Source organism: Rattus norvegicus, chromosome 2 (assembly GCF_021556685.1).
Source record: "Rattus norvegicus strain SHRSP/BbbUtx chromosome 2, alternate assembly SHRSP_T2T, whole genome shotgun sequence".
NCBI classification, from domain to species: Eukaryota; Metazoa; Chordata; class Mammalia; order Rodentia; family Muridae; genus Rattus; species Rattus norvegicus.
The window spans coordinates 59,487,001-59,631,179 of NC_141535.1; the positions used below are offsets into that span (position 1 = coordinate 59,487,001).

General features: G+C 42.9%; 1 protein-coding gene and 1 long non-coding RNA gene across 5 annotated transcripts; both read right to left on the minus strand.

Annotated features, from left to right (window-relative positions):
* Positions 1 to 7,918: 7,918 nt before the first annotated feature.
* Slc1a3 (solute carrier family 1 member 3) lies at positions 7,919 to 83,057 on the minus strand. 4 transcript variants are annotated; one of them, NM_019225.2, is given in 10 exon segments: positions 7,919 to 10,148; positions 12,509 to 12,643; positions 14,778 to 14,972; positions 15,504 to 15,737; positions 18,039 to 18,331; positions 22,348 to 22,390; positions 23,618 to 23,822; positions 60,488 to 60,625; positions 81,057 to 81,334; positions 82,873 to 83,036. In NM_019225.2, coding segments are annotated over 9 exon segments (1,632 nt in total). In that variant the 5' UTR covers positions 81,238 to 81,334; positions 82,873 to 83,036; the 3' UTR covers positions 7,919 to 9,940.
* A 5,930-nt stretch (positions 83,058 to 88,987) lies between these two features.
* LOC108349962 (uncharacterized) lies at positions 88,988 to 92,374 on the minus strand. The gene is made up of 3 exons (XR_015674164.1): positions 92,146 to 92,374; positions 91,218 to 91,388; positions 88,988 to 90,299 (listed from the first exon to the last, which is right to left on the minus strand). It is a non-coding gene; the product is annotated as an uncharacterized LOC108349962 (long non-coding RNA).
* Between the last annotated feature and the right edge of the window lie 51,805 nt (positions 92,375 to 144,179).

Below are 144,179 nucleotides of genomic sequence, written 5' to 3' on the forward strand. Positions count from 1 at the left end.
TTCGGCCCTAATAAAGTTCTAATTCTTTTTTCAGCACTGTAGGTGCTGGGCATGAGCCAAGAGTGTCTTGATTAAGTCTCTGTAAAGTTCTTTGATTTTGAGGTTGCTCACCGGGGAGGAGGAGATGCTGGGTACAAGATGTGAAGCTACTAGTGCACATAATACAGTATGTAGAATGAAGAGACTAGGGCTGGGTGGGTAAAAACATTACTGTCAGGCCGGATGATTTGAGTTGAATACCTGGAACCTAGATAGTGGGAGGAGAGATCTGACTCTCATAAGCTGCCCCCTGACCTCCACACATGTCTTTTCTAGTAAACAAACAAACAAACAAACGAGTGAAATTTCAAAAGACAAAGGTTCTGATGGGTGTCTGGAGCTTCAGGCTACACAGCCAGTGCACAGCTGTGACTACCAGGAGTGACTCCTTGGAAAGATCTGGACAGGATGCAGGCATGGAGTGTGCCGGGGCTAGAAGTTGGGGCCAAGCTCCTTCAGCATCTGACTTCTAGGGTGGCCCATCTCTCTCTCCAGTGGAGGCTCTTACCCTTTCATCTTATGGGACCTCTGAAGTGCAGAAGTCCTGGGTGAGCTGCTGGCATGAACTGCGGTTTCAAGGGAGATCTACGTGGAATAAATGACAGTGGCAAAGCTCAGCCAGACATAAAAGGCCCGAATGGTTTGAGTTTCACAGAAGAATAAATCTCCAAGGGAGAAACAGGATGCAGGAGATGAGTTTTTTTAAAACTTGTATGAAAAAGAACTCCAGAGAATTCTCTTCTGCCAGGCCTCATTTTTTTTTTCCTCTATAACACTGACATAATATTTGAGGGCGAGCTGATGTAATTTTCTCTCTTACTTGTCAGAATACTCTCAGCCAAGCTAGCCAAGGCTACTACTCATTTGCCTGAAGAAATTGGAATAATTATAGTGGAGAGAAATTGACAGTACTCAGGTTTTTGGTTCTCAAAATAGGATCTTGTCTCAAGGCAATAGGCTTGAGAGCATGCATGACAAAGGAATCCCATTTGCTAAATTCCCTCATTTCCCTTCTTACTTATCATAAGCCAGACCGCAGGGTTTATACAAAAGGAGAAGTGGGCAATGCCAAACCCGGCCTTGCCAGCTGTGGGCACGGCTGGAGAAAGAAAGGTTGACACAAGGGAAGTTGCTGAAGAGAATCGTTTCCTGATTGCCTTTTGTGCCCTGACCAGCAGAGGGCGTGACTGGCCCGTCTGAATTCTCATCCTGTGAAGTGGGAAGGACAGGTCGAGAAACAGGAAGTCTCACGGGGCCCTGTCTTGATAGGCTAACCAGGGCTGATGGAAGAATGTAGAGAGGAGAAGAGGGGGTGGGGAGACCGGGGGATGGCATTGGTAGGGTACCAACCAGGCTGAGTTACCTGGGAGATCTGACTTGCACAGGCAAACACTGGGATGGCGGAGCCGCAGGACAAAAACAGGTAAGTTATATATTGTCTTAGTCCCATTTGCTATAATCAAATTCCTGGCACGGGGGGGTGGGGTAGTGCTGTGGTTATAAAGAACAAGGATTTGCTTTCCCACAATGCTAGAGGTTAGAGGACTGAAGATTTGGGGGTCAGGTGGGGAATTTGTTCTCTGGAAGGGAAGAATGGTGGGAGGCTGGGGTGTGGGGAACAGAAGGTTGAATGAAAAATCAAGCCCTTTATCCAAGCCACTGTTCCTGAAGGAGAAGCCCCATCGAATGCTCACATCTCAAAAGCCCACTGCTCACTATCAAGGTGATGTCAATGTGCGAATTTTGACAGGGGTACATTCTAAATGAAGCTTCTCTTAACCCTTACACTGCTGGAGCAACCCAGCACACCTAGACTAAAGGCCTCTTCTTCCATATGGTTTGTAAGACCCTCTAGATGGACCCTTGGTCCTTGTTCGGCTCCGTCCTCTATAGTCAGTCACACTGCCTTCGAGCGGTACTTTGCTTCACTGGTCAGCCCACCCCGCACACCTGAGGTGCTTTATCACTAGCTTTTTCTTCCCTCCAAATCCAGGGCTGGTGCTTTACTTCCTTAAGATTTTTTATGCGAGACTTCCCTGGGTAACCTCCTTGACTACCCTGTAGTTACAGCTCTCTAACTCCTCTCCAGACCTCACCCTGCATTGGTGTTCTTCCTAGCAGTGACTATACCTATCCCACATCTTAATCCGCTTGGACTGCCATGACAAAACACCAAAGACTGGGCAGCTTAGAGGACACACGGTTATTGGTCCCAGTCTGGGGGCCAAAAGCCCTCTTGGAGTGCTAACATGTTTGACTTCTCCCGGCTTTAAGTCACGTGGCCTTTGTTCTGAGCATGCTCTCTCTCCCCAAATACATGTCCACAGGAGTTGAGCTTCAATATACAAAAATTGGAGGTGAGATATAGTTCAGTCCTCAAAAATCTATTTTACACCTGAATCAAACAGAGCTCCACAAGGTATGTGTATATAGGGGACTTTATCTACACTGCCCATACTGAGCCTGACACATGGTAGACACTCCATAAATACCTGTCAAATAAATGAAGGACCTGACTTTTCTCGGTGGGTTGAGTGGTACCATGAACAAACTTATTACCTCAAATAATATTTGTTTTTTAATTTAAATTAAAATTAAATTAAATTTTCAGTAAAATATTAGGGGGGCTGGAGAGTTGGCTCAGCACTGGCTGCTCTTCCAGAGGTCCTGAGTTCAATTTCCAGCAACCATATAGTGGCTCACAACCGTCTGGAATGAGATCTGGTGCCCTCTTCTGGTGTGTCTGAAGATAGTGACAGTGTACTCATATACAGAAAAATTAAAAATTAAAAATTAAAAAATATTAGTAAGTCTTTGAAGCAGTAAACATGTACGCACACCAGTGCCTTTTCCTTGGTTTTGTATCCAGTCTGTCATAATCCTAGGAAGTAAAATACTCGCAGAGAGGCATGGGAAGGTTAAGTAACTCGCTGAAGGGCCAGAGCACATCGCCAAGTAAAGATAAGGACGCTGGTGGCAAGCTTCATGGTCCTTGTCTTTTCAGACTCTGGATCAGAGGCTCTAAAACCGTGGTGTGCAACAATTTTGTTAGAGCAGACTTCTGGGTTCTACCTTCCAGAGTCTGACCCAGGTCTAGGAAGTAACCTTATAGTAAGTTCCCAGTTAATATCCATCCCGTCCTGCACTTTGGGAATCACACCGCAGACACAGACTCACTCCTTCAAGTTCACTTCTCATTCGACTTCTGAGCTATTTCTCGTTCCAAGGCCCTCCTTGAGGCCGTCAGTGATGACTTTCTAGAGAACGCTGGGTGTTTTATATGATGTGGACTGCTCTGTGCCCAAAGGCCCTTGCCACAGGGTGGCAGCAGTATTCCAGGTTCAGAGTGGCCTCCTGTCTGGGCTGCTTTATTATCAAATCTCCGGGTTCCCACCAAGGGAAGGCTTGACTGGTCTTCCATTTCCACTTGGCTGGGGCGGGGGTGGTTTGGGGGTGGGGGACAGCAGTGGGAAGGGGGCCGGCAGAGGGGGAGGTCACCGGCACACAGAGGGACAGTTTTGTTCTCTGGGAGACTCTGGGAGAGGAAGCTGGGTGGTCTCCCCAGAGTGTCGAATTATGCGCTTCACAAAACCACCATGCAGTGCAGGGCTGCTGAGAGAGAGCCAGCACTGACAAAAGCTTCGCAGACACTGGCAGGGGAGTCTGGTCTGCCCCGGTGCAGACTCTGGTTTCCAGGGGTGACAGAACTCCTCCCCACAGCTTCCCTCCCAGAAGACAGGAGTTTTTGCAGCTTCTCATGAGCTTCCTTACCTCACATCTGTGGAGCTTAGCACAGCTCCTCATTCGGTGTCACCGCGAAGCCTCTTATGCCTTTATTGACCTATTTGGTTATACACATTTCAAGGATCCTCCAGAGTGCCAAGAACTGAGCTTAGAATTTGATGAACACACATGCATATAAATGATATATCTGTATTCCATTTACTGGATTGCCACCCCTGCGAAAGGAATAACTACATACTCCTGAGATGAGAAAGTTGACCATTGTAAAGTGCCATTTAACTAACTCTCACTTTTTGAGCATCCTTTCTAACATATGATAAACCAATGTGAAAGCTAGTTTGGATACGGTGTCTTTATACGACACTCCACAGGTACAGATGGGCCCACTGAGGTCCCATATATTATGGTATAGATTAACCAATTGTGTCCAGATGTGGGTTTAAAGAACATCTCTTGAAAGTAAGCTGGCTTCGGGATTCTGAAGTTTCAATGCAATGGATCTGGGTGGTAATTTTCAGATGAGTATTCCTGACAGAAGACAGGTCATTCAACCAGCTCAATTCTCTGAACTGAGCTGACTCCTAAATTGTCTTTATTTTCTCTTGCAATGGCTACGTCTCCACGCTCCTGTCTGGGCACTTTCAGGACTTTACAATTATCCCAAACTCACACAGTTGGAGAAAGCACTCCTCAGTTGCTACCTGATGCCATTCTCCAGTAGACTTACTGTAGTCTTCAAAGTGGCTGTGTACCCACCATCACTTGGGTGGGAGACAGTGATTCTATTTGTTCCTTCTGCTGTCGCAGTTGGACCCTGCTTTCCCCAGCCATCAGATCTGGCTTGATGTAGAGTTTTTTTATGGAATGACTGCCATTCAGAGTCTGGAAAAGATTTTGGAAAACATGCCCCATTTCCCTCTTTACAGCTCCTGGAAAATGGTCAGGTTTGAACAGGACAATAGGACAGAGACACAGGTACTTCTCTAAAAGACATGCTCAAGTAAGGGGGTGGGGATGGGCCATCTCTTGAAAGTAATGGCAGTGACATTTCTGTGTTTTAATGGGTTGCAGAGAGGGGCTGGGGATTTAGCTCAGTGGTAGAGCGCTTACCTAGGAAGCACAAGGCCCTGGGTTCGGTCCCCAGCTCCGAAAAAAAGAACCAAAAAAAAAAAATGGGTTGCAGAGAATGTTCTCTGTGGAGTAGGGGCGGAGAGAGAATGGTGAGGGTGGGGGAGGGGAGAATGAGAGGGAAGAGAAGCAGATGCTTTAAGTACTTCAAGCACAGATAAGCTAAACATTGTTTAATTCATGTAAGACGGTTGGACAGAGCCTCAAAGGTGATTCATCAGGCTTTTAAACGGTGGCCACAAGATTTACAAGGATATAATAAGTGATAATATTACCAGGACAGATAAACTGTAGGAAATTCTAGATGTGGGAGTTTTAAAGAACATTTTTTGCTTTCATTTAGCAATTAAAAATTGAAGTGGTTATAATGAAGACCCCCTCCTACAACACAGACTTTTCCCATATTATGTCCACTATACTAAGGCAAATAGGGGTTTGTTTCTATTTTTCATTTTACGTGTATGTAAGCTTCCCATAGTATCAAATAATAGACCATCCAGCGCCCTACTTTTCACCCTCGCTGTACTATTTATTTACTTACACTAAGACGATATTCGCTCCTTATCTAAAGTTCAAGTTTAATGGGATGCTGTATTTTATCTGACAGCCCTACTTACAGAGTTAGAATTTAGTGAAGGATGAATGTTCTAAAACCCAAGGCTGGAGTAGCAGTTTTGTAGACTGGACGGCTCTGTCTTATGGCTGGATGGTGTGCCCATGTTGTCTTCAGAGGGCTAGTGTGTGTCTGAGAAAGTATGACGAATGAGAGTCCTTTAAGACTCCATAGTTTAGAGCCGTGATTCTCATCCTAAACCCCTCGGGTTGTGGTGACTCCCAGTTATTAAGATATTTTGTTGCTACTTTATAACTGTGATGTTGCTACTGTTCCAAATTGCAATATGTGTTTTCTGATGGTCGTAGGTAACCCCTGTGAGAAGGTCCTTTGACCCCCAAAAGGGGTTGTGACCCACAGGTTGACAAGGATCTCCAGAGATGGTGGGGGGAGAAAAGCTGAAGGATCCCTAGGAAAATGAGGCCTTTCAGAGAGACTGCATAGATGAAGTGACAGAGGGAACCAAGACAGGAGAGTCTTCAGAAATTTTTAGCCACGGGATGGCTTTCATAAATTAAGCCCTCTTGCTACTGCACTTTAGAATTAAGTGTAGCTCAGGTGACTCTCAGGCAGCGTCACCTCCATGGTGGTCCTGGCTGGGCTCCCCCCATAGGCACAGAGGATGTTCTCATCACTTCTTAGGACACAACTCACCCGTTCCCTTCCCTCCCCATTCTTTTTTTGTGGGCTTATTCATTCAGAGTGTGCCCCAGTCGTGGTACTCAGTCACCCTGGCCCCAAGAGGAGGCCACACAGAGCTAGGCATTGTTGATCCAGATCTAGGACCACCCGGGTGAGAGCAGTGAAAACACAACCTAGTAACACAGAGGCCTCATGACTGACAGCAGCTTCGGGTCAAGTGCCCTGCAGGCTGCCCGGAAAGAGGCCCTGTGTTCTGGCCCCATCGAAGTCTTCTCTACAAAACTCCCCTCCAGGGGGAAACAAACCCTTCCTCCAAGCTCCCTTCAGACTCATGCAGACAACAACAGCGGTGCTGAGGTCCCCTCCACCCCCCTTAGCAAGGAGGCCTGCTTGCTATCACTGTGGGAGTGATAGGTTGAATACAGGAAAAGGAAAACAAGGGCCTAGAAACTTTAAAATAATGTTAGAGAGAGAGAATAAACACATGACAAAACAAAAACAAACAACAATAACAAAACCAACCAAACCGAACAACTAAATACATTTATTTAGTAACAGTAGAAAATGTTAGCCTGAGTTTTTTTCATAATTCTGTTTGTGAACAGATTTATGACCACCCATACAGGGATCTCTCCCTATTTCCTTCTCATTCTGGTCTGACTGGGACTGAAATTCTCTATTCCTCAGCCACAATGGCCCTGTCCAGTCTCACAGCGGCCAGCTTCTTAAGATGGCTCTGTGGCCTTCACATACTGACTCCACCTTAGGTTGCAGAGTAAAGAGGGATTGATTAAAGAGCAAGTAGTTTCTAGCGGTGGGTTGATTTTTCTCTATGCTTCCCAGAATGCTTTCCAACGTCTAGAAATTCCACAGGCTTGCAGATATTGCTCTCTTCTTGATAGCTGGGTTTTGTTCTCTCAGGTGTGAGCCATCTCCTTCCTATTCCCAGATCAGCAACGTGAATATCATCTATGCCTTAGAACTTTTTCTAATTCAAATACAGTGATTTATTTAAAAAAAAAAAACAAAACTTCCTAATAGCCTATGGAGAAACTGATGAAAATTAAGAAAAATGCAAATGTGCTAGACTTTATAATATCAAGCATGGGTCATTCTGCTGAAGTCTTCCTAAGGGTGGACCAGGTACCACCAGCTCTACTTAGGAAACTTTTCTGTAGGTGACTGCCCCCTACTGGTAGTCAGAGAGATTAAAGGATGTACAGCTAGAGCTTCAAGTCGGAGGTTTTGGTGATATTGCTTACCAATTCTTTATTAAGAAACTTGAAGGAGAATAGTCTGACATAGGTGGTTATTAGTAACCAGGGCTGCTTTTGAAGTGCCTTTGGGGAGCTAATCCCGTTCTTTTTCTAAATGGCGGTTATAATCACAGAGATAAATCTATTTAATTTGAAGGTCAGACAGGAAACGACTCCATCCGAAAGAGCCCCGTGGTAGAGTTCTGCTTTTCTAATCCCAACACAGAAATGATTCCTTTTATCTGAGAAATCGGAATCTGACCTGGGCAACCAAGTGCAAGTGTCACGGCACCACGAGTCCCTCATCTCACTTCCGCCTTTTGACCTCCTGTTTCAGGAGAGTGAGCCTCGTTACATAGTACCTCATGGCTAAGCCCCCCAGCTGACTCTGCCGAGATTTTACTGTCCAGAGGCATCTTTCCCTAGCGAGCACTCCTTGAGCTCGCTACCGTACTTCCATCAACGGGGAAAAGAACAGTAACGCCACACAGGAGCATTCATGTAAAACTATCTTTTCTTTATTGAAAATACATCTACAAAGTGATGTTTCCCAGTCCACAGTGGGTACACACATCTGCGCAGCCTGTGATGGGCTGGCTAAAGGATCACCCTAGAGGACCAGTTTTCGTAAGAAACGGTTAGTATAAAAAAATATGATCACACTGGGTAAACAGCGTTAATTTGACGCGGTTAAGTTTGTTCTACTAGCGTCGCAAAACGACTGCCACATAGGTTAACCTCTGTAGTGTACTTCCCAAATTGAGCCTGCCATTAAATGACTATTCCACTGTAGCCTAGTGTTAACCTTTATACGCATGTAACGCTCAGAATCTCTAGAAAGTATCTCTACAGTAGATCGGGAGACACAAGGAGTCTAGACCTTCAGTCTGTTAGCATAATGGTGTCCACTCAGCATTTTCTCTCAGAAAGAAACACAGCTGGTACTGTCAGAGGGCTCCCATTGAGTATCTTTGATTGGATATTCCTAAGGAAGTAAAAAAATCTCTTTTCAACCTGGGAGCTGCCTCGCCTGAAAACAATTCCTTTGCCCTCTTTTCTTCCACCCTCGTTGATGTTATTTTCATGCTGATTCATCTGCATTTAGGGAGGGGGAGACAGGGACACAAGCAAACTCCATTCTAGATGAGAGTCTTGAATGATTTGTCAAGAGACATCTCTGTACAAAGGAGTATGTGGTTTTGTCATCCTAAGAACTTCCAGTTAAAATAGGAAAAACTAACCAAATTTTAAACTTTTTTTTTTGGAAATGAGACCATCCACCCAGCTTATAGATATGAATCTGTTCCAGAGATATCATTTGCTGGACTGTGAAATAAGAAAGGAGTGATGTTATGTGTTGTTTCTTTGGGGATTGATTAGGAACAGAAGACAAAGCGTTTAGGCCAGCAGAAGAAGGCCAAGGTTCAGCTCTCTTTTAGTCTTTAAAGAAAACCAACTTTTTCTGATCTTAAAAAGAATCCTCCTTTGTAATGTGGGCTGTACTCTATTCCGCCTCTGCTCTTTTGTGTTCCGTAGTAAGACCATGGACACACTTGCTAGCTGCTAGTCTTCTCCTTGTTTCCTAAACATCTCACTGTCAGTCGAAGAGGTGGTGGGAGGCTTTCTTCCCTTGGGTTTGGGAAGAGTACCCAAGAAGGGAGTGCTTCTTTTAATGTTGGAAAACAAAACAAGATAAAACAGAACAACAGGCCAAGGGGATGGTCTCCCGGGATGGCCTTCCACCTGTCTACTTATATAACCCACATTCTGGACCCAGGATCTAGTGAGCCACACGCAGCCTGCCCCTAGAGAGAAATGTCCACTCCCATTAAGTGTCCTGTCTGAAATCCTCATGTTATACAGGGGCAGGGTCCTTCCTGATGTTGTAAAAGTCTGGGCTAGAGAGGCCTATGGTATCTAGGGGTCACTCATTTTCTGCATGAGAACACTGAGGCCCAGGGATGAGACAAGGCTCACTCAAGACCATTGGGGAGCCTCACTTTCTGCTCCACCTCACGGCTGTGCTGTGTGCATGTGGGCATTGCCCTGATGCTGATAAAGTCAGGATGAGAGTCAGAAGAAAGGGCAAACCTCTCAGCTACCCAACGGGTAACTGATAATTGCTCATCAAGTTGCTATGTTTTAAGACTAAAACTCAGTAGTGTTCTGAAGGATTTTTACATTTTGAAAGTTGGTTTTAAAACGTTTTTGTAGCCTATCATTTGCTTAATGCTTTTACTTACAAAACAATCACAAGGGATCATTTGTCATCTAAATTGGTAATGTTTGTAGTAACTTACTTGGTAAGAATAATACGAAATGATTTAAAATTTTCAAATGAGGGCTAAAACCAATACGTTTTGGCTGCTGCAGAGCCCTCCTTTGTTTTTGGACATTTTCCAATCCTATCAGAGTAGGGAGGAAAGAGGAGCTCACTGGGAGAGAGAGCTCTGGGAGATGGACACATTGTAGAACAGTTTCCAACACCTGGTGCTTAAGAAAGCACTTCTGTGTTAGTCTACATCTTGGTTTCGCTGTCTGCCACGGGTTTCTCTGGTTCATTGTCCTGGGCAATCAGCTGATACGGCTTTTTCATTTCATTCTCCTCAATCACGGAGTTCCCCATTTCAACATCTCGGTTCTTCAGTTCATGTCGGGACAAGTGTTCAACAATCCCGGCCCCGAGGGAGTCACCCAGCACGTTGGTGGTGGTTCGGAGGCGGTCCCTGTAGGTGAGGCAGGCAGGAAGGAAAAGAGAGGGTCCCATGAAAAACAACAGATCCCAGCATCTATCGCCAATTGGCTGGAGAGGGCTTTAGAAGCATCTTTTAAGTTCTGGGTAGTGTATCCCTCCAATGAACCAATTTCATACTTGAACACCTAACACCTACAACTAATTACAAGTAGGTGATTAGTTTCCAGTTATTTAGTCTGGCTATACACAGAAGGTGAACAGTGAGGACTGACCTGTCCGTCTGTCTGTCTGTCTCCCCCCGCCACAGGGGAGTGTGTGTGTGCACGCATTCACATGCGTGGAAGCCAGCAGTGTGGTCTTTAGTTTTTGAAATAAGATGTCTCACTAAACTTGGTTAGTGATTTAGCAAGATTGGCTTGCTAGCCATTCCCAAAGGTCCTCTTGTTGGGACTCCAGGCCTCATACGCACAGCAAGCACTCCTACCAACCAAGTCATTTCCCCAGTCCTCTTTCCTGGGCTTATTTAGCCTCTTCTCTTTCTCTCATTCACTTTCCATTGAATAATGGTTCTCCAAGTACGGTACAGAGTCTCCTTGGAGAGGTGTCCTGGGAGAGAAACCATGGTTATCCTAATACTATGGTCTTGCTTGTTTCCTTTACTCTTATTTTCTCAGGAAATCCTGGTATTGCATAGACTCCATGACATTACATCATAGCATACTGGATGCAGGGGGAGCTGGGGTAGTAGCTCTCTGATGTTAACCAAGACGTTTTGGAGGCTCACAAAATGTAATCCAAAGGCATTCTTTTACTAACCTTTTTGTTTAGAAGTGATTATTCTTCAAAAAATTGTTATTTATGTCATATATAATGAATCATTATCCTAACTTTTTAAAAAAAAAAGAAAAAGAAAATGTTAGGCATTGTGAAACACCCCTTTAGTCCCAGCACTTTGGAGGCAGAGGCAGGCAGATCTCTGTGAATTAGAGGCTAGCATGGTCTACAGAGTGAGTTCAAGGACAGCCAAGACTATGCCAGGACTACACACAGAGACACTAAGAAGCCAACAAGAAAAAAAGTTTTTATATGTTGCCCATTTCAATCAATTTTAGGTATAAAGATAAACTATCTTGAGAGTAGAAGCTTGTATTCTGCCAAAGTACTTTTTGGTTTTTTGTTTGTTTGTTTGTTTGTTTGTTTGTTTGTTTTTTTTGTTTGTTTTTTTTTGTTGAGTCAAGTTTTCATTTGGCTCAGGCTGCCTTTGAACTCATTATGTGGTGGAAGAGGATAGCCTTGAACTCTATTTCTCAGGAGCTGAGATTGCAGGATTGAACAGTCTTCCCTCCTCCCTCTCAGTTTATGTGGTGCTGGGGAAGGAACCAGAGCCTCATGAACTTAGGCAAACACTCTAGCAACTGAACTACATCCCCAGCCCCAAAGCGTTTGTGCCAGTTGATGCCTCGGAGGAGTCAGACCACAGGCTAAGTTCTTACCTGTCACTGAATTTAATCCCCTGAGTGTCAGCAGGGGCAGAGAACAAGGGCATTTCCACTTTTAGGGAGGTGGAAACTGGGGTGGTTAGGTAGGTGACTACTGTCACAGGCTCAGAGCTGATCCTAGTGACCTGGATAGGCTCTGTCCCCTAGCCTTGGTGCACACCATTGCACTCTTCCCAGCTCTAGTGACATCTTCATAGGTGGACTCCGGCATCCAATGCTTTCCCCGAGGTCCTCTCCTAGAGCATCCCTTAAACTATTTTTTTCCCCAGTAGAAGGGATTTATGAGAGACAAGGGACAGACAATGTCCCTGGAAGGGTGAGGAAAGGCGGCTTGAAGACAGGCCCTACGTGGTGGGGTCTGAGGAGGTAGAGGGTTCATTTCTTGGGATTTTCCTCGGGGCCCCAAATCAATTTCACTTGATAATAAGAGCTCGCTTCCCACTGTCTGCACAGCCATCCCTCACCTCATGAGTCTCAGACATAGACATCTGCCTTGCATTATCTCACTGTAATGGGAAGCAAGGGAGGAAGGGCCTGAGCTGGCACGTGGGGTCTGCGGCTCCAGCCGCTGAGGGGATGTGTTGCGCAACCCGGAGAGAGCCTGGCTGACTTATGTCAGCTTTGCAGACAGTGAGTGGCTTTATGGAGGAGGAGGGAGAGCAGCCAGATGTGCCCCACCCGCTGGCTGAGAGAGGAGGGAGTTAGGCTGGGACTGTAGGTGAGGACTGGGGTCCGGTGGTGAGGATGATTCCGTTATAAGCCAGTGTGTCTTCCCCTCGGTTCTTCTCCAAGCCCACGAGGCTGTTATCATTCTAGAACTGTGGGGGTGCCAGAGGGGGATGGGTCTGCGGGTGGGATCTGTGTGTCAGCACACAGTCCCCCAAATACTCACAGAAACCAGTCCACTGCAATGATGAGTGTGATGTCATCCGTGGGCAGGCCCACAGATGTCAGCACGATGACCATGGTGACTAGACCGGCCTGAGGAATGCCAGCTGCCCCAATGCTTGCGGCTGTGGCTGTGATACTGTTGACAGAAGGACAAAATGGAAAAGTTTACAGATGTCTCCTAGTGGAGAGTACCTTGTAAGACTCGTGTTCCCCTGCTTGAGTGGAGGACCTGCCTCAGAAGAATGGAAATATATGTATACGTATATGTACATGTATATGTATACACACACATACACATACAAACACATATATACATATATACATGTGTATATATATACATATATATATGTATATATATATATACACACACACACATACACACAGACAAACAATTCTGGCTGGAGAGATGGCTCAGAGGTTAAGAGCACTGGCTGCTTGTCCAGACATCCTGAGTTCAATTCTCAGCAACCACATGGTGGCTCACAACCATCTGTAATGAGATCTGATGTCCTCTTCTGGTGTGTCTGAAGACAGCTACAGTATAGTCATATACATAAAAGAAATAAATCTTTAAAAAAAAACCCAAAAAGCCAAACAATTCACTTAGTTACCTGTCAGACTAATCAAATTTGAGCATGCATATTTTATTATGTATCAGCTAATATACATGCTTTGCCTTGCTTGATTGTCACAATGGTGTTGTGGCCCACAGTGAAGTGGGCTTTATTTTGTGACCATTTTTTAAGTGAAGAAACTGGGGGCTACATTCTTTTCTAGGTCCTCAAAATCAGTTTGTAAGGTGTAATGAGCGCCAGAAGGGGGTGGGGGACTCTGTGGTAGAGCATTTGCCTAACACTCGTGAGGCCCTAGATTCACCGCAGCACCTCAATGGAGGTGACCTTGAGGTTTAAAGGGCCGTAGAGTTATAGTGACAACTTATTTCTAATAATCACCTTATTCAAGAGTCTGAATTTCTATGATTGATGTGGCCACAAAATTAAGTTTATCAATTCAAATGCAAATGATTTATGAGCAAAACCCTGTAGTGTTATAATTGTGTGTGTGTGTGTGTGTGTGTGTGTGTGTGTGTGGCCAGTATGGACCCAGTCTGAAGGTAGACGGGTACTCTGGAAGTACTTCCGGGATTCTATTACTGTGGGTGCATAGAGGAATATTCTTATTCTTAGGAGATGCTGAATGGTGTAAGTGAAATATGACAGGAATATGAAGGGAAGAAGAAATGGAAAGAGGGAGGGGAAGGGGGAAGGGAGAGACAGAGGAAGACTGAAGGAGGGAGTGAGAGAGGGAGAGCACAAAAATGGCCGAATATAGGGTTGGGGATTTAGCTCAGTGGTAGAGTGCTTGCCTAGCAAGTGCAAGGCCCTGGGTTCGGTCCCCAGCTCCGAAAAAAAAAAGAAAAAAATGGCCGAATACTAATTTCTAGATCTCAGTAGAGGATATTGTAATATTGTTTTAATATTTCTATGGATAAGGTAACTTCCCTGATAAAGAGCTACAAAAACCAAAAGCCTTACTTCTAATATTGTTACTATTAGCCAAACCAAGCCCATAGCAACTGAGGGCACAGATGGTCTGAACAGGAGTGAGTCCTAAAGTCTCCTGTTGGTTGCCTTGGTCTTTCTGGATGATTCCCCATAAACTGAGTTCTCAGCCTTGCTTGTATGATCTGTTATCTACCTTATATTGTCTGAAAATTAACCCAAGAGAGTAAGTTTATCTAGTTTTCAAGTGTACTTTCACTTTTCAATATTTCCTATAAACATAGTTGAATATTTTCAAAACTGCGGTTTAACTTAATGTTGTTAAAATGGAATTATCTGCACCATATATTTTGTGTATATATATATATATATATATATATATATATATATCTTTTAAATGGGCTAGATATATTTGTAAGTTCTGATTTGATAAACAAACTAATCAAAGAGCATGCGGTGTGTGTGGTATGGTTAATTACTAATTAGTGCATACATACTCTTTCATTGGCAAAGGTCTTTGGGAATCAAAGACTCAGAGTGATATGATAACAGATAATAAATCATACTTTCCAAGTCTTTCACTTCTGTATTATTTGAATGAATATTCACACCCCAAGTTAAAAAGCTGAGAAATACAACTGTTCCCTCCAACTCCAACCTCCTATTTATGTGGGATCCCTTCCTAATCAACGTCTTCACCACAATCTCGATCTCATCTGTTAAAAACCATTCTGAAGGAAATGATGAATAGAAATCTCCCCCTTGTACCTTATTGTTATAATCTGTCCAAAATTCAGGTCAAAGTTGTTAACTTGAGCGATGAAAATGGCGGCCAAAGCCTCGTAGAGGGCGGTCCCATCCATGTTAATGGTGGCCCCCACGGGAAGCACAAATCTGGTGATGCGTTTGTCCACACCATTGTTTTCTTCCAGGCACTTGAAAGTGATGGGCAGGGTGGCAGAACTGAGGGCAACAAAGCAGGGCATGTCAGCTGAGCTGTCCCCAGGAGTTCTGTGTTTTGTCTTGGCTCTTGGGCACAGACAGTTCCTTCCCCTCTCATGTCTTGACTAGGTCAGCATTGTCTAAAGTGCTAGGAGGTTAGGAGTAGTGTGGTGCCCTCCCAGGGGAACTTGGGCACTCGTCTGTGCGCCTGATTCCTCCCAGGCACTACTTGGGGTGATTCCCACACATAGATGCCTGCCCCACATAATTTTCTGCTTTTATCTCAGGCAGATGTCAATGGAAGACAGAAAGCCTGTGGATCGGAAAGGGCTTTTCCCTTTCCCTTTGCCCCTTAAAGGGATTTCCAATAGCCGTTTCCGGGTCCCAAGGAGGTATGATCAGTATCAGAGGTGCAAAAGCCAATACAATATTCCTGAAATTTAGAACCCAGAACAAAAGGCCTCTAATTACCCCCAACCCTAGGCTCAGATACAAGATGAAGGTTTGGACACACTCTCTTAGAGGAATAAAGCCTCGTGTATACACACATACCTTGAGGAGGTCCCCAGGGCTGTGATGAGTGCTTGCAGCAACCCTCCAATGAAAACCCAGGGGTTCTTCCGGGTTACCAGGAAGTAGAGGAGAGGCAGGACGATGACGGCATGAATGAGGAGGCCGACGATGACTGTCACTGTATACATGGCAAGCTGCCCCCCAATCACACCCATATCTTCCATCTCAACAATCTTCCCTGCGATCAAGAAGAGGATGCCCAGAGGTGCATACCTACGGCAAAGCAACACATGCTCAATTACAACTTTGGTTCCCCAGATAGCTCTAAATCAGGCCTTCTTTTCACTCTGAATTGCTTTAGGACACCCCCACCCTATCTCCGCTGGCCTTAGACCTTAGGAAGGAGAAGAATTTTGGTCCTCATCTCCATTTTCTTAGACACAGATCCCTGTTTGGGTCTTCAGATACCTGCAATTCCCATGACCTCTTGACTCCTGCTACTATACCAATATCACACTTTTCAGAACATTTTCCACATCACAGACTGCTTCCCAAGCCAAAGCAGGCAACATGCTATGGCACGACACACCACGTGATGCCAGTGTGTTAGATGTACAGTGGTTCCCAACCTGTGGGTCGAGATCCCTGTAGGTGTGGAATGGCCCGTTCACAGGGGCCACCTAAGTCTATCAGAAAGCACAGATATTACATTACGATGCATAACAGTAGCAACAAAAAATAATTTTACGGTTGGTGGTCACCTCAACCTGAGGAACTGAGTTAAAGGGTTGAGGTGTTAGGAAGGTTGAGGACCACTGCTGTAGGGTCACTTTTATCCCTTTTTTCCATAGCTATGTTCCTCCTAAAATATTACCCATTAATTTTCTTCAAGTAACCTTTTATACTTAAGCAAATTTCCTTTCACAGGAAATTTTATGTTACTATGTAAACTAAATACTAGTACCGATTGCCATAAATAGAAGACCATAAAAATAAACCCGGAGCTATTAAAATTAATAAAGTGTGTGGATGTACGACTACAGTCAGGTTAGAGGCATTTGAATTCAGTAATTATCCACAGTCTGTTTACTCACAGTCCCTGCAAGAATGGGCAACTGACCCCGAGATGACTCATACTGAACTAACCCTACTTGCCCAAAGGCAGACTTTCAACTCCCTTTGTGTGCTGTATGCACTAAGCTACAATAAAACACACTGCCAAGGACAGAAGCGAATCACCCTTGAGGGGAAGGTCTGTTGGGTGGGAAGTGTGTGTGTGTGGGGGACTTGCTGCAACTGGAGAAACACAAGACTTCTTTCAAAGGTCCTTTAAAAACGCAGGCCAGGAAATCACAGAAGTACCTGTTCTCAGAAATGTCATAATTCAGTGTTGGGTGGGTGGGCAAATGTATAGCTAGAAGGGCCCCGTGTGAGGCTCATTCAGTGGCCTTGAATGGCCTCTTTTCATAGAAGAGGTGAAAGGTGGAGGGGTTTTTAATAATACGAAGATAAATGTCCACTTTCAGCCCTGCCAGGATTTCAAAGGACCTTTCCAATCGAAGGCTCCTGTGGGGAGCACATTCTGACCTGCCTTTGTGCCAAGTTCATATTCGTCTTGTGCAAACTCCTGAAGAGGTGGATTTCTATGGGCTTTGTGGGCATTAGAGACAAAGGGTATTTTTAATCATGTTGGTGAGTGAATGCTTTTCTTAGCGATTGATGCCTTCCTGCCTTGGGTGCCAGGAAGGACCCAAGATATTAAAAATGAAGGATGAAGGGAAAGCAGCTCCCACACTAGGCCTACGCCAAGCAAGGCTCTCTCCCCCTGCTGTGGAGAGTTTATTTTCCAAAGTGAATGCACCCCCTTGCCCCCACCCACCCTTGGATTTAGTCTTTTCTTTTGTCCCCTGCTCTGAATCTCATTAAGGGAAGTTTTGTTTTAAGTTGTGGCTTAGCTGTACGCGATACTTCCTTTGAGTCCTCCTGGATGCTGCTTCAGCTCTGCCACATACACTCTTGCTTAAGTCAGAAAGGAGAACTCGCCCCCCCACCCCGACGCTCTGAGGCCTGTGTTTGCTTTTTCTCCCCCTGGAATGTTCTTTCTGTGCGACAGGATATGCCCAGTCATTCTGATCTGAGCAGAAAGAGTCACCTCGAGTCTGTCTGTGCCACACCTTCTCTCTTTCTTTTCACCGGGCTTCTCAGGAGTCTGATACTTTCTTTGTTTCCTTTAGAAGCGTGGGAGATGGAGAGACCCCTCGCCGCCCTCTGAGGCGGCGGCCAGTGTGCTTGGTACTCTATTCTAACCACAGAGCAGAAGCTCAGGAACCGTGTGGATAAATAACCAAGCACATGTAAGTGGGCGAGTGGGGTACGGGAGTCAAACCTTTTCAAAACAAGGAAGGGAATTTAGGTTCAGGGTCTCTGCAGTGCCAGAAACACAGCGACTTTCTTGCGGCTTCCACAGGAAGATCACTGTAAGTATTCCTCTTGGTGGCCTCGTTCTCAGGACGGAACAGACACGGGGCGCAATGAGCTTCTGTATGCGGCTAGAGAGCACACGGAGATACATACCACATTATCACCGCTACCAATCTCATGATGGCTTCATTGAGAGAGTCGAAGAACTCTCTTAGCGCTTGCCCCTGCTCCTTCATGTTTCCGATCACGAAGCCGAAGCACATGGAGAAGACAACGAGGCCCAGGGCATTGACCCCATTCACAGACCCAGGAACGGGTACCATCTCCTCCCGGATCCGGGTCAGAGTCTCCATGGCCTCTGACACGTTGTTGATCACGGCGCCCAACAGTGTTTCGTTGGCCTGGATGGGCACTTTAAAGCTTCTCTTCTCATAGCTGGTTTTAAACTTAAAAATAAGAAGCATAGTAGGAATTAAGTGATTGTTATACTTTCTCTCTGTCCATATTTTCTATCATGATAATATGTTATTTTGTATTCAAAGGGGAGTGTTAGAGGCAGTATGTATGTATCTGCCTACCTATGTATGGTCTATACAATTTGTAGCAAATCTGTTTCTCAACACTGATACACACATTGTAATACATATGAATCACAACACACACACACACACACACACACACACACACACACACACACACACTGGGTTACATAACAATTACAATAAAGAGGGAATATCTGGGTAAAGATGTTAGGCTCAACATACACCCACACTCCTGCTTTCTTTTGAAACCTTAGTAAGATGACTATAATGAGATTTTTTTTTAAAGAGCCCCAAACTCAAATACCCTTGAGTCCTCTAGCCTTCTATAGACATCATGCAATGGGATCATGCATTGTGATAACCTACCATCTTTCATTTTATATCCCACAGCCAGCTACATAACAGGATAGGCATTGACTTTAAAGGGTTGTGGCAAGGACCACATCACAAGGGACATCATTATGGAAAATGTAAAGTATGACATTAATGTGGACTGATGGTGTTCAATGACAACGGCCTTCAGGATTAGATCTGGTTGGAAACTTCAGGGGATGGGGTAGAGATCCTCAAATGACCAGTCTTCAAGTCAGTCCTGATGTTATAAATACCTTAATAGCTCCTTGGTGAGGATAACATGCTTGTTCCAAGCCACTTCTCTCCTGAGCTAACCCATGACCCCCCACCACTTCCTTACCCCATAGCTCCTGCGTAGATGTTCCAGTCAGCCAGTGTTGAGAGCTTGCAATGGATAAAATTAAGTCTACCCCCCCCCCCTTGATCTCCAGAAATTCCCACCCTGGCCTTGATAGCGTTGGTAGGAAAGCATCATTGAGTGATGGTGTATGAACGCTGACTGGGTTTAGAGTCTAGGAAGGCACAGCCAGCCACACATAGAGCGCCAGCCACACATGGAGTGCTTGGCTATTTTTGTATCAAGAATGAGCAGGAGACTTTCTGGTCTATGGGAAAACCACTGTCTCCAAACAAGCACATGGTCAGCTGTCAATACTGTGGATTGTTGGTAATTTTAAAAACACATAAAATTCTAGTACAGTCAATTCTCAGTCTCTTCGCTCTTGGGTGTTTGTGGATTCTGCGGATTCTCTGGGGAGCATTTTCAAGCCTGGTCATTTTGTCTTAATCCACCTCCTCTTTACCTCTGCACACGATTTAGAGCCCACTCGGAAACTGCAACCTTATTTGCAGTCTAGTCTGAACCAAATAGGTCTTAGGGCAACATATCTGCCTCCCCCGCACAGGGCTGCCAACGCTTACAAACGAAAGGCAAGTCTGCGAAGTTCAGTGTTTCCTCATCTAACGATCTAGAAATCAGCATTTTTTTTCTCATATCACCCATTGCCAGCTAACGAGCAGACAGACCCACGATGCTGGGCTGCTTTGTTGGGTTGAAAGAGATGTATTATTTATTGTTATTGTAGTTCTTGAATAAAGAAAGTTAGATTTCTGGCTGTCTAAGCATTTTTGATTTTTTTTGGTCCTGGGAACTAAACTTAGGGTCTTTCATGTGCTCTAATCACTCCACACCTGGACCGTAAGTACTAGACCGTATCCATGTCTCTCTTTTCATTACTTATATGTTATTCAAATATTATTTTATTTATTTAAATCATTGTTTTAATTATTTAAATTAATTAAATTAAACATATGTAACTAATTTTTTTTTAATTCCAGAGAAGTTTGTATTTGGGCCTTAAGCTTTTGAAAATAAAGTTTAGAGACATAGCATATGAATAGCACTGTAATACACATGAATATTCTATCAGACCCTAAAAAATTAACATAAACTTAAACTTTCTCAGTCAACAAAATTGGCTGGTTGCCAATTTTTATTAGATAAGTTGGTTACAGCATTTTTATTATTTATGTCTATCTAGGTGTAGCTGAAATTCAAAATGCACATCAAAGTAAAACTATATCACGACTCAAGCCATACGAAATATGTACTTGGCCTCTGAAGTAAAATTCTAGTTGGACTTCCATTTTGACTTCTTTCTTATGACTCAAGTGGCTTTAATGGGGATGCAGGACTTAGTACTGATCATGACACAACGTATCACTTTCTTTTCATAATCTCTACAAAAAGGGGGAGATGGTGGCATTAGCCCTGTGGGACAGATCTTGCTTCATTACTTTAATAACACTGGCCCAGTATCTGTCCAGCAGAACCCATTGTGAAATAGTACAAGGTGCACAGCTCTTCACTGATTACAGGCAAGTGTGTAACTAAAATTTTATTGCATTTATTTATCTAGTGGGGGTAGGGACACATGCCATGGTGCCCATGTGGAGGTGAGAGAACAATTTGGGAGTTTTTTTTTCTCCCCTTCTAACACGTGGGGCCCAGGGATTGATTTCAAGTCATCAAGCTTCATGACAAGAGCCTTTAGCAGCTAAGCCATTTTGCCTGCCCTTTGCTTTATACTCTGAGACAAGAGCCCATTAAATGACCTAAGGTAAGTCTGAAGTCACTCTGTAACCCAGGCTAGCCTTGGAATTGTTATCCTCTTTCCCTCTGTTGACTTCTCTCTCTCTCTCTCTCTCTCTCTCTCTCTCTCTCTCTCTCTCTCTCTCTCTCTCTCTCTTTCTGCTTGTGCATCAGCTTTTACAAATAGTCTAAGGGTGTGTGTGTGTGTGTGTGTGTGTGTGTGTGTGTGTGTGTGTAGGAGATGTTGTCTGACATATGTAAAACACAGTGCTCGATGAGGTCAGGGTTTGGTTTTATTTTGTATGTCCCAAGCCGAAAGATTAGGTGATTTGATACCACATGGAGGTGCATTTAGGAAGTAGAATTTAATCTGCTGTGTTTTCCCTTGCATAGCTTGGGCAACAAAGCTTTACTAATCCAGGGGGTTAGAATGAACTATGCCTCTCAATGCTAGAAGGTATTTGTGTCCAAGAACTGCTTAGATGTGAGGCACAAGGGGCTAGACCCTACCATAGCCTCCAGGTGGGAGTCTCTCTGGGTTGCTCTCTGGGGAACAGTGGAGTGGTAGGAAGAGGTTAGAACAGTCAGCTCTGAATTTGGAGGTCTGCCATTTACTGCTAGTGAGAACTTGTGCCCATTACATAATCCCCCATTCTTATAAGTGAGCAGTCGCATGGATGAAGTGGAGACAGTGATACTCATCATGTCCGTGCAAGGACTCAATGTAACACTGGTGCTTGGCACACAGCACACAGTCCACAAACGAGAATACCATCCCTTTCTGATCTGGAGCTTCTTTAGAATCCCTAAGGCTCTTCATAGACTTTAATAAGTAGGTCAATGATTCTTAAATCAAATCCAGAAATAGAATAGTCTAACTTTAAAGCAAGTTGTTAATGCATGTATTTATATTTAAATTTGCTTGCTTTAGTGCATTTTTACACAGGAGTGCACAAGGAGGGGAAGAAAGAGAGGGCCTCAATAAACATACAGACCCAATGTGCCGTCATGTGCAGGATGAACGTGCCTGGCAACTAGGCCACGTTTAATACAAGTCAAGGACCATTGTCACCCACGTTTCCCAGGTAATCCTGGTGCTTTCCGTATGGTTGGTCAGAGAAGTATTTCTTACTGTAGAGAAATGAGAAGGCAAGAGAAGAGGGCCCTATTGGCTTGCTGCATCCAAGAGGAATTTGCATTTTATTATTTTTAATTGTGTGTGTGTGTGTGTGTGTGTGTGTGTGTGTGTGGTGTGTGTGTGTGTGTGTGTGTGTGTGCCTGTGTGTCTAAAGAAGCCAGAAGTGTTAGATCTACTGGAGCGGAAGTTCCTGCAGGTTGTGAACCACTAGACACGGGTGCTGGGAACCTACCTGGGGTCCTCTGGAAGAGTGGACAGTGCTCTTTATGACTGAGCCACCTTTCTAATCCCCCAAGAAAAATGTAAAAGGTAACTTAGTAGCGGGAGAGTATTTACCTGTTTAAAGCAGGCTTCTACCAGATTGGGTGGGAACATGTTCCTACAAAGAAAACAGCAGTTATTTGCAAAACTTCCCCAACAGTAACATTGTTCCTTAAATACAGCTTCACTGTGTCTAAGGTGAGGACTGCAGCAAATCAAGTAGCAAATGGAAAAACAGGAATGGTGACTTGAAGCTGAACACATAGTGGTTCCTAGGTTATGGTCCATGCAATTCCTAGTTTTCCAGGAAGCGGGCAGCTTAGAGTAGTGAGAAACAAAAAGTCCATATATGTATTCCATCAGCACCCTGGTTCACTTTGACTGACGAGCACCTACTCTGAGGCCTGTCTCCCACAGCTGCAGCTTTCTGGGCTCCACTAACAGTTCCTTCCTGTGTCCCTTCACGGACGGGGTGACGACAAAACAGATCCCTACTTGTCTCATTATACCTTGGAGCCTCCCAGACTCTGTTTAAAGACAGGATCTTGCTAGGTAGCCTGGCTGAGGAAGGCCTCAAACCTGTGGTTCTCCTGCCATGGTCGCCCAGTGCCCAGTTATAGTTTGTACCACATGCTGACTTTCAAAGTTCCTGCGGAAGATGTAGTGCTTCTTGCTAGAAGCGGACTGGTGCAAGGGTGGGTATGGAGAGAAAGAAGGAAAATGCCAGGCTCAAACTGGGGCGTCCGTTGATGATCTTCAACTCCATTGCAAGTGTTAGATAAGACTCAATTGTAATAAGCATCTAGTTGTTTATAGAACACTACTGAAGGGCATCCTTCAGAGTTTCACTACTTGTCTGCCAAATATGTCTTTCACAAATAGTATAAAAGAGGGAGCATTAGTCAGGAGTGGTCGGATGGACACTGAAGTCCCTGATGAACCCGCACTGTTGTTTGCAATGGACGATGATACCGACTACTAATTTTAAGTTGGGAGTCTAAGGAACAGGTTACACTTTGCTAAAAACTTTACAGAGTAAGACTTGGGAAAAGAACATTAAGAATTATCCAAGTGCACAGTGGAGAGAACTTAGTGCCAAGAGTTTTGAATCCTACAGCAGGGCTCTCCGGGTCAGCCACTTTGTCATCTCATGTGCTTTACGTGGGATCAGAAGACATATCCGTATCAACTTCTGCTCGAAGAAAGGAGACATGAGACTTCTGTTTCAAGCATGACAAGGCTGGTTCTGTCAAAACCCTCTTTGGGAGTTCAGTTGGCTTTGCAAAATTTAAGAGGGATCGGGCAGTCAGAGTACACACTCCAGGGATGGTTTTGAAGGACATACCTGATTAAATCCAGGAAGGCATCTGCGGCAGTCACCTGCACGATTTTACCTTCTCTGTACATGTTTTCTTTCGTGCCCTTTCCGGGGTGGATGATGATGACAATGATTATGCCGATCACCACAGCAATGATGGTGGTAGTCATGTAATAGACCACAGCTCGCATCCCCATCTTCCCAGATGCCTTACTATCTAGGGCCGCCATTCCTGAGGAAGGCAAACAAAAGGTTTTCAGGAAATCAGTCCAAGGGGTTCTCAGGTGAAAGACTATGGGGATCAGCATTTCCTCCTACCCTCACTTTCCTCATCCCTCCCAGAAATACCTGTGAGACGTTGTCGGTGACTACATGATCACCAGTGTTTACCCCAGGGGTTAATTTCACATGGCTAAGTAACACCAGCTTCCCAAAAAGCCTAGGGTGCCATTGATTTCTTCCCTCTGTTATTATTAGTTGGGAAACCTACTACATGTGTAAGCAGTTTGTGTGTGAGTGTGAATATGTATATAGAATTTCTTAACTCATTTCCATCAGGATAGGCTGAGTTTACCTTGTGAAGAATTATTATTTCATATGTAATCATGAAAAGGTAGGCCTCTGGGAGTCTCTTCTATAACCTTTGTTTTCATTATGAGCACTTGCCAGACTGTCTTCAATGTGCACTTCAGGCAAACATTTGGGTCTTAAAAGCTAAAGGTCTTCTCTTGCTTCTTTGCTGTTTTGTCTCATCTCATGTGAAATCTCATTTAATAAATGATTTTTGTGGAGTTGTCGTTTTTGTACCCCGTTTTCTTCTTTCCTGTCACATAGTCTATCTCACGACAGGTTAAACATGGTTCTCCTTGTTTTCAAGACATACTCAGTGTGTACTTAAGGTAAACTCTAAGTGTCAATCAAGGGGAAGAAGGGCGTTTGGTTTTTAAGGGCTCCCAATGGTGTAGGCTAATGAGATATACCTCAGGGTTGGTTGGTCTGTAAAACAATGGGAAAGAAGAAACCATCAGCTATAATAACATGGCTTCTCCTGTTTGCTCAGCTGTTTCTCCACTGCCTTCTTTATCTTCTCCAATTCTATTACAATACTGAAATCTAATTACTATATAATCTAATCAAACTGTTATTTACTGTTTTTTAGGATTTACTTTTACTTATGTGCATGTGTGCATACGTGCATGCAGGCATGAGGTATGTGTGTGAATATAAACGCTCAGAGTCCAGAAGAGGGTATCAGATTCCCAGGACCTAGATTTACAGGCAGTTGTAAGCTGACCAGTGTGGGTAGTGGGAATTAAACTTGGGTCCTCTGGAAGATCAGAAAGCATAATAGTGTATTTCTTTTTTAAATGATTTATTTATTTTTTAATGTGCATATATGTACAGCTGTATGTATGTATGTATGTATGTATGTATGTATGTATGTATGTGTATGTATGGGTGTTGAATTCCCTGGAGCCAGAGTTCCAGACAGTTGTGAGCTGCTGGGAATTGAACTTGGGTCCTTTGGAAGAGCAGCCAATGCTCTAAACTACTGAGTTATTTCTCCCGTTAATGACAGATATCAGTGCCCACATTTACACAAGCGTATTTAGGATAAGTATTTGAAAAAGTATTTATGATTGTTGGGTAACTGATTCGATTTGCCTAAAAATGTTGATACAAAGGTATTGAAGGAAGAATTAAAGTTATGACTTTCAACTTATAATTCCAATAATATTCTAATTATATCATTTATAAATTTCATAAGCACTTACTTAAAGCACCTAAAGTCTAAGATTTTAGTGACTAGCAATTTGAATGGACTGGGGACTCAGACTTAGACTGTATGTAACTAGGTTTGGTAAACGTGTTGCTTGAGACGATCTCGCAGTTGAGGATGCTGACTGACTTTATTTGGTGCATGAGCTTGACCTCTTATCCTTGAAACCCAGGGTTAGATATCCATTTTCTGAGATGGCATCACTCAGAGCTTCAACCAGTTACAAATGGACTAAGCTGTTCTCGGCGGAAGTGTTTATTCCCATTTTCACTCTCAGGTCCGATTCATGAGCCAAACTATCTTTACTTGGCTGTAACTGCCTAGCTCAGGAGGAGGCGCGTGCTCTATCAGGATTGCCTGGCTGGACAGCACTGCGCTCTACCAGCCTTCCGGCTCTGGCCCTGTCTGTTTGGTGAGGGGTTTAAGTGCAATAGTTGCTATCTGGGCTGGGAGGTACCAGGCGACAGGATTTTCTTCCTCCGAGAGGAGGCTTTCTTTTCCTTTGCCTCCTATCCTGAAGTCCTTCTCAGAAGTCTTCTGTCATGCTTCTGCCCATGACTGTCAACCTATAACTATTTAGAGAGAACACTGGTGGTCAAGATAGCAACGGGGGGGGGGGGGAGGGGGGATTTAGCTCAGCGGTAGAGCGCTTGCCTAGCGAGCTCAAGGCCCTGGGTTCGGTCCCCAGCTCTGAAAAAAAGAAAAAAGGAAAAAAAAAAAAAAGAGAGCTCCACCTGGGGTTGGGGATTTAGCTCAGTGGTAGAGCGCTTGCCTAGGAAGCGCAAGGCCCTGGGTTCGGTCCCCAGCTCCGGAAAAAAAAAAAAAAAGAACCAAAAAAAAAAAAAAAAAAAGATAGCAACGGGGTCCAAAGTTGCAGACAGAAGATGATTCCATATCCTTCCCCCACCCTAGCCAAGAGATAGGAATATTATCATAATAGCCACAGTGAAGAGATAGAAACTTTAGAAAATGATTTGGGTTTTTTTTTAATGTTTTGAATGAAAACCAACATAAAAGTATCTTTTCATACATTCTGAAATGATCAAGACAACCATCTGAAAGGCATTTTCTTAGCAGTAAACACAAAATGAGTCCCACTAATCAAAGTAGAGGACTCGACCACTTCTGCATTTTGGCCCTTTAGTTCTGAGAGAAAGTGAACTGCTATTGTTTCAACCAAAGAAGATGCTTCCGCTAACCAATTCTCCAGGAAAGTCCTTCTAAAGAGAGTATGATGTGTCCACAGGGCCACTTGCTCACTTCTACTCCAGGCATACTCCAGCCTGTAAAGCTAAAGACTCCCTTAAGAACAAGCCCATAGGGGCTGGACAGATGGCTTAGTGGTTAAGAGCACTGACTGCTTTTCCAGAGGTCCTGAGTTCAAAACCCAGCAACCGCATGGTGGCTTACAACCATCTGTATGATACCCTCTTCTAGTGTCTCTGAAGACAGTTCCAGAGTACTTATATATAATAAATAAATCAAACAAGACCATGTGTTGTTGCCAGGAAAACAGGGAGAAGTATACAAGTTGTTCCTCGCATAATAGCCTTGAAGCTAGTGGGGCCCCAGTTGTGATAGGAGAATTCTAGAAGACAAAACCTTGAGTGAGCAGCAATTGTTCTTCCTGTCCCACACCTGAACTCTGTAACCATCCTCTCTCCCCAACTGCTGAAATATGAGAGACCAAGTTCTACGGCGGAGACTAAACACACGTAAAGAGAGTCTGCGACAAGGTTAAGGCACTAAATCACTTTGTGGAAAGGGGGACTTTGGCAGGAATGTCCCAAATGTTTACAGAGGGAAAGTTCACACAGATCCTTGTCATTTAGTCTAAAATATAGGGGAGAAAAGGGCATCGAGGCAGTGGGGAGATGGGAAGTTACTTGGGTATGGGGGTGTGTATTGAGCTTAACATGTCTGAAAAACACATTCCAGTTGTTAAGACAGTGAGCTCATTGGTTTCTTTGCTCGTTGACATCACAAACATCTTTATTAGGAAAAAGCCATCAGAGTCCTGGAATCCAAAGAAATTCTCTATTGTGTTCTTGTTAAAGTACCACACAATATGCCCGTACATTTTGTATACTTTGAATTAACCTTTAAGTTCATCCACAGGCACACTCATAAAGTCCTAATGGTATATATTCATTTAACTCCATGGCATGGCAAAATGCAGATATCATCGGTACTGTTCTTCTGTAGGTAAAGAAACAAGAACTCAGAGAAGCAAGTAACTTGCCCCATGTTAAAGCTCATTGGCAAGATGGAAACCATTGTTCTGAAAGACTGTCTTCCGGCTTTACGTTCTTTGGGGAGCTGCCCACATAATGCTTGCTTGTTACCCATGTTGACTCTCCCTAGCCTTCATGTGTTAGGTTGAGATACAGTCCTTGGCTTGAGGAGGGCCCTATTATAGGGATGCCATTACAGAAAGCCTCTGTTCCCTCCATGCCTTAGATCTACCCAAGGGCCAAGCTGAGTGCTCCTAGTCACTGGGTGAAATAGCTAGAAAGATGAGCTTGCAGTGAGAGCCTCCATTCACTCCTGGGAAAGTGGCCTAGAGCAGGCAGGCATGCTGTAATGGAGGGTGGAGGGTAATGGATTTTTCCAGCTGTGAGCAGATTTCACTTCTGAGAAATCTATTCATCAATAAGCAACCTTCATGCTAGTTACTATTTCTGAAAATCTTTGATATATTTAAGAGTTAAGTACTGAACAGAGATATAACAGGATGGGTAGAATATCAAAGATTTAAAAATTGCCACAAACACCTGTGTGTCTGATGTGGTAGTCACTTGAAGATATGACGAAAACTTCTCAAAGCAAATACAAAGTAACTGTTTTACTTACGAAGAATGTCTTTTGGTAATCAGTTTATCACAATGAAAATGCACCAAAATTCATGAGATACTTTAGAGGGGGAAGGGAGGGAGTATTTCCAGCCTACTACGTGGAACTCTGAATTGTAAATTAAATTCTTTTTTGATACAATGCTCCCCATGACTTGGATAAATGAAATATGTCTTCAGCCAAGTTTTAAAGGGGAACATAAATAACTCCAAGCTCCCAAGGTTCTGTCATTTCATGGATTCCACTTTCCCATCTGCTAAAAAATGTATGCCTTTCAAATGAGCACGTTTCAGTCTGCTTCCCCTCACAGTTCCTGTCTCTGGTTTTGGAACAAGAAATCCAAAGCGACCTTCTGGTTTGAATTGTCTTTCCACATATCCTCATGATATTGCATTGTTCTACCAAGGGCCCTGGACCAGGCCCAGTGGGGGATAGAAAAAGGGTGATGGCAGATGCTGATTCAAGACGATCGCTCTGCTTCGGTTCGGAGATTTTTAGATGTGCTCCTTCTCTGCAACGCACTCTCAAACACTCATCTAATGAAAGCCGCCTGTTTCCAGCCCTCCTAGAATTTCAAGATGGGCAAACTTACAGCAAAGAACTCAAAGATGAACACGTACCATATTCACGGGAATACAAGGTTATGCGATTTCTAAAGGTAGGAAAATTAAACTCTAAAAAATACAGTTTATTTTATATTTCTATTTTGGGTAGAGGAATGAGTTCTGGTATGTTGACCTGCTGCTCACTGCTGAGTATTGGACAAACATACACCTACAAAGGGATTGTGACCAGAAGGTCAAAAGCTCATAGAGAAAGGGCAGTGGGTTGAGGGAGTGAACACCCAGCAAGCCATTTTAAATCCCTGACTACAACCATGCAAACATCTTTTGTATTACACTATTTTTCCTTCTGGCTCTTTATAGAATAGATAGCAAAGAAAATGCCAAGTTCTATGATTCTATTTACCTTCAAGTAAGTCTTTAAAGGACAGATTTGGAATTAATGGTAAAGAATGCATATTTCAAGGGGTTGGGGATTTAGCTCAGTGGTAGAGCGCTTGCCTAGCAAGCACAAGGCCCTGGGTTTGGTCTCCAGCTCCGAAAAAAAGAAAAAAGAAAAAGAAAAAAAAAAAAGAAAAAGAATGCATGTTTCATACTGAGACTGGTAGTGTACAATCTAGCTGTTCCGGAGCTCAGGAATGCAAGTTCAAGGTCAGCCTGGGCATCTCAAAGTGGAAAGTCTAAGGCAGCCTCTGTACATTCCTGTCTTAGTCTCTCTGCTTGCCGATATATTCCATTCTTTCAGGTGGGCACATGATGTGTCTTAGTCAGGGTTTCTGCACAAACACCATGACCAAGAAGCAAGTTGGGGAGGAAAGGGTTTATTCAGCTGACACTTCCACATTGCTGTTCATCACCAAAGGAAGTCAGGACTGGAACTCAAGCAGGTCAGGAAGCAGGAGCTGATGCAGAGGCCATGGAGGGATGTTACTTACTGGCTTGCTTCCCCTGGCTTGCTCAGCTTGCTCTCTTATAGAACCCAAGACCACCAGCCCAGGGATGGCACCACCCACAACGGGCTGGGCCCTCCCACTCTTGATCATAAATTGAGAAAATGCCTAACAGCTGGGTCTCATGGAGGCATTTCCTCAAGGGAGGCTCCTTTCTCTGTGACAACCCCAGCTTGGGTCAAGTGGACACACAAATCCAGCCCGTAAACACAGGTAATTGCTACTGTTCTATCTTTCAAGACTTTAACAGAAGAGTGACTAAGTTAATAAACAAACAAGCAAACAGCAAAAGTAGACAGAGAAAGGTGAGTTCTAAAGAAAAGGTGCTTACTTCTCAGGTTGCGAAGTCGATTTAGTGAGTCATGACTTTTATTTTTTTTAAATCAACTAACAGAAGAAACTAGCACAGAAGATACTAGAATGTATGACGTGTGGTAAAGATGAGCAGTATTTGCTGGAGCCATCTTCAGCTTCCCAGCCACGAATATGGATGTGCCGGCCACACTGTAGGAAGAATTTATCATCCAGGCTCAGATTTACAAGCATTGGTTATATGCTCGCTCAGCTGACAGCAGGGGCTGCCTGCAACTCTGGCATGTTCCAGGGACCTAAGAACTAGCTTGTTTTCAGGAGAAGAGGCCAAGGGAATAGGGTGTTGGTCTTCAGAAAAGTTTCACTTTGTGGAGTTTTCTGGAAAGGTCATTTCTTCTGTGTGTGATGTATGTGTGTATGTGTGCATTTTTACATTTATTTTCTGTCTCTCCGCAAAAACACCCCCCCCAATGAAAAATAACTTTAAAAAAAGACAAAAATAAAAAAAGTAACCAAGTACTTTTTGATTATACTTAAGGCCCACTCCATGAGATGAAATCCACACCTGAGAACATTAAAGCAGTCGAAAACCTGAAATGGGATAGGTCATAGGAGAAAACTTACTACTGTTGGTCTATTAGATAAGTGTGGAAACAAAAAGAGTCCTAACAATACATTGTTACATCATAAATTAGTGCTTGATAACCCTCTTCAGAGAAGTTTCTTTTTGCAGTAGATGTGAATTAAATTAACACAGACTCTAGACAATGAGCAGGGAGTTAGAGTCTTTGAGACCCTCAGCCCTTCCCCTCAGGGTTCAGGGGTTGGTGTAAAAGAGAAGGCAGAAGGATCTTAGGACCCAGTGGTGATGGATGAGCCTAATGAAACAGTATCTTCCAGTCACAACAGGACTGCTAACGCACATAGATTCACAGAGACTGTGACAGCATGCACTAGACCTGCACGAGTTCAAACTGGACAAGATCCCAGCACCGAGAACAGGAAGTACACATAAAGCCCAATGCTTAACCATGAAATCATCTGTAATTGCTACCTGGGAAAATCAGCTTTGTCAAGTGGAGTGTCTCTAGATTACCAACCACACTACAGGACAGGCCTCATGCCCAGGAGTAAATGTCCAACACAGAATGGATCTCACTGACAGCTTTTAAAGTGCGTTCTGGGGATCCAAATTTGGATACTCATCCTTATAGTTGCTCCAATCTCTCTCTCTCTCTCTCTCTCTCTCTCTCTCTCTCTCTCTCTCTCTCTCTCTCTCTCTCTTTCTCCCCCTCCGCCTCCCCCTCCCTACCCCTCTCTCTGGGACAGGGTCTCACTATGTAGCTTTGGCTGACCCAGAACATACCATGGCTTGCAATTGCAATTGGCTTGTGGTCATGACAACCCTTGTCTCTCAGTCTCCTGAGACTTGTGGACTTTGAGTCATTCATGAAAGTTAAATCATTTCCACAAGGGCTAACAAAGACTTTGTAGCTTTCTCTGACAGCCCAGTTATAAGTATCTTCACATCAGCCAAAACTTCCTTCCTAATGATGGTCGATCATCATATGGAAGAACCTGCCACTTTGTTATTCTGGAATGCCTGTTAGCTCTGCAAGGTTATATACTTGAAGGTAACAGGAGGATAATACTTTGTTGCTTGTGATGGCATATAAATTGTCAGGAAAATCGATTTTTTTTTAATTTGCTCCTAAGAACTCGTTAACACATCTTCGAGCTCCAGCATTCCCTAGAAAAATGAAGTGCCGGAAAGTGAACGAGAAACACTCCTTTTGAAAGATTGGTCAATGGAAAACTCACTGGAGCGGACAATATTATTAGTGGCAGAAAAAGCGAAATCACTTTTCTCCTCAGATTTTGAGGACTAAACAGACAGTCCTTTTTCTCCCACTATAGCTGTGGTGGGATTGTTTGGTTTTGTTTCTTAACTTACATAGGAAGAAGCAGGGAAGGGAAACTGAGGTCCACCATTGCTACCTCTTATATTAGAGCCAAAGTGCCTGTTGGCTTAACCTTAGGTTGGAAGTACCCTCTCTTAGCTATTCAGGCAGTGAGATCCCTGAGAGCCCACACTTCCCTCTCTCTGCTCTGGTCCTAATCCAGCCCTGTAATTCTGGTGATGCTGTTTACTCTGGAGCCTACCCCAGGGACTTCCTGTCACTCTTAGCAAGGTCACCGGAAATGGTCTCAGGGGCCAACTCTGAAATTCTCCTCTCAGAGGCTCCCAGCTGCGGGTGCGAGACCCCCTGCGAGGTGATTTAGATACCCATTTACCCTTCACATTAGCCCATCCTTTGCTCACAGTATTGGAATGTACCACACAATATGCTTTTTTGAAGAGGAACCAGAGAGTAATTCATCTTCTTTATGTGTGCTAAGCAGAGCAAAGGAGGAGGCGAGCGGACCCGCGACAGGCAGGGGAATAGCGATTAGTAACAGCTGACGGCCCCAGACCAAGACCCTTTCTTTGGTTACCTCACTGTAACAGGCCAGCACAAAGGGATCACTGTCTTCCTGCCAAGATTTAGAAAACCCGGGGCCATGGAAAATAGCAGGGAAAAGACAAGTGTGTGTTGGGTAGAGGGGACAGTAAGGTGACTAGAGACTCTTGATCATACCTGTAGAGCTACCTTTGAAAATAATCCTCTGTCTTGTGGGAAGACATGCCTTCCCCGGCAGGGCAGGCATCCAGTGGCACCACCAGGAACCCTAATAGTGGGAAAGTAGGCGAGTTCACTAATAGGAGAGCCCGCTGCGGCGGCGGTCAATAGCTTCGGGTTAATGAGAGGAAGTTCTTTGAGGGCCAGAGCCCCAGCTGAGGGCCTCCTCTGTCTTTCCTCCCCCTCCCAAATCACAACTAGCAACCAACCACTGGATGATTCGTTTGCAATTTCCAAAATAGCCTTCTTTACAGTTGGGCTGTGTTTCCTGCTATGGAATAGATCTTCCTGTATGCCATTCTTATGAAGATGACCACGACACCCTGTCTCCAGAATGTTGAATGGCCATGATCTGATTCTACAACTGGGCTCCACTTATCCAAAGTTAACCAAAGGATGTTTGTAGTGGAGTGCAGAACATGTCAGATGTCAAGCAGGGTTACCCTTTCTTCCCATGCAAGGCTTGTCCCTTGCAGAAGAAAAGGAAGTTCAATAAGCCCAGGGTAAGTCCATGAGTAGTGGCTTAGTCCCTGGAAGCTCTGGTTGCTTGGCATTGTTTTCATATGGGGTCTCAAGCCCCTTCAAGCTCTTCCAGTTCTTTCTCTGATTCCTTCAACAGGGGTCCTGTTCTCAGTTCAGTGGTTTGCTGCTGGCATTTGCCTATGTATTTGCTGTATTCTGGCTGTGTCTCTCAGGAGAGATCTACATGTGTTTCCTGTCTGCCTGCACTTCTTAGCTTCATCCATCTTATCTAGTTTGGTGGCTGTATATGTATGGGCCACATGTGGGGCAGGCTCTGAATGGGTGTTCCTTCAGCCTCTGTTCTAAACTTTGCCTCTCTATCCCCTCCCAGGTACTAAACCACTACCCAAAGACTATATATGGACTGACCCTGGACTCTGACCTCATAGGTAGCAATGAATAGCCTAGTAAGAGCACCAGTGGAAGGGGAAGCCCTGGGTCCTGCCAAGACTGAACCCCCAGTGAACGGGATTCTTGGGGGAGGGCGGTAATGGGGGGAGGATGGGAAGGGGAACACCCATAGAGAAGGGGACAGGGACGGGTTGGGGGGATGTTGGCCTGGAAACCGGGAAAGGGAATAACATTTGAAACGTAAATGAGAAATACCCAATTTAATAAAGATGGAGAAAAAAGAGGAAGAAAAAGGCCCCATAAAAATTGAAAGCAGCGGGGCTTGGGGATTTGGCTCAGTGGTAGAGCCCTTACCTAGGAAGCACAAGGTCCTGGGTTCGGTCCCCAGCCCCGAAAAAAAAAATGAAAGCAGCATAGACACTGAAAACCAGTTTAACCTGGCCCAGCTTCCTAGAGGAACAGCGACGGCAGGATAAAGTGCAGGCCCAATCCAGTGTTCACCTCCTAGGGTCAAAAGGCCCAAGATTTGGAATGGGCCTGAGGTTCAAGTTCATAGCCCAAGCACAAAATTATGAATTTTAAAAAGATGCATTTTTTAAAAAAAGCAATCAGAATAAACCCTGCTCACCTATTTCTTGTTAAGTTTCAAATCCGGCACAAGCAGCTGAGGTTCCTATTTAATATATCAAAGTGGACCTGGTCTCCAGGTTCTCCCAGCAGCCCTCAGTCCCAACCTGTTACATGGTATGGCTAGCATACCCTACCTTGAACTCTCCAGCTTAGGGACTGGGCTGCCCTCCACCTAAAGGCTCACTCTTCCCTATATAATCCAGACAATTTGGTTACTGGCCCTTTTTTGTACCTTTGGCCTCCTGGTTGCTGTATTTGATTCTCCTCTCTCCTTTCCCTTCCCAATCTCCTCATATAGTGGAGGGTCATGTCCACTCTAGTCTCCTCCAGATGTGTCTGCCTCTGTCTGTGCTCTCCCTCATATATACAATAAACTTCCTATTCCACCGTACCCAGGAGCAGTCCTGTTCTTTCCTTTCCTCTTCCTTTTTTCATTCCTCTGATTCCAAAACCTGGGTGAGAGGACACTTAGTGAGTAGGTGAAGAGAGATGGTTTGATAAGGTGAGGGGAAGAAGCAGCTGAAGAGGAGAACTCTAGAATCTAATTTGGTGGCTAGAAAAGCCAGGTCTTCAGGCGTCACCCTGCCTGGGAGCATGGCCACTGTGAGCAGCCTATGCCTGCATGGGACCACTGTGGGCATACCCAGCATCAGTACCAGAGCCACGGCCTTGGTGACCTCAGGCAAAGCATCCTCAAACCTGCCTCAAAGGGTGCCTCCCCTGCCAAACAGTCACACCTCATGGGTCCTGGAGCACTGCTTCCTGCATCCCTGATCTACAGTTATGATGAACTCCAGATGTTGCAGTCATGGCCACCGATGGAATTCCCTTTGCAGCACCCACGACCCAGGCCTATAACAAGTATGGACTGAGGGATGCTGGGAGAATCTGGAGGCCAAGTCCACTTTGATGTGTCCGCATCCTCTTGTCCTGAGCTTGAACCTTAACATCTTCTAAATTAAATATGAATCTTATTTACTCTTTAAAAGAATATATTTAAAAGCTAAATTCAAGTCTACTTTCTGATCAGTTGCAGTGTGCCAAATTTAGTCTTTGGGGAGGGAATTAGAGGTGGGGAAGGGAGAAAAAGAGTGTGTGTTGAAAGAGAGTTGACCCACCGACAGGAAGTGAAAAACCAGATTGTTAAACTGAGAAACAGGGGAACAAGGAATGTAGAGGAAAGTTTAGTGGGCGCCTTTATCTTGGTGTTACTTCTTGGCTGGGGCCAACACAACTCCCTTTTGGTTCTGATTAGCTTTCTCAGCATTTAAAAGCTCATCGATTGTTCTTATCTAATCTATAAAGGAATCGACACACCCAGGGACTCAGAGATTGTATTCCCCCAGCTACCTCAGCCAAACAATAAAGCAGGATCAGTCACAGTGTAAAACAGTCCTCGGCGCTGGAACCAGTTAGCCTTTCCCGTCTCTGTCTTGTATGATCGTTTCCCCCCTTGTAACAGGAAAAGCTGTGGTTTTGCCCTAGGCACAAGGGCAACAATGGATTGACATTTCCTGATATGTTCTTCAAGCAGTGGCCAACACTTTCACAACTTCATATTTCTACAGAGGGGAGCTAGTTTTGTGGCGGCTGCTTGAGTCCTGTAGCATTCCGTTTGTCCACTCCTTTCCTATTTCAAAGGCTTTTCAAAGGGGGTGATTAGGATTTCTGAAAATCTTTCCAAAAGAAATTGGACAGTTTCTTACATTAAACTATATTTATTACCGATGCACCAGGGATCCAAGGATTGATCCAAGATCACCACGTAATGCTATCTGTCCTGAACTCACAGTGTAGCACAGGCTAGCTTTAAATGTGCCCCGATAAACTACATTTATTAATTACCAATAGACCGGGTATCAAGAAGTGTGTACAGAGAAAAGACATAGAAGTGTCATTGGTGATGATGTATGGGGCTGGTTGGTATCAAATATTAACTTAGCTTAGAATGTAGGAATAGGCGGATGTTGAGGTAGTCGCCGGAAATGCACTGGGGGTACTGTTAAGAAGGAATTCGGGGCTCACAAAGAAAGGTAAAGAGAATCAAGAAGCAGACATGGAGTTTAAATGAATGAGTCGGGGCTGTGGCTGGCCCATTACGATAATGAAATCAGTTGAAGTGGCAGAGTTGTGTCAATGACATCTTTCTCTTTCTGGGATGGTGTTCATCGTTGGAAGAAAGCTCTCACTTATTCACGAATCAATTCGCCGTGAAGCATCTCAGGCGAAGGGCTTGCCCGTCTGTGGTGACTACCAACTCACCAGCTCTGAAATAGTACTTCACCTGGGCAGTTTTGATTAAAAACAAAACAACGCCCAGCCAGTGCTTAGGAACATCTGAGACCCTTTGAGACATATTTTTGCTCCCGGAAGGACCTGTAGTAAATCATGCCCGCCAGACGAATGTGGCCGTCTTTCCTCTTGACTAAGGGTCATTGTGTGTCACTACTTCCCAAGGCCCCGTTGACTGCAATGCCTTCCCCACCCCCAGCTGGTGTCCTCACACTCTGTCCTAAGCTTTTCACAGGTCATTTCTCCCACTCAGGCGGACCCTGCTCCTCCAGCCAACCCAGACTGCTCAGTATTCCTCAGCGATGCCTTGGGTTTTCCTGTCTCTCCATCTTTGCTTCCAAGGCTTCCTCATTTCCTGTACAAATCCTACAGCCACCCCAGCCCCCAAATTCCCACAGCACATTCTTTGTGCTCCTTGATTTCCTAGTCTGCTTTGTTTCACAGTCATGTGCCTACCTGTCCTGCTCTCTCCCTTTACATTTCCAAGTCGTTGAGGTTAGAGACAGGCAACGTCTCTTCCCAGCGTTACTGCCTGCACTCGTTAGCACACTGCCGGCCCGAAACAGGAGCCCCATAAATGTATCTTGGACTGCATTCAACACCCTCTTAATAGCTACTCTGCTTTGTCAAGGTCCCCACTGAACGCGCTTGGAATCCAGCGTGTTACTCCCAACTCAGTGTGGCCACCGCAGAGTAAAGTGAACTATTAATATTTCTACTGAGGAAGCACACAGCTATATTCAATCCTTTTTAGCCATCACTTCCTACTGTTGGTTCGTATTAAGCTTTTAGTCCCCGGAGCCGCTGCCAAGCTCAGTGGCTCCCATCCTGTAATTGCACAACTACCTTTTGAATCTAAAAGTAGAAGTGTACATCTCTTGCCTGCTGCACTTCATCCTGTTGGTCTCCATCCAGGACCGCAGCCTATTGAAGCAGATTTCATTGTGAGTGCAGGCATTTACTGTGTAAGCCATCTTTTTTTTTGGGGGGGGGGAGGGAGCCTATGCCATCTGAGACACCAGTAAATGCTTTCCATAATGCTTTCCATGTCTTCAAGTTGTTGATGAAATAAAGAATAGGATGGTTCCCCCACACACACCCCCCTCAGGAAAAGTACACCCAGAGCATTTTTACATGGGATAGTTCCAGGTTAACATGAAACTTTAAACGCTCGAGATATATATGTCCAGTTGTGTTAAAATATAGATCGCTGCTTTTTGATACTGGTTTTCCTTATTCGTTAGGTTTCAGGGTCTTGCTATGTAGCCCGGACTGTCCTGAACTCATTATGTAGCCTAGGCTAGCGTTAAACATACCCGTCTTTCTGCATCTACCGCCTGAGTTGCTGGGAATACACGGCTGAACCACTGCATCTGGTCTCGTCACTGTCTGCATCCAACCCTGCCTTACTGATAAAGGCATTAGGGAAGATTCTACATGCTTCCGAATGGACAAAACATGCTTTATCAGGGATCTCACAACCAAAAGTCACTGTGGTAAAGGAGCATGCTTTAAAAGCCAGAAACAACTCTCACAGTACAAAAGCTGTTACATGATGTTTTGTGAGGGGAAAAAGAGAAGAAGTTAAGGCTGAGCATATAACTTTAGGAAATAATTTCCGTCATGCTAAGTATTCGAGTTTAGTAGCTGGTACACCATTTGTACTCAGTAACTGCTGGCAATTGGGCCAGATTGAACTGTAATGCCGCCCACCCATCGGGAAACAAACCAGATCAAGAGGGACATTTGAGTGATCTTGGAGATTTGAGTGGTCTGAGTGACAATTCACAAATGGTTCAACATTAGCATCTTCAGCTGCAAGCCACATATCCCATAATTATTGAGAGTAGTGATCAATGTCCAGGCTGGTTCTACTTTAAGTAAACAACACAGTGTGGCCTTTAACTTGCTTAAAAATATTTTATTTTATTTTACTTTCTTTTCTTTTATTTTCTTGTGCTGGGGGGTAGACCTCAGAGCTGAGAACAAGTTGGAGCAAGCAGTACCTAGAGTCACATGCCTAATCTCACGCTCATTTTAAAGCTAGGGGAACTGAGTTACAGAGAACATAAGCCCACAGGGAATCCACAAACACCCTTGGAAACCAAGTCTGTCATCAGAAAGCCAAAATTAGCCATCTAAAACTGGGGCTAAGCTAGAGCTGAGGCCCTCCTGGTTTGGTAAGAGGTACCAATGACCCCAAAAGGCTCACTGGTACACAAAATGACACTATTTGTTACTGCGACAGCCAGGACTGAATGAAAGCTTCATGGCCTTTGCTAACACAAGTCAGCTTAAGGCTGCTGTTAAGGGTACTAAAGTGAAATTAGTTACATTAACAACAACAACAAAGAAAATCCCCTCCCTAGCTTGCAAAGTCATGTGCTTTCTTGACAAACTCCTCCACCCACCCCCTTTCATTTTCTCTAATGTCCCGTAAGCAGCATCCACAAGCCAGAATGAGCAGGACTCAGGGGCATGTCCACTGAAAACATTGGAGAAACACACATGTTGGTATCTCTGAAACTGGGCAGCAATGGCCCGTGGGGAATGCCAGGAGGACCTGAGGCAACGGCTAAAGAAATGGTGTTCTCTCAAAGACCTTATGCTTGACACTTTCCACCAAGAAAGGCAAAAAGGGTTTTGGAGTTCATGTTCATGGTGCTAAAACAGAATCTAAGAGTACCGTTCTCGCTGACACTAGCCCAGACTCAGGTAAGGAGGCTCGTAGTCTAGGTCTCCACCAAGTCTCCCAAGGCAGAGAGTCTTTCCATTACTCTCCCTGCTACTCTGATTTCCACCACACAAAAGAGCTCCAAGTGTGAAAATGGCTTCCACAGTCAGTCATGGCTGAGTCTAGTCTAGAGCTAGTCTGGTAGCCCCTACGTTTATCTTCTTAAAAATCAATCAAGGATTACCAAAAATAAGCCATGGTGGCCCGCACGTTCTCTGTACCTCTCATTGGGCCCCAGTTCAACTTTGATGATGTAAACATCTTGTTTGCAGATGAGGGAGATGAAGGGGTTGGAGGCCAAGGTTAGCAGGAGATGAAGGGGTTGGAGGCCAAGGTTAGCAGCGCCCAGAAGAGCTGGGTAGCGAGTGAATGGATGGCCTCAGCCAGGCAGTGACTACTGCCCAACACTCGGAGCACAAACGCAGTACGGGATAGAAAGGAAGGAAGCATGAATGCGCACACATTGTTGCTGTCACAACTATTTACTACGCATGCTCGATGAGAGCCCAGAGCTATGTAAGGTTGGACAGGGAAGTCAAGGAAATGCTGTGGGTCACGACGCCAAGAGGCACATCAACCGCCATGGAAAGTTGCAGTACTTTGTAAAGTGTCTCTCGGATGCTGTGGGTTAAAGGAGTATAAAGGCCAAGTATTTTAAATTGGGAGGCGGAAGAAGGATCAATGGGGTGTTAATGAGTGAGCAATCAGATCACAGACAGTCAGATGAGCCGTAGGTGTTGTTTTGAGGCATAGGAACTTTCTCATTGGCACAGACAAGCCACACTGCATTTTCTGTGGACCTGAACAATGTGGGTTGTGCTTCTCAGAAGCTCCAGGAGGGACCTCAAAGTCCCTCTAGAGCAGATGCTGCATCTTCTGAGGTTAAGTGGATGAAGAAGAAGGCATTAACATTCTCCGTATTCTTAACTAAGCCCCCTTGGCTCATGTGAGATGCATGGATTGAGTGCTTACTGCGTGCTAGCTCTAGGGGCCATAAACAGAAACAACACAGTGTGTGCTCTCAAAGCTTGATCACTCAGGTGAATGCAGCAGCCTTGCCAGATCTGTCTCACAGGATGTGAGGTTGAGAAAGGCTTCTGCATATGGTTGGAGAAGAGAGGGGACCCAGAGGAGGGGACTTGAAGCTATTAAGGTATAAGTTAGTTTTGTGGCAGCACTCCTGTGGTCCACTGGGGAAGCTTATCTCAAGAGAAGGAGTGTTAAATCCCTTTAATGAGCCAAGTCAGATCAGTGCACGTGTGTTTACAGACAGACTTGACTAGGAGTCAAGGATTTAGTGATCGTCTTGTCAGAATCAATGAATAGGTTAGAACTGGTGTGAAGAGAAATAGCAGTTAATTTTTTTTTTTTTTTGAACACAGGAACATGGGAGCACAGGAAAATCGTAAAGGCCATTGAAATGTTAAACAAGACATGAAATAACCTGATTTTGGGGGGCTAGCATCTCTTACAACCTCTAGCATTTGTTCACCTCTAGTATGAGCCATCTCCTAGGGGAAGGGCATGGATCAATGCAAAGCAGCCACAGAGGAGTGTGCTGCTGGGGGAAGCTGCTCCCTTACTGCAAACATATTTACAAAAGGGCTTGTTGGGGGAGACCGTTCCTGAGCACGCATGGTCAGTCAGGATCAAGAGCTGTGCGGAAACTTGAGGAGGCCATCTTAGAAAATGAATTAAGAGGCCAATGAGATTTCAACCTGTGTTCTCACACAGCTTTTCAAAGCTGCCCCCCTGCTCTCCAGCAGGCGCTACTTAGGCAGTTTTCTGCGATTTAACCCAAAGCATTTCCCAGAGCTTAGAGCAACCATAATAATTTCTTCAGGCCAACGTTTGGAGGTATTAACTTTATTCTGGGGTCTGGAAAAGGAGTGTGCGTTAAGTCCCTGATAAAACCTCCTTGTGCTCTCCCACTCTACGGTGACTTGGGAAGAAGCCATGCATGGTACAGCGATGTTACCGACACGTAGCTAGATCCGGTTACTTCCTTTTTCACTGGACATTCAGGCCCAGTTCTTGCTCTTGGGGAACTATGGGAATTCTCCGGAGGCCTACAGAAGATTTGAATCTAGTGCTTTGTGTCTGTAACTGTATACCTGCTACTGGTGCACAGGATGAAAAGGGCTCACTAATCACACGTTGTTCTATTTTTAAGCAATTGTGCTCAGCTCTGGGAGAGGGAAAGATGACCTTTCTCCCCTTGAAACTTCCTGAGAGCTGGCTACTATGCTGTAGTGTAAATGTAGCTCCTGAGCTTTGAGGACATGCAGTCCTAGGTATTGAGGTTGACTAAATGGTTGTGGTGGTGATGGGGGAAGCGTGTACACTCATGTGCGTGCGTGCCCACTCTAGTTGGAGTTGCGATGCCAAAATCTATCTTTCTTCACATCCAGAAATGCCTGTCAGAGAGGCGAACTCACTAGCAAGCGGAAAACTTCCATGTCAAGCCTACTGTTTTCACAGCAGGCCGACACACTCATGTATCCTAGGGCGGATTGCGTGCCATGGCTTTAAGCAGACATTCCACCAATATTAGCTAAAAGATTGAGTCAGTGAATCTTTTCAGGAAAGCACTACAAAGCTCTCTGCCTGTTGGACGAGAGGGAGGGAAGAAGGGAGGAGGAACTGGGAGGGAGAGAGGGAGGAAGGGAGGGAGGAGGAACGGGGAGGGAGGGAGGGAGGGAAAAAGGGAGGGTAGAAGGAAGGAAATTCAATTGCATAAATTGGCAGTATGACATAAAATCTCTTAAGTTAAAGCGCTCCTCTCTCTCTCTCTCTCTCTCTCTCTCTCTCTCTCTCTCTCTCTCTCTCTCTCTCTCTCTCTCTCTCTCTCTCCCCTCCCTCCCTCTCTCTCTCCTGGTCTAAGAGTGCTCAAGGAAGCAGTATCAGACCTGGAAACATTAATACCTTCTCCTCCTCCCAAAAACACCTCTGCAAACCGCTACACAGTATAGAATGCTTTTGAAAGTGAAAGTGGAGACATTCACAGCTACAAGATAACTTAAGACTGTCAAGAATCTCAAAAAGCTACAGTTGCCAGTCCTTAGGGGTGGGATTATTGAACACAGCGGTTTTTGCATTCAGGTCACAGTTGGCTAGGAGAGGGAAGACAGTGGGACCACCTAACTGCAATGCAAAAGTGGGAGGGGGTTCCTGGAGCCTGCGACTTACCAGGTAAGATGGGAGAGTGAGGAGGGATGTCAGGTGAAGAATCTAGGAAGAGTTCAGGTAGGCACATTGACAGGAGCGCAGGGAGGAGCTGGATAAGGGGACTGAGATAGAAAGATGCAGACAGGATCCATACCAAAGGCATTTGGAAGTTTGGATTTCATTCCAAAAGCAATGTATGGAGGAAGTGCAGAGCTGAGCTTTGGAAAGATCATCCTGACTTCATGTAACAGACAAAAAGTCAGCAGGAAAAGAGACAGACCCTGGAAAGGGGCTGGGAGATCAGGCAGACCAGAAAGAAAGGCCATTGGAGATGAGGATCAATATGGTGCTTCCTGGACGAGGGTGCAGGAGGTGGCCACAGTCAGAAGCGAACAAAGGAGGTAGTCTCAGCCAGCATGGCCAATGGAGGAGTAACCCAATGATGGACCAACTTCCATCCATACAGTTTCTGTATTTCCTTTGATCCCAGCTGCTGCTGCTGCTGCTTCTGCGTCTTCTTCTTCTTCTTCTTCTTCTTCTTCTTCTTCTTCTTCTTCTTCTTCTTCTTCTTCTTCTTCTTCTTCTTCTTCTTCTTCTTCTTCTTCTTCTTCTCCTCCTTCTTCTTCTTCTCCTCCTCCTCCCCCTCCCCTCCTCCCCTCCTCCTCCTCTCCTCCTCTTCCTCTTTTTTTCTCCTTCTCCTCCTCCTCTCCTCCTCCTCTTTTTTCTCCTTCTCCTTCTCTTCCTCCTCCTCCTCTTCCCCCTCCTCCTCTCCTCCTCCTCTTCTTTTTCTCCTTCTCCTCCTCCTCTTCCTCCTTCTCCTGCTCTTCCTCCTTCTCCTTTTCCCTTTTCTTCTAAAAAACTTTTCTATAGTTCTCTTCTTTTTTCAAAATCTAAAATAGGTGACTTCTACATGTTTGTGTTCTTTTTTAAAAAAAAACATGCATACACACAGGAGAGAGAGAAAGAGAGAGAGTGGGAGGGGGGAGAGACTGATGTGGGCATGGTGGCTCATGCCCAGGCACTCAGGAAGCAGAGATTAATGAATCTGAGGCCAGCCTGGTCTACACAGTAAGTTTCAGACCAGCTAGAGCTACACAGTAAGGCCCTCTTTAATAAATACCAATGCTCCTGAAACTTCTAAGTACATTTAAACGATTTGGGAAGGAACATTCTGAAGCTCATTACTCTCTGAGAGCTCTACTTGGAGAGGCAGATCTCATCCAAGGGCTGAGAAGAAATGTGTTATGGGGATATTAGAGTAACTTTCAGAGTCCTTAAGACCTAAGTTTGCATAGTTTGTCCTGCTTCTTCCATATCAACAGACAGAACAGGACCAGTGATTGCACTGATCCCAGTAACTGAGAAAAGGAAGGGTGGCCTGTCCTATCCTGTCAGTGCCTGGGGACTGACACATCTTTGAGATATATTGATACGGAATTTTCTTTAGGGCATTTTCTCAGAGTGGACTATAACCTGTCCTTTCAACATCACTGGAGGTTGTTTTAGAACAAATCTGTTGGAATGAAGAAACTCTTGAAGAAGACAGAAATACCTTTCTTTTTAGCTGCTAACAAATTGCAGCAAGGCTGGAGCCCTGCCTTTCATGTCTCTTTTTAATCCTAAATGTCTCCACCACACAGCACAAGGTATATAATCCTACTATGCCCATTTTATGCTATGCTGGGGATTGAACCCAGGGCTCTGGGCATGCTAAGCAAGCACTACTCTACCACTGAGCCCAAGCCCCACCCCCCATACCCCAGTGACAGTGAAACTTAAGGAACTCAATGTAAAGTATCTGGAAGAACAAAACACTAGTCCCTGCATCTCTCTCGCTATGTGCTTTGTCCTCAAAGACGGGAACCCAAACAAATCAAACAAGTCACCTTAATGCCAGTCCGTGCCTCCACCAAATGAAACATTTAAACGGTCACGTGAAGCCTTCAGTGCTGCAGGCAAATGATGATTCAAATGACAGGGTTCCAAAGCCTTTTCCCAATCGTTGTTGGCATGAAAGGGAAGCCAGGGAGTTACTGTGATAACTGGGATGTCAGAAACGGCTGTAGGTGATGACAATCGTGGCACTGATGCCTTTTCTCAAAAACCAACTCTAGTTATAACATGAAACGGATCTCTGAAGTCTGGATTCTTACTAAGAAAATGTCTCCCTTTTTCTGAAGATAAAAATCACCATTGTTGGAAAAGTTACTTTTTTCTCTTCCTTCCTTCCTTCCTTCCTTCCTTCCTTCCTTCCTTCCTTCCTTCCCTTCCTTCCTTCCTTCCTTCCTTCCTTCCTTCCTTCCTTCTTTTTTCTTTCTTTCTTTCTTTCTTCCTTCCTTCCTTCCTTCCTTCCTTTCTTTCTTTCTTTCTTTCTTTCTTTCTTTCTTTCTTTCTTTCTTTCTTTCTTTCTCTTTCCTTTCTTGGTTTTTAAAGGTGGTTTGGTTTCCTCCATGCTGGCCTTGAACTTCTGATCCTTTTGCCTCTCTCCTCTATGTCCTGGGATTACAGACATGACCTCCACAGCGGATTCTGTCTTAAGTTTACAGTGGGTAGAGAGGCAGAACCCACTTTCCAACGAAGATTTTCCTTTCACGGATGCTTTATACTCCTGCCTCTTCCTTTTGGTCAGTGTTTGGAGTGATTTTGGATGCCAAAGGAAATATTCCCTTATTGGACAGTCAATCTAAATCTGAGTATATCTTGATGGCATGTCAAAAGTAAAAACATTTGTTTGTAGGAATCCAGGATGCTTTGTTCCAGGGAAATTCATTCATGGAAGCTAATTTTGCCCTTTGTACATAGAAAATAGGCAATTCATTTCATTTCATTTATCTTAAGAGGTTGGACTGTGAATGGTATGTGGCTGAAATTGGAAACTGGTCAAAAGTGAGTGTTTGCTGAGAACTTGCAGGGCGCAGAGGGTATTTCAAGAGGAAAATGATCGAATGTTGACTCTTACTCAAAATGGAGGGACGGAGGGAAGGAGGGAGGGAGAGAGAGAGAGAGAGAGAGAGAGAGAGAGAGAGAGAGAGAGAGGGAGAAACACATTTCTAATAGAGTAATTAAATGAAAACGTATTTCACAATAGATAGCATTCTCTAGCCTCTGTATTTTATTAGAACAGATAGACAGGAGGTGGTTGATTAATGACATGAGAGCTTTGGAATGGAGATCATTTCGACCAGAAGCATTCCATGGAACCAGTTCTATCTATGCCTCAATAGCACAATTAATGTGGGTGAGTACAGTGTGCTTTTAAATTCCTGCCAGTCCCTCTGCCTCTCTCATGTCAACCACACACTGTTCTCCACCGAGGCAGGGTAGGTTTGCACCTGTGGGTTTCAAGATGCACACACACACACACACACACACACACACACACACACACACACACACACACACACAGTTTTTTCCCTCAGAAATAACCTTTTCAATATTATTTTTAGGCAATGTTGAAATAGAAAATTTTCAAAGACTTAGGAAAAACGTGGAATTTCCTCCTTTAGAAACCACAGTGCCATGTATTTCTCCCTGCTGCACTAGGAAGGAGAAGCATCCTAAGGAACCTTTTCACAGTCTTGCTGGGTGCAAGTTGCAAGGCCAGGCTGACTGCAAAGCTCAAAGCAGAGCCACTTCTCTGCCCTCATGTGCCTTGTGCTTGGAGACGCAACTGGTGCAGAGCCACCAAAAGCAAAGCACAGGGTGGAAGAACAAAGCCCATAAACATACCAGAGTGTGGCTTGTCCAACCACAGTGGGCGGGCGGACAGTGTGAAACAATGTCTAACATTCAGATTTCAGAAAAGTTTGGGATAGTCTCTCTCTCTCTCTCTCTCTCTCTCTCTCTCTCTCTCTCTCTTTCTCTCTCTCCCCCCCCCCCCTCTCTGGGTTTGTATTTTATTATGCTCCTGTGTGGATTCCAACACAGAAAAGATAATCTGCAGAAGCAAAATAAACAGAGGGAACCCATTGTTAGTGAAAAACAGACATCCCTTGTCATCACAGAAAGCATGCAAGATACAGTCCGTGTTCTTAACATTCTGGTACATCCTTGGTCTCACTAACAACCATCTGGTTTCTGGCAATTACACCAGCAGAGGATTTAAGGGTGACAATGTGGCCCTCTTGACACCAGCTTTGGAAGACTCAACTTTCCTTTTCTCTTACCCGCTTAGCTTGGTTTCTTTAAAGACCATGTAGTTGCTTACATTTCAGTTTTACTAGGGAGTTTTCTGGGGGTGTTTTAGTAGAATGACCTATAATCTACACATGCATCATAGTCAAGCTTCCATATCTATGGATATCAATCATACCTGTGAATTCATTTGGAAAACACTTTTGTTTGTCCCAAAGGTGTACAAACTTTTATAAAAGTCACCGTACCTTAACGGTACTTAAAGATTAAGTCCATCAGTCACAGGTATTATAATCTACAATGAGGAGGATCGTGTAGGGTACAAGCAAACACTACAGCATCTTGCCACTAACTAAAGTCAATACCGAAGAATGACTGGCTTTGTGAGGCAAGATAGAAAAAGAGAGAAGGGAGGGGAAGGGCCTCTTCACTCCCGAGTCTGGTTGAAGCCTCTTGGTAGCGAGAATGAAAATTTCTAACACAGTTCGTGGCATATGCTTAAAGGTCTTTCTCCCTTCTAGCTAATCTACATTTTCCAAGGAATCTTATCAGAAACCTACCTCTCTCTCTTCCCCCCCCCTCTCTCTCTCTGCCCTCCCCCTGTGTATGTGTGTTTCCAAACCCTTTGTTCAACCCTAGTGGCTCCTAGTTTTACCATATCAAATCTTCTTGTCAAATTATAATCATATTCAAATCTTACTTGAAAGATAGAGACAGAGACACATGCGCGCACGCGCACGCGCACGCACACACACACACAGAGACAGAGACAGAGACAGAGAAAGCAGAGAGACAGAGAGACAGTGAGACAGAGAGAGACAGCGGGGTGGGGGGGTGGGGCGACTGGATAAATATCTCAGTGGTAAAGAACATCTGTTGCTCTTGCAAAGGACCTGACTTTGGTTCCCAGTATCCATACCACAGGCCACAACAATCCATAACTCCAGTTTCAGGTGATCTCACAACTTTTTCTCACCTCTGTGGGCACCAGGCATGGACCTGGGGTACCTACAACCAATCAAAATGCAGAATTGTGGAGCCCAGTCCCAATGAACACTTCTACCAAGAAACTCTCAAACCAAAGGCTAGGGATCATTTTATGAGAGGGGGGTGGGAAAATTGTCAGAGTCAGAGGATCAGAAAGTTTGCTGCGAGATTGTGTCTCCTAGGAAAGTCAGAAGCTACACCCACAGAATCTCACCAATGTGACTGCCTGAGCATGGCCTGACTAAAACCATGTGAAAACTATGGTGGGAAGCCCATGAGGACTCAACCCCACACAAAGAACTACAGGCGACTCGGGCATGCTGACCGCAGGAGAAACAGTCTTCCTCAGGGAAGAGTACACTAACTGGTTCTCCAATACCAATGGTCAACCCTTAAAGCATACAGACAAGCAACATTATGCAGACAGAGCAGGTATTTATGTGCTTAGAAATATACATGTCTATACATATATGTTTGTAACAGGCATCTCATGAAAACGGAGCCCTGAATTTGAAAGACAGCAAGGAGGGGGTATATGAGAGGCAGGAGGAAAGAGGGAAATGATATGATTATATATAACCTCAAAAATAGAATAAATAATTTAAAAGGGGAGGAAGATACCTGATATTGATATCTGCTCTCTACATGCCCACACAAATAGTAGCACATACATGTGCATGCATACACACATGTACATACACATGCATACACATACACACAGGGCTTGGGAGGTCGTCCATCTAAGATGAACAGTATAAAATATGGGTTTCAAGTGTTATTTACGCTTTTGAAAGAGAAAGATACTGGGGGAACACAACTTAGGATCTTTTTCTGGCAGACTCTTAAAACAGACCTACAGAAAACAAATGTGTACTTTCTGGATTGAAAACAACAAATTTGAAGTTTTAACTCGCCAGAAATAGAATTTTACAGAACATCAATTCAATCTAATTTCAAAGATCCAAGCAACTTGGAGCAAGACAGTCATTCTGTGAGTTGAGCTGTACCAGGAGACGAGGCAGCCTGTGAAATCCATTTCATACCAATGAGATTTGTATCAGCACTCTGGTCTTAGTATCCACATTCCTTAGTGGCAACCCCTGTGTGTATAATTCAGTGGGGTTTATGTTGAACGTTGTGCCTTTCCCCATACCTACTCTGACCCCAACCACCTCCTAGGGTCACTTACAAGGGCAGCTGGAGAATGTCTTAACTAAGAGACAGCTAGCTGATCATTGCCTCGGACACTTCTTGTTCTAGATAACTCAAGAATTTGAATGACTCATCTCAGAAAGCAAAACCAGACAGGGGAAAACGGTGTAACCCAAAAGTAGCAAGTGAAGAGCTTTGAAAGCTTTTGCAAAACATCGAAAACTGAATAAAACACAGAAATGGTAGTAGCAAAATAAACTGTAGTAGGTTATATGGACAGGCTAGTAGTAAGCATTTAGAATCTTCTTGGCATTTTGTCCAATCACACAGTTAAAATTGCCAAGTGAGATGGTGTTTGCTTTTAACCCCAGGACTTGGGAGACAGAAACAGGCTGATGTCTGTTAGTATTGAGACCAGCCCTCCCCACAAAGTGAGTTCCAAGACAGTTGGGACTACATAGTGAGCTATTGTCAACAAATAAGCAAGCAAGCAAGCCAGCCAGCCTGAAGGGAAAAACATGGAGGATCAAAGTACGTTTGTTGTTTGCTGGAACACAGATGTAACTGGATGGAGATGATCGTATTAAGTACAACAAACCAGACTGGGAAAGACAGACACCATGCTTTTTCTCATTTGTGGATGATAGATTGCCTATTGGTGCCCCCACCCCACCCCCACACACACCCTGCACACGGAGTAAATGCTATGTGATCTAGTGCATTCAATTTTTAAAGTGCAATTTTAAGGTAGAAAGAAATGACTGTAGTTCAATAACAGGGAGGCAACGTGAAAAAAAGAGGATCAGGAATCCGAGCAGATGTACTTCAGGTGAAGATTCACAATGGCCAACACAGACGTCCATCCGTATGCATATCATGGGCATAACTGCCAGTCTGTGATAGTCAATGCCAGTAGCAGGGGTGGGGGTGGGGGTAAGGGGAGGTGGGGCGGTACGGTCAAAGAACATGATAGATTGGTATAAAGATGTGTCTGTGAAACCCATCACTATATACAATAAATACATGCCAACGAAGCTTATTTTAATTATACCAGCCTTTAAACTTTTTATTTTTGAAATTACAATGTAGTTACATCTTTTTCCCTTTCCCTTCTCTAACCTTTCTCATGTACTTCCTTGTTCTTTCTCAAATTCATGGCTTCTTTTTCTTTAATTGTTACACACACACACACACACACACACACACACACACACACACACACCCCTAGATAAATAAACTGCTCAGTCTGTATAATGTGACTTGCATATGATTTCCGGTCTGACTACTTGGCATTGAATAACCAATTAGAGGGGCATTTCCCTGAAGAGGCTGTTTCCCCTTCTCTCAGCATTCTCTAGTTGCCCATGGTTCTTTGTCTAGGGTCAGAGCTTTTAAATTTTGATTGTATAAAGTCATATAACACAATTATCCTCCTTAGCTTTTTTAAAGCACACAGCTCAGTAGAGTTAAGTTTATTCAAACCACCGTGTTACATGCATCATTAAAAATTAACTTCATTTGTATTAACTGTAACTGAAGAAGTATTTTACTGTTTTCTAGAGTAAAAATACACAATTGGCAAATTTAGGATCTAAATTTTAAAGGAGTTTAAAGGAGTGCAAAGTGCACATGCACTAAGACTACTATCCCACAAGTGTCTCAGTTTCAACTAAAACACATAAAAGCAAGAGTCTCCCTGTGCTTTAGATGAACAAAATATAGTTTAAGTTACATATCACTATATTAGACAAAGTCATCCAGTTACTTTTCTAAAGGAAGGGGTAAGTTTTATTTGAAAAGTAAGTGTATATTAGCATTAAACTACTAACTTCTGCAAGTGTTTTCATCTTTCAATTATGTTTGGTATTTATGAGTGTTCACATCAACATTAACCGAAAGAATCCTCAAGAATAATAGTGACCATCTTATGACAAATTAAATACATAGTAATTGCTATTATTATTTAGTGTATGGAGGGTTTTTGAAAGTATAAATTTAACATTCAAAGGACATACAATTCAGTACTACACAAAAGGGATCTGAAGAGGTATTTTCTCCAAGAGAGAGTTAATGGACAACAGTACATGAAAAGATATTCAATGTCATCATCTGAAAAATCCAAATTAAATCTCTGGGAGACAGAATTTTGTACTGGCTTTGATAAAAATGTATATGTCAGCAAAATGATGGTGTCTAACAAGTACTGGCAAGAAAGTGGCAAAGACAGAGCTGTCTAACTATTGGTGGATAAAATAGTGCAGCTGTTTGAAAAACTACTCTGAGTTTTTTTAGAAGGCAAAAGAAAGTACTACGGAGCACAGTAATTCTATTTGCAGATACCCAGGAGAAAATGGTACGCCTATAAATATTCATAGCAGCCTTCTTTATAATAGCTAAAACTAAGTAATGGAAACCAAACTGAGATCAAGCCAAATGTCCACGGATGAACCGAAAACTCAGTGTGGTGTGTCAATCATGAACCAGCTATAAAAAGGAGCAAAATCCTGGCATGTGAGGAAAACATGAATGAGCCTTGAAAACACGCTAACATAAAAGAAGTCCATCACAAAGGAGCATGTGCAGCAGTACGTCTACACTGTGATGTGACGGTGGACGTGTGAAGAGTGAACATCCATGATGCGTGCCTAACATGGAGGCTTTTGGGGATGATGGCCAAGGAGTACAGAGTCCCTTTCTGAAGTGATGAAAATCCTTCTGAAGTTGACTGCCATTATGACTATGCAACTTTGTAAACATAGTAAAGGCCACCACATGGTAGACTCTCACTTGTAAGGGTCAATGAATTGAATGCATGTGAATGTGTTTCTAACAAACCTAAAGAATATGTGCAATCAAAAACCCCTAAGGCTACTGATACCAAGAAGAAATTTTAGAAGATTCCTACAAAAGAAGGAATTCGTTTTTCAACCGTGAAGTAACTTTCTATTATTGGACTAGGGCAAAACCATATAGGTGACAATTTTGGCAACAAAGTATGTTCTAACAATAGTAGGTCTGACAAACTTTGATACAATAACATCTGTCATATAAGGATCATATAAGGAAGATCCATGGATGGATGGATGGATGGATGGATGGATGGGGCACTTCTCAAGCACCGGATCTCATTCCCTAAAGGTCAGGTGCTTACTTAATGGTAAATTATACAATGGGTGCAAGGTATATCCCTATAGAACACCTGTGCTCCATAAGGCATGTGCAGATTCTGTGGGGTAAAATAAAATGACACTCTGTGCCCACTTCAAAGGAGGAAAAAATAATAGTAGTAGATCAAATTGTTTCAATAGTAAGAGGTTTTTTTTTTTACTATAACATTTTTGTCATTCCTCCAGCCTTCTAGTTTTTTCTTAATACTAATAGAAAGAAACAGCATCTCTGAAGCACTATATGCCTACATGATATTGGAAAATCTGAAATTGTCAATCGTACTTAGATTTAATAACTTTACATTCATGGAAAATGAAGTTTTGTTCCTATATTTCATAGGAGTTAAGCATTCCCATGGTAAATACTTCTTCATATAGAATTCAATATATAAAAGTTGTTTTGTTTTTATTTTGTTTTGTTGAGACAGATTTTCTCTGTATAGCCTTGGTTATCCAGGAAGTTCTGGAACCTGCTCTGTAGATCAGGCTGGCTTCTAACTCATAGAGAACCTCCTGCTTCTGCCTCCCAAGTGCTGGGATTAAAGGCATGAGCCATCACCTCCCAGTGATGATAAAATGATATAAACATTTTAATTGTTTTCACAACAACATTGTGCATTTTTATTTTGCTTGGGTATCGATACATTAAAGTCTGGCTTTTTTTTTTTGGGTGGGGTTCAAATCAAAGGAATGAATGTGATAGTTAAGTATTGAGTCCCAAGACACGGCTAACATTCTAGTCTCAAGTGAAAAGGAGCCAAGAGAGAAATACAGTATAGGATCTGCTGCTGTCTCCATTTTTTTCATAAACACTCAGTGTGGGGTGTAGGAATGCTGACACTAGGGGTTTATTTTCTATATTGATGACTATATTTCAATTTTGGAAATTTCTGCAGTATATTCTGAGGTAGTTAGCCTTAATGAATGATAGAATAGCTTGTAACACACCCTTAAAATAATTAGTTCAAATCACAGTTCAACTAGAAACCATCCGATGTTAGCAAATTCAGGTTATCTGTTTTTTTTTTTATTTAAATGATTGATTTATCATTTCAAACATACCAGGTATTTGACTAATTAAACAAAGTACCTTCACTTGTACTTGTCTGCACTACTTTCCAAAACTAAGCCTAGTGTGTTTGCTTTGATGTCCTTAACTCATTTCCTTAACGTCCATAGCTGCTCCAGGAAGAAGGTCCTTTCTCTCAGGTGGAGCCAACAAAGACCACTTTGTGCCAAGTCTGAAGGCTAAGCTGGATCTTGGAGGAGTCAAGGGACTCAGTGGGGCCGTTAAAGAAGTCGCGTCAAAAGGCAAAGCTCCCGGGGAGGAAGGGTGAAGTGCTGAGGGCACCAGAACATCGAAAGAGGAAACTATCAGGGAAGCAGTAGACCACAAAGCTGGCACAGCGGCTAGTGAAGTCTGTCAAGGGTCCTGTTCGCCTTGCCAAGAAACCACTCATTAGACAATGCAAAGAACAGACAAGGCAAACAAGTGGCGCTCTCCTGAAGCCTTTGTGAGAACAGGAGGCAGATGGTGTTGCAGTTAACTATGAGATAGAACCTGCTAGAGCAGAGGTGCGGGAAAAGCCAGGGATGGCTTCCTGGAAGAAGGAGCAACTGAACTAGTTAGGGATGGAACTAAATGGCAACACTGGGGACTCTAGGTCTGGAAACGAGAGAACAATTCTACAGAAACTACAAGTGGTAACTCTCAACTCTAAGTCCACAGTAGAACCACCTAGAGGACTATTAAGCAAACATGAATTTTGGGGTCCATTTTTGACCAGGTAATTGAAGAACTCTTATGGGAAGAGTGATTTGGGGTTGAGTACAGCCTCTAGAGGGTGTGTTGAATCTGAATAGGACAGTGAGTCCTATTGTGACGGTTAGCTTCCATCGACAACTTGATAGAACCTAGAATCATCCGGTAAGAGAACCTCGGTGCGGGACTGTGTACATCATGTTGACTTGTGCACATGTCTGTGAGGGATTGTCTTGACTGCCATAATTGGTACAGGAAGCACTGTGCCTCCTCCACAATGTCGCCAACTAGGGTTATTCTACCTGTCCTTCTTTACCCTCCACATCCCAACTGTGAATTAACCTCCACAAAGCAGACTAAGAGTTCGTGGAGGACAGGGCCTTGGCTTTCTTCACTTGGGTATCCTTAGGTCCTGGCAATAAAATACCTGGCATAGTTAAAGCCTTAGTAACTGCTTATTGAGTAAAGCTGTCACGCTGGAGAAATACGGTTCTGTGACAGCCAGATTTTGATGATTATCCCTAAACTCCTGCTCCCATTTTCTTTGTCTGTTGCAAGAAGCTGGGAGGTTGCCTAGTTCCTTGCATGGGCTTTTCTTACTGTACTTCTTCATTCAGGTAGGAATTGAACAGCTTCTAGGAGACGGCACAGGTCCACCCTGTGGGCTTCAGATGAAGTATCTTCATGGCCAACTCCTTCTAGGTCTCCACGAGTTGGATTTGGATGTTAAGGTAGAGGCTTGAGTTTGCCCCGAGAAGTGGTGCTAGTTGTGCTTACTCCCAGTGGAATCCAGGGTGCCCTACTCCGGCTGAGTTTTTCGGGGAAGACTAGGAAGTTGTATAACCAACGATAATATTTGGAATGATGCAGCTGTGATCAAGGAAATCGAATCTCAGGCTGCAGGGCAGAAACCAATCGTCTCCAGTGGTGAGGGAGGAATTCTCGTTGGCTCCATGCTGTTTCTGGATTAACTTTCTGGGTTATCTAATTTATGTAATGGGAGAGTGGTCGCTGCGAGAGTCATAGACGGAGGAAGCTTGTGGAAGCCACAGCCGTAATTACAAGCCCACAAGCTCGAGTTCTTTGTCCTCGCTGTTTCCATGTGTTCAATTGAGAGGACAGACCTTCATGTTGCTACTCTTGCTTTCAATAGCTGCTGCTACTATAGCGCATTCCAGGGGCCAGGCTGACCCCTCATATGGAGCCCACAACATGCACCCCACTATCTATGCTACTAAAAATGAGAGCGAAGCCTAAACATACTCCTCTCTTTAGAGTGGTGCCTTTTATCCCAACTAATGGAAATGAGTAGCCTGCCTTGAGTTCTTGTCCGTAAGTGCCCAGAGTATTCAAACTGGCCTTAGATACATGCCAGACACTTGGCAAACCAATAGTTCAAAATATTAAATTCCCCTTAACTGACCCTGGCTCTCATTTTTGCAGGCACTCAACATGTGTTTCAAAAGCCCAAGGATTAAGAATTTGTCTATCTCAGGTTTTTGTTTTTGTTTTCTTGTGTTAAATGACAGATTTTTAGTTTGCATTGGTTGTGAAGTAACGTTATTCTGAAGCCAGAGAGCCATACTTTGAGGGGAAATGTTTACTGCTTTCATTTTCATTATTTTCTCAGTTAGAAGAATCCTTTGCTGGCAATTCTGACTTGCTGGCTTTGTACATAGTCAACTCTTACCTCCCATAGGATTCATTGGTCTATGCGTTTGAAAGGAAAATGCCTAAGTGACATTTGACCACGAGAGAGCCTGTCACATGGGGAAGGGGATCACAGGCAAGTGGGCATTTTGTTTTTCTGGTTCTTTAAATTTTTGCTTGCTTTATTTTGGGTACAAAGAGAACCATTAGTTTTACAAGGACAAGTGAGTTCCAAGGATCTCCCGTTCCTGGAAATGTCTGGGCAGAAGCTGGACAATCATTTGGAAGGGAAACTGTAGGCAAGAGTGAGCAACAACAGTTATTTCCCAATGAGAGGTAAATATGGGGTTCTGGAGGAAGAGAAACACTTTCCTCTTTTACAGGAAATCAGACAGAAAGTGAGAAAGCTGTCCTGTTAAATTCCCTTTTCCAGTCTTTGGGTTAGGGGAAAGAGAAAGCCCTCATGGTTAGGGAATACTTAATATCTTGTGGGTGTTTGCTAATTATCTCTCTTTTCCTTCTTAAAATATGACAGGGAGGGTCTCAAGCAGCAGTGTTGATTCGGGATGTGGTAACATTATAATTTATTATCTCTTTCACATGATAAAGGGCAGGGGCTTTCCGTTCTTAGTTGCGATTTGAAGCAAAATTGTGTTAACTTAAAAAAATATTTAAGGGGAATATGAATGACATCTTTGCTGGTAAACTCTAGAGTAGCCGACGCTGGGTGGGAGATGCCTCTAATGAAGAAAATCAGATTTGGAATCATGTTCTAAAAAGTGAGCCAAGGGGAGGGGAAGGGTGGGTATGATTTAAATACATTATATACATATATGAAATTGCCAAAAAAAATTTCTTTAAAAAATGTCAACCAAACTGCCTCTTCCTTTCGGGTCTTGGAGAGAACCAGTGAAATTGGTTCTCTGAGAATTTGTGCATGCAAATTCTTCTGTGAGCTAAGGAATTTAGGGAGCCTCTCTATCTAAGTAGATGCACTCAATAGATCTCTATGTACATCAACTTAGGGACTTTCTCTTCGTATTCAGGCACCTCCACTGCCTGGCTGAGTATCTAACAAAGAATAAAACTGTGAATGAATAAATGAATGAATGAATGAATGAATGAATGTAATAAGATGAACTTCATCTATTTTGTGATCCAACCTCGGGTATGCCCCAACACAGGTTTCAAACTGCTGTTCTCATAAACGTGCCTAATACACCTCCCTCATCTCTTTCATGTACACTGCAGCCCATGAGAGACTGCCTACTGATAGCCTTTCCCTTACAGAAAACTGGGGCTGACAGTAAAACTTTCCTGTGTTGATTGGTTGCACGAAGACACACACTTAGAATGAAAACACAAGAAAGCACCATTTTTTAAAAAAAGCGATTCAAGAGTATATTCTAGCTATATCCACTCAATATAACCAGACATGGCATTTAATTATTATCCTGTGCATTAAATCAGGCTAAGCTGGCCAAACCAACTCATATTTCTGGCATGAAATAGCTAGTTTGGCTGCTTATCCTGACCAAACCAATAGAAAATGGTGCCAAAGCCTTATTTTATTGTGCGGGGTGTTGGCATAGACCTATTCTTCTTGTTCAAGAAAAGAAAGCAAAAAAAAAAAGGTACTTGAGTATAAATGTAGCCATTGGGCTTCCTCCCAGACTCTCCCTGGAGCTTCCGGAATGCTAATACACACCAGGGATGTTTGGGAAGACTGGATTTCAACTCAGGACAAGAATGTGCCTCATAGAGCTTTAATGCCTCAGCTCAGAAACACGAGTGTTTCAAGTACAAAAATTTGTTGCAGAGCTCTTTATGTTGGTCTGGGAATGTAGCTCAGTGGGAGAATGGGAAAATATTTGCCCGGCATGTACAAGGCACTAACTTTTGATGACTAGCACTACAACCAACAAAGAAACAAATATTAAGAAATGAAACACACCTTTAGTGCCTCTACGTGTTACGGTATATTCTCTAGAATTTTTGAAAACTAAATGCAATAATGATTTTACTCAACCTATTTCCATCTGCACAGACCCCAAGACTTTTGAACTTGAGAGAACTAAGCATTTTCCCACAGGAGAATTTCTTGCATGGCTGTGTGGCCTCTGATTTCTTACTGCGATGCTCTTGTCTGATACAAAATTGAACAGCTAGTACCACACTCAGAAGATGGAGAAGAAAGCCTTCCCAATCACTGTTTGGCAGTAATGAACATGGTGTCTGGTAGCCATCCACAGGAGGTGAACTGTGCTTAGGGTTACCAGTGGGTGAGTCAAGTAACATAAAACCCAGTAGAAGCTTGGTAGAGGTCTAGAACCAGTGGGGCGTTTCTCAAAAGCAGTAGCACTGACAACCAAGCCTGTGCTTTGACACTAGCATTCCAAGGGTTGACTGAACCAGGAGATGTCCTTTAATTGGCTACACTGTCCTGCTGTTTTGAATTGTATCAAATCTAAAAACTTGGGAAGGTCTCTTCAAACCTTGGATAGCTAAATTCTCTTGAACAATGGCCACTTTTCCCTCTTGTGGATACATAGTGGCGGCTCGTTGAAGCTGATTAATTTTATATTTCTCAAGTCTCAGCAGGCTCCTTGCTCCACTTTCAGCCACATTATTCTGCAGTGCAGTCACAATCCACTTAATCATCTCACTTAGCCCTCTCCTTTTCTACAACAGCTCTCTCTCCTGTTGTAGAAAAATATTTCTCTGTATCCATGACTATATCAAAGTAGGGAAACATAAAGTAGCCTGAAAGGGCATCTTCATGTGTACACGTCACCCACTTGATGACTGCAAGCTTTGGGGACTGCTTTTTTTTTTTTTCATTCTTGAATAATGGAGCCTTACTTTGTTACCTCCCAGGGCAACACATTTCCCCAGTAACATCTCCCAGTACGCTCAGCGATCCTCTAGGGGGTCTGTGTAATTTGCAAATATTTCCTCTTCTATGTTCCCACTTTTTGAATGTTCTGTATTTAAAACCACAAAGGGAAGTCTCTGTGAATCAATCAGTCATTTTAATTGATCGTAAGTATCTGATTTACTGTGTAGCTCGGGGATTAATCCTTGGAGACGAACACTGTAAAAACATCTTTGGTTCAGCTAAACCCTGCCTCTGGGCCCTTTCCTTGACCCAGTCCTGAATAGAGATAAAATTCCCCTAATGGTTCCATGTGACCACTTCCAACTTGCAACTAGGTTATGTTATGCGTTCATTTTATATTGGTTGCTTGCAACTTGCTATTCTGTTTTCTTTTTAACAGTCATAGTATAACTGTTGCTAATTTCTTGGACGTTTGAGCAAAACTTTTTTTAACCACTGAAAGGGATCAGATCAGTTTACTTTTTTTTTGTCTGAAAAATTATCTAACCAAAGCACTTATTTCTTTAATAAAGTTGGTTATTAAGTATCTAGAACACAAGGGGATTCTACTTCACTGGAGTGGTCAAATAAAACTGTTTCTAAACTGAAACAATGTTTTTCTCTGTATTGTACAAGGGGTTTCTGGATGTGTCCCACCCAAAAGATTTTTAGCACAGATGTAAGAAATGGATCCCACTATAGAAGTGATAGCAGAAAGGAATCTGGACACACTCTGTGTCCAGAGGAAGAGCATAAGCTCAACCTAGAAGTTAGTTGCTAGTGATGACATAGAGGAACTCACTGTTTCACTCAGTACAATGTTTTTACTCAGTAATGTTGGATGCGAGCTCTGACCTGTAAGTGATTTTTGCAAAGAGTTCCCCTTTAGAGGAAAATGGTTAATAAAATGAAAATGTGTCCCACGCCAACATTTAATAAAGCATCTGTAGTAAGAATTGTAGTCTCTATAATTACCTCTAGTCAGCAACTATAAATGGGTACCCCAAAGAATGAGAGGACTCGTTTGTGGGCTGTTTATCCTCCACTCTGAGCTTGTGGACATGCAGTTACTTGATTAAGGCCCTGGACAAGTGGAAGCCAGATCTGTGCTCAGATCTGCAAGGCACCTAGGAGCACTCTGACATAGTTTCCCTGCATGTAATGGCTAGCCCTCTAAGGCATGTGGTAGTCAGAATGCTGCTGCCCTATGACCTTTCAGTTGCTCTGTGAAGTTCTTGTTACACAGAAAGCTTGAAAGATTCTTTGAAAACCCATGGGAAGAGGGAGAGAGATGCAGCTTGCATAGAGGTGCCCAAGGACAGTGACCACAGGTAGAAAAAGAAGCCAGGGTCAATAGTTCCTGAGGTCTGGGGCTTTAGCTATAAACCCAGAAACCATTCTGCTGGGGAAATGTTTATGAAAATTCTCCAAGTCAGAGATATGCGGTGGGAAAGAGAAGAGTGGGCAGGGAGGAATGGATAGTATCATTTTTTCCCCCTGCAACTTCTTGCCTGGTCTATATTTATCAACCATTCAGCTAATGACTATTTCACCTCTACCCGAGCAAGAGTGCAGTCTCACTGTCACAGTAAAGAGACCCTATCCTGTGATGCTTCCACTGGTTAAAAATCAAAGTGTCGGTGGACAGAGTAGCCAATGGGGATCTCTCCCACCCCCTTCCCATTCTCCCACCAGTATAAAAGGTAATGGGGCGGATGGGGAAACTGGAGAAGGAAATAAAGTCATGCGGGTACACCAGGAAAAGATAAGTGTTGGTGGCAGCGGAGTTGGTGAGTGTGTTGTGGCATTACCTCTTGATGAGGCTTCCAAGAAGGCTCCCGCTCATGTCCTGGTGGCTCTGAGAACAAGCATTCTTGCATCAATAGCTAATAGGCTGTCCAACCAGATGTTATCTGGGTGGGATAAGAGGGTGAGAAAACAGACCTGTTGTACGCTGTTGTCAACTACATCACTGTGGTCAGAGAAAGGCTGTTTGTGTGGTGTTCAGCAGGGCACCTCGTTCACGGTGAGGCAGACCAGATTACGTGACTGTTTACATACATTTCCTCTTGTGATTGGTAAAAATACGAGAGTTCGTAATCATTCATGCATTAGTAAAGCCTCCTTTCCATCATTTCCAATGGTCTTTTTCTTTTTTCTTTTTTCTTTTCAAGAACAAAGCATGCATCCAGCAGAAACCTAAAGCATTGGCTTTTCTAGGCATTCTTTTGCAATAAGCACACTTTAAAAAAAAAAGGAAAAGAAAAGGGAAACAAAGAAAGAAAGAAAGAAAAAGAAAACAAACAGCAAAAATCTGTCCGTGACCGGTACCTGTGACAAGACTGGAGATGATCAGGGGTAAGACCAACATCTGCAGCATCCGCATCAGAAGCTCCCCAGGAAAGGAGAAGTACTTGACCTCCCGGTAGCTCATTTTATACGGTCGGAGGGCAAATCCAAGGATTGTACCTGAAGGGACAGAAGAGAAAGAGAGAGAGAGAGAGAGAAAGGGGAAATTGAGTCTTTTAGAACTAAGGCAACAGCCTCTGAAAAATGAGTGAGTATCTGGCTGCCGGCTACTCAGGTTTGACAACAGTAATTTATTTAAGCAGCAAATATTTATACAGCACTGGGAGCAAGGGCTGTATCTGTCTTTGCAGTCATTATGTGGAAGCGTTTGTTGAGTCCAGGCCTTCCAGTAGCATTTGAAGAAAAAAAAAATAAGAGACTATCTGGGCTGAGTCAGTGAAAAAAATGTCTTTGTCTCACTTCAGTGCAGTGGGACCCATGGGACCCGTGTTGACCCGACTTGGTGTAGGTATGAAGACTAGGGTATAATCTGGAGACAAATCAAACGGTCCTGAGCAAGATGAAATGGGAAAGAAAAGGCCTCACGAGAAAGTTCCAGAAGAACAGATGGTAGAACTGCATAACCACTTACAAGAAACAACTAAACTTTCCAATTTAAAAAAAAAAAAACAAAAAACAAAAACAACCCCCTGGTGCTCTGGTTGCTAATCTGTTTCAGCAACTCCCTGTCTGTACACACCACACCGCCTCTCTCACAACCTGGTCTTGACATTGTCTTGGCAACTATATTGTATATGCTCACTGGTTGCTGGCAAGAGAAGACTTCAAAATGAGCAAAAAAAAAAAAAAAAAAAAAAATTTCCCCAAAGTTTCCTGCTGAGAACTCCATGAGGGTAGAGAGAAAGGAAAGTCTGTCCTTAGCTTTCCTGTAGTCTAGAAACTTCGAAATGTTCTTTCAGAATAATAAATTCATATGCAAACTAGATGAAGCATGACACCTGCTGCCTTCCAGAAATTAATACCAGCGTCAAATACGTTCACCCCCTCTCCTCTTTCTCCAACTTACCTTCTTAGCCCAAGGGAATTTAGTCATTTCAATATTGCAAATATTTTCAAATATTTGCCTTGTGTTGAGACTTCACTTTTTAAAAAGCCTGAGTAAATTACAGAGAAAATAAAATACCTAATATGGAGGTTTTGTTTTGTTTTTTTTGTTTGTTTGTTTTGTTTTTTTCTTTTTAAAGCCAGAGGTCAGGGGTGGGAAAGGGGAGGAGTGAACCCAAGGTTTGCCTGGGAATACATGAAGTCCTTACGGAAACTAAACTTTCCCAATTTCTTATGAAATGGCTTCTCTGTCTTAAGAAATGGAACACAAAGTTCATTTCAACCACCACTGCAACTCCAATTTCAGTTCTTGGGTCTCGGCAACCAGGGCTGTCCCTTCTCCAACTTTAGACGGTGATGGCGTAATAAAAAGCACCTCCATGTATGTGACTAGGAAATCCAGTCGACCGGGGTCTCGGGAAATGTCAGAATAATAAATAGGCAAGAGAAGAAGATATGTGGAAAACACAGACAGCCGGGAGCACAAGCTACCTCTGTCAGCTCCACCACTTAAATAGGGAGGAGGTAACTGAGGGTCCCTGAGCTCTTACTGTAGGCAGGCACTGCCAGCACTTTTACTCCTGTGAGCAATTTAATCCCCATGACAACGGCAGGATGCGGATGCTCTCTCACAGTTTACTGGTGGAGAAACCTGATCACAATGAATGTAAAAACTGTCCAAAGTCAAGTATACTCGGGGGACAGAGCTAGGACCTAAGGCCATGGCGTTTCCACTCAGGATTCATGCTTTCCCTCATCTCTAACCCTTCCTGCCTTGTATGATAAACTCCGTTGGTGGTGGTCCATAGTGAGCTTATTTCTAGAATGTTCTGGTACCTAATTTCATACATGGGCAGCATACAACTGACAAAGTCCCTTGGTTCTCCTAACTGCCTAGTGTATATGGAACAGTGCACAAGAAAGGCACCCTGGGAGACAATGTCTGAGGAGGTGATGTTCCATGCACCTCCTTATAGCCAGCGGACTGGTGCTGTTGGGCGGTGCAGCCTGGACATCAGCTCCTCTGGAGCGTGTCTCGGTTTCTTTGTGGGTTAGCACAGAGAAGCAGGTTCAGCTTGGCACTTTCACATATATCACTTCCTCCACTGCCTGCTCTGCACCTCCAGCCCTGCTCTGGCCACTTCCCTGCTTCCCTCAGGTGTCACCCCCTTCTGCTTTCTTATATATGGGTTCCAATTTCCTCTCACACACCCCTCAGTGTCACATATAAGGGAAAAATATGGAATTTGTCTTTCTGATCTGGCTTGTTGCACTTAACACAATTTCACTTCCATCCATTTTCTTGAAAACATAATTTCATTATTTTTTATGGATGAATATAGTCCCATTCCCTTTTTTAAAAAGCATTTGTTTATTTTATTTATATGAGTACACTGTCACTGTCTTCAGACACACCAGAAGAGGACATCAGATCCCATTACAGATGGTTGTGAGCCACCATGTGGTTACTGGGAATTGGACTCAGGACCTCTGGAAGAGCAGTCACTGCTCTTAACCACTGAGCCATCTCTCCAGCCCATACTATAATTTTCTTGATTCATCTGTTGTTTATGGATATCTAGATTTCCTGACTATTGAGATATTATAGCAACAAATATGGATGTACACTCACCTCTGTGATGTGTGGCCTTTTAAAAATTTCATTGAAAAAATCCCCCTCCTCCTCCAGTGCTAGGGATTTAACTAGGGCCTCATGAATGCTACTGTGAACTACAACCTTAGCCGTACAATCTCCATCGCAAAGCTCTTTCTCCCTGTGGGAGCAGCAGAGGTGAAACGGCATTCCACTTTAGGACTGACGTTTTCAAGAGTGAAGTTGGGTAGGATGGAAACACTGTGAATCAGATTTGTCCTGGGTTAGGTTTTCTGTTTACTATCCCTCTTTCGTCAAGTGAGCCATTTCTACCCTTGGGAAAGAGAAGCTTATATTGGGGAAGGACTATTTATTGAGCCCTTATTATGTGTTAATGGCAGTCTTTAGCCTGCATCACAGCTTTATTAGGTAGATATTAATATGTCTATTTTAAAATCAATAAAATGATGCTAAGAAGTCAGTTAACTTGCTTGAGCTTAAAAAGCTGGTAAGTGGCCTGGAAGTCTTTGAACACAAGCCAGTGCTTTTCCTGCTGTATGTTGGTAAGAGTCCCTCCAACGCAAATGCATCTTTGTAGCTTGGGGCTAAGGGTGGTTCAGACAAACCTATCCCCCTGGTCTGAGTGTCTTTAGGTAACACATTGCTCACAGCCTTCGGTAATGTCAGGTTGCCCAGAGATGTCACAAGAGCACCCATCACACTGTGGAACACTGATCTTTTCCTCTGCTTTGCCTCATTTCTCTCTCTCCTTTTTTAAAAAGACCATGTTGCTAGGTAGCTCAGACTAGTTTGGAACCCACTAAGTAGGCAAGGCTGGCACTGAACTTGTGATTCTGTGGTCTCGGCCTCCCAAGTGCTAAGATCACAGACATGTGCCACTCACTGTGTATACCTTAGCAAATCCTTCCCTTAAGGAGTAGTTTAAGTAACTAAATGATTTTATTTAAGTAAAATACCCCATCTTAACCATGGTATGTACTCACTCATAAGTGGATATTAGCTATAAAGTAAAGGACAGTCGTGCTACAATCCACAGACCCAGAGAATCTAAGAAGCAAGAGGCGGGGAGGGGAAACTTGTGAATCTCACTGTGAAGGGGAAATAGAATAGACATAGATAGCATGTAGATGGAGGGAAGGGACTGGATGGGGGTGGGATGGGATGGGAGCAGGAAAGATTAGGTTGGAGAAGGACAGGGAGAGAGAGTACTTGGAGAGACAACTGGAATTGGGGGGGGCATCTCTGGAATGAGTTAGAAACCTAGGGCAATCAAGACTCCCAGGAATCTATGAGGGTGCCTGTAGCTAAGACCCCTAACAATGGGGCATACGGAGCCTGAACCAGCTATATCTTATAATACTTCAAGACTTCCAGTGGAGGGATTGGAACACCAACCCAGCCACAAAACCTTCGACTTACAATTTATCTTGGCTATGTGATGTGCTGGGGTAAAGGCAACATAGGAATTGTGGGAGTAGCCAACCAATGACTGGTCCCTGGTTCAGCTTGAGATCCATGCCATGAGAGGGAACCTACCCTTGACACTGCCTGGATAACCCAGAGGGGGAAAAGAAAAAGGTCAATGAAATGATGGAAACAGATGCAGAGACCCAGTAGATGGAACTTGGGGAATCCTGTGGAGGAAGGATATGCGAAGAGAAGGAGGAAGGATATGCAGAGGACCTGGTGCAGACCCGTGCGGTCCTCCTGTAAGTTACCTCAGTCTCTATGAGTTCCTATGTGCCTTGAGTGGTTGATTCAGAGGGCCTTATTCTCCTGGTGTCCTCCATCCCCTCTGGCTCTGACACAGGGAAACAAGGTCTCACAAGCACGTTGCCTCACAGATCCTATTGAGGCCAGGGCTATTAGAACACATATCAGAAAGAACAAGAGCCTCTGGGCAGGCAGGTCAAGTGCCTACACCTTGCCGCTGGTAAACAGTGGCACTTTGGTGGGATTAGAGGTGGTGAGGCTGTCTGCCTATGGTCTGAAGTGAGCAGCTGAAGGGGCCATGGCACCCAGGCTGTCCCCTGCAGAGCTTCCCACCCTCACTCTCTGTATTTGCACTCTCCAGTCACACTGCTGGTTTGAGGAGCCTACGTTATCACACTGTGTTTGACCAGCTTTTAGTTGTCTTTCAAAGCTGAACACTTATGAGTAAACAGACTCTTCTGCTTAACTAATTCTAACAAGGGCTGGTGCTTACATGGGAGAAAGGAGCTAAGACGGTTTTGTTTAAGAAAGCTCCCCTCCAGGCTCATATGTTCAGTGAGAAACAAAGGCATTTTTCTTCAGTTTTCTACTCCTAGCCAGTTCCGGTTCTAGGTCGGCTGCTATCCTGTCAGCACCAGATCATGAGGAAATGCTCTGAATGGGAAAACTGCCCTTCTCTTTTCTTTTCTTTTCTTTTCTTTTCTTTTCTTTTCTTTTCTTTTCTTTTCTCTTCCTTTTCTTTCTTCCTCTCTCTCTCTCTCTCTCTCTCTCTCTGTCTCTCTCTCCCTTTCTCTCTCTCCCTTCCTTCCTTTCTCTTCTTTCTTTCTTTCTTTCTTTCTTTCTTTCTCTCTTTCTTTCTTTCTCTCTCTCTCTTTCTTTCTTTCTTTCTTTCTTTCTTTCTTTCTTTCTTTCTTTCTTTCTTTCAGCAGTTAAGATTTTCTGTTTCCTGATTATTTTTATCCCAGCAATGAAAAAGAAAAAAAAAATACACTTCTCTGAAACCTAGTCTGATGCCCAGATTTCTGAGTGATCTCATTATTCCAAGACAAGGTGAGGTCTTTCAATGAGCTGAGCTGGCCTTCCTTCGGTCCAGCAGCAGGGTCCTGAGAAAGTGATGTCCGTCAGTGGACAATTAGACACTGCCTGATGGTTCCAGAGCCAACACAAAGCTTTGTGGTGGCCACCAGAATGTCAGTGCAAAAGGACACATCTTTATTGTTGGCTAGTCTACAAAAATGACCACAGAAGTCAGAATAACTCTGTTAGAGCCAAAAAGCATGCTTATCCAAATTTGTAGCTTGGTGACATAGAAACATGTGTCACTGTGTTCATGCTTAGCCTGCAATCTTCCAGCATTCTTGGCTAAGAATGACCTCTGGAGTCTAGGAAATGTCTTCACTAGATATCTAAGATGGTGAAAATCCACTGTGTGGTCGGATCCCAAGAACAGTGGTGAATTTTTGCTTACAGACAGGTTCTTACTTAGGAAAGTGATATAGGAATTCCGGTGGGCATTCAGCATCTCCCCGCAGAGTGCACACGAGTGCTTTCTTAGAAGACTGACAAACTGTCATTTTCTAAACCAAGACAAAATGGGCTTATTTTCTAAAGCTAAATACTCACAATAAGTTAAAAGTGTTAAGAATTTGCTAATATGTCAACTGACAAAAATAATGGAAAACACACAAAAAAAGAAAGAGGACAAAACTCAGTTGGTTAGGACCAAGTCACTGCATTTAGCTTCTGGTGAATGCTGGAGTTTGGAATAGCAACATCTTGCTGAACTTTTTACCCATAAAACCTTGCATTAAATGGATTGGCAGATGAAAGCCTTCTAGGGTCATTCCTTATAATGCAATATGCTCCAAGGAACGCTCTAGATCAGACAGGTAGAGCTAGAATGCCTGAAGGACATCTGCTTTGTTCTGTTGCTTAGAAACAAGTCTGAAGTCCTGAGTAATAGGTCAGGGTCTTCCGAACCTGCAGCAGTCTATGGGCCTCCTTCCTATGTATGCTGTTTCTACTGTGAAGAAGCATTCACAGAGAATACTTTACAAACAGCGATACTAGATGAGGGTGAGTGAACCATGCTGAGATGCTAGGACCGGCTCTGCCTTTACCTTCCTCCATGATGCTAGATCTGCCCTTAACTTCCTATGCTTTGATAAATAAATAAATATTTCAAAAATATATAAACATAATATATATACTCACATCTATCTATCTATCTATCTATCTATCTATCTATCTATCTATCTATCTATCTATCTATCGGTTTTAGCTGTGAACGCTCCTCTTTCCCTGGACTGCTAGTAAGTAGGCTTTCAACTGGTTTTCTTGTTTCTACTTAGCTCCCCTAATAACATGATGCCCAGAGGGACCCCTTTAACCTTTAAAGTAGGATATCATTGATACCTCCCTCTGGTGGCATCAGACCAGGCATAAGGAGGGCTCTACAGCACCAGGAAGTCACGATTAGCATTTTGTCTAAGCTCTGCTCCACAGTTACCTAGCAACAGCCAGGTATGCCTGGCTCACTATAAAAGGGGCCGCTTGCCCCCTCTGCTCTCTCTTGCTCTTGCCTTCTTGCTCCTGCTCTGTCCCTCCCCAACTCTCTCCACTGGCCCATGGCCATCCTCTACTTCTCTACTCCTCTTCTTTCTCTTCTCTTCTCTTCTCTTCTCTTCTCTTCTCTTCTCTTCTCCTCTCTTCTCTTCTCTTCTCTTCTCTTCTCTCTCCCTCTCTCTTTCCCTCCCCCCCCGCTGCCTTTCTCTGTCTCTACTACCTTCTCAACTCCTCTCCCCATGCCCTAAATAAACCATTCTATACTATACCATCCTGTGACCCTCCCCCCCAAGAGGAACCCCTTCCCCCATACCTCACCACATATCAACCAAAATATATCCCTTCTCCCCTTATCTTTTTATAAACACAACAGTCACCACCCACCCCTCCCTCCCTTGCTTCTGCTTACACCTTTGCCCCTCCCCACCGCATTGTTTTCCCATCACTTTGAACTGGTCCCACTGTATGTGAGGAAGTTTAGAGGGAAATTATGGGGTGTGGGAAGAGAGAAGACTCCCTCGTGCTGGAGTCCAGCTCTTCTCCATACTGCCTCATCCCTCCGCTTCGAAGCCCTGAATCTTGGATTTAAACTGACTTGGCATCCTCCAAAATTAGGTGGCTTCAGGCTTTACTGGTGACGGTGTGACGCTGGGTCTCCATCTTCCTGCTGTTGCTGCTGCTGGGCTCCTCTGACTCCCATTCACTAGCCCCAGACAGCCATAGGCTGCCCTTCCTTTAAAGTTTAGCTAATGTGTCTCCTTCGCGCAGCCTCTCCTAGCTTTGCTTCTTCTGAGTCAGCTTCATTAGCTCTGGAAGTTCTTATCTCTCCTGTCTCAATTTATCAGATTTATTATTTTCTCTCTCTCTCTTCTAAAAGTCATACTTTTTAAGATGAACATCTCCGTTAGCTCAGTTCATGGACATATATTAAGTCCCTAAAACAATTCTTGGTCCATAATAGATATTTGATGGCCGAATGAAGAACAGGACCGATTTTCTCTTGGCTGACGATGTGGAACACACTTCCTGAAGGTAGTAGCAATCTCTTGGGTCTGTGAAACCAGTAAATCTTACTCCCTATTACACATTGTGAGCACAGTCCTACCCCAAGGAACAGCTCCTTTATTTAAAACACTGTGATTTCTCCCTGCATTGTACAACTGGATCTTGAACAAATTATGAAACCTTACATGCTTGGGTTTCTAGATTCCCAAATGAAGACTGATATGATTTCTCTAGAACCCAAATTCTCTTGCACGGTAGGCTTTTAGGCAGGGAGAGAACAAGTGTAGCTCCGTAGAAAGATCACGAATTCAGTGGTGATGTTTTGGGGCCTGAACCACCAACAAGTTAGGCTGCAAGATAATTTATGCGAATAACATAATCCCCATATGAAATCTACACAACTCATTTCTCCCTGCTGAGGAGACAAGGTGTGGCAAGCCATTTGTGTTGCACTGAGCAATGCTACAAAGCAAGCTTTCAAACTCCCTCCCTGGAAGTCTTCAAATCATAATCTCACCAGAGTTCTTTTTTTTTTAACCTGCAAAATGGGAGTAGGTTGGAATAGGTGGTATTTAAGATCCTTTTGATCTTTAAGATTCTCAGCTAAATATTTGGAGTTCTATAACGCCAAGCATTATATAAATTCTACGTATTTCAGTTGAATTCAGCTTATTTTTTTCTAATGAACTCTAAGCTCTCTCACGTGCATGTAAAATGCTTCATCAATTCGACTACTACAGTTTTTTATTTTTTATTTTTTAATTTTGCATGTACAGGTACTTCGTGCATATATGTATGTGTACCACTTGAGTGTCTGGTGCCCGTGGAGGCTGAAGGCCCCTCTCTCCCTTTCTGTGGAGAGCAGAAGAGAGCATAAGATCTCCTAGAACTGGAGTCACAGATGGTTATGAGCTGCCTGGTGGGTGGGTGCTGGGAACTGAACCAGGTCCTCTGGAAGAGCAGTCAGTGCTCTTAACCATGGAGGATCTCTTCTGGCTTCTGTTCTAGTTTTTTAGCAATAAATGATTGAGGGGTTGAATAAATATTTCTGCTTTAGGATTTGTCTCTCAAGCTCAGCCCAGTCTGGCGAACCTGATGGGCATAACTTTTCATTAGTTTGTCTTATAAGCAGGTCAAGGCCATAATGGTGAATTTACCTGACCAAGAGTTCTGTTGGGCCCTTATCCCTGACCTTTTGTTTCGATTCAAACTTCCACCATTTCCTGGTAAGAAGCTTTTTTGTGTGTTGGAGGCAACCTTTCAGCTCTCTCCCACAGCCCTCAGAGATTCCAGCTCTGGTCTAGGTCACTCTTTTGTCCTTTGGCATTTCCTGTTGTTGAGGTGGGAAATACTTGTTCCCACCTTGCTTCACTCAGAGGAACCAGCTCAGGGTGACAGATGGATGGTCAGAGTGCAGACACCAGTGAGCATGGGGGACTGGGAGCAGTCTCAGAACCTTTTAGATTTGAGAAAAGCCAGAAGCTCTGCTCCTTAAAGTTTACTAACAACACTCTGTGAGGTTGGGTTGCAGCTTTCTGTGAATGGAAGCAGCGTTTACTCTGGGGTTGAGGCCCAGCATCACCCCTGCACCCCTCTCCCCTCAAAAGAAAAACCCTGTGTGAAATTAAAATTGAATTTACAAATAATCAGAAGGGTCTTTTACATGTCCAACATATTGTTTAAAACAAGACAAGTTTAAAAAACAATTTTTACTCTAAAGAGCACAGCCAACGTCATTAGAATCCACTAACTTCCTGTGAGTGGAAACTCAAAATGAGGTACAGGCAAACACTTCCAATTCCCTAATTTGTGGACCCTAATTAGGACATTCGTGACCATGTCCTAGACTTGTATAATCAGTGAGCCATTTCTACCTGCTTCCTTTCCTTTAGAGCCTCTGCTCACTTATGTCTCTGTGTAATACAAATATCACTGCAGACTCCTATTTCTGGCTCCTATCTTCTCTGACACTCAGTGAGCCCCTCTTGTATTCAGATTCTCAAACTACTGGTGCAAGCCTGTTCATGGACTGGATGCCTCATCTAAGAGACTGGGCTGGCCTGGGAGACAGTAGCTCTCAGTTTTTTGAGTCTGATCCCCCGTGGCCTCTTATTTCTAAAGCCCTTGTTGCAAAACGAGCTTCTAAACTGCTAAAACGAAGGAGAAAATTTGAGGCAGAAAGATTAAAACCTGAAACCCTGTTCCATCTCTTTTTTGTTCGAGTGAAGGTCATAGATGGTAAGGGATAAGAAAGTGCTTTAAAAGTTCAGCGACTCATGCAAATCACAGCTTTAGACCTCTCATCTGAGATGAATCCAAACTTTGGAAGGAGATAGAATACCAGAATTTGCTTAATTCTAGCCTCCAAATTGTGTCCCTTTATAAAAGGTTTCTTTAATTTCCTTAAGTTGCCTGGCCAAAAGACACACCCCCTGAAGCTCATTTGTTCTTAAGTCTAGCAGTGATGGCAGCAAAGAACTCAAAACAATAACAAAAGCCTACAATTCAGAGAAGCAAACGCCTATAACCCCTATGGAACAGAAATTATACATACTCATCAAAACTCCTTCAGACTCATCAACTTCATTTCTAAGGCTAAAACACACAGATCTATTTTACCAGCATGAAATAATAATACAATATTTATCCAATATAATATTATCCACCACACTGTTTTTTTTTTTTTATAAATGAGATATAAAGGCTAAAACAACCCAAATGCTCTCCATCTATGGATTGCCTAAAAAATTATGGGACCCACAGACACTGTATTTAAGAGATAATGAAGAACAATAAGAAATAACATCCAAGATACAGGGGGAAATAGAAAGGCAGAAAGCAAAGTTTTTATACCATACTGTTATATGTAAAAGAGGGGAAAACACCCCAGAATTATATAAGAACAAGTATATTCTTGTTTTTATGTTCACTAAATAAAAAGCATACAAGTAATGGCTAAGCTACCAAATCTCTCAACTTAAAAAGAAAAAAAGCTTTATTGAGTCTGTTTCTACATTAGCTTTTCATATCTTCTAAGCAGTTGCTTTTCCATTCTGAGTTGGTTTCTTTTAAATTCTGCTTTAAACTGCTCCAGTGAAGACTTTCCTTCGTCTGAACACTCAAGGAACAGCCTACGGTTATCCTTGGGGAGTGAACACTCTGATCAACATCTCCATCTTTTTTGGCGGAACTGGATCTAGAAGAACTCCACATCGTTGGTGAATGTGCTGCTTCAATCACTTAGCCCTTAGAATTGAGGCACCCTGCACCCCAAATGAAAGCACAGGACCTCATGCAGCAAAGGTGGGATGCTCTCTGCCCACCAAAGCGCCCTATGAAAAAACACTATGGCTGTGGAACTAATAACATAGTAGGAGTTTTACTGAATAAAGTAGTGGGAGGTTTTTTTGTTTTTTTTTTTGTTTGTTTGTTTGTTTTTGTTTTTGTTTTTTTGACAGTATTGTTTCGTTTTCCTTAAACATAAAATGAAAACCTAGGAAGGCAAAGATGAATGGACAACAACAAAAAGTCAACTTAGGTCTCAGGCCATCTCTTAGGTCTCAGGCCATCTCTTAGGTCTCAGGCCGTCTCTTAGGTCTCAAGCCGTCTCTTAGGTCTCAGGCCGTCTCTTAGGTCTCAGGCCGTCTCTTAGGTCTCAGGCCGTCTCTTAGGTCATAGGCTGTCTCTTAGGTCTCAGGCCGTCTCTTAGGTCTCAGGCCGTCTCTTAGGTCTGTCTCTTAGGTCATAGTCTGTCTCTTAGGTCTCAGGCCGTCTCTTAGGTCTCAGGCCATCTCTTAGGTCTCAGGCCATCTCTTAGGTCTCAGGCCATCTCTTAGGTCTCAAGCCGTCTCTTAGGTCATAGGCTGTCTCTTAGGTCATAGGCTGTCTCTTAGCTTACAGTCCATCTCTTAGGCCATCTCTTAATAGACTCTTAATAATTAAGCTGGGTTCTGCTGCCTTTGCTCTCACTTTCATCAATGATCTGGAAACACCAGGAAGCTTGTCAATCACAGGATCCCTGGAGTTTTTCCTTCTTGCAGTAATGAGGGGTTTAAGGGATGCAAGGTGAATAACTCTGGTCATCTTTCCTGACTGAGGAGGGCAGGAATGGCCTATCTCTGCCCTGCTTAGGGATACTTGAGCCTCTTTTTATACTAACAAAGCCCCGATACCTTTCTCTCAGAAGGGCATCCCCTGTCCTCTCTGGGAAGGGCAGCAGTTGGTGCCTGGGAAGCCTAAGTAGAAGAACCTAAGAAGTCTCTTGGGGAGAAGAAAAATGGAGTAGCTTCTCTGGAGATAAGAACTCACCCTTAAAATTGGGAACCTGTTGTGCTTCTCAGTTTGCCGCTTCTCAATTTTACTTTCAGTTCTTTTGATACAGTACACAGGAAAAGAGGGAGTGCCTTCCCTCTCTGTCTCTACCTGTCTACTGATCTAAACCTCCTAATTTGGTCTTTTATTTTCCCTTTTTAACATCAAAAAGTTGCTTGAGTGTGATGGTTTGCATATGCTTGGCCCAGGGAGTGGCACTATTAGAAGGTGTGGTCTTATTGGTGGGGGTGGGCTTGGAGACCCTCCTCCTAGTTGCCCCGGGATGCTCAGTCTGTTCCTGGCTACCTTCGGATTAAGATGTAGAACTCAGCTTTTCCTTCACCATGCCTTCCTGGATGCTGCCATGCTCCCGCCTTGATGATAATGGACTGAACTTCTGAACCTGTAAGCCAGCCCCAATTAAATGTTGTCCTTATGCAAGTTGCCTTAGTCATGGTGTCTGTGCGCAGCAGTAAAATCCTAACTAAGACATTGAGTCTGTCTGTCTGTCTCTTTCTCTCTCTCTTTAACATGTGAATGGTTCTTTACAATATTTAACTTTTTGAGAACTTCAAGAACTAAACATTAAACTTCACAGTATGTGGCTTTCTAGCCTCAAAGAAAGGAAGGCAATTTTTGCTGTACAAATCTACCAAAGGACTCCATACACTTCCTTAACCCAAGCAACCATGTGTTGATTGGGCATAGAGATTGGACAACTCTTGGCGTAGAAAATAAGCTGTGGGCAGTTTTGATTACCCTGAACCTTGACATAAAACTCTTAATGCTTGGACTTAATGAGCATATAATGGCCAAGCTTGGTGCCCTGAGATGCTTTGTGCGTTTCGTCATCTCCTGGCAGTAATACAGCTTCCCGGCTGCCAGATCAAATACCTGATGAACCATAGCATCCTACTACTCTATAAATACATCGAACTCTCACGCCTGGAATGCAGTACCTGGAAAAGATACCTAAATACCGCTTGCCTCCCCGCACGCCATGGACTCGTTACAGTCTTGTTTGTATGAGTACGAAAACAAAAAGATTCCCTATGTCCCATCCCTGAACCTTGACAGAGGAGCAAACATGGCTTTTACAGTGTGCTCTCCTATGTCCTTGAACCCTGGACAGAGAACACCCACCATCAGATACATGGCCAGATAATGATGACCTTTAAAGAGTCCCAAGGAGATAAGGCTTGATCTTTGGAGAAACTGGCTTAAAGGAGTAGGAGATCATCAGGCCCAGGGAAAGGATCCTGCTGTGGTCAGTGTGGGCACAGAAATAAATACTGTTCCATACATTCTGATAAATTAGAGAAAGGTAAAATGTGCTTCAACCATTGTAATGTAGAGGTTAGAAGCAGACATTAGTTCAAACTTAAGTGGTGAGTAGTTATGAGAATAAGAGTTTGGTACTCAATCAAAAATTGAATAGAATCCGTAGAGAGCAGGGGCTGTACCGGGGACCTTAAGGTGCTCAGTGATTCTGAGCTACATTCCAGATAGCTACAGAGCCAGGAGGCAGGTGGGCTGGCTGCGGCTCACACGGCTGCAGAGAGTACCCATTTCATAAACTGTGAAAATGGATGTCATTATTACTGTAGGTAACTGTTCTGAACTGTTCTGATCACCCACTCGAATGAAAAATTAGAAATGGCTTACTCTGTCTTCTCTCTGAATTAATAACGGGGAAAACCTAGCAAATAAAACCCAGAGATAATGTAAGAACATCAAGTCTTCAGTCTGCTTCAAAACAACCTGACCCTCTGGGGGGGGAAGCAGTCACGTTCCTCTTCCCCCAGGCCCCAACTGTGACGAGCAGAAGACACAAAAATACTGGAGAGAGTGGGGAGAGCGAGAGTGAGAGTGGGAGCGAGAGGGAGAGTGGGAGCGAGAGGGAGAGGGAGAGCGAGAGAGAGAGAGTGGGAGCGAGAGGGAGAGCGAGAGAGAGAGAGAGAGAGAGAGAGAGAGAGAGAGAGAGAGAGAGAGAGAGAGAATATCTCCTATAGGCCTCAAGTGACATGAACAAACCCCCAAATTCTCGAGTATATTACATTTAACAAAACACTGTTCCCAGTAACTCCCCACTCTCCTGAGAGTCACCTCCTGTCTGGTGCTGGGTACTCTGTGCTCTGATAATGCTGCCTGGGGATTCTCCCAACTCAAGAGGCCATGGCGGAAAGGGTCAGGTAATGATTGTATCTCTCTCTGGCTTTTATTTCTTCCTCTCAAAGCCCTTTACAACTATCAGGTCTCTTCCTACAACTCCCTCGGTGCTCTTCTCCAGCCCAGGAAACACGAGCCCCACCTCTTGAGCCTAAACCAGGTTAAGTATCTTCTCTCATTTCCATGCTTAGTTTTCCTAAATCCCTGGATCTGGCTCTTGCTAGCCCAGAAAATCCACCAAAACTGTATAATATATATATGGATCTCTCCATGGCAACAGGTAAGCAGAACAGAGGCCTTTGTATGGACTATGGACACACTTTGGTTCCATGGCTTATGTGAGGCAGAACTTGGATAAGACTCAGGCAGAGTTTTTAATACGCCACAAAACAGAGGCTTGGATCAAGAAACTGGTCTATCTGATTTCAGAAGCCAGAGCTCTGATCCCCTTTATTCTGCATGGGACCATCTGTGCAGAGATAGTAGCTCCCTGGGACACTCATGCCCCTGTCAGCCCTGATGACCTTTCTGAGGGTCTGCTTCTGAGTGCGTGTGGGGGGGGTATTGGGGGTTGCGAAGGCAGACTCAGTCTTTACTCCCAATCCCTGTGCTATTTCTCCAGAGCAAGGAGATGACTTCCTTTCTCCTAAGCTTCCGATGAATAGCAGTATAGATGCCTTTGGCCATGTCCAGGAAGGGTTTGTCAGGGTTATCATTCCTCCCAGCTTTCCCCTGGGAAAGTTCTACTCTCCCCTTTCAGAGATGTTGAAGAGACCATGGAGCCTAAAAGCTGTCTACTGTTCTCTGGATTCCTGTTGTTCAGCATGTGTGGAGATGCCTACTGCCGGGGGCTTAGGAGGCAGAGGGACATCAGCATGGGTGTCAGACTGTGCCCACTCCATGGCTCAAGCAGGTGACCAGTGTGGTCTCACTCACAGTTCTCCTCAGTCCTCCAGCTGATAGCAAATCCTAATATATCCCTGTGGCTCAATCTATTTGGCCAACTGGAGCGGTGGTACAAGTGTCCGAGGCACAGAATACGTGATGGCGACTCTGAAAGATGACTGCTTTCACAAAGGGCAGAGCTTATGCAGGACGATGGCCTGATATACTGTGTCCTCCCATAATCCAAAGCCATCCCTATCCTCCACAGTGTGCTAGCAATGCCCTCTGTGTGTGTAGGGCAGTGAAACTCATCCACTGTCTAGCACAGCAGGTGTATTCTCTCTCGGGGATTCCAAACAGCTCATTCTGTATTGGAGCACACTCTGATTCTTGTATCTTTCGCTTGTATTCTTCACCCGTGTGTTCAACCACTTGGTCATATAAGAGTTGGGCCACCGTCCTCTTTCATTTAGTCATCATGCCTCACGAACGCCCTTTCTAATGATCTCAGTCCCTCCTTCTCATTTCTCATACGGAAGGCTCGGCACAGCTCTTTAGGACAGCAAAGCAAGGGTGAGCAAGGAGGGAACTGGCATGCAGAGTGTGAACCTGGAGCTAGAGTGGGATGGGTGTGTGTATATGTGTGTCCGTGAATGTGTATGTGTGTGTGTGTGTGTGAATGTGTGTGTGTGTGTGTGTGCGCGCGCACGCGCGCATGCGCGCGCGTGTGGGTGATGGGCTTTTGCTCCGATTCTTGGGATTAAATGATCCTTTCTTTGGCTCTAGAATCCTGAACTCTATGTCTCACTGTGTCTGTCTAGAATCTTCCTCAATATACACCAACACTGAGAAAGTGTCTATGTCTTAGTTTCCTCATCTTCAAGACAAGAATAAAGGTGCTTCCCTCTCTGGGTTGATGTAAGGTTCAAGCAAAGTTGATAGAGAAGAGTGTGTGACACCCAGCACAAGAGGTGTCTGATGTTGTTAGCTGAATACAACTGATGAAGGATGAGGAAACTAAGCCTCAGAGGATGAAATTCTTTGCTTGGGATTACACAATATAGAAAAATACAACTAACGTAGAAGCCCAGGTATATTCTTTATTAAAAGCCCAGATTCACTTATTATTATTATGGTATATTTAGGGCTCCAAAACCTATGAGAAAATAGAGACCCCTGAGGTACTAGCAGACAAAAAGAGTATCTACTATAACAAAGTTGCATATTATCGTATTTTAAAGGTTGAGATTACAAACTTCTCTATTACAACCCTTGGCTCTTGTATTTTTCCTTTTTCATCTTTTTTTTTTTTAAATCTATCTCTCTCAGTAAACCTCCTGAGATCAAAGAAACTCACTGTAAAGCCCAGGAACAAATGTACACCCTTCAGTAACTGTTAAATTGGTGAATAACATTGAATGTTTGTATAAGTAACTTTAACTCTTTATTTTAATACACAGAAGGTGACAGTTGATACTATATAAATAAGATAGAAAATTCAAACTATACGGAAACGTAATCAGAGGAAAGTAATATCCCTCTGCCTAACTCCCGAGACACCCATCTCCTATCCCAAGAGGCATCCACAATGGCCACTTGCTTGAGATGTTAGTGAACTACACTGAATTTTAGTCTACTTAAGTTTATTGCTAGAAGAAGCTAGAGAATGGGATAAAATGATATATTAAAATGTAGTTAATATATTTTCTCTTCTGGGAAGTCAATTTCTTTCAAACTCTCATAAAGGCTACACAGATGTCAACTTGCCTTGTGTGTGTCAGCAGCAAGACCATCAGTAAGAGAAGAAGCTACCTGTGGGAACTCCACGAGGTCAAACATCAGGTGCTGTGTAGATCTGGGCCTTGCTATGTTCAAATCCCCATCCCTTGCAGTTGATCTCATGATCCTCTATTCCTGGTTATGTTGGGAAAACACATTCACTTGACAGGGACACATTCTGCGTCTTCAATAAGACAAAGAGCTCACCCTTTCTTTTAACAAGATGTGAGGTCACTCTAACAAAACCAACCAGAGTTGGGAATGAGAAAGTGCTTTCTAAAGGGAAGAAGACAGCGAGCCCTCTTCTTAGCGAGCTCTTTTTATCAAACGTTTGCAATAATGAGGAAGACACATGCTGCCTGAGGATTTCCTCACAAACTCTTCCAAATGGACTTGGAGCTTGCTGCTGTCTTCTGTCTTGCTGCCACCTTTCCCTAGTTATATGAGGTTTTATCACAGCACAACGCATTCGCACCTGGCCACTGCTTAGAAATGGCATCTGACGGCACGGTTGCACTTGTAGAGGATGTGACGCTGGAATCCTACAATTCTCTGCTTTATTCTGGACTCACTGGGTCATGCATCTCTGTCCCTAGTCCACAGTACTCTTGTCTAGTTTTCATTGCCACATTAAATGCATATTCATCTTATTTGAAAAGACAAAACAAAACGAATTGGATAAACTTTTAAGCACCTTTCCTTGAGAGCTGACCATGCCTAAGAATTTGGAAACTGTTATCTTTGGTTCATAGCCACATTTGAGGGAAATAATTTCTTCTTCTGCACTTGGTAGCATCTGTCTTGACTCCTTCCCCTATTTATGTTCAAATAAAGAATGGACACCAAAACATATTCCTCCCCTATTATTTTGTTAAGGGATAATGTAGACATGGACTCTAGTGACAAGTGGAGCCTTTGTTTCAGCTAGGCCCTCAGTGGAAGACATACCAATAGATAACAAAAGGCATCTTCCTTTTCTTTAAATCTGTTTGCTTATAAGTTGTCTGTTTGCTATTCAGGACCTTTGGCGTAAGCTCGGTGGTCTCTCTGACTGTCAATGAGCTCTTTTTGTGTCTCTTTGTGTGCCTTCTTCTTACTGCTTCTAACTCCTCAGTTTCCATTAGTAAAGCCAACCATGAGGGCATTCAGCCAACTTATCGACTCCGGCTCTGCCAACTTTGAGGGCCGTTCTCACAAATCTGAGGAAAGGCCCCACTGGGCTAGGAAGTGAGAGCACTAGAGAAAACAGACCCTCAATTCCTGGCATTTTGTTCTTGTGAGGAGGGATGCTGTTTCTCTGTATTTAGCAACTTCCTTCTCAATTAATCGGACTTCCATCCCCATCCTCTCTTCTTTTCCATTTCCCTATTCTTTCACGGAAATATTCCTGTCTTACAGAATGAGCCCTTTTGGTGTTTAGAACACCATTTTGAATAGCTGATTCTGTCTCTTTTGCAAACATACTGAGCTCCATGCAAATAGTATTTAATGCAAAGCAAGTGGGTATTTATTCAATGGGTGTGAGGAATGAGACCTAATTGTAGAAGAATGGCCATTCTTTCCCTTGAGTTTAACTGTCAATCACATGGTAGCAGGCTGACGCTGTAGAGCTGTGGTTGCTTTGCTGGCCTCTACACCACAGGACATTCCCCCTCTTAGCATTTCTCATACAAGTCAGCAGTCAACAGGGCAAGGGCAAGATGGCTCTTCTGTTAGAACAGCGTTTGGCACCAGACTGGCATTGCTTCTCTTCTCCAGCATAGTGACTTTGGGCAAGCTACTTGATCTCTTTGTGAGCAGTTCCATCCGTAAGAGGAGGGGGTCTGTAGTATCATACCCACCATCACAAGTGAGAGCACACAAAACCCTCGGAGAAGGTAGTCGGACTTGTCTTACGTAAATACTGTGAGTATTATGCTATCTCTTGGCTTGGCAATAGCTGTGATTCAGGGCATAAAATGAAGCAAGAACATGCCAATTTTGCATTGACTCCCAGGAAAACGACCGTGTTGAAACTCTTTTTCCTGGAATGGATTCAAAGCTGGGAACCTACTGAAGAAAGCTATTATTTTCTCTGGCTTAATCAGGACATGTCAGGCCAGAGAAATGGCTCAGTGATTAAGAATATCACTGACTGCTCTTCCAGAGGTCCTGAGTTCAATTCCCAGCAACCACATGGTGGCTCATAACCATCTGTAATGAGATCTGAAGCTCTCTTCTGGTGTGTCTGAAGACAGTGACAGTGCACTAAATAAATAAAGAATCCTTAAAGAAAATCAGGACATGTCACCTTTGAGTTTTTCTGTAACGAATGGCCAACTCATTAATCGACAACTACAAGAGCCAATGGTGTTAAAATGGAATAAATCTAAAGTCTATGACACATTTTTCTCTCCTGCTGTATTTCTCCTTGTCATTCATAAAGTCAAGCTTCTTGACAAAGTTATATCCATATGTTACACAAGTTTCTTGATTTTTTTTTAATGAAGCCATTAATTCTTTGAACTTTATGGATATCTTGGAGTGAGAAAAATTTTACATGAATGCCTTTTGGTGTCAAGTTGGTAGAAATTTATTTTAGAACTTATTAGTTTATATGTTTCCAGCCTAAGGTTGTCTACACTGGTTGGATCAAAAAATCCCAGAGACTTAGTTTTCGTCAACAGTATTTTAAGGTAAGATCTGTGTTGTCCGTTAAGCAATAAACTAAGACTTCAAATAGTTGTAAACCGAGCAAGCGAAGGTTATATTAATATAGAATGCTGTCGACCATGCTAAATTAGTAAGGGACTGAAATATTTTGGAAATGACGTAGCTAGCTGTGGCAGGCTTCATGAGGCAATGAATGAAAGAGACCTGTGTTTGCAATCTCCCAGTTTACCTTCCCCAGTCACTGCATGGGAGCGTCCAAACACAGGACAGATTTGACTTCCATTTTTAAGCAACGATACTCAGCTTCCAGCCACACTAAGGATTCAATTATTATTAGAGGCCCACGATTCAACTTGGGCCTCTTGTATAAATCAGTTTTACGTAGCAAGGGCATTGTACAATGATAACATTTGGCCAAGTCTAGCCTACCTAGTGATTCAATTATCACTCTCTTATCGTCACTCGGCATGGGAGAGCATTCATCTCATTTCTCTTCTGCACATACTCAATGGATGCCCATGATGCTCACCAACAATTCTTTCTGATTGTTGTGTATTTACCATATATGGCTCCCAAGAAATGTTTGGGGCTTTTTGTTTGTTTGTTTTTGTTTTTCTGGAGAGGGAAAAAACAAAACAAACAAACAAAACAAAGAGAAAACCCAACTCTTCAAATGCAGAGGAGTTTGAATAGCTACAATCAGTCTATCTGATAACTGCTCCTGGGCATTCAAACATCGTGCAGAAACAGGACACCGGCTTTTGTCGTTTTGGTTTTGGTCAAATGACTCACCCACAATGACAGCGCTGACGGTGAGTAGCACAAAGGCATTCCGAAACAGGTAGCTCTTCACATCCTCCTTGGTGATGTTCTGAACTTTCTTCTTGGCCAGGAGCGTCCGCTTGCGCACCCCTTGCTGGAATCTTTCCATCCTGCTTCCCATCCTGGGCTCTTCTCCGTTGCTTTTTGTCATATTTTATCTTTCCAGGAATTTACCACAGCCTTGCACTTCAGTGTCTTGAACTTGTCCCCAGAAAGCGAAATCTCCTCTTTGGTGTTAGAGAGGACAACTAGAGTGGAGTAGAAAGGGACAAAGTTACAGCCTCCTGCTCTGAGCAGTCAGCACTGGTTCCCAGGAGGGCAGGCGGTGAGTTAACGGCACGGAGAATTAAAAGACCGAAAGAGCTACGATATCAGGCTAGATTGTATTTTACTGGACTGGGTGTACGAAATAAACATACAATTAGAATAGATAAGTGAAAGGTTGTGTTCCATTTCCAGTTTGCTCTTTCCCCTCAATGAGTAAGGGGTTCTTCAGAGTTGGATGAGGCCAAGCACCCTCATTCCCACTCTGTCCCCAGAGCCTAGCCAAGTGCCTTGCACAACCCACACACTCATTAAGTACCCGGTTGAACTAAACAGACAGAAAATTCCACTTGAGAACTCATGTCTTGTATGTGATTGAAGACATAACTACGTCCAAAAAAAAAAACAAACAAACAAAAAAAACCCAGAGATAGTAGAGACATATAGCAATTGGCATATATAGTGTGTCTCTTTGGTTTTATTTATTTATTTCACTAAGAAAGAAACATGAGCAGATTAACTTGTAAATAAATACGGCCATAAAATAAAATGCAAGTGCCCAGGTGACAGGAGAAATGCATTTGAGGCTTTTACAGAAACCTTTTCCGTGAAGTTAGCACATGGCCCTGGGCACATCTATAAATTATCTAATATCACAATCCATTTTCATATCATTAGAAGTAGGAGCATAAAGCAACATCTGTGTTCACGGCAAACCCACGAGGCATGTGAGTCTTCTGAGGAAACCCTCACTGCTGTCTCCGTATTTTGAAATTTAGGATTTTTGGAACAGATGAGGAGAGAAACCAGCTTTCATTCCAAACATTACAGCGTGTGGTTTCTGGTTTCTCTAAAGTGCTCTTAGGTTATTCAAATACAAACGCCTAAACCATTTTTCTTGCTGGAAGTCATGGGCTTCCTCCTGCCGCTGTGCATGAATCCTAACCCCTAGTCTTTGGCGATGATCAGCCGCGCCTGTGGACGTGTGTATCTGGCAGAGTCGGAGCCAGCGTGTGCGTCTGTGGGGGAGGTAGCTCGCAGGCTTTCGGTAAATCCAAGGGTGCAAAAAAAAAAAAGACTTAATAGTTTTGACTTTTAAATAAAATTGCAGCTGAGGTCATTGATAGTAAGATTTGCGATGCAGTTAGTACCTTACACTAGATTAAAAGCTTAAAGAGGGGGGTAAGAGAGGAGAGTCCAGATTTTTTTTCCACTAATAGTTCTGATGTCCTTAACCCGTCAGTTCCCCTTAAAGTACACCAGTTCAGTCTTGTTTTACTCTAGATCTCTAACCTCCGTCTACCCCCCCCCCCCAAAAAAAAAAAAACTCCCCACCGTCCAACCTTGACCGACTGAATTTGAAACCCAGAGAGGACTGGGCTTGCATAGTTAGCACACGCTGGCTGCTCTCAGTCCTAACAGGACCTTACCTACCAATATGGCTAGCTTTACTCCGTCGCTCAGCAAACAGAAAAGTGGGACGCGAAACTGAGCCCCGCGGGCTACAGGAGGCTGCGCTTACCTTTTCTGATTCTGTGACTGGTGGAAGACACCCCAGGCTACGTCGAAGTGAATTTCCCCAGCAGGTAGCTCGGAGTAACAGCTCAGCGAGCGGCGAGCGGAGGGGCAGGCTGGCCCTGACAACATGCATGTGCTCCGAAACCGCCACTTACTATCAGGCAACTTAAGAAAAGAGGCGGAGCCTGTGCTGGGGAAAGGGGGAGTGGGAAAATGAAAACAGCAGGAGGAGGAGGGGGGAGCCGGAGCTCCCCGGAATATTGATTACTTGGCACAACAGAAGCATGCTCTATGGCTTTGTTTTGCTCCTTAGACCACGTTCACGTTTTCGTAGTTCACTTTTATTAGAAGTGCAAAACCAGGACCTGGAAGAATCGAAAACTAAAGTGCGCACACACATGGACGCTGGAAGTCGGGATTTAAAAGTTTGGAAGAATCCTGCAAGCCACGTTTAATTACCTCACTTTATTTCAGGTTTCCTCCCCTTCAGGGGACGTCAGAGGGTGTTCTTTTGCCTGCTCATACAACTGTTGCAGCACCCCACCCCTTTAGCACTGGGGACGTAACTGAAATTTCTTGCAAGGATCCTGAATACAATTAAGTGTAGAGAGGAAAATGCTTACTGCCACCCTCTCAACTTGTATAAAGTTACTCAAAACACAAGGTGAGACATGCCCCTGTTTTACAGTTTAAAACTCCAAAATAAGAAATCTGATTGGATGGACTCTCTGGCTGCCTGCTGTGTGGACAGAAAAAAGGTAAGAAACACAAAAAGAACAGGATCCCTGCCAAACTGTAAAGTAAACTGTGTTTTAAGACCAAGAGTGCAAATGCACACTCATGATTTCCAAAGGTAAGTCGCTATTCCATTGCTATTCCATTCCGTTTAAAGGATGCTGAATGCCCCCATCCCGGTTTTCAGGAGTTAGAAAAGTTCTCTCTCTCTCTCTCTCTCTCTCTCTCTCTCTCTCTCTCTCTCTCTCTCTCTCTCTCCTTTTCTGTTCCGTGTGTGTGTGTGTGTGTGTGTGTGTGTGTGTGTGTTTGTTTGTTTTTGGGTTTTTCAAGACAGGATTTCTCTGCGTAGCCCTGGTTGTCCTGGAACTCACTCTGCAGACCAGGGTGGCCTTGAACTCAAAGATCCAGCTGCCCCTGCCTCCCAAGTGCTAGGATTAAAGGAGACTTTGCCATTTTTCTTAAAAGAAAAATGGACTGCACAAATAGACAACTTATAAATTAAAAATGAATTGTTGGGCTGGAGAGATGGCTCAGTGGTTAAAAGCTCTGACTGCTCTTCCAGAGGTCCTGAGTTCAAATCCCAGCAACCACATGGTGGCTCACAACCATCTGTAATGAGATCTGATGCCCTCTTCTGATGTGCCTGAACAGTTACAGTGTACTTATATATAATAAATAAATACATCTTTTAAAAAAATGAATTAAGAGTGACTTACCCCTCCCTCCTCAAATTTAAAAACTTGCTGAAGTGAAAGAAAATGACTCATCTGAAACATGAAAACACACCCAAGATCACAGCCCTCATTCTATTTGCTGGTTCACTAAAATCCCCACGCAAAGTCTGCTCAGTTTTTCTGTCTGTCATCCAACACCAAAATATGTATTTTGTTCCTCATTAGCAAATCCAGGGAGCAATGTAAAAAAAAGTTTCCTGCCAGCCTTAATCCTTCATGGATGCGCTTTGGAACAGTTACTGGTTGGAAAGCAGTGCTGAGTGTGTAAGAGTGCTCGACCTGTCAAATTAGCAGCAATTGTAAAAGCTTCCTAACATTACACTGCTCGAATAATTTAATGACAATCTTCGGTCTCTTGTCAGCCTCAGCTCTCAGTGATCTTTTCTTTCCTCTGGTCCCTCAGATCCCTTACCATCTGCACGCCATTGCTTAACACTTAGTTAGATGCTGCCTTGGTCTGTGCCCTTCCTACTGAGATGTGTCCAGTCTGGGCTTCTCAGCTGAACGATGATAAGTTCTTTGAGGGCAAGCGTTTGCCTTGTGCCTGATAAACAGCGAGCGTTAAGCAACTCTTGAGATTGGCTGATAGAATCTAAGAGGCCGCATCCCTTATTTACCAAGCCCTTTGTTTCCTGCTGCTACCTTCCATGTGCATAGACTGTCATCTCAACCTGAGTCCTTCCTTTGTCACTGATAGGCTCCATTTGCTTTTTCTGTGTATGATTTGCATTTTAGGGGAACTCGAAAGGCAAACAGGACAATTTTAAGTGGCGTCTTCGTGTAACATTTAAATCAATAACACTTCTGCTTCACCTTGCCCACCTTCCAAACAAGCAAGCAAACAAACAAACAAAACACCCAAAAAAGCATTCTGGTTAGCACAGAGGAGAGCCTGTCTTGTTTTTTCTCTCCTCCCCCCACCTCTGCTCCTTACTAAATCCCTAAAGCTTGGCTAAAACTATTTTACTATTTCAATTTGTGCAAAAAGCATAGGAGTCTGGCGTTCATAGAGAAAGGAAGTAATTCTCCCTTGGAAATGTTGTTGGTTGTAATAAAACCTAATGAGAAAATGAGATGCAACGAGTCTCAGTTCAGAGTTCATATGAACTGCGAGGTCTGGGTCTGGGCCAAATATTGGGAATTACTTCTTCTGCATGTACTTAAAATGAAAACAAAACAAAACAAAACAAAAAAAGCAATATGGCAGAAACATCCTGGGGGCAACCTGATTTGTTTTGGGTACTTCTCCCACGGACTCCTCTATTCTCTAAGCAGAACCGTTGAACTTGGAAATGATTTCCCTCCCCCCTTCATAGAAGTACCAAATAAATGAAAGATCAAAACCATTGTGAACCGAATGTTGTGTTATATTTCTAGTACTTAGATACTGGAAACATCGGCACCACAGTTGCAGACGAACGCAAACAGCCCCCCACACAAACACACATGTGTGGCAAATAAAGTGGTCAACTCTTTTATTTTGAGCATGAAAAGACAACCTGTGGTTTAGGTAAACTCTTTCTCCTGGGAAAAGAGGACAGGGAAAAAAGCAATCCATCCATAAATGAGCCCCACCCCTGTCACCTGTAGGGCAGCAGGAGTGAACACGGACTTAAGTGTTAACACATCTACATGACTGTCGGATTGTAGAACCCACAATCTAACTCTAGGGAAACGGGAAGGACCTGGCTTACCCCCAGTGCGTAACTAGACCAGACAGAGAGAGCAGGAGAAGATGTGTGGTAGATGGTCTCTTGTTTTGCTGTACACATACATACCCCAGAAATATCTGTAGTGAACCTCGGGGGGTTGTGTTTTTAACTGACTGGATTTTATTCTAAAAAAAATCATACGAGGACTGAAGAAAAATGCAACTGTGTTAAGTGTGGAGGTTAATAGGTTTAGAGTGTGTGTTGATTTATGTGTTCGGTCAACCAACATGTAGTAATCACTGTGATTCAAATGTTGGTTTCTTTCATAGCCACACATCCATAAACATTATGCAACAGACCAGAGAGTGTTATGGGAGTTCTGTGGGGAGCCCTATTAGCCAGTTCGATAATGAGATTGAGAGCAAGATGAGGGAGGGAGCTGTGTGGATTCCTGCTGGATGGGCAGTCATGGGGCCCCCACTGGCAGATGTAAGGTTGGGCACCATGGGTAGGATGGGGATTCCTTCTGGAGAAGAGGCAAGAATGTCCCAAAGCATCACACTGAAGACTGTGAACTGTGCCAGGTGTCATGGCTCCTGCATGTAGTCCTGGGACCAGGGACACTGAGGCAGGACCATAACCCAGAGCTTACAACTAGAATGGGTACATAGTGAGTTGCAGGCTGACCTAGGCCATACAATCAGACCCAGTCTCAACTCCATTCTCTCAAAAGAAGAACTTGAACTGTACTTTTCCGTAGTGGGAGCCATGAGAAATGAGCATAGGGGTAATGTTGATGTTAGGTAGGATGTAAAGCCTTTAATGAGCAGCCCTTGAGTTAGGAAGCTGAGAAGGGAAACACGACCAAAAGAAGGTTCACGTTCGTGAAAACTGGTATTCTATGGAGGAATGGGAGAAGCTCACATCCCGGCTTTGAAGGCATCAGTAAGGAGGAGTCATGGCCACTTCATAGGGATACTTTCTCTCCAGGCCATTTGGCCTCGGGCCTATCTCACTCCTTGCTATTACGGCACGTGTCTCTGGCACAGTCTAAAGGTTTGACCTCTTATGGGCTTTAAGGAGAGCCCAGAGAATCCTTACATAAGGAAGACAATGCAAAAGAGGAATCCCCAAAACAGATATCCAAAAGGAAGCTATGCCAATCACTTTTTTAAAAAAAATTACAAACTAGCTAAGAGTTGGACTTAAATCAGGACTTTAAGAAAACCCAATGGGTTTATTCCTTTTATAAGAAAGCTAAAAGGGAGTCTACTTTGTAGTACAGATCCATTGTTGCTATTAATATTACTTATATTATAAAGTGCATTTCCCCCAGTTGCTCAACACAAGCTGGACTTCTACAGAACTGAAGTCTTGGTTTACCGGGAAAGAACACGAGATAGCAAATGTCAACCATTGTAGTCATTCTTAAAACAGGGTTTCCTAGCTATGTTCGTTGTTTAAAAAGTAAACTGATTTCTTTTACTTTTGATTTGTGTTCATGTCGGGGCTGTGGAGGCTAGAGGGCATCAGATCCCCTGGACTTGGAGTTACAGGCAGTTGTGAGCCACCTGATGTGGGTGCTGTGAACCCATTCTGATCCTCTGAAGGAACAGCAAGTGTTCTTAACCTCTGAGCCATTCCTCCTGCCCCTTTGTTAGTATTTTTATACACACCACCTGTGTTGCTTTGCATGAAAATGGTTCCCATAGGCTCAGAGACAGTGGCACTATAAGGAGGTGTGGCCTTGTTGGGGAAAGTGTGACACTGGCTTTGAAGTCCCCCCCCCCCCCCCCCCCCCCCCCCCGAGCTGGGGACCGAACCCAGGGCCTTGCTGTTGCTAGGCAAGCGCTCTACCACTGAGCCAAATCCCCAACCCCCGGCTTTGAAGTTTTAGATGCTCTAGCAGGGGCCCAGGGGCTCTTTCTTCCTGCTGCCTGCTTATCTAGGTGTAGAACTCTTGGCTCCTTCTCCATCACCATGTCTCCTTGTGCACCACCATGCTTCCTGCCGTTATCACAACGGACTAAACCTCTGAACCTGGAAGGCTGTCTCAATTAAATGTTTTCCTTGCTAAGAGATGCTGTGGTCATGGCGTCTCTTCACAACAATAAACCCTGAGACACCATCAAGATTGATCTTCTTGATAATAAGATCGTGATAAGAAGATAGCTAGCCCTGTGGGCCCAGATGTTGAAACAGATTTGTACAGATTAAGCAATTTCCCCGGGATTATAGTGTACAGAGAGGCTCTGTCTAAATAGTTCTTGGAACTTCAATTCCTAATCTTTTTCATTTCCTTTCAAGAGAAGTCTGCAGTAGCTTTTTTATTAAGGAATGAATAGGAAAGAAAGTAAAGAAAATGAAAGTGAAGATCCTTCACCTGTGTTTCCTTTCTGCAATCCAACTCTAAGCCCCTCTCCCCAGCCCCTTTCCCAGCCCCGGGCCCAGCAGAGTAGCTGTCCTTCCCTTGTGCTTGCTCATCTCTTAGACATAAATGTCTACTCATTACCCCTCACTGTGCTTTATTCTCTCTCTCATTCCACCCATGATTCTAACCCTCGAGGAAAACTCATCAGTAAACATCAACCTTCAAGAAGTGAAAAGGTGAAGTCTTCCTTTGATAATCATCACCATATAAAACACACTCAAGCAAGCTGCTCTAGCTGAATGGGTAACGTGCTTGGCTCAAGCCTCCCTCGGTTAACTACTCTTTCTGCCAAGTACCCCCCTAGTCTGTGGGTTGATTCTGCACAGCAGTTTGGAAACAGAGAGAAACAAGGAAATCAGATCAACATATGCCATAACTCTTCAGTGTCAAGTTTGGGTTTAGAATTCGTGTCCCTTGACTCCTGGTCCTGATGTGTTTTCAATGATGAAACTGCATGTTCCCTTTTCCGATTTTGAGTGTCACTCATAAAGTTAGATTCGACTAGATTATTTGTTTCAAGTCCCTTTTACAATTCTAAATCTCACCATGCTAATAATGGGCTTGCATCTCCTCTTTGGTCTGTTTATTTAGGGACACACATTTTTATATACACGTTCAATGATTAATAGCTTCTCATTAGGTTCCTCAGCCGCAAATTAAACACAAGCATAATACGGTCACCAGAGGATGCTTACTGAAAAGCAAGGGTTTCATGAGGCACAGCCATGACATGAGCCTTTTATAACTGTTTGTGGGTATAGAATCATAATCACAGCAATCAAGACAGATACACATCTTTTGTAGGAAAAAAAAAGTAATTATAATTTAAAAGCATACAGCTCAAAGTTGCCATCACAAAAACGACTATTATAGCAACTATTTCGCGCTTGGACATTTTTTTGGCAGGAGGTCTGAGCATTGTTTATTGTGAATCAGAAACAGGCACTGAGAAAATATGCAAATTTTTAAGCAACAGAAAATGCAGCTTTGAGCTGAGAAAGCAGGGGGATGGTAGAAACCGTCTGGGCCTTGATCACAAATCAACCTCGATGGCTGAAATAACTTGGTTGGATGCTGTTCCAGTGGCCCGGGGTTAAGGTCAGAATAAAGTTAGTCCATGTGTTATACATTTAAGACTCAGGTTGTGTTCCTGAGCAAAAGTCCCGTCTTCTGCAAGATGGGTGCTAAACTGAAAGAGTAGGGAAGAAATGGTGTTGTGGGTTGGTTACATAAGGGAAATATGGCCTTCGGGAGACAATTCACTTCCGGGTTATTGAACATGCGAAGGAGAGTCCTATTCAGCTGCCTCCCCACCACAGAAAGATAATAAGTTTCTGAAGTAAAATAATGCAGGTGACTTGTCACTTATGCAATAGGAGAAATTAGTAATAAAGCAGATCAGTTTGAGAGACTGATCATGTTTTATGGCCTTGTGACCCAGTTAAAATCCCAGGATGATCCCAACCAAGTGGAGGGCAATACCAAGAGCAGAACCTAAGTCTGGTAGCTCAATGTAAATCATCTTCAGAGAAGCATATTGTCCTATAATACCGGTTGCGTTGTGTGGGTGTCTGACATCATAGGGTTTCTTGATGAGGCAGGAGTTTTCCATGTAATGCTATGAAGTTATGGTGCCCAGTGATAGTTACAATTCAGTCAGTAACTGAGATATTCCCTTTATAAGTAGAACACACATTGGGTTTTGAAACAGTCTTCTCCCAAACACACGGTGTTGCATGAACAACCACTTATATTGGTTTTATATTGCAATAATACTATTCTATTGCGCTGGATTGAGCAGAGTACGTCATCCTTCCCTGGTCCATCCATTGCTGGAGCAGAAGCTGCCAAGTGATGTTCAGGCTCCTGGGAATTCCTGCTAAAGCAAGAGCCCGGAAAAGCATTTCAGCACACCATTCACACTCAAGGAGGGCTGTGTCTCCTCCTCTTTCCAGAGACTTGCAACAGAGGTATCATGCCCAATCCCCACCCGTCCTAAAGAATGAAGCTCTGGTTGTGAGAGGACGTGAAGGGTCAGCAGACTAGCAAAGCAGTCCAGGTTCCAAGGAAGAAAAAAAATGTCCTTTATATTTAATGGGAACAGCAGGAAAAGGTTAATGGCACAGCTAGCTGTCCATGTGGGCATTCACCCTGGCAAGATGGCTGTCACCAGGTGAGACTGGAGAACGGTAGGAAAAAGCAATGGAGAGTCAAGCCTGCCAAATAGGGAAAGAAAAAAGCCACTCTATGGGACACACTGAGATGATTTGGGATTAGAGTGATTCTTAAACACAACTTTCATTGAGAACAAGTTAAATTTAAGAGAAAAAAATGCATGTTGAGATTAATCTCACGTTTTCTTTGCTTCTGTTGAAACAGCTAGTAGCCATTTTAAGCTACACATGAGACTCACACTCTATTTCTGTTTTGTAGCACGCCTACAAAACGATTACTCCTTACAGAGCTGCGTCAGATGGAGTTGGCAGGACTAAGGAAATTTCTTCTCTAGACCAATTTATTTAAAATAGATTAGCGTGTGGTAAGAATATTTCGGTTTCTGTACAGAGGTTTAATGTTAAGAATACTGTGATAACCATAAACATATCCACCACTCATTAAGTCTCGTCTGTGCCAGGCACGGTGCCAAAGTCCTTGATGTTTACCTCACTTGCTTGTCACAACAGTCTGATTGTTAGCAAAGTTCTATTATTCCCACTTTAGCAATGAAGAAACTTGGATTCCTAGAACTAGAAACTGCTGAGGTCCGAAGCTGGTTGAACGTGCAGCTGGGACTTACCCCAAACCTCTGAAAGTCCAGGAGCATTGGAGCCTCAAAATTTTACTTCATTGAGATAAGATCCCCTGGGAAACTACTATCCTCAGAGTTCTGAAAATCCCCAAGACATCTGACAGCAGTAGATGGAAGATTTGATGTTCGGGGCTCGAAACATTTGTAGTCCTCGAGGTTCTTAAAACACAGCAAGGAAAACAAGAGGAAGGAGAGAAAGGCAGAGGAAGAACGATGGTTAGAATTAACTAGTAAGTTTCCTGGGGCATTACTGCCCTAGAGGGCTATACAGGTAAGAACAACATTGCTCATTTCAAAAGCCCAGAAGAAAGGAGTTTGAAGGTTTTTACCACAAAAAAGCAATCCATGTTCGAGGAATGAATATAGCTAACCCATTTAAATGTTACACAATGTATAGAAATGTTACAGGACACCTAATTAACATGCACAACACTGGGTATTTTCATAAACAAGTTAATGGAGTAAATGTTAGTTTACTAAAATAAAATTATCTAAGCAAGTAGCAGAAAGATTAATTCTTGTCATGGAGGGGGAAAAAGGTTTCATAGAAAAGGCAGCGTGTTAGATGGAGCACAAAAGATGGGAAAGTTTTTCACAGTCAGGAACAGTGGATGGGAAAAAAAAATGTCAGGAGCAAAGATTTTGTTGAGAGGGAGGCCAGCAGAAAGCCTATAAGGTGCTCTGTTTATATATCAAAAGAAGAAAGAAAAGATGTGAGGCATATGGAGTGGGGGGAGGAGAGAGAGAGAGAGAGAGAGAGAGAGAGAGAGAGAGAGAGAGAGAGAGAGAGAGAGAGGAGAGACTACACTATGTATAACAGTAAAAGGTGGGAAATAAGAAAGAAATAGGGCAACTACACTTTATTTCCCTAGTAGCACTTGTAGCATTAGGAGGTCAAGGGTAGGTTTGCACTGACCGGACATTGTAGAAAGCTTTAGTCTTTGCCCAGCATTTGCCACAACAGCAGCCACCATCCAACCTCCAGGAGGAAAAAAGGAACAGTGTCAGACAGCAAATGGGGATTCTTCAGCCCTGAACACCAGGATGTCTCCGTCTTTCACCCCTTCTATCCTGGCTTTGGTCCGAGGCTTGTTCTGTTTTTTGTTCTGTCTTTTTGTTTTTTTCCTGTTCCATTAGAAGAAGCCCTGTGTGGAGAATGATAGACTTTTCAAGACAATCACTCACATTTCAGACTCAGGCAGGAAAGATGCCACCTAGAACAATGATTTTTGTCATCTGCGATGTGTTTTAGATGTAATACTTGGTTTAAAATGATCTTGCCCCTCATATCCTGAACACATGAATACAGTTTCCCCTTTAAGTAGATGGCTGCTTGGACTCATGTCTTTCCCTAAAGTCTGTTTGGATTTAAAGCTTTTTCTTCTATCTGGTTTCAGACACCTCCAGGGCTCTTTCTCCTGCTTCTTTCGAGAAATTTAATGATTAAAAGTAGCATCAGTGTGTCATAGCCTGGGGCTGCTCCTGTTAACTTGGGCGGGATGGAGGATGGAAAGGAGGCCCACAGAAGATACCTGCCTATTGCTTGTCTCTTTTCCAGGTAAATTCCACTCTTTCCAGAACTGGCTAACAAGAAACTGTTCACTCAGGGGCATAGTGGTGTCAGCACTTGGGAGGCGGAGGATTGCCACAAGTTCACGGCCAGCCTGGTCTCCTTAGCAAGTTTCAGGTTAACTAGGTCTGCAAAAACAAACAAACAAACAAACAAACAAGCAAGCAAGCAAACAAAACACCAAAAACAAACAAACAAACAAAGAAAAAACCAAAAAACTGATGCCATTTCCAAAATCTAAAAACAACAACACAAACTACAAATAAACGAAACCCCAAGCAAACAACGACTGAAGCCAATCCTGCAGATCTGGAGCTACCAGGAGCTGCTAGGAACACAAAACAAAACAAAATCCCATCACAGATCTACAAGTCCTCAGTGTGTGGCACTCTGGCTGGACAGAATTCATTGCCTCCGCGTCGGACAATGGGTTTGAAGAAGACTCTCTAACGGTGAAGTTGAGGTTTCAGGCCTGGCTTTAACCAAAATGGACAGAAGCAGAGAGCTCTCATGAGCATCCCTGTTTTGGGTTCTCTCACGTCTCCTCATGGAGACATCCAGGTGGCAATGACCTTCTAGAGAGACGAGGCTTGGCGTTCTACATCTGGGACTTGTCACTCACATGGAATTTGAGGCTCTGCGTAGACGTGCCAAGAAAGCACGAGAATGTCTGGCATTTGAGACAGTTCATAAATGGAATGGAAAAATCGGGAAGTGAAGTGGAGTTATTTGAACATTGCACGGGCAAGTTTACCAGGAAACTTCAAAAACTGCTATAATACCTTGCTGGGTCTCTGTAATTCGGCTTCACGTTGCTGCCAAATTTTCGTAAGCATTTATTGGCTCTAAAAGGATCGTATCAAAGGATTTCTGGCGGGAGCAACTGGAGGAATCTACTTTTACTGATTTGGGGGAGACAGAGAGAGGGTTATGCAGGGTGCGGTCAGGAAGTTCAAACAAGGCAACCAGACTGGGAAGTCGGGTAGTCTGTAGATAGGGAAGAAAGAATTCAGGAGAGAGGCTTGGCTGGAGATTAGGTTTGGTTTATCAGCATATCCATAGAGGTTTAATGGGATGCAAACATTGCCAAAGAACAGATAAAATGGGGCTGGGTCCTCACCTGGGTCTACAGAGACCAAAGATACAGAGGCAGTGGAAGAGGACAGGGCAGTCAGGAAGGAAAACTGATACTAACTTTGAAAGAACTTAAAATGCCAGAGTCTCAGATGTTTCCCGAGCTCAGAACAACCAAAGAGTGTGCTAGGTTTGGTTTCAGACACCCTGGTAGTTTCTTTTATCCCTCTTCCGGATTGTAGAAACACGCCTGATAAGAATGTAATCACATGGGCTGGAGACATGGCTCAGCGGTTAAGAGCACTGACTGCTCTTCCAGAGGCTCTGAGTTCAATTCCTAGCAACCACATGGTGACTCACAACCATCTGTAATGGGATCTGATGCCCTTTTCTGAAGTCATCTGCAGTGTACTCACATACATGAAATAAATAAATAAGTTAAAGAAAATAAACCAACAAAATACAATCACACCACCCAAACCTTTGAATTGTTTTCTCGAAGCAATGGTTGGAGATAATGTGTTCATTTCCAATGTTGCCCATTGTTTTGGGCCTCTGGTCATGTGATGTGTCACATGAGGGACTGCCAAGTAGAAGCCTTGGAATCCTATATTTGAGAGATAAGTTCGCGCCTAAGGGTTTTGTGTTTTTATCTAATTATCTGATTGATAAGTTGATTGCAGTTTGCATTTTGCAATTTGCCATTTCTAGATTTATGTTAAGATCTTTCCCTGGAACATTGGTATCACAGAAGCCGTCCAACTATACAGCTAGAACATGTGGGTCTGTGGACTTGGGTGGGAAAGACATTGCAAGTTTATTTATGAACCTTCTAATAAAATCCAGCATATTCCTTCCTTGTTGGATGGAGGAAACGGATCACATTGGTTTCTGGACTTGGTCATCCACTGAAAACCACAGCTACCCTCACATTATCTTTTGATTACTCCAGGAATTTCCAAGGTCTTTTAGGCTTGCCACTGTTTCAGAGTGCTCCTTAGACTTGATGCTACCTCTGTGCATTGGGTTACAGCAAAGCATTGGGTCGGAGAGATGGCACCATGCTTAAGACACTCGTTGCTCTTCCAGAGAACCTTAGCTTGATTCTTAGCATCCCCACCACGTGGCTCACAGACAGCTTTAACTCCAGTTCTAGGGTATCTGATGCTGCTAGCTTTCTGGGACAGCCGAATGCACACCCACCCACATGCACGCACACATACATATACACATAATTAAAAATACAATTTAAAAGGTACAAAATGCACACCTGTATTTGAAGGAGAATGGGTCTATCTGTGCTCTTTTGTGTTTCATTTTATACTAATATGCATTTTATTATGATGAGAGAAGGGATTCCATTGGTCTTGAGGGGGGCGATGCAGCAGACAGGCTAAGGAGCTTTCTGACTATAAACGTATATTCTTTGTGCATCTGAATGACTATTTGAGATTGTACCAGTGCTGATTGGGAAGCACTTCTCTCACCTGCTTACCATATGTCATATGCTACGTAGTAGCAATCATTAAGTGATCTGAATAAAAATGACCCCCCCCCCCCAGCCAGGTCCCTAGGGAATGGCACTATTAGGAGGTGTGGCCTTGTCAGAGAAAGTGTGTTACTGGGGGAGGGGCTATCAAATGCTTAGTCTAGCATATGGCATTGTCTCTTTCTGCTGCCTTTGGATCCAAATGTAGAACTCTCAACACCATATCTGCCTGCATGCCGCCATATTTCATGCCATGACAATAAAGGACTAAACCTCTGACTTGTATGCCAGCCTTTTATAAGAGCTGCCGTGGTCATGGTGTGTTTTTACAGCAATAGAAACCCTAACTAAGACAGCTCGCTAATAAGACATTCAGATGTTTCCAGTCTTTTTCTATTATGCAAATTGTGGTAGACAATACTATATGCTTATGTTGTTCTAGACACACGCAAACACATTAGTAGGAAGCAGTTCTAGTAGGACAATTTTGTGGTCAAAAGACGTGTGCCCATGAAAAGTTTGACTGATGTAGTTCAATTATTCTCAGTAAAGTTACTGATTTATACTCCTAAAATCATATATTGATACTGCTGTTTCCTCTGTGAGTTATTTTGTGTTTAGTTTTATTTACTTATCTCCCTGATAAAGGACACTAAGCAGTGTATGATAGCTTTAGAAGCTATTCTACGCTGTATCTTGTTTTAAAATCATTTTTAACAATTCACGCATGTATACAACAAGTTGCAGTCTACTTAACCTCTACTTCACTCTCTTTTCTTCTCTTTCCTTCAGACACTCTTTGCAGCTGGTCCCTTCTCTGCTTTAGTATGTATGCACGTGTGTACACACGTGTATCTCACTGACTTTAATTAGGGTTGTTTATATGAGCATGTGTAGGGATCTATTTACTGGAGCAGTAGATACAGCATTGAAGAAAATGACTCCCTTCCCAACCAGTAGCTGCCAATAGCTTCCTAGGGAGAGGTGAGCTTTGTGTGCCCCTCCCCCATCCATGATAAAAGTCTTCTGCAGGCCTTGTGTTCATAGTCGTAGCAGTTGTGTGCTCAGAATCACAACAGCTATATCATATGCAGAACGCGGCCTCTCATAGCACCTCTCTTCATCCTCTGGCTTTACATTTTTCCCTTTCTTTTCTGTGATTGTGATGGTGTGATTGAGAATGGCTTCCATAGGATAGTGTTTGAATACTTGGTTCTGCAGTTGGTGGAATTGTTTGGGAAGGATTAGGAGGTGTGGCTTTGTGGGAGGAGTTGTATCACCAGGAGGCAGGCTTTGAGGTTTCAGAAACCCAGGCCATTCCCAGTTAGTTTTCTGTCTGTTTCATGCTTCCAGGTCAGACATAAGCTCTCAGCTACTGCTTCAATGCCATGCCGGCTTGCCAGTTGTTATGATGCTCATGGACTCACCCTCTGAATCTCCATGCCCCCATTAAATGCTCTTTTCTATACATTTCCTTGGTCATAGTGTTTTGTCACAACAAGAGAAAAGTAACCAAGATAATGATATTCTGGGATCCTTGGCAGAGGTGATGCAGATGTGTCCTCGATGTAGGTGACTTAGGGTTCAGCACTCAAGAGTCATCTGTTCTCAGCCGTTTGATCAGCTGAGAATCCCTTCGTTACTTCTCACCCACCGCAAAAGAAACTTCTCTGACCAAGGCATAGAGCAGCATTATTCCATGGTTATAGCCTATGCAGACACTGGGAGGCAGTTTGATTACATAAGTTCGTGAAGCATCGGTAGTAGGTTCTCCCCAGCCATAAGATTTGACCCAGGTCCATAATACCAGTCATGAATTCCCTCCTATGGAATGTGACTCACATCTAATCAGAAAGCAGTTGGTTACACCCTCTCCCTCAATATCCATGGCACTATTACACTAAGGCACAGCTTGTCTGGTATGGGTGTTGTAACACACAGTTCACAGCTGGGAAGATTGTTGATGGCTTTACCCACTGGCAGCATGCTTAGCACCTTCTGACTCTGTGGACACTTGTCTGTGACATGTCTTCTGTGTGCTTATCTATTGAGTTAATGGTCTTATTTTTAGAAGCTTCATGTAATAAGAAATGTTTGTGTTTTGTCTGTGATTTGTTTCTAGTGTGTATTCAGCCTGTCCATTGATTTTATTGTGATTTCTGTGGGTTTTGTTATTTTTAGTTTTCATTTTTATGTAGGGGAAAATGATCAATCTTTACATTTATAATTTATTCTGAGAATTTTTATAGTCCTCTGAAAACCTTTTTTCCAGACCTTTATAAGAACGGGTCAATGATTTTTCTTTTTATGTTAGTACTTTATTTTTTGACTTAATTGTTTATAATAACTGGAATTATCTTGCCCTAAAAGTAAAGTATGAATATATTTATTTTATTCTATATATTTTTTAAAGATTTATCTATCTCATGTATGTGGGTATACTGTAGCAGTCTACAGACACACCAGAAGAGGGCATCAGATCTCATTACAGATGGTTCTGAGCTACCATATGGTTGCTGGGAATTGAACTCATGACCTCTGGAAGAGCAGTCGTGCTCTTAACCACTGAGCCATCTCTCCAACCCTCTTATTTATCTTTTTAGATGACTTACCTAAAACAATTTAATCAACAGGCTTCACTTGAATTAGTACATTTCTACTATATGTAGGTCTATTCAGGGACTTTCTAATCAAACCCACTGGTCTGTTTGCATAGTCACTATATGAATACTAATAGTTTTAATCTTTATAGCTTTATAACGTAAAGACCTGATGGTTCTGTTCTTCACAACTGTCTTGGCTATTGTTGCATCATCATCATCATCATCATCATCATCATCATCATCATCATCACCATCACTATTTAATGTGAACACATGGACTAGAGAGATGGCTCTTTGGGAAAGAGTGTTTGCTTTGCAATAAGGAGGACTACAGTTTAGATTCCAGAACCAACATGACAAGTGGGACTTTCCCACTAGTACCTGAAACCCCATTTCTAAGTGAATAGAAACAGGATGACACTGGGATTTTCTGGCTTCTGACTGAGAAAATGTGGGTCTCAGGTGCAGGATGAGACCCTGCCTAAAAGGAGTAAGTGGAGAATGATAGAAAGTGACACCCTGCAGCTTCCATATGTGCACACGGACATATGTACTGGTACACACACATATGCATATATGCTCACATAAACTCTCAGACAACATTTACTTTTTTTTTTCCTTTTTTCCAGAGCTGAGGACCGAACCCAGGGCCTTGCGCTTGCTAGGCAAGCGCTCTACCACTGAGCTAAATCCTCAACCGTAAACTCTCAAATACATTTCACAAATAAGCTTGTATTTATAATTAGCTGATGTATTCTAATACTTGGTAAGGATTTCCAAGGTTGCTTAATAAATGCGTAGTCATCAGTTTACATTGCTTTTCTTCCTTGAAGAGCTTTACAAATAATGACTGTTACCGTGGACATTGAATGCTTAGTTTTCCCTAAGAGTTTGACTCTTCTGCTGGTCCAGTCTCAAAACAGCATCATTTATCTTTCTTGGAATCCAGTCTATGATCTGACTGTCTGCGTGATACTGTGCTGGTCACCTACTGCTACCTTCATCCTCATAAAGTTATCCATGAGATTATATATATGGACCCCAAGTCTGAAAGAAAAGACCCAATGTTCACTGTGGCTTGGTGAACCTGAAATGAAAATTATTCACGAGTTATCTATCACCCAACATCCGCCCACTCCTCACCTCTTTCATGGGATTTGGCTGTGCTCAAACTGACCAGCGCAGCAGTATTCCCCCTAACACATCCATTCCTCTGGGTGGTCAATCCTTATCCTAAAACATGGCCCTATGGAGCCCCAAGACTTAGACATTATCCCCCAATTTATGTTCTGTGGCACATAATACAGCGAATTGATCTTAACTGTGTATTAGCAGGAGGTTGAAGAAGAAGAATGGATTTATTTTGATTTTACTGATTAAAAAAAAGAATCTAGCTTCATTGCTTAACTCGCTGAAGAGCTACATCACCTTTTTTTATGGTCTTTCTCTGTGTGTTTTGTTTTAAAATTTTCGGTTTCAAAAATCACTCTCTAATTGCGACTAAGTTCAAGTGCTCTCTCTCTCTCTCAATGAAAGCCTGTTAGTGCTCCTCACGGCTTCTGTGTTGTGTTTGGGGAGGTCTGTGGAACTTAATTAGAAAGAGAGTTGGCTCCAATTTCTTCTTTTTTTTGTCTCCCTACTTGAAGAAGTAAAGCCTGACTGTTTGACGACCCCTTTAAAAAAAAAAAAAAGAAAAAAAGAAACAACAAACTTGAGCTTCCTCTTGATTTGTGTTTGCAGCTAGGCTTTCCCAGGGGAAGACTGAAGGCGACCCTAAAACAGTTCAGGCAGACTGCTCTATCCCCCTTCTACCCCAGGGCTCCAGATAAGAGCCCTAAGGAGAAGAACACTTTCAGTCCTCACAGCAGGACGTCAGTACTTTATAATAACCTCTCCCATAGCCCAAGGGCCTTAGCCCTATTCATTTGTACCGGTACCCTTAACACAAAGGAAGACTTTGAAAGTCCCTGAACCCCACATCCCTGCTGAGAGCCCAGGCTGCAGTATCCAGCACAGCAGTCATCAAAAAGCCCCCTAATTTTATTTCCATCTCTGGTTTCTGGGCCACAGTCTTCTGCTTGAACAAGGGAAAGTACAGCTGTGTAAATAAAGACAGATGACTTCAACAGGTTACATATTTTCCCCAGTTACTGCTTGTAGCCTCTCCACTGATTGTGGTTTAGGATGGTTAGAGGCGCAGACAGTGAGTGCCCACATATATGGTATTCTCTGATGACAAATTTGTCAGTTATTAAGAAACTAGGAGAGTGTTCTGCATGAAATAGGGCTACCGTACTCGTGGGTAGAGAGAAGAAATTGCACCATGCTGAAGTTAGGAACCCAAAACAAAACAAAACAATTGTTCTAATGTAAGACCAACCAAGCATTCATTCAGTGAATGGCTATTGAGCATTCTACAACTCCCAGAGTTTGTGAAGATTTTTCACAAGCTTAAATACGCTATGTCTATTTAGGCTATGGAAGATACAGGAAGCCATTAAGAGTTTAGCCTCTAAATCTATTTGACAGTAGTCTAACTGCTTTACTTACTAGCTGTGTGGTCTTGGGCAAGTTGCAAAGCCTTTCTGTGTCTATTTCTTCTTGTTTAGTATTATTTTTCCTGTGATGTCATTATGAGAATTAAATGATATGTTGTGCAGTGTCTATTCAATAATAAGCCCTCAATATAAAGGTTATTATATTCAGTTAGTGTCTTAGTTTCTATTCTTGTACAAACATCATGACCAAGAAGCAAGTTGGGAAGGAAAGGGTTATTCAGCTTACACTTCCACATTGCTGTTCAACACCAAAGGAAGTCAGGACTGGAACTCAAGCAGGTCAGGAAGCAGGAGCTGATTCAGAGGCCATGGAGGGATGTTACTTACTGGCTTGCTTCCCCTGGCTTGCTCAGTTTGCTCTCTAATGGAACCTGAGACCACCAGCCCAGGGATGGCACCACCCACAATGGGCTGGGTCCTCCCCTCTTGTTCTGTTGTTGTAAAAATATAAAAATGAAAAAAGTATAGTGGTCTTTTACCTCGCTTGGTCCTGCACCGCGGTGCCCCAAGATATCTGCTAGGTATCTTGTCGGAAACACATCCTAACTCCTCGGCGGCCCAGTGTCTCTTCCCGCCGCACACTTTCCTACACTCAAACTGTCACATAATAGAACACACAGCACAATAACCTTTGACCCAATTGGTAATATATAATTGCCCACTTAAACATACAAAGCCTGGTGGCCATCCATTCCCTTAGGAACATTAATAACAACCTGTAAATACACAGAGCAGAATCTTAACGTCAGCCTCCAGCGTCCTGCCACGGCCTCTCCTCCTCCTCCCTTCCTCTCTCTTCGTTCCAGTCTCCCCCTCTTCCTTCAAACTTTCCTCCCGCCCATCCTTCCTTCTCATCCAATGACAGGCCTCCTTCTATCTTGTACCTGCCTCACCTGTGACATCATCCCACATTGATCACTAATTGAGAAAAATGACTAACAGCTGGGTCTCATGGAAGCATTTTCTCAAGGGAGGCTCCTTTCTCTGTGATAACTCCAGCTTGTGTCAAGCTGACACACAAAACCAGCCAGCACAGTTAGGGTATAACTAAGTGCTGTATCAGAGAGAGTCACAGGCCATGGTGTGGTGCAGATATAAGAGGTTTGAAGCTGTACTGGTTTTCCTATGCAGTGCATAGCTTCCATCTCTCAGACCAAGGTGCTTCCTTCAGCCCTTACCATATCTGAGATATTGAGAAAGGGGAATCAATCAGAGGACGACATGTTTGATCTTCTTAATGGTATGACCTACAAGGAACACATACCGTTTCTGCTTACAGCTCATTTGCTGGGTATAACAGGGTCAAGCTACATTAGAAGGATGGGACATATCTCCAGGTGGCCAAGGACTATCTCCTATCTCGTAAACCTCCTAATTTCTGTTGTGTGGGATGGTGAATGTTAAATCCAACCAGAAGGCAGTTTGTCACCTCCTTAGTATTCATGCAACAGTTATACCCAGGAGCACATGTCTCTGTGCTACTCACTGTTATAGTGCAGAGCCCAGGATGACTACTGATGACTTTTGCCCTTAAAAAGCCTACGTAGTGCCTTCCAGTATCATGGGAGATGACCAGCAAGGAGAAAACTTCCCGGTCAGTTTTAGTTTGATTTTGCTATGTCCTGTGACCACAGTCTCTTCAGCAATATGGTCTTACTATCAAATTCTGTTGGGAAACCAAGAAAAGTAGGAATAGCTAGTCTTTTTTTTGAGCGTGGCTCTCCTGGACATCTTTATTCAAAAACTCTAGGGGAGGTATTCTGTATCTGACATGGGGCTCCTTTATCTGATAACCTATGGATTCTGGAGGAATCTAGCTACAATTAAAGTCCTTGTACAGGGTTGGGGGATTTAACTCAGTGGTAGAGCGCTTGCCTAGCAAGCGCAAGGCCCTGGGTTCGGTCCCCAGCTCCGAAAAGAAAAAGAAAAAAGAAAAAGAAAAGAAAAAAGAAAAAGAAAGGAAAAAAGAAAAAGAAAGGAAAAAAGAGAAAGAAAAAGAAAAGAATAAAGCCCTTGTGCAGCTGTATGTTTCTATCAGTATATGTTATAAAGCAGCAAGTTTCCATAGGAGTTTCTCAAACATCCTTAGAGTTAGTTGCAGCTGCTTAACCATTCCTCACTCCAACCTCTTCCCCTTTTATTTTGTTTCCTCTTATATACCTGTGTTCTATTTCCTGCCCTCAAGATCTTTCTTCCTGGACTGGAGAAATGACTCAGAGGTTAAGAGCACTGACTGCTTTTCCAGAGGTCCTGAGTTCAATTCCCAGCAACCACATGGTTAAAATAAAACAGAGAAAAGCAAAGGTCCTTAAGGTCACCTCTTAGTGACCTTCCTCCCCCATAAAGATGGTTCTACTTCCTAAAGGTGCCATGACCTATACAGACAGTGCCACCAACCAGGGACCAAGTATTCAAACACATGAGCCTGTCGGGGAACAGTTTATATCAAATCACAAGTATCACCAAGATCATGTTAATGGATTTAGAAGTGGGCCCTTTGGGAGGTAATTAAGATTAGACAGGGTAGATTGGCAGTATGGCTTGATGAGAAAGGAGTGAGGAGAAAGGAGTGATAAGAAAGGAGTCAGGGTTCTCTGGAAGTCCAAGAAACTAGTAGTTGGTCAGTCCCATGAGGCTAGTTGTTTCAGCTGCTCTTCTGTAGATGCCGGAATCCTGAAGAAGTAGGTTCTAACAGATGTGCGAACAAGTAAGTGCAAGCAGGCAAAGAAGAGTAAATCTTACTTCCTCCAATGTCCTTATGTAGGCCCAGATTAAAGATGTGTACCACCATGTCTGGATTTCAAAATTGCTATGTCCTAGGCTGGCCTTGAACTCAGAGATCTGCTTACCTCAGTCTCCTGGGATTAAAGGTGTATATTAGCTTGCCTGGGCCTAAGCTTTTCATGGCTACTATGCCTCAATATCTCCATGCCAAGATCCAGGTCAGAAGCCTATGTCTTCCAGCCTCAAGATCTGGATCACAGGTGTGCCCTCCATTTCTGGAATGTAGTTCATTCCAGGTGCAGTCAAGCTGACAACAAGGAACAGCATCATGGGGAGAGAGACTGGAGTTGGCTTGCTTGCTCTTGTCACCTGACTCCCTCCGCCATGCTGCAGTGTGGTAAGAAGACCTTCACCAGCTGCCATGAGGTACTGCTTGGATTTCCCAGGCTCTGGAACTATGAGCCGAACAAAACTCTATTCTCTACAAATGACCCAGCCTTTGGTATTCAGTGACAGCCAAAAGTGGACTAAGACAAACCTCTCTCCCTTTTAACATTCTGGTAGGGTAAGACAAATAGCTTTTTAAAAAGCGTTAATTGTGTCTTTAAATGAACAAACCAACAAAAGAAGCAAGTAAAATAAGATTATTTGTCCATCATAGAATTCTGAAAAATACTGAGTCCTCTTAGAAAGACAAAGGCTATGCCTATTCCTAGTATCTGTGAACACATATCTTAAATTGGTCCTGCCTTTGAGTAGAGCGGATAGTTGGAATAATAACTAATTTTTAAAACCTAAATTATAATATAAGTATTTTCCCAGAGTTCCTATTTTCCCCTTTATTTGTACTATTTGAGTGAGTTTCTTAGCTTCTCTTGGCCTCACTGTCTCATATGTAAAATGAAGACTGTATTAATACCTCCTTTTCTAGGTCTGTAAGGGCTAAGATAACATATACTTACATACACAGATGTATAACCCATATATAGTGATGTTATATGGTAAGTACTCATTAAATGTTACTTATATTTTTTCATTTCATTATTTTGTTATCAAAATACAATTTTACTGAGCTTTCGATAGCTGTTGCGTACAATCTAAGCCACTGTATAGCCATGCTACGATCTGCATAAATGCTTTCATGATTTTTAGTAATCTATACTGGGTGGAAACCTCACAACTAAAGACCCTGGCAGTGAAAGCCATTCATAATAAAACTGCTATCAGGGGAAGTTACAGTCCAAGCCGAGGCAACTGCTGAGAGGAGAGGGAAAAACAGGACACAACGTACATGTTCTCATTTGTCTCAGTTCAAAGTTTCCCTAGTCCATAGGGTCCTGAAGAGGTAACAGCTTGAAGATACTTTCCTGAGCAACCTGGGTTAATTGAGAAAGGGAAACATTTCAGAAGGTTTTTAAATCTTCTCTCCTATCTATCTCAAATTCTCAGAAGGATAAGAATCCTCAAATTAGAACCAGAAGACCGAAGGTCTAAATTCTGCTGCAGTGGTATGACCTCGGGCAAGCTGCTTGCTTTCTCTAGCTTCTCCCTTGAAAATGAGGGACTGGAGAGATGGCTCAGTGGTTCAGAGCACTGATTGCCCTTCCAGAGGTCCTGAGTTCAAATCCCAGTAGTCACACGGTGGTTCACAACCATCCGTAATGAGATCTGATGCCCTCTTCTGGTGTGTCTGAAGACAGCTACAGTGTACTTATATATAATAAATAAATCTTTAAAAAAACATGAGGTATCTGGGCTTCCCTTCTAAAGTATTGTTGAACACTGGTGTTCTGCAGTTCCAAGACACTGACCAATAGAGCCATCGCCATCCCACCTACGGTTCAATGGGCTTATTTATAGTTAATGCTATTTTCATTCATTCAAGAAGCATCTGCTTGGGGCTGGGGATTTAGCTCAGTGGTAGAGTGCTTACCTAGGAAGCGCAAGGCCCTGGGTTCGGTCCCCAGCTCCGAAAAAAAGAACCAAAAAAAAAAAAAAAGAAGCATCTGCTTACACACACAAGTATCACAGGGACCAGTAACTCAAGCTCTCACCCTCAAGGATGTAGATGGGACAGAGAAAACATTGTACTGACACACTGTGAGGAATGCTATAATAGAAGTTATTACTATGCCCAATGGGAAGGCAGGAGAGGAAAATGTCTGCTGTTTTTAAAAATGCTGGGTAGGTAGATTTTGCAGATTTTCTTTTGGAGTCCTATTTGCTCAAGTATCAATAAACTCTCTCTCTCCCTCTCCTCCTCACACACACACACACACACACACACACACACACACACACACACGATCCTTGTCTATCTCAAAATATCTCTACGCAAGTGTTGGGGAGCATCTGTGAAGTGGGAGAGAGGGAATTGATTATATACATGAGCAAGACGTTGGCTTTACCCTGGTGGGTAGTGATGGAGAAAGGGAGCTATGAACATAACTAAAGGAGCAGGAGAGGAGAGTGATTTACGTAAGGTTCTGTGGGAGCTCAGCGTGGGGAGCCACAGTAGAGATCTACAGCTTCATGTTCTGACCGCTGTGGCAGAAAGAGTAACGCTCTGGAGTCTGTGGTCCTAGAGTAGGTGCCCATTCCCTGTGGCATCCATAAGTAGCCCCTGAGTACTTTGAGGTGGTGCGGGTAAACCTGGAGAGTACGCAGTGCTCCACTCGGAAGCTGTCTTTTCTCCAGTGTACTCATCTTTAGCTACAACTATGGACTCTACGAGAGAATGACGTATTTCTCCCTCAATGACTGTAGATGAAATGATGTGTGTGGAGACATTTAGTGACCACTAGAGCATGACTGTGGATCTGGATGAGGAAAGACATGAGCTGTCCTCTTAAAGAAATGACCGCCCAGCAGGCTTTTTGAGGAAGAACCCGGCAGCCCTCATGGATTGTGGCTTTTAGCAGAAGGGCCCTGTCCAGTAGCGATTTCTGGAACAGTGCTTAACAGTGATGAAAAATCGCATAGCAAGGGGAAAAGGAACAAAGTCGTGGGGGTGGGGGCGGGGCTAGCTCATCACAGAGCAGTAAGACCTGGCCCAGGGAGTCACCGGAAGAGGGGCGTTCATATCAGGTCGGGGCTGGGGATGCGTCACAGCACAATATGTGCCGACCACCAGCACTGTGGAGAATGTGGTAAAACGAGGCTGTTACTCCTTCTTCACCTTTGTCCCTCTTTCTTACCGTCCAGAGGGAAAAGTTGTAATGAAAGAGCTTTCAAAACAAACAAAGTGGAGCAAGGGAAAGATGAACCGGGCTGGCTTCCAGAACAATAGTGAATAGGACATCTGGGGTGGGTGCTTCGGATCGTCCAGTGAGGGAAAACTTCAGTGCTGCTGTGTTCCCCGCCCCCTCCAATGTCCAAACACAGAGTGTAAGGCAGCCTACCCTTCACACTGCCGGGTCTCAAAGTCCACCAGTCAGAGAAGGAGGGGAAAATCTGTGTGTGTGTGTGTGTGTGTGTGTGTGTGTGTGTGTGTGTGTGTGTGTGTGTAGGTGTTCTGAAAACAATGCAGAAAGAAATTTGGCTTTGGGAGAGAAAATGCAGTACATCAATCGCATAGCTGTACATGGTGTTACTGGAGGGAAGAGGGACCTGCAGAGCATGGCTGTGACGCAGAGCAGGGGTCCTGTGGCATTCTTAAATGGAGCAGGATTCATACAGCCTTTGGGGTATGTTATCTTGGAATATGTTTCCAGCCGTGAGTTCTGTCCCAGAGTATTCTGTGGGAGTGCAGATACCCAGAGAGACTGCTATGTGTGTCCTTAGTGCCTTCTGCATGCATTGAGTTGGGGCTACATCCAAAAGCATGGTAGCATTGTCACCTCTGGGTTTATAGCCCATCTCTGACACTCAGGTAAGTGTTAAATCCATACCATTTCTGGGGTTCAGCTTCTCCTTTATAAGTGTGAAAGCAGCGTCATCTGCAGATTGTTAAAGGGTTAAACAGGCTTATACCCTGAGGATACTGCTGACACCATAAAGTGCCAGGCACAGTATGAACCCCAATGGAACATCGTTATTATTAAACACCCACACTTAAAGGGTATTTAATGAAAAATAGGATACTATTCGGAAGACCACCATTGGAGAACACTTCCTGACCCCCATAGCTTCCTGACAATATGTTTTGAGTTAATCCAATATGTTAAATTGAAGATGTGTTTTCTGTTCAGGAGTTTGATTTCTTTTTTAAGATTTATTTATTTATTATATATAAGTACACTGTAGCTATCTTCAGACACACCAGAAGAGGGCATCAGATCTCATTACAGATGGTTGTGAGCCACCATGTGGTTGCTGGGATTTTAACTCAGGACCTCTGGAAGAGCAGTCAGTGCTCCTAACCACTGAGCCATCTCTCCAGCCCAGGAGTTTGATTTTTGAGGTAGACACACTGATGTAGACACGCCCAAGAATATCATAGGCTTGAAGCACAAAAGTAACGCATGCAAAAAAGATCTGGGTGTAAGGAGTCAAGTAAAATTGTGCTGCGTTTTGTATAGTTAATTTCATTCATGCAGTTGGCGTTTTAAAATTGGTTGCGTATGTATTCGTGACTGTTGAACCTGTCATATGCCTGCCTACCTAGAAAGAGGCCTTCCCTCTCTTTTTTGTAGATGATGTTCCGCCTCATGCATGTTAAACACACTCTGTGCAACTTACCTATATCCCGATCCCCGCAAAGGGATTTTTGTTGGAATGTCCAGGAATCCTTTTTATCATGTTAGATAAAGACCATGACGTTTTTCAATGGTTATAAACAGTAATATTTGAAATGTTAACATTGAATGCTATGGTTTGTACAATAAACAATATGTCTAAAGAAACATCTTACAGTAATATCTTATTTATAGAATTATATATTGGACAAGATACCAGTTACAACATTTAACTGTCTCTATTTTCCCATGGTGTAAGATATTCATTATGATTTCCGTTTGACAGATGACGCAGAATGGGAATAATGTCCAAAGGCACGCACACAGTTAGTGAATGGCGGTGCTGAAATCCAAGCCTACAATTATTAAATTCAGACTTGTTAGTATCATGACAAATGATCCGAAGCTAGTAAATTCAATAATTAATAAAAGTTATTTTTTTTCTAAAGCAGAGAGGTGGATGAAGCTAACAAGGTCAGGTGAAAAGAGGTGGAAAGGAAAATATGGCTGGACCTTAGAAATGCAAGTGACTTGGGAATGAGACGTGGACAAGAAGTGGCGCACATGAAACACTGATGGGTTTCTTTTGTTTTCTTCTAGCCATGAGACATGGCTGCCCAAAGAACAAATTGCTGAAGCTGTGGCAATAAAATTATTACCTGCAGAAAACACAACTGTGACGGCATGGAGAGTGGCAAATGGGACATCTTGAAAAAGCTGATCATGGTGGAGGATTTGGAAGATGTGCTGGTTTCTAGCAATTTCAACTGTGAGGGATTGTTGAAGGAATTATAGTAGCCAGTTCTCCCTTGAAAGGGGTGATGATTACTAAACTATGTAACCTGACACAGTTCCTCTGACTCAGCCGTGTTTATACACACCGCCTCTTTCAATCCCTGTAAAGACTGAACAGATCGAGAGTTACTGCTCCTCTTTTTATAGATAAATACAATGTATTTACGTACAGAAAACTAATATAGCAGCCCAGTATCCTTCTCTTTCAGGTCTGTCATTGTCACATGTAGTGAGGATGTGTCAGCGTGGATAGAATACTCTGATGTAGTTAAGTAGGAAAAAAAGGACCAATGATAATGTTCCTTTCCATTTTATCACTGAAATATATATTAAATGGACACATACTAGCTATTCAAACTTATAAGAAACTGTGCCATATAAAAATAATCAATAAAGGGCAAATCACCTCCCAGCCCTTTCTATTCGAGAAACACTTGACCCTACGTTTTAAACAGCATGCAGGAGATCTTTCAAAAGAGGACCTGCATCCTGAGTGAACTATAGCGACTCCCTCCTTCCTCTCCCTCTTCTTCTGAGACAGGGTCTTTCTGTGTAGCACTGGCTTTCCAGGAGCTCCCCATGTAGACCTGTTTGCCCCTGCTTGTCTAGTGATGGGATTAAAGGCTTACACTATCCCCAGCTCACTCTTTTTGACACTGATTTTTCTTTTTTAAATTCACTTCTCTATCAAGTCTGTTATGCCTTGTAATGTGCTGGTCCATGGCCAGGTAGATTCCCAAAGTCCCGAGATCCAGATTATCCATCAGTGAGAAATATGGGAGGGGTTAGACCGTGAAGTATGTGCTGAACTCACGAACCTAACAATGCAGGAAAAGAGATGTACTCTGAGGAGAGTATGCATTTTCTTGCTGTAGTGGTGTTATTATTTGCTACTTGGTAACTCAAAATTTGGGTAAATTCATCAGCAGTAAACCTAGAGGAGAAGCAAAATCCCAAACAAAAACAATAACGGTGAGACAAAGCCAAAAATCCAAAAGTGGAAAATGAGGCTGAGGATGTAGTTTCTCAAGACAGCTGAAGATTGTCCTGTAGTGGATCTGTAATGTTTGCCCGGAAGGTCATCTACTAACGGCTTGATCAGTAGCTGGACACTCTCAGGAGGGGGTCAGGGAATCTTTAGAAGATGGAGCTGTGTGTGTGTGTGTGTGTGTGTGTGTGTGTGTGTGTGTGTGTGTTCAGTCACTGGCAGTGTTCACTTAATGTTCCCTCTACTAGCTGTGAGTTAAGTGGCTTCTTCCTACCACACACTCCCTACCAATATGTACTGCTGTGCCTTACTTAGTCCCGAAGCAACCAGGCCAATCGACCATGGTGTGAAATCCCCAGAACTGTGATCCAAAACAAATCCTTCTTCGTCTTTGTGTGTTTGTCTCAGTTATTTGTCACTGTCATGGAAAGCTGTTAAGACGACAGTGAAGTAAGGCTTTGCACAAAGTGTTTGTTGACATTTGCCACCCATCTGGGGATTTCAGTGACATCACTAACACACGAAGCAGAAGATACTCATACGCCAAAGAACCAGCACCTACTTCAAAGTTAGAAGTTATTTTTAAGAGGATTTTGTTCAAAGAAAACAATTTGACATGTGCAGCTGTGCAAACGTTTGTTTACACAATCACGCTTTGAAGTGACTTTTCATCTAGATGTCTGTTTTCCTAAAATAATTTCAGTCATTTTTAATAGCCACGGTTGGTAAAAAAATAATCTTCAGCTGTTGGTTCCACAAGCCACTGAAGAATTTTGCAAACAGTTAATTCCAGTTTTACATTAAAGTCATCTGGTTCTTCAATGAGGAAGTCAATCCAGTTTGTTCCAGTTCACAGATTAATTTTGATCCACCTGACACTTTATGAATGCAAAAGTTAAGTTTCCAAATTTTATTTGTTGGAGGAGTAACATCTGATATAATTGTGAATACCTAGAAAATTTAATTAAAAACTCAACATTGAAAATGAAATCATGACTTTCTCTGGTAACAGTTTGAAAAGAAACTTTGGTAGAACACAACACCGTGTTAAAAACTATGTTCTATGGCTGGAGAGATAATTCAGTTGGAAAAGTGTTTGCCTTACAAGCATAATGAGCTGGGTGTGCTCCTCAGAACTCATGTAACAAACAAACAAGCCAAGTGTGATGGCAAATGCTTGCAATCCCAGTGCAGGGGAGGTGGATTCTTGAAGCTTACCAATCCCACTGCTGGATAGTTGAGCTCCGGTGCATTCTGGCCAATCAACTTTGCCTATTTAACTAGGTCCGGGCCAATGAGAAACCCTGTTTTAAAAATGGTACTGGATAAAAGACAACTGAGATTTCCCCCTCACTTGCATATGTATTCACACATATGGGTGTACCATACACATATGTACACATAGACCTATGTTCTAGCATGACATCTATGGATAATAAATGTACTTGGATTGAGTGTGACACACACACAGAAATTGTCCCCAAGTTGCTCTTTTACCTATTGAAATAAAACTGTTATTTAACTGTGGTTAAATCTCTCTCTCTCTCTCTCTCTCTCTCTCTCTCTCTCTCTCTCCCTCTCTCCTCTCTCTCTCTCTCTCTCTCTCTCTCTCTCTCTCACACACACACACACACACACACACACACACACACACACACACACACAGAGTTTTCTTTGTGGTTGTGGAGATGAATCCGGGGCCCTTTGGATAGAAATATTTTTGTGTCTATTTAAGTAGTTGGATGTTTTGTGGTGATGAAGCTAATGGTAAAACACAAAATCTTCAGCCTGACAGTGTACATTTTTCTTTGTTATGCGTCCTTAAGTAGAGCATGTAAAATGTTTGAGATTTTTTAATTACTTGGAACGTCACTAAATGTAAACTATGTTCAAGAAACCTTTTTGTTTTGCTTGCATTTTGTTTAAAATCAGTTGAAAGCACTTAGTCAAATTAGACAATGAAAGGACCAGCCAAACCATTAGTCAGCTTCCTTAGCCTTTAAAGCATGTAAGTTGCAATAATTAAGAACAAAACCCGTAAACACAGGAAACTAATATTTATCCATATAAAAGCAGAGGAGGAAACATACCAGTTAATTGATGGAAGCTCATATAGTGATTAATTCATTGTGTGGAAAAACTCAATTGATAAGAAGTTTACTTTTAATCTGGGCAGTTTATATTCTACTGTGAAATAGACTGCAACCGGGAAGGCCTATGATTTTGTACAGTCTACTTGATTAAATACTTAGAAGGATTTCTACTTAGAAGCCAGAGCGAGCAGCAGAAGAACATCTAGATGGCAAGTTCTAAACCTGCTGGGTGAGGAAGTAAGAGTACAAAACAAAATGACCGTTGAAGAAAACTCCCCGGCTGAGGACAAAACAGTGTTTGTGGAAATATTCACACGCCCGTCTCAGATATTACACATTTCAATTTTAAACGTTAAAAATTTAAAGTGGCATCTGTTTAGCAGACCCACAGAGTGCTCAGCAGGACAGAATACAGACGCTTCTGCAACATTTCCATAGAGTCAAAATTAAATAAGGTTCAAATGAAACTGTCAGGAAATACAACTTATCAGTCATGAGTTCAACCGTAAAGAAAACAGGGAACTTTCTGGGTAAGCTTTTAAAAGTCCATATTAAAAAGTAGAAATTGCAAGTGATGTGGTACTACAAACTGATATAGCTAAGGAACTGATTAAGAGTATGTACAAACACACACGCACACATACCATATACACATAAACACACGCACACATACACTGTCACACACATATGCACACATACACACACATACACTGTCACACACATATGCACACATACACACAAACACATACACTGTCACACACATATGCACACATACACACAAACACATACACTGTCACACACATATGCACATATACACACAAACACATACACTGTCACGCACATATGTACACATACACACAAACACATACACTGTCATACACATAGGCGCGCGCGTGCGCGCACACACACACACACACACACACACACACACACACACACACACACAGAGCTGTGGTTCTGTGTCCTCTGCTAACTCCATCAGGTGGTTCAGATGCTGCCGCTGCATACTGGCCTGGAAGATGAATCAGAGTCCAGAACAGGTTGGGTCTGCAGGATCCTGGCCCGGCTGGGAGTGAGTGCAGGTGGAGGGGTGGGAGGTTGGGGAGGTGTGGGGGTGGAAGTTAGGGGATGGTGAGGCTTATCCAAGGGTTCCTGTGTTACAGCTCTTTTAGACATGACTCAATGAAACAGCTATTTAAGACAATCTACAGTGAAACAGCTTGTGCGCCTACACTTCATTAAGGGTGACCAAGGGCTATATATGAACCTTGGAGAGTGGGAAGTTGTTTCCGGGGTGAAAGTGAAGTCGTTGGCTGGAGTTTAACGTACTGTGAGTGCTTCATGTATGTGGAGAGGCGCTCTAGGATCCCAGGTACTTGCAGGGCAGGTTCTTATTGGGAAGGAGGAAGTTGAATTTGTAGGTTTGCCAAGGACTATGTGACCTTCCTCTGGGAGAAGACTGGGATTAGGCTCCCCAGACAAGGCCAAAATAAGGGAGGGGGGAGTCCTCCATTTTATGTTGAACTCAGAGGAGCTACCTGGACATGGTAGACTTCAACCTGCACCATCACATATGCAAACACATTCCCAACATACACATATACACACATACACACAGACACATACACATTCACATATACACACATACATGTTCAAACATACATATACTCACACACATATATATCAGGCATAATTGATATTTTATCAATTTTCTTAAATAATTAATGTAAGTTTCAAAGTTACGCTAATAAATCCCGTGGGGGAGAGACCTGGACCCTCAGAAGTGCAGACAGTCCTGAGAACTCAGAGGAGACTACTCCACGCCCACATTCCCAACCCAAGAAGAAATTGCCTAGTGCCATCTCTGTCTCCTGGGCACAGGGACCTAGGAGCAGTCAGGGGCAGGACCCTTCAGGTTTCTGCCTGTGCCAAGAGCTGAAAGTGAGTCGCTGAGAGCGCCTACACACCTGAGAGCAGAGCTCTCTGTTCCCAGATCAGGCTGAAAGAAAACAGGTCTACAGGAGTGCTGACACATAGGCCTACAGGAGGATCAAGCCACTGTAAGAGAAAGCAAGACAAGTTAACACCAGAGACAAGCTTATGGCGAGAGGCAAGTGCAGGAACCTAAGCAACAGAAACCAAGACTATTTGGCATCATCAGAGCTCAGTTCTCCCACCAAAGCAAATATTGTATATCCAAACACACTGGGAAAGCAAGATTTAGATATGCAATCACATTTTATGATGATGATGGAGGACTTTAAGAAGGATATAAATAACTCCCTTAAAAGAAATACAGTACAACAAGGGTAAACAAGTAGAAGCGCTTAAGGAGGAAAAACAAAAATTGCTTAAAGAATTACAGGGAAACACAACCAAACAGGGTGAAGGAATTGAACAAAACCTTCCAGGATTTAAAAATGAAAATAGAAACAATAAAGCACAGAGACAATCCTGGAGATGGAAACCTAGGAAGAGTTCAGGAGTCATAGATGCAAGCATCAACAACAGAATACAAGAGATAGAAGAGAGAATCTCAGGGGCAGAAGATACCACAGAAAACATCACTATGACCATGAAAGATAATGTAAAATGCAAAAAGCTCTTAGCCTGAAACAACCAGGAAAAGACAGGACACAATGAGAAGATCAAACCTAAGGATAATAGGTATAGGAGAGAGTGAAGACTCCCAACTTATAGGGCCGGTAAATATCTTCAACAAAATCATAGAAGAAAACGTCCCTAACCTAAAGAAAGAGATGCTCATAAACATACAAGAAGCCTACAGAACTCCAAATAGATTGGACCAGAAAGGAAATTCCTCCCAGCACATAATAGTCAAAACACCAAATGCACAAAACTAAGAAAGAATATTAAAAGCAGTAAGGGAAAAAGTTCAAGTAACATAAAAAGGCAGAACTAAACTTCTCACCAGAAACTATGAAAGCCAGAAGATCCTAGGCAGATGTCATACAGACCCTAAGAGAACACAAGTGCCAGCCCAGGTTACTGTATCCAGCAAAACTCTCAAATAACACAGATGGAGAAACCAAGATATTCCATGACAAAACCAAATTTACATAATATCTTTCTACAAATCCAGCCCTACAAAAGATAATAGATCAAAAACTCCAACACAAGGAGGGAAATTACACCCTAGAAAAAGCACGAAAGTAATCTCCTTGTCACAAAACCAAACAAAGAGAGACAGACATACAAACATAATTCTACCTCTAAAAATGAAAATAACAGGAAGCAACATTCACTATTCCTTAATATCTCTCAACATCAATGGACTCAATTCCCTAAAAAAAGACATAGACTAACAGACTGGATACATAAAGAGGACCCAACATTTTGCTGCCTACGGGAAATACACCTCAGAGACAAAGACAGACACTACCTCAGAGTAAAAGATTGAAAAACAACTTTCCAAGCAAATGGTCTTAAGAATCAAGTTGGAGTATCCATTCTAATATCAAATAAAATCAACTTTCAACCAAAAGCCATCAAAAAAGATAAGGAAGGTCACTTCATATTCATCAAAGGAAAAATCCACCAAGATGAACTCTCAATGCTAAATATCTATGCTCCAAATACAAGGGCACCCACATACATAAAAGAAACCTTACTAAAGCTCAAAGCACACATTGCACCTCACACGATAATAGTAGGAGATTTCAACACCCCACTCTCCTCAATGGACAGATCATGGAAACAGAAATTAAACAGAGACATAGAGAAACTAACAGAAGTTATGAACCAAATGGACTTAACAGATATTTATAGAACATTCCATACCAAAACAAAAGGATATTCTTTCTTCTCAGCACCTCATGGTACCTTTTCCAAAATTGACCATATAATTAGTCACAAAACAGGCCTCAGCAGATACAGGAAGATAGAAATAATCCCATGCATCTTACCAAATTACCACGGACTAAGGCTGGTCTTCAATAACAACAAAAAGCCCACATATACATGGAAGTTGAACAATGCTCTACTCAATGATAACTTGATCAAGGAAGAAATAAAGAAAGAAATAAAGACTTCTTAGAATTTAATGAAAATAAAGGAACAGCATGCCCAAACTTGTGGGACACAATGAAAGCAGTGCTAAGAGGAAAACTCAAAGCTCTGAGTGCCTCCAACCCCTCCCCCCAAAAACCCCCAAAAAACCAAAAACAGAAACCACCACCACCAAACAAAACAAAACAAAACAAAAACAAAAAAGCAGGAGCGAGCATACATCAGCAGCTTGACAGCACACCTAAAAGCTCTAGAACAGAAAGAAGCAAATACACCCAGGAGGAATAAAAGGCAGGAAATAATCAAACTCAGGGCTGAAATCAACCAAATAGAAATGAAAAGGACTATACAAAGAATCAACAAAACCAGGAGCTGGTTCTTTGAGACAATCAACAAGATAGATAAACCCATAGCCAGACTAACCAGAGGTCACAGAGACAGTATCCAAATTAACAAAATCAGAAATGAAAAGAGGGACATAACAGAATCTGAGGAAATTAAAAAAATCATCAGACCCTACACAAAAGTCTATATTCAAAAAACTGGAAAATCTGATCTCTTACCATGTATGAGAGTTGTTTGGTCTCTTTAAATTCTTTGAATTGAGGGCTGGGGAGATGGCTCAGTGGTTAAGAGCACTGACTGCTCTTCCAGAGGTCCTGAGTTCAATCCCCAGCAACCACATGGTGGCTCACAACCATCTGTAATGGGATCTGATGCCCTCTTCTGGTGTGTCTGAAGACGGCTATAGTGTATTCATATATAATAAATAAATAAATCTTTAAAAAAATTCCTTGAACGAGGCTGTTTCCCAGAATGTCTTTGTCCTGCCTAAATTTGACATTTAAAAAGAACAACCTTGTTGATTAGTGACACGTTTCTTAACTTGGTTGATGGCATCCTTCCAGATGCCTATCATAGGAAACACAGGATGCTAGCAAGTTCTAATATTAATGAGTCTGATGCAGATCATTTGGAGAAAATGACATCCACTAGGTCGTCCCCTGCCAGGATCAGGTGCATTTTATTAAGATTTCTTGACAGTGATATGAATGCAGATTAAAGGTCTCCCTACTGTATTTGACATCAGGTGGTTTCTCACTTGCTGCAGATTTGGTCGATGAGAACTCCCTTAAACAATGAGCTCTTGTTCCCTTGAAGTCTTTCTTGCAATTCTTCGGTACAGAATCATTTATTGTTTTTGTTACAACTGAGCATCAGCTTTTCCCCTGTCTCATAAAGCTTTGGCTTTTTAGTAAAGAATAATATTTACAATTTTTTATTAATTTTTTAAAAAAAAGTATTTGTTATATATAAGTACACTGTAGCTGTCTTCAGACACACCAGAAGAGGGCATCAGATCCCATTACAGATGGTTGTGAGCCACCATGCGGTTGCTGGGAATTGAACGCAGGACCTCTGGGAGAGCAGTCAGTGCTCTTAACCACTGAGCCATCTCTCTAGTTTGTTCTTTCTTAAATATTCTCTCTCTCTCTCTCTCTCTCTCTCTCTCTCTCTCTCCCTCCCTCCCTCCCTCCCTCCCTCCCTCCCTCCCTCCCTTCCTGTCTTTCTTTTTAAGATTTATGTCCTCTGTCTGCATGTACACCTGCATGGGCATCAGATTCCATTACAGATGGTTGTGAGCTACTATGTGGTTGGCTCGTGGGTCTCTGCATGTGTTTCAGTCAGCTGCTGTGTGAAGCCTCTTAGAGGACAGTTATTCTAGGCTTCTGTCTGCAAGCATAACAGAGTGTCGTGAATAGTGTCAGGGATTGGTGCTTGCCCATGGGATGGGTCCCAAGTTGGGCTGGTTATTGGTTGGCCACTCCCTCAGACTTTGCTCCATCCCCCGTCCCTGCACTTCTTGTAGACAGGATAAATTTTGGGTTGAAAATTTTGTGGGTGGGTTGGTGTCCCTATCACTCCAAGGGAGTTCCTGCCTGGCCTCTCCAGGTTCCGTTATATACTCAATGCTGTGAGTCACAGCTAAGGTCAGCCCCATTGATTCCTGGGAGCCTCCTCCTTCTCAGGTCTCTGCCCCCCACCCCCAGGACTCCACACTGCAGATTTCCATTCATTCTCCTGGCCCTCTGGTCCTCTCTCCTGTCTCTCCCCATACTTGATCCTGACCCCTCCCTTTTCCTTTCCTGTCATCCCCCCCCAGTACTCTCCCTCCATCTGCCTCCTCTGACTATCTCATCCCTCCTTGTGAGCTTCCAACATTCTCTCTTGGGCTTTCCTTCCTGTTTAGCTTCTTTGGCTCTGTGGGGTGTGTCATGGGTACCCTGTACTTTACGGCTAATATCCATTATCAGTGAGGACACACCACGTGTGTTCTTTTGTGACTGGGTTGCCTCACTCAGGATGATATTCAAGTTCCATCCATTTGCCTGCAAAATTCATGGTATCTGTGTTTTTAATGGCTGAACAGCACTCTGTTGTGTAGATGTACCACTTTTTCCTTATCCATTCTTCAGTTGAGGGACAGCTAGGCTATTTCCAGTTTCTGGTTAGTGTTGTACTTGCCTTATTGCATGGCTAGGGTTTTAATGTTCCTGTAAACTCACTCCTTACATCATTCCCGCTTGGCTGTTCATCTCCCTTATATCCTCTTCTTTAGCTGTCTGACTTTTTTTTATTGCTGTAAAAAAAGATTTCCTCTTTACCTTTGGTTTTATATTGCTTAATTATGACGTGTTTGAGTGTGGTTTCTTTAAATTTATCCTTTCAAGGATTTGTTGAGCTTTTTTGGATCATTCTGCGAGTCGGCTGGCAGACAGGCAGATTTACTGTGCGAGAAAGGATCCACGATCAGATAACCATAAGTCACCAAGAATGTGTCATGTGGCTGAGGTTGTATGTTCTTCCCCACGCCATCTTCCTGGTACCGTGAACATACATACTTCCAGAGAGGCAGCAGGGTGTGATCGTTCAGAAGGAGCCGGACAACAGGAAAAATGTGGTTTTGTTATGTGGCGAGTATTGCTAACTTAACCCCTCTTTACTTTCCAATATTCTGGTTTGAAAGACTCTGCCCGAGCAGTGGCGTAAGCGTGGATGGATTGTGTCCAGTAGGTGCTCTAACAGTGACTGAGGACTGAATCCCACTCACCAGCAACCACAGCACACCGTGTATGGGTTCCTCTGAGAGCCGAGCTTTCTTCCACTGCAAGAATAGGATAGGCCAGTCAGCAGTCTGGGTTGTTTCTCTATTGATATGGGAGGAGAAGACGCCCCCACAAAGGAGGCGATGCATTTTCAAAACAGAGGAGTTGAGTGCACAGATACTTAACTTTAATATTAAAAAGACTCATTCTTATTTCATCCTACACATAGGTAAAGGGGGAGGTGTCAACTACAAAAATCGCTCACATATATCATCACTAGTCTAGGTAGCCAAGTTGCTCTCACTAGAACTGTAGCCTACATTATGTTCTTGATAGAGATTAATGCTTTTAGGGCAGAAAGTTAGGTCGAGAATAATAAACTTACTAAGTAGGTAAAATATATTGCTTCTGTACAAGACTGATTCCTAAGAAGGTAGAATTTTAGGTTGTCACATTTAAAATTTTAAGTTAAAATGTAATTACATGATTCCCATACCCCACTGTCCTACCTATTCCTCTCTCCTATGCCTCCTATGCCCACCTCCTTTCCAAGGTCTTGGCCCCCTCCTCTTGTTGCATGTAAATGAATAAATGTATAAATACAACCTTCTGAGTCTGTTTAGCATTGTCTCTATGTGTATGTGTTTAGGGCTCACTGTTTGGTATTGGATAATAAAGTTAGGAGGCTCATCCCTGGGCAAACTAATTCTTTCTCTTTCTCAGAAGTTGTTGCTTGTCTGTAAATCTTTATCTAAGGGTGGGACCCCATGAAATTTCTCCCATCTACACAGGATTTCACTATTGTTAGACTTGTTCGAGTCTTGTTTAGACAGCCATGTTGTTGAGATTTCATGGGTGTGCCTCCCTATTATGGTTAGAAGGCACAATCTCACAGCAGACTTCCTGGTTCTTTGTCTCTTACAATCTTTCTAGTCTCTCTTCTGTTTCTTCCTATCCTGAACTGTAGGGTACAGATGGTATATTCTAGATATATCTGTTGGGATGGGCATCTGGGGTAATTTGAATAGGTATGACCCCCATAGACTCATGTGTATGAATGCTTGGCACATAAGGAGCAGCACTGTTAGGGGGTGTGGCCTTACTTGAGAATGTGTGGCCTTATTAGAGGAAGTGTGTCACTGCAAAGGTAGGCTTTGAGGTCTTATATATGCTTGAGCTGTGCTCAGTGTGGACATAGAGTCATTGCTGTCTTTGGATTAAGATGTAGAATTCTCAGCTGCCCAACACTGTATCTTCCTGCACACTGTCATGTTTCCTGATATGATGATAATGAACTTAACCTCTGAAAGTGTGAGCCAACCCCAATGAAATGTTTTCCTTTATAAGAGTTGACATGGTCATGGTGTCTCTTCATAACAATAAAACCCTAACTAAGACAGTCCCACAGTCAGTTACTTTCTGCATTCTGAGTAGTTGTGGCTTTCTCTAATGGTCTCCTGCTGCTGCTTCTTTGATGAGGGATGAGAGCTACACTTGTTTAATTGCCAATTTTTTCAACTTATTTTTTAACAGCTTGGTTAGATGTTGAGGCCAGTAATGAGTACAGTAGAGAAAGGTGTACAGAGAATCAAACTCATGTGGCGAGTTTTAACTGGTCCAATTTGCCAAGAGTTACTGCTTTTGGTTCTGCTTTCACTCTGTTTGGCCAGTGTTCTGTTTTTGAGGTGTTTAACTGTTTTTGGTACATTTCAGTGATCAGAATTAAGAACCCCCAAAACTGTTCCCTAAAGTTCTTTAGCTGGCAGTCTCCTGTTGGTCAAGACAATTCACAATGAGACTTTTGTTTTAGGGATTAGTACATATACATCAAAATCTTGTCCAGACAAGTATTCCAAAGGTCTCAATGGGGAGACAGACTTGCAATATGACTCATCCAAGGGTTAAATTCCTTGGTCCCTTGAGGATCATGTGGTCAAACATACACTGGATATTGTATTTTTCTTTTTTCATGTTCTCTTCCTTCAACAGATACAAGGGCCCGATGATTTTGTTGTTTTCATTTTGTTTTGTTTTGTTTTTGTTTTTTCCCCCTCCAATGTCTTGGATAACCTCTTCTTCATTGTTCCTTTCCCATCACCATTTCTTCCACTTTCCACTTTACTCCACTAGATGAGGAGGCAGTGGACAGACTTCAGTTAAAGTCTTCATGCAGAAGTTTCGGTCGACTAATCAAAGAGTGCACAGTCTAGTGGGAAAGACACCTATTTGGGGATTACAACACTGTGATGAGAGGGCAGCACACAGCACTGCAGAGCACGTGGAGGGAGCTCACTTTGGGAAGGCTCAAGGACATTTTCTATGCTGGAAGATGGATTATAAAGCTGAGCAATCCAAAGTGAAAGGCCAGGACGTGCTAGACTGCAAAGAGTTTGGCACAGTGAGGAATTCACTCTTCAATCTGAATTGTAGGGAGCCAGGGGAGTCCTAACATGGCTGGCTCAGGTTTGTATCTTTGAATGATTTGTTAGTAGAGGATGAACTGTAGACTGAAAATCTGACAAGACATGACTGAAGTGGAGCAGGCGAGAAGTTCTGTGGGCCTGAAATTAGGGAAAATGAATATGTGTAAGAGGAGACACACACAGGAGACATTTTAGGGTTTGGACCCTACCGATCTTGGTTACCAGTTGTGTGAGAGGTGGTGGATAAAATAGGATGGAGAGAAGGTGAGAAAAATATTGGTCAAGGCCGGACACGAGACAGAGCGGTGCCTGAGTCAACTCACATTCAATGCCCAATGTTAATGGAACAGCCATAGTGAGATCAGCAAAAGAGTGGGAAACAGGAACTAAAGATTGTGACAGGTTCTCCTTTCCAGGGGCTGAGAGCTACATAGGTATCACGATCAACTATATACAGTTAGGTTCTGAACAGAACCAAAGAATTGGATGACTTGGGAACAAGACAGTGCTTAATACTAGGTGACAGTTCAGGGAAGAAGGTAAGGAAGAAGGGGTAATACTACGTGAGAGTTCAGGGAAGAGTTAGGTAAGGAGGAAGGAGGTAAGCTTGAGCCGAGAGTTTAAAAGGCTGGGAGATGTTCCCCAGGTAGGAGAGGAAGGTGTTACATAGATACTAGGGAATAAAGGCAAAACTCTAGATGTAAAAGAATCTGTGAGTGGACACAAGTAGGGAGAGCTATCTTCTGGAAGAAGTCTAGATCGAAGGGAGGGCATTTTATCATCCATTCAGTGGACATGACTCCAAGGCAACTGGGAGGTTGGTCAAGGGAGGTGCAGAACCTGTTTCTAGTGCAGCCAGCGGACACTTGTGTGGCCAAGTACTATTTAATGATCCGTATGCCCCACATAGCCAAGAAGAGGCTAAGAGATTGGATGCACATGAAAAGCTTGGCCGTCGATGCCCTTTATTTACTCCTCTGCAGTGTGGAACATCTTTAATCCATAAGCATCACCAATCTTATTAGTTGGAACTCTGAGTTTTCCATTTCTTTGAAGCAAACATCCATGAACAACTGAGTGAACATTGTGGGAAAGAGTTGTGCGGAGCAGATAGGAGAAGGCCCGCTCACCCTGGTTTAAGTGGAGGCGAGCAGATCCTCTTAGCAGGGTAGGTCACCAGTACTCAGGCACAAGTGGGAGAGTGGGGGACATACGTGAGGTGTAGAATGAAGTTATATTGGTGAAACAGGAAACCATTTCTTCCCAATGGTGTGTGTGTATGGGGGGGCACTGCAGGTGTCTGGGCTGTAAGTGGTGAAGGCACATTTTAAAGATTATTTAGGCCGAGGGAAGAGCTTCGGTCTGATTAGATTTACATTTCCAATTTCTGGATCCTTACAAAGCAGAAAGGAGCTTTGACGTAATTTCTGTAATAAGCATCCTCACTGGACACTCATAAGTCCCTCTAAGATTGGGGCTCTGGAGTTTAGAGTATCCATAGGCACGAGTTAGAGAACTGAGGCCCACAGCCCGCGGGGAGCGACCACACTCAGCAGGCAGTTTATCATCCCTGCTCCATGTGCTGTGGCTTTTCCTGAGAGCTTTTTATCTATGTTTGCTTCAACTGCAGGAGACAATCTGTCCAGTCGCCAGAAGGGATACCTTCAAAGAGTTTTCTTGGCTAAGTTCCATTCACATGGTCAGCTGTGACCTCATGTTACTGTTCCTCTGCCCTGGTATGGGCCCCAGAAAGCTTGAGCTCTTGCCTGTCTAGGACGCCGAGAGGCCATATTTTGGAAAGCCTCTCACTTCAGAATGTAAGAAACCTCCAGTTTGCTGGCTCAATGTTTTTCCAGACTTCTCTTTTTATTCTGAAATAATTTAGCCCATTGCCCTGGTTTTTGTCAGGAGCTCCTCAGGGACAGGCAACTGAGTATAATCTTTTCATAAACAAATGGGAAGAGGGAGGTTTGTTGGAGGAGAGCAGGGATGAGGAGAGGATGGCTTTTCACTTTGCTGGTGTAACATTTGGAACTGTGAGAATAAAAAAAAGGAGGAGGGGAGCTCAGAGTTTCCTAAACTAACTCATGGACTTGTCTCTACCAGTGACACAATATTTATTTCATGCAAACTTTCACACATCTTAGTATCTCTTCTAATTCAAGACCATTCAGTGTGGGCTCTATGGGCTCTTATTTAATCTCTCTCTCTCTCTCTCTCTCTCTCTCTCTCTCTCTCTCTCTCTCTCCCTCATCCCTCCCTCCCTCCCTCTTTCCCTCCCTCCCTTCTTACTCTCTTGTCACCATTGACCTCAAACTCCTAGGCTCAAGCAATCCTCTTGCCTCAACCCCCCTAACAGACTGAACTAAAGCACTTACCACCAAGCTCACCTTTTAAAGTTTCATTCTTGAAAAGGCAGCCCATTGGCCAACTCCTGCAACCTCTTGGAAGAGAGGTCCTACATTACAGAAACTTTCTCCTCCTGTGTGGCTCAACCAATTAGGGTGTGAATTTAGATGCCTCGATTACTGTTTTCACATCCTCCTCCAGCATCAAAACAGCCTGTGAAGGAAGCCTCAGTCTGAAGAGTGATGGGGTGAGTGGGAGGGGCAGGTCGGATGGAGTGTTTCATGGCAGCTTCAGGAAGGGAGGCCATGCAGGACCAGGGTCTGCCTGCAGAACGGACAACTTCTTCCCCAGAGAGCTTCTTACTCTTGCCTCTAAGAACACTGTGATGGTTTCCTGGCTGAAATTCACCTCTGAAATATAGCTTTCTTTTGTTTTGGAAATGGGAATTCTGAGCTCATCAATGTAAACTCGTTCCTATTTTATGCTGTCAGGACACTTTGGAAGCTTCGCGTAAAACAGTATTGCAATACTTGATTTCAAACTTTACATGCGGGAAGAATGGGTGTATGTTCTGTCTATGATTGTGTGCCAAATATCTGTCATAGCGAATGGAACACTGTCCCATTGTTTCAGAAATGGAATTGAATAAACACCGGAGTGAAAAATTAATGAATGGATGGACGGAAGGATGAGTACCGAGTTATCCTACCAAGGAAGAAACATTGGGCATTAGACCTCCCAAGGCTATGTCAGAGAACAACTAAGGGACACACTGTAGAATTTTCCTAAGTTTGATTTGGGACATACAGCTCAGTAAGTATGGTTATCTGATCTCTAAGCCACCATGGAGCGGAAATAAACTGGAGACAGAGAGGTAAGGTGCTGGCTGCTATAAAAGACAACTTTGATAGAAAAGAACCCACTCAGTCAGATGTAGTGATGCATTCCTTTAATCCTAGCACTCTGGAGGCAGATGCGGGAACATTTCTGTGAGTTCAAGGCCAGCCTGGTCTACATAGTGAGTTCTGGGACAGCCAGGGCTGCATGTTGAGACCCTGGCCCTGTCTTAAAACAAACAAGTGAAAACAAGAAATGCCAAACCACTCGGAGTCTGACACAAAGCCAGTGTGGAATGCAGAGGCAAACCTCCACTAACTGTGGGAGCCTCGAGATCATCCCCATATTACATGCAACTTACTTGCTGAGTTTGCAATGAGACCCTCAGCATCTCATGGAGTTAGTCTGTTTCCAGACGGTGCTGGACCACTGAGCATCAACTCTCTTTTGCATGCCAGTTTAATTTCCTTAGAGCCTTTGAGAAGACCCACCATTCTCTTGGACACATCCAGCAGCTATCCTGTCTCGACTGCTTCTATTTCACAAGACAAAGGGCCGTGTTCATCAGTGACTAACCTGTTAGCCCTCTTGAGGAGAAGAATCCTTTCCTATTCTTGGAACATGCAGATATTTCTGCATGCAATCTGGCAATGTTGGAGGAACAGAGAGGGACACAGTGGGTGAGGAGATCCATGGAAAGAGGTAAACTCGAGAACAATAGGGACTTTGAGAAATGCAGTTCTTTTGTCACAGTTTATGGAGACTCTCACAAGAGAGACAGAGATATGCAACCGGGAACATGCCGGGAGCCTTGTTCAGGCAGTGAGTGGCAGGTGTGTGCCGTCAGCACTGTGTAGCTTCTAGTTCCTGTTTCGTGCTCACAGCACATGGACTGCATTTACTTCAACTTCCTCAGGGAGAAGGCTACAGCATAGACCAGGAAGATGTCTGTGTTCTTAGAACTTAATAATTGAGGGCACACACTTTTTTGTTGTTGTTGTTCTTGGTGTTTTGTTGTTGTTTTGTTTTGATTTTTACTTAGGATATTTTAAGTAGGAACTAGGTTGTCCGAACTTAGAAATGTCAATCAGTAAACCCCTGATAGAAAACGTTATGCCAAGCACTAACCATAGAATGTGAGATTCCAAAAAGCTACTGCATTCAAATTATAATCAGGAAACAGTTTCATATTTAAAATAAACAAACAAACAAACAAACAAATGAAACGGGCAGAAAGGATCTTCCTGAGGTCTGGTTTATATCGAGCATGAAAACAAGATGGTGAGGAAAAGTTGCTGTGTGTGGAGATGTGAGCAGTTGTGGGGCTTGTGAGGTGGATGGAGGAGGGACAAGTGTGGGGCCAGGCTGAGCTATACAGTGAGAGCCTGTGGCAAAGACCAAACAAAAGCAGCCCTCCAAAACAAGAAAAAGAAAACCAACAGGAATTTTAAACAGAAAAAAAAAAATCACTCTAGAGGGGCATTCTAGTTTTTCATTTTCTTTTACAATCTTTGTCAATATATTTGTATTTTTTAAATTATAATTGAGGTGTTTGTTTACTAGCTATTGATTTTTAATCTTCCCATAATCTGTGTTAATATTCTTTGCTTTAGTTTTTCCTTCAGGTTAGTTCATAACAACTCTGTACGGTAAGAAAACTAGATTTATTGTGATGAAGATTTCTCTTTTCATTTTGCTGTCTTTTGTTTAAATTGCCTTCCTGCCTACGTCTCTAATGCAATGTCTGACAATGTTTCTGCCAGCTGTACTCTGTATACACAGTGGTTCTGTATCCCACATGTAGACCCATGTGATTCTAATGGGACTCAAACATTCACATCACCTGTTGTTTTTACCGTATTTTCTCTGGGTCAGTTATTTAGCTGCACAAACACACAGCATTACATCATAGTTGCCAATTAGCGTTTGCTGCTCTAACACACAGGCTCGTAGCACAGGAGCACTGGTTCTCAACCTTCCTAGTGCTGTGACCCTTTAATAAGTTCCTCATGTTGTGGTACCCCCTAACCATAAAATTATTTTCATGGCTGCTCATAACTGTAACTTTGCTCCTGTTGTGAGTGATAATGTAAGTATCTGATATGCAGGATGGTCTTAGGAGACCCTTGGGAAAGGCTTGATCCACCCACCCAAAGAGGTTGCAACCCACAAGTTGAGAATGTGTGCATATTGCCTAGTTGTGTGCAGTACACTGTATCCTACCTGGGTTTGGATAAGTACCCTGGATAACATGGGCTCGATGACAAATTATTCAGTGATGCAATTCTCTAAACAGAGCCCTATCAGAAATTTCGTGACTGTATTTTCTTTTTATTTCCTCTTATCCGGAAGCAATCTGTATCTTCAAAGTTAAGTGGGAGCATCTAAAAAAGCAGAATTTTGTCCTGTACTCTACAACACAGCCACACAGTACAGGCTAGACATCAGCATTTCCTTTTAAAGTCTTTCCCCTTTTTTTCCTCCTCCCTCCTTTCCTCTATCCTTCCTTTTTTCCTTTCATTATGTCTTTTTTTTTTTTTTTTTGAGACAGAATCTCTTGTATCCTAGGCTGGCCTCAAACTCACGACGTACCTGATGAAGACCTTGAGCTTCTGATGTTCCTGACTCCCCCTTAAGTGTAGAGATTACAACCTGTGCTACCATGACAGGCAGTGATCTGCTGAGTCATTGAATGTGACAGAAATAGTCTCCTTAATGACTTCTGGATCTTTCATTGTCAAAAAGGTCTTTCATACTCTACAATTCCAAAACTCTCCAGGTTTTCTTGACATTGAGCTGTTGAGGATGAGGAAGTTATCCGTCACAGGAAGTTAGATCTAACCCAGGCTTGACGGATGCCTATCACTCGGTCAACTCCAACCCTTTACTGCAGTTTTCCAGGCCTAGAACAGCAGCCTTGTTTCTCCACATCACCTGCTACATTCTCTGTGACTCTGTGCTTTGACACAGGGCCTCCTGTCCTGGCTTCTTCCTGCAGCAGGGTCTTTGCACGTACTCATCATGGCCTGTGATGCTTCCCTCAGGTGCTTGCATGGCCTGCTCCTCCATTGCATTCATTTACCCTGGCCATCTATGACTTCAGTCCTGTGGCTCGTCCCCTCTCTAGCCATAAGTTACCCCTTTTCTTGCAACATTGCTTTGGTGAAAAGCATGCACTGCTTCTCACCTTGTCATGATTTGTCTGTATCCGACCCCATTGAGTTGGAATCGCTATTAGTGGCTGGACTTGACTATAAAAGCTGGAAGAGTATCCATTACAGAGTCAGTGAACATTTGTTACAAGAACCTGTTTATTTAGAAAGATGGATTAAGTCAGTTGTGATGTATCAGTTTTTGACAGAATACTAAGTAACGTTCAAAGCCCATTTTTTTTCTAAACCCAGTTGCACGCTATAGTAACTGATTTGAAATGCAGCAAAATGTAGGAACAGAATGTTTTAATATGTTACTCTGAGGAGTTGGCAGTTTGTTTAGCTTCATAACTAGTGATTTTCAAAAGGAGACTTATTTTTTTTCATCTTGTGAATGTCTTCTCTCTTTCTGCATCATTCCCCTGAGACAGAACCTCTCACTCCAGATCTTATTGCTTGCCACCTTGGCTAGGCTGTCTGACCAGTGAGCTTCCAGGATCCAGCTGTCTCTGGATCCCTGCCCCTTCCCCCTCTCCCCAAAGATTTTTAAGATAATAATAATAATAATAATAATAATAATAATAATATCAAGGGAAGATGTCCCCTATATTTATAACACTAAGGGACATGAGCAGGAAGCAGCAAGCAGCTACAGAAAAAGTACTGGGAAAGAAGAAAGTAGGAAGGATGTTAAGATGTTCACTGGTCAGCATCAATGTTCATTATTGGGGTTTGAAATAGAAGGATGCTTTCTTTGCCTTTTATTTTCTGCAAGTAATATTCTTATGTTATATAGTATGGCTCTTTTAATTTTTGGAAAAAAATAATTTCAGAAATGGCACCGTACCTTAGAGTTACTGGCAGTTTACATGCAAATTCAGGAAAGACCCTAAGGCAGCGTTTCTGGATCTTCTGATGCTGCAGCCCTTTAGTACAATTCCTCATGCTGTGGCGACCCCCAATTGTGAACGTATTTTCATTGTTACTTCATAACCATAGTTTTGCTACTGCTCTGAATTGTAGTATAAATATCTGTGTCTGATGATGGTCTTAGGTGACCCCTGTGAAAAGGTCCTTCAACCTCCAAGGAGGTCACAACCCACTGGTTTAGAACCCCTGCCCTAAGGCGATGAATGTTGCAAAAAGAGGGCTGCTAAGAAAAACAGATGCTCTTCCCACGCAGGCAGGCTGCAGGTATGTGCGGGGTGCCTGAAATGTTAAGGATGCTATGGAACTCTTTGGCTTTCTTCCCACACCTTTATTGGCTGCTGTGTTGTAAGCCGAAGTTCCTCAGTAGGAATTCTAGAATATTGACTGATAGCAGCTTCAAAGGGGTAGAGAGAAAAGAGGCCTGCCCACGCTTATCTTGGTGGATTTATATCGGAGGCTGGATCTGCAGATCAGGAGCCTGTACGTTGCTCAAAGGAAAGGTCCAGGTGATCACACAGCACACGCTTCCTGTGGCCAGTGTGGTAGGATTCCCGGGGAAGGGCAGCGGGCACAACGATGGTTAAATTTACCTCTTGTTTTTGCAACTGGCTGCTACTGGAGAATTCCTATAGCTCTTGGGGTTATCTAGTTGATATTAGCCCTTAAAACTCCTTCTCCGGGCTTGCATGGCACTCAGAACTGGCCTTCTTGAATAGTCGGAACTCAGTTGCCTCGGATCCTTTTTAGTGGCTCCCACTAACCTCCAACTTAGTGCCTCAAGGTGTTAAACATCATTGACTTCTCACAGGGCTAGATTGAATGTAGAATCTTGTCCAGGACATACTGGATCATAATCTGCATTTTCACAGATCAATAATAACTTAAGGCTTGGAAAGCATAGGCTATCCAATGAGTTCTATGCAAGGCTTTGGGCTATCACTCCAAACTTTTTGTTTTTGTTTTTTTTTTTAAATTGGATTTTTTAAATTTATGTTTCAAATGTTATTCCCTTTCCCAGTTTCCTGTCCATAAGCCCCCTGTCCTATTCCCCCTCCCCCTGCTTCTATGAGGGTGTTACCCTACCCATCCGCCTACCCCTTCCTGTATCCCCGCCCTGACATTCCTCTAAACTGGGGGGTGGGGGGCTGTCAAGCCTTGACAGGACCAAGGGCTTCTCCTCCCATTGGTGCCCACCAAGACCATCCTCTGCTACATATGCAGCTGGAGCCATGGGTCTGTCCTTGTGTACTCTTTGGTTGGTGGTTTAGTCCCTGGGAGCTCTGGTTGGTTGGTATTGTTGTTCTTATGGGGTTGCAAACCCCTTCAGCTCCTTCAATCCTTTCTCTAACTCCTTCACTGGGGACCCCGTTCTCAGTTCAATGGTTGGCTGTTAGTATATGCTTCTGTATTTGTCATGCTCTGGCAGAGCCTCTCAGGAGACAGCTATATCAGGCCCCTGTCAGCATGCACTTCTTGGCAACAGCGATATTGTCTGGATTTGGTGGCTGTACATATATCTGTTGGATTCCCAGGTGGGGTAGGCTCTGAATGGCTATTCCTTCAGGCTACAAACTTTCTCTCCATATCCCCTCCTATGAATATTTTTGTTTCTCCTTCTAAGAAGGACTGAAGCATCTGCACTTGGGTTGTCCTTCTTGAGCTTCATGTAGTCTGTGGTTTGTATCTTGGGTAATCCGATCCAAGCGTTTGGGCTAATATCCACTTATCAGTGAGTGCATTCCATGTGTGTTTTTCTGTGATTGGTTTACCTCACTCAGGATGATATTTTCCAGTTCCATCCATTTGCCTATGAATTTCATGAAGTCATTGTTTTTGATAGCTGAGTAATATTCCATTGTGTAGATGTACCACATTTTCTGTATCCATTCCTCTGTTGAAGGGCATCTGGGTTCTTTCCAGCTTCTGGCTATTATAAATAAGGCTGCAATGAACATAGTGGAACACGTGTCTTTTTTATATGTTGGGGCATCTTTTGGGTATATGCCCAGGAGAGGTATAGCTGGGTCCTCAGCTAGTACTATGTCCAATTTTCTGAGGAACCTCCAGACTGATTTCCAGAATGGTTGTACCAGTTTGCAATCCCACCAACAATGGAGGAGTGTTCCTCTTTCTCCACATCGTCACCAGCATCTACTATCACTGGAGTTTTTGATCTTAGCCATTCTGACTGGTGTGAGGTGGAATCTCAGGGTTGTTTTGATTTGCATTTTCTGATGACTAAGTATGTTGAACATTTCTTAAGGTACTTCTCAGTCATTCGATATTCCTCAGCTGAGAATTCTTTGTTTAGCTCTGTACCCCATTTTCAATAGGGTTATTTGGCTCTCTGGAGTCTAACTTTTTGAGTTCTTTGTATATTTTGGATATTAGCCCTGTATCAGATGTAGGATTGGTAAAGATCTTTTCCCAATATGTTGGTTGCCGTTTTGTCCTAACAACAGTGTCCTTTGTCTTACAGAAGCTTTGCAGTTTTATGAGATCCCATTTGTCGATTCTTGATCTTAGAGCATAAGCCATTGTTGTTCTATTCAGGAAATTTTCTCCAGTGCCCATGTGTTCAAGGCTCTTTGCCACTTTTTCTTCTATTAGTTTCAGTGTATCTGGTTTGATGTGGAGGTCCTTGATCCACTTGGACTTAAGCTTTGTACAGGGAGATTAGAATGTATCGATTTGCATTCTTCAGCATGATGACCTCCAGTTGAACCAGCACCATTTGTTGAAAATGCTATATTTTTTCCACTGGATCGTTTAAACTCCTTTGCCAAAAGTCAAGTGACCAAGTGATCTGCTCCTCAGTTCCTGTGTCCAGAGGGCTCCAGGAAGGCTCCTCTTGGCATAGGAATGTGAGCAGAAGTGGTGGTCTCCCCTGTGCTCTTAGGATTCTCCATACTTTGGAGAGTCCAGCTCTCTCTCCAACAGGATTTGGGTCCAGAGAGCTGTGGTACTGTTTCAGCTCCAGTACAGGCAGAAACCAGAAGGATCCTGTCCCATACTGTTCCTGGGTTCCTGTGTCCTGAGGGCTCCAGACAGGTCCCTTGGAGCAGAAGCAGTGGTCTTACCTCTGCTCTCAGGTTTGTCAGCACTCCTGGAGACTGGCTTTCAGCTCAGGGTGCAGGCAGAGACTGGAAGGATCCTGTCCCAGTGATTTAGAAGCATAATTAAACAATTATTTGTAATATAGAATACACCCCAGTAAACAACCACCTTACTAGTTTTTGTTTGGTGGCATACAGTCCTAGAACTCAGAAGTCAAGGGCAGGTGGATACCTCCAGGTCATCCTGGTCTACATGGTGAGTTCTAAGCCAGGCTTGACTACATAGATAGACCCTGTCTCAAAAAACAAAACAAAACAAAACAAACAAACAAACAAAAAACCAAAAACCAAAAACCAAAGCAAAAAAAAAAAAAACAAAAAAACAAAAAAACAAAAAACCCAAAAAGACAAAAAAAGTAAACTAGCTTATGTATTTACTGTGCTATACATTTTCTTGTTAGAATGTATTCCTTCAATATCAAAAATTACAAGATAATATGCTGTTATGAGAGTCCTCCAATATCTTATATTGAACACATCTATTAATTTTGTCAAGAGGCTATCTAGAGTGATCTATCCATGCAGACTTGCTGTGCACACAGTATGTTTGCTTAGAGACAAACAATGCAGTGACAAATTTCCCAGAATGCATTTCTATTGCCAAGTGGTATATGACTATCCATGTAATAGAATATCACTTGGCCTAAAGGGGTGGGTGGATGTAGTCTGTCACACACTGCATCATGGATCATCCTGGAGGCCATTTTAATAATAAGCCATGTTCACAAAGCACAAATCCTGTGTGACTGCATTGATACAATGCACCCAGAGCCATTAGATGCCTAGAATCAGAAAGAAGAGCATGACTATGAGGTGCTTAGGAAACAAGAAGTGGGGAGTAGTTGTTCAATGCTACAGAGATTTCATTTTGTAAGGTGAGAAAGTTCTAGATATCTTTTCAGTAATGGGTACTCAATAAACTGTATTCATTTAAAATAGTTGAGTTGATAAATGTTGTGAATGTCTTATTATAATAAAAATGTCGATTATCTAGAGATACAAGTCTATTTCTCAATTCTAAATTATATTTTTAACTGAAAATACATACACACTCACACACACATATATATATATATATACATATATATATTCCTTGTGACATACATTATAGTGACACACACACATATGTAACAATAACATCTCCTATGTCTTATGTTAATAACACAACTGTGAAACAAAGTATGTTGTAATATTTCAGCTGTGATCTGTCTCTATCATTACACACAATTACACTCCCTCAATTACTGCAGCTTTGTATTAAATTTTGAAAGTAAAATGCTGTCCATCTTTACTCATTTTACTTTAGGGTATTGTGTTTTATTTTTAATAAAAAGTCAGCAAAAAGCGTCTTGAACTTTTTGGGTGACTCTCAGGCTCAGTCACTAGAGTGAAGAGCAGAATTAAGTAGGCAGAGCCCTGAATATGTTGATCACTTTGGGAAATACTGCCACACGATGATGAGTTAATGTGTCAGCTCGGCCAGACTGCAAGCTCGTGGATCCCATTGATCCCTAGCTGATGTGTTGCCTTGAAGTAATTGTGACATGAAAGTCATGCTGTAATCTAAGTGGGCATGAGTTAGTCATTCGAAAGGCATTCAAAGCAGAATTGAAATATCCCGGAACAAATCATTCCACCTGTGGTTGCATGGGCTGCATTTTCTACTCACATCCAAGAACCCAGCTATCTTCTAATGCCTGTCCTGTGAGTTTCAGACATGCAAATGTCTTGCAATAAGAAATGTTTATGTGTATAGGTGTCTGGATGCATAGGATGCGTGTGATTTGAACAATATCAAACTTTGCAATCCATGGTCATAGCCTGTCTTTCATTCATCTGAATCTTCTTTCTGTCCTTGAATTCACGAAGATCTGCCTGCTTCTGAGGTGGGCTCCACCATGACCAGCTCTTTAATTGTTGTTAGTAATATTTTGATATTTTTCAGAGTACAGATTTTACATTCCTTTCACTAAATTTTTCTAAATGTTTAAATTCTGTGGTGCTATGGGAACGAGAATTGTCATACTAACTTCATTTTGAATTTGTTCTCTGTTCCTCTGTATAAGTCTAATTTAGATTTGTATACCGGGTTTGTATCATGTAAAATCTTGATGATAGTATTTTTTAGTTCTTTAATGTAATTTTGTTATTTTAACCAAGAGGTTTGAGCCTTTAGGAGGAAAAAAAAAGAGGAAATCAATGTTTTAAAAAGTTGAGTTGGGAGCAAATAGAGAATGAGTATCATAGCCTTGCTCCTGACTAGATATGGGCCAGAACACTGGAGGCAGGGAGAATGTAGACACACTTCAGGTAGATCACAAGTAGCACCGTCTTCTACCACCTCCTAAGAAGAAGGTTTTGAGCATCTGGAATATATTCAATACTGGGTGAGTTAGGAACAAAAGGAACTCACAGAAGCTTGAGTTCTTTGCTCTTACAGAGTTTAGGTATGTTCAAGGCAGACATGCACAAACCATCACTTTATAAATGGAGGACACGTTTCAAGACCAAGATGGTGCCTGAAGCCACATGTAACACCAAACCCAATCCTCACACTGTCTTTTGTGCTAAACATTCCTAAGATAAAGGCTCATTTGTAAGTATAGTATAAAATGAGCCACAATAATAGTAACAGAATAATTATGCCTATAGAGTAATATAAATTATTTCATTACATTGCTCAAAATACCATACAAGTTAAAACATGAGTTGGAATGCCAAGCAACCAGAGCTTCCAGGGACTAAGCCACTACCTAAAGACTATACATGGACTGACCCTGGACTCTGACCTCATAGGTAGCAATGAATATCCTAGTAAGAGCACCAGTGGAAGGGGAAGCCCTGGGTCCTGCTAAGACTGAACCCACAGTGAACTAGACTATGGGGGGGAGGGCGGCAATGGGGGGAGGGTTGGGAGGGGAACACCCATAAGGAAGGGGAGGGGGGAGGGGGATGTTTGCCCGGAAACCGGGAAAGGGAATAACACTCGAAATGTATATAAGAAATACTCAAGTTAATAAAAAAAAAACAAAAAAAAAAAACAAACAAAAAAAAAAAAAAACATGAGTTGGTTATTTCTGGAATTTTCCATTCCCTATTTTTGGACTCTGGTTGACCACAGGTGACCGTGAGGTTGTGGAAGACAGAACCACAGATGGAATCTGGAAAGGGGTGGGGGCGTGGGGGTCAGGAAGGGATACTGTATAAGGCAAAGGAAAATTTAAGTGCCGGCCACGCCTGGGTAAGGGCAGCAATGGTGGGGTCCCTGAAAGAGTAGTTGATTCTCCAGGAAGGGATGAAGGCATTTGACTTGGACCTGGATGAGTAATGATTAAGGTTGCGGTAAGCAAAGATTTCTAGGAAGAAGGGAAGGGCTTGAGGGATGGGAATGCAGGAGTGGTGTGAGCACATACCTTGTATGGAACACACGGTTAGTGCTTCATGCTAAGCTCCGGCCATTAGCACGATCAGTGGGTTTAAAGTTTAGAGCGATGACACAGCTCTCTGTATCCAGATCCTGTTGGGGAGAGAGTTGGACTCTCAGAAGTGCAGACAGTCCTGAGAACTCAGGGGAGAATGCCACTTCTGCTCACATTCCTGGCAAAAGAGGAACCTACCTAGAGCCCTCTGGACACAGGAACCTAGGAAGGATGTCCTTAAAGGTTCCTCTGGGACAGCAGTCTCTCTCTTTTTGATTCCTGGCCACCATAAAGTAAACAGGGCCTCTTTTACTACATGTCCCTGGAAGAACCACACTCACACACTCAGACAGACTGACAGACAGACAGACAGACAGACACACACACACACAGAGGGAGAGAGAGAGACAGAGAGAGAGAGACAGAGACAGAGAGAGACAGAGACAGAGAGAGAGAGACAGAGAGAGAGACAGACAGAGAGAGAGAGGGAGAGAGAGAGAGAGAGAGAGAGAGAGAGAGAGAGAGAGAGAGAGAGAGAGAGAGAGAGAGGATACCTGGACCATTGGATGATGTGGCCTAAGGTTAGAGATGCTGCCATTAGAATATCTTCCCAATCAAAGAACCAAAAAAAAAAAAGTAGTAGAAGTTTTTAAGATTTTTAAAAATAAAGTCAGAGGATAGCAAGAGGGTTACAAGGTAGGCAAGGTTAGGCAATGAGGAGGTTTTTAATGAATGAGAAGAAGGAAACAAGACATGTGGGCAGACTGGAGAGAATGTGTTGGCTTATGTTTTTTGTATCGTGGCTTATATTGAGGATTAATATGGAGCCAAGGTGGCACAGACCCGTGGACATAAAAACATGCATGCACGAATTAGACACAGTCTCTGCCTCTTGTGTAAACCGAGGGAGAAATAACTAACCACATCCTATTATTATTGGTTTAACTTTTAGTCAGCTGAGAGCTGCCCTGTGTTGCCCAAACCCAAGATGCTTGTCTAAGAGAGGAACGTGTTGACCATTCTCATTGTTTGTCAGCTCACCCATAAGCTTTGGGCCAGCCATACACTGTGCTGGCTTCTTTTGAATTTTTCAATGGCATCCAAGTGCTTAGGTATGCTTCACACAGTTTGGGGATTTTCCATTACTCAAGGAAAGACAAGAATGTGAAAGAATCAAGTGTATCTTTAAAAAAAAATCTGCCTCTTATCCAATTCCCTAACTCTCTAGTTACCTCAGAACGTGAACGCCCATGATCTTCTACTGTATTGCCATAAGCTCAAAGCCACAGAACCAAGGAACCATAGACTAAAATCTGAGATCCAAAGTCAACCTTTCCTGATATTTCCTCACAGCCACGGAAGGTGGGGCATTATCTTACCACCATTCATTTAATTTCTTGTTTTCTGCCTCTGTGGCTTTTTTTTTTTATTTAAGAAATGGCTGCCTACCACCACTAGTAGATAAATGTATTTCCTCTTCTTCTGTATCTGGGTTGCTTATGTGATATGGAAAAAAAAAGGTATGTTTCTAATATACCTGTTCATGCTACAAATCCTTTTACATTTCATGCTGCTTTGCCCTTATAATTTATCAAGGTTCTTCTACAGTGCATGTTCCAAGACAGTCTGCTTCTGTGTCTAAGGTTTTCTCTTAGACTTTCATTGCTGCTCCTTTGGGGCATTGCTTTGATAAAATACTGGTTTATACTGGTTTTCATCCTCCCTCCCTCCCTCTCTCCCTCTCTCTGTATCTTTTTGTGACCCCCCCATCTGTGTGTGTGTGTGTGTGTGTGTGTGTGTGTGTGTGGTGTGTGTGTGCGCACGTGCGTGTATGAATGCTTGCATGTGGGCATTCAGATCTCAAGTGTGCCTCTTACAGACAGCAAATAGTTGGAATCAGGCTGTTTTGTTTCTGTCAGTTTCTGCTGCTTTCCCCCAACACTTCAGAGATAGAACTAGATCTGAGTCTATGCTAGGCAAATTCTCTAAGATATACCTCCACAGTCATTCTCTTCCTTTTGATAAGGAGGGATTCATCCCTTTACAAGTAATGCAATTGCAAGTAAGAAACGACCTGATTTTGCTTTCTGATCCTTTTCTTTGTGTCTTACATATTTTCCACCTTCATTGCCTTTGTTACTGTCCTTCTTTGTATTTAGTCGATTTCTTTTTACATTTATTTATTTATTTATTTATTTATTTATTTATTTATTTAATGTATATGAGCACACTGTTGCTGTCTGCAGACATCCCAGAAGAGGGCATTGGATACCATTAAAGATGGTTGTGAGCCACTGTGTGGTTGCTGGGAATTGAACTCAGGACCTCTGGAAGAGCAGTCCGTGCTCTTAATCTCTGAGCCATCTCTCCAGCTATTGAGTTGATTTTTATGGCAATAGCTTTGATTGTTTTCTCATTTATTTTCCATATCTTATAATGAAAAGTCTTTTATGATTAATGTGGTAATTACGTCATAAACCTGAGAATGGTATTAGGTAAGTGAGTTGATGACAACTTACCTTCAGCACCATATGAAATACTGTTTTTAATCTCCACTTTCTTTATGTTGTGATTGTCAGACCTTATGCTACTCTATGCAGTATACTCACCAATACAGACATAAGTTTTAATCAATTTGTCTTTATAGATCATATAGGGAACAAAGCGTAAATGTGGAGTGACTCTAATTTTCTACTTGGGTTCTGCTTTCCAGGTGTGGGTGTCTAACTTCTCTCCGTGGGCTTCAGTTCCTCACTGTAAGTTAGAGATAAGAATTAGTTCACTGAGAAGAATCTTGTAAGTATTAAATGACAAAATCTATAATGCAAGTTTATCTTTGCATTATAAGCACATCACTATTTGTTTTTGTGGTTATTGGCAACATAAAAGTAACTTTTCTGCACTTCTGGTTTATAAAAAATATTATTGTGACTTGACACAAAATATTCTCAAATGAATTTTTGGCATCTAATAACATGATCATAGAGTTTTCTATTTTTAATTCATGAGAAGAAGTTGGTTATAGATCTACCTACTGTTTCTGGGATAAAGCTAATTGTACATCACACATTTGTTTCTTATGATATACAACTAAGCCTTATATTTGTAATATTATATTTTGAATTTTGCATCTACAATTTAGGTAGGATTATATGACACATTTGTCAATGATTGTCACCAGGTTAGCTCAACAACATATATTGGGAAACTAGCTACATAACTTTTCTTTTGTTTTATTAATATAGAATATTGCCTCTCTCGTGTCAACAGTTGAAATTTATTATCAATGTATTATGGAATAATATAAATCTTCGATCTTTATAAATGTTTGATTGACTCGGAAATTGTTGATACATTTCCTGTAAGAAATAAAAATAATGTCCCTTTGTGAGTGTAGATATTTAACTTTGCTGTCTTATATAGATCCTCTTTATTCTAACTTATTTATTTTCTCATTTCACTTGTCAAAGGAAAGCAGAGGTTCATAGGTCCCTATTAGTGCTGCTCCCTGGTACTTGTCAAAGTTTGTTATGCTTACTCTTTGCTTATTCTAATTGAATGCTATTCTATTCATAAAGGCTCATTATTACATTTTTACAAAATTTCTTCTTCTGTTCCCATTTTTGGTGGTGGTGATGGTGATGATGGTTGTTGTGGTGAAGGTGGTATGGTGATGGTGATAGTGGTGGTTATGGTGCAGGAATGGTGGTGGTGATGGTTGTGGTGGTGAATGTGATGGTGTTGGTGGTGGTGGTGGTGGTGGTGGTGGTGATGGTGGTTGTAGTGATGGTGATGGTGGTGGTGGTGGCTGTGGTGATGGTGATGGTTGTGGTGGTGGTGATGGTAATGGTGGTGGTGGTGATGGTGGTGGTGACGGTGGTTGTCATGGTGGTGATGGTGGTGGTGGTGTGGTGATGGTGGTTGTTGTTGTGGTGGTGGTGGTGATTGTGGTGATGGTGATGGTAGTATGTGTGTGTCTATCATGTCACTGGATAACTTTAATGTCTTACTTGCATTTAGTTGTTATGTACACACTAACTTTTCTTATCACTCACAGTATGGTGACCAGGGAGAGTATGCCATTGAGTTTCAGGTAAAATTTTCATAAACATTTTACTCTGAAAAGTCTTGAGTTCTAATGATAGAGTTTAAGCTGTTTGTTTTGATTGTTCAGTACCATGTGGCTAAAATGTCCTTTGTCTCAACATTTCTCAGGACTTTGGAAAGTACCTGTCCTATATTTTTAGTTTTCTATGGGGAAGCTGTAGTTTTTTCAGATGCATTCTCTAAACCATACCCACTACCTTGTCCACATGAAGAGTAAAAGTGCCGCCATTTTGCATTCATAGTCACCAGGCTTTACCCATATAGGCACGTCTTCCATGATGCAATGCACTTAGTGAAACCAATAAACTACAGAGTATAAAACTATTAGCTTAAAATTGTGTTTTTAACTGTGCTTCCCAGAGAGGGAACTAGTGCAATACAGAGGCAAGGCAGAATGGGTCAGCAGCAGTTCAGTAGGTCTTTGGGGAACAATATCCTCATGCAGTGCAGTTGGGAAATTTTCCCTACCAATCAGCTGTGCAGGGGAAATGCAGGCTCTTTATCTTCCTGCAGCAGAGCTAACCTGTACAAGACTCACCTGGCAGGTTGGAGGAGATGATAGTCAGCATATCCGTGGGTTTTCAGTTCCTTCTGCAAAATTCTTTTCCTCCAGGAAAAGGTCGTCTTTTGAATATTATCCCCTACAATGTTTGTCTCCACAGATGACATCAGGGCCAGTAGACACTAGAACTATTGTTCAGACTTTTGTGAATTATGGCCAAGTTCTCCTAGAAGAACAGAAAACTGAAAGACCCTGATCTCCAAGTTGAAGCAGACAATGAAGCATGGAATCACTTGTTCTAGGAGGAAGTTTGAACTGGAGGCCACAGTACATCTTCTAAGAGCATGGTGGTCCCAGGTTGTAGGATGTAGGGAGCAGGTAGAGTCTGGATCACACGGACAACCATATTAGCTTTCTCTCTGTCACAGGTAAAGTCAGTTTTCCTTTAAAGGACTTCTTTTCCTCCATTTTAATATGTTCAGGATCTTCTATGCTTATCTCGTCTGTCTGTTAGAACTTTCTGTAGGTCACCTCTGACCCTTCCTCTCCCTTCTTATCTCAGGTTGTCTCAAAATACCACAGATGGAGTGAGTGCAAGGGCATGCATTTATTTCTCACAGACACATCTGCCCCTGGAGTCAGAGAAGTCTGAAAGCAAAGTGCTAGCAAGTTTGCAGCAAGACCTTCTTCCTAGTTTGCAGGCAGCTGCCATCTTATCTTATGTTCACATGTTTTCTTTGTGAACATTGTGAACACACAAGGAGAGAGAAAGAGAGAGGGAGAGCAGGGGAGAGAGAGAGCGAGCGAGCGAGAGAGAGAGAGAGAGAGAGAGAGGGAGAGAGAGAGAGAACATGCTAGCTTATGTCTCTTCCATTACAATAATGCCATGATGTGTCACCTTCATGATCACATTTAAACATAATTTCTCAAAGGCTCTAATCTCAAATACTGAAATACCTGGAACATAAGACTTGTGTTTGAAGGGACACAAGCCCTCAGTCCATAGTGGCTCCCTACGCGTTTGATATTTCCTCTGTAGTGTTCCTAATACTTGTTTAGATATATGTAGAACCACCCTGTAGACCAATACAAACGACCTAATTCCATGGGTCTTATCATTATGGGCTTTATTTAGCAGGATAGTTGCAGTCAAATAGTAGCTGTTGTGAGTTTAGGTTTTTCCATTGACTAGATCAGGATGAAGTTCCCAGATCCATCACTCAAAAAGTTTGCCCCAGTTTCCCCAATGTGTAAAAGGGGAACTGCTAACAAGAATAGATATTCATGTAAATACTGTGAAAGGCACAGTGCCAAGCATCTTCCTCAAATTCTTACAATCCATAAAAATTCCCAGTAAAATGATATTAGTATGATTATGTCATTGATGAAGAGATTGAGACTTAGTAAGATTAAGTTACTTGAAGAGTATATTATTCCTTAGTCAATAATCCTGAATTTTAACCGAGGCAATTAAAAAAATCATAAACTATATAATAAAATGTAAAATAATATTTATATGGAGTATTTAAGTGTACTTGTTTATCTGTCTGTCTGTCTATCATCTATCTATCTATCTATCTATCTATCTATCTATCTATCTATCTATCTATATCTATCTGTCTATCATTATCTATCTTTTGTTTGTTTGTTTCGTTTTTGAGACAAGGTTTCTCTGTGTAGTCCTAGCTATCCTGACACTTACTCTGTAGACCAGGCTGGCCTTGAACTCAGAGATTTGACTGCCTCTCCCTTTCAACCGCTGGGATGAAAGGTGTGCATGACCACCATCCTATTTTATTTTTTTAACAGATATTCTTGTGACAGTTAATCCTAATTATCAACTTTATGTGATTTAGAATTACCATGAAAACAAACCTCTGGACATGTCTGTGAGGAATTCTTTAGATAAATTGAGACAGGAAGACCCACACTAGATGTGGGTGGCATAATTCTATGGACTGGGGTCCTTAGCTGAATAAAAAAGGGGGAGGGGAAGAGCTAAACAATAGAATTCATGAATTTTTGCTTCCTGACTGCAAATCAATGTGACCAGGTGTCTCATGTTCCTGTTGCCATAACCTCTCTGTCACAATGAAGGGACTCTCACACTGTGAACCAAAATAAATCCTTCCTTAAATTGCTTTGGCATGTGTTTTGTGATGTCAACACATAGAGTAGCAAATACAATCCTCTTATTTCCCACTCTCTCTTTTATTTGCTTGTTCATGGAGTCCTTGTTATATGCTGAGCTCAGCACTCTGGTGCAGCACCAGCTCTGATGGGCAAGATAAGCCCCTTGTCCTTAGGAAGCTTGCCTCTTTGGTGCAGACAGATTTTTAAAATGGTTGGATTGCTTTAGAAAATGGTGGATGATGGAATGAGGATAACTAGCATGGTAGTGAGGGCTACTGAGTGCTTTAGGTTAGGTGTTTGGGGGACTTGTAGATGTGGGATACAAAGTGTAGGAGCCTCTAAGATGTTCCTATCCTGATGTATAGAACCTGGAGAACTTAAGAGGGATTCTGAGATGACAGATGTCATTAATACAGGAAGACAATAGACTGTCTGGGTCCAACCTACTTTCAAGGGTTCCCAATAGGGAAGCAAAAAAAGTCAGAATGATCATAGGACTTGATTCATCATTGGTACCATTAAGGAGAAGAAGCATGGAAGAATGAGGAAGGTTTTCACTATCTTGAAAAGTCCAGGAAATAGCTTCTCCCTTAGAGCCTTCAGAAGGATTACAACTCTGCCAACCTTTTGACTTCAGTCCTGTGAGAATCATTTTGGACTTGTGAACTCTATAACTGAAATACATTAATACATTTTATTACTTTTATAATACATTAATAGTATTCAAACCATTAAATTTGTGGAGATTTGTTATAACAGCAAAAGAAAAAGAATATGGGAGGAAACATTGGATTTGTCATGTGAATGACAAGAAAGACTCAGTATGCATCAGAGCATTCCAGACAATGACAAGAAAGACTCAGTATGCATCAGAGCATTCCAGACAGATGGAACAAAAAGAGACCCCCCAAAAAAGAGGTTAAAAGGACAAGAGGAAGAGGGAGTAAGGCAAAAATGAAAGTGGAGAGTAAGCAAGGGTCTGTGACAGCAGTTCTCAACCTGTGGTACCCCTTTGAAGTATCCAGTGATTCTTTCATGGGGCTTGCATATCAGATATTTTCATTATAATTCTTAATAGTAGCAAAATTGCAGTTATGAAGTAGCAACAAAATTATAATTGGGGTCACCATAACATGAGGAACTACATTAAAGGATCACAGCATTAGGGAACTTGAGAACCACTGCTCTATGATGTGAAGTCTTGTTGTCTATGATAATCTCTTGGGTCTTCTTTTAAGCACACTTGGAGTACTGTGAAGAATTTTAAGTATGTGATTATTTAAGATGAATTGTCTGCGTGGGAGATTAACTATAGAGGATAAAAGCAGTGCCAAGAAGACTTCCAAAATGGTGGAATGATGCTTTTTGAAACTTGAACTTGGAAAAAGCATTGGGCAAACAGAAGTGTGGCCATGGGTGGCCTAGGCTTTGGATGTTGGGTTACAGGAATCACTGACATGTTCACTTTTAAAGGGAAATTAAGACAATAAGGCATAATAATCATGAACCTAATAAGGATTACGCTCCTTCTACATACGAATATCTAATTCTGTTCATTACTTTATAATTTTTCCCCAAAGAGGACTCTTGAAATTGAAATAATACTTCAAACTCCTACAAAACCCATGTTTTCTTATGAGCTTAGGGATCATAATTTACATGGCTATATCTCTTTAAAGTCTTCCTGCCTAGGACAGAAGTGATCCAGCACAGAACAGGACTGGGTTGTAGATAGAAGTGAAGAGATCTTGGCAGAAGAGAAAGAAAAAAGGAGTGTGAAGTTTGACAACCAAGTCAAAAACAATACTGTGGGAGTGTGGAAGTTCCAAGTCATCTGGTAGACACAGCTTTCCTCCATGATTCAAAAATATAGGTTAGAAGGCACTTATTTTAACAGTTGGAAGATCAAAAAGTCTTAAGGTCAAGTAGCCACAAATTCAGCTCCTAATGAAGACTTGTGTAGATCTGAAAACATTAGAAATTCCTCACTTTGGGCACCAAACTAAACTAACCACATTAAAGATTTCTCCCATGACCTCAAATATTCCTCCTCCCTTGGAGTACCAAATTGTGGTTGGTTTGAATACATTAATAACAAATGCAGACTCATCAATATGAAGAATTAAGGAAACAAACCACTTTCTTAGTCAATGTTCTATTGCTGTGAGGAGATGCCATGACCAAAACAACTCCTATCAGGAAAAGCATTTAACTAGTGGCTCTCTTACGCTTTCAGAGGCGTAATCCATTATTATCATGGCAGGAAGCATGACATG